General features: G+C 40.3%; 4 protein-coding genes and 1 non-coding gene across 16 annotated transcripts; 4 read left to right on the top strand and 1 right to left on the bottom strand.

The window, feature by feature from the left end:
• The first annotated feature begins 18,495 nt into the window (after positions 1 to 18,495).
• On the top strand, positions 18,496 to 50,216 carry CHD4 (chromodomain helicase DNA binding protein 4). 9 transcript variants are annotated; one of them, XM_034410945.3, is made up of 40 exons: positions 18,851 to 19,526; positions 20,511 to 20,688; positions 23,560 to 23,687; positions 23,951 to 24,145; positions 24,403 to 24,521; positions 25,040 to 25,281; positions 25,413 to 25,540; positions 25,687 to 25,822; positions 26,253 to 26,434; positions 26,523 to 26,762; positions 27,709 to 27,912; positions 27,999 to 28,204; positions 28,533 to 28,664; positions 28,874 to 28,970; positions 31,003 to 31,194; positions 31,287 to 31,487; positions 31,650 to 31,787; positions 32,255 to 32,376; positions 32,527 to 32,700; positions 33,097 to 33,238; positions 33,768 to 33,899; positions 34,025 to 34,142; positions 34,333 to 34,457; positions 34,622 to 34,859; positions 34,960 to 35,132; positions 35,314 to 35,494; positions 35,580 to 35,666; positions 36,036 to 36,124; positions 36,275 to 36,408; positions 36,706 to 36,850; positions 37,060 to 37,225; positions 37,529 to 37,647; positions 38,080 to 38,206; positions 38,382 to 38,459; positions 38,584 to 38,721; positions 38,808 to 38,916; positions 39,719 to 39,851; positions 40,619 to 40,814; positions 49,155 to 49,330; positions 49,476 to 50,216. In XM_034410945.3, exons 2-40 carry the CDS (start codon positions 20,592 to 20,594, stop codon positions 49,491 to 49,493), a joined length of 5,757 nt encoding a protein of 1,918 aa, XP_034266836.1. In that variant the 5' UTR covers positions 18,851 to 19,526; positions 20,511 to 20,591; the 3' UTR covers positions 49,494 to 50,216. The 9 variants fall into 9 exon arrangements, with proteins under 9 accessions (XP_087742610.1, XP_087742607.1, XP_034266836.1 ...); XM_034410944.3 differs by having other exon boundaries at positions 34,622 to 34,886; XM_087886484.1 differs by lacking the exons at positions 18,851 to 19,526; positions 49,155 to 49,330; positions 49,476 to 50,216 and adding exons at positions 18,496 to 18,673; positions 43,077 to 44,207.
• Positions 37,260 to 37,391, top strand: LOC117662054 (small Cajal body-specific RNA 11). The gene has a single exon (XR_004590266.1).
• A 1,565-nt stretch (positions 50,217 to 51,781) lies between the features above and the next one.
• Positions 51,782 to 72,294, top strand: NOP2 (NOP2 nucleolar protein). The gene is made up of 16 exons (XM_087886486.1): positions 51,782 to 51,975; positions 55,001 to 55,046; positions 56,564 to 56,628; positions 62,209 to 62,447; positions 63,608 to 63,651; positions 63,771 to 63,922; positions 64,793 to 64,992; positions 65,520 to 65,609; positions 65,690 to 65,777; positions 65,889 to 66,029; positions 69,188 to 69,327; positions 69,628 to 69,717; positions 70,540 to 70,666; positions 70,758 to 70,851; positions 70,957 to 71,087; positions 71,750 to 72,294. Exons 1-16 carry the CDS (start codon positions 51,870 to 51,872, stop codon positions 72,073 to 72,075), a joined length of 2,079 nt encoding a protein of 692 aa, XP_087742612.1. The 5' UTR covers positions 51,782 to 51,869; the 3' UTR covers positions 72,076 to 72,294.
• A 672-nt stretch (positions 72,295 to 72,966) lies between these two features.
• IFFO1 (intermediate filament family orphan 1) lies at positions 72,967 to 95,865 on the top strand. Of its 4 annotated transcripts, none has more exons than XM_034410949.3 (9): positions 72,967 to 75,607; positions 87,026 to 87,086; positions 87,192 to 87,287; positions 87,818 to 87,958; positions 88,769 to 88,926; positions 89,475 to 89,595; positions 93,396 to 93,491; positions 94,320 to 94,450; positions 95,146 to 95,865. In XM_034410949.3, the coding sequence occupies exons 1-9, from the start codon at positions 74,805 to 74,807 to the stop codon at positions 95,246 to 95,248; spliced, it is 1,710 nt and encodes a 569-aa protein (XP_034266840.1). In that variant the 5' UTR covers positions 72,967 to 74,804; the 3' UTR covers positions 95,249 to 95,865. The 4 variants fall into 4 exon arrangements, with proteins under 4 accessions (XP_034266840.1, XP_087742611.1, XP_034266839.1 ...); XM_087886485.1 differs by having other exon boundaries at positions 94,701 to 95,865; XM_034410948.3 differs by having other exon boundaries at positions 88,745 to 88,926.
• An 11,035-nt stretch (positions 95,866 to 106,900) lies between these two features.
• GAPDH (glyceraldehyde-3-phosphate dehydrogenase) lies at positions 106,901 to 113,594 on the bottom strand. Its single transcript, XM_034410943.3, has 12 exons — positions 113,393 to 113,594; positions 112,520 to 112,565; positions 110,033 to 110,132; positions 109,753 to 109,859; positions 109,569 to 109,659; positions 108,917 to 109,032; positions 108,716 to 108,797; positions 108,382 to 108,533; positions 108,208 to 108,286; positions 107,707 to 107,790; positions 107,301 to 107,398; positions 106,901 to 107,125 (listed from the first exon to the last, which is right to left on the bottom strand). The coding sequence occupies exons 2-12, from the start codon at positions 112,540 to 112,542 to the stop codon at positions 107,056 to 107,058; spliced, it is 1,002 nt and encodes a 333-aa protein (XP_034266834.2). The 5' UTR covers positions 112,543 to 112,565; positions 113,393 to 113,594; the 3' UTR covers positions 106,901 to 107,055.
• Positions 113,595 to 125,512: the final 11,918 nt, after the last annotated feature.

The raw sequence follows: 125,512 nt of genomic DNA, 5'->3' as shown, positions 1-125,512 counted from the left end.
GAAGAAACGAGAAGAGTTGAAATCATTTTTTGAGTTTTGCGAGTCAGAATTCCATGAAGTTTTGCGCCATGTTACAACACGTTGGTTAAATTTGTTTAAAGCGGTCAAAAGACTTCTTTTAAACTGGATACCTCTAAAATCGTATTTTATTTCTCTTGGATCTGATGAGTGCCATAAGGTTATCTGGAACCTTATTTTGGATCAGGAAAATGAACTCGCAAAGGACGATGAACCAACAATTTCAGAATTGTATTTATATTTCACACACTTCTTTTTTTTTTATTATTGAAAAAGTTTTTCAAATACAAATTTTTCCCCCTTTTTTCCCCCCCTCCTCCCTAACCCCCCCTCCCTCTCCCCTCCCCCTGTGGCTTCTTCAAAATAAAACCCAAATTCATAACAGATTATATAATACTTTACCATCCCCTTGCTCCATCCCCCATATGCTGACCCTTTCTTTCTAATAATATTATTATATCCCCCTTATACTATACATTTCAAAATAACATTCTACTATAACATTATATAATAACTCCTAATTTAGCATAATAATATTATTATATCTCCCAGTTTAGCAATTTCTACTCATAATCTACCCTTTTTCTCCCCCCATACATATATCTCCTAAATCAAATCTTTTATGTATATTAATATAACATTTCAAAGCAACCTTCCACTATAAGACTATATGATAAATCCTAATTTAACATTTATTCAGCTCATAGTCTGCCCATTTCCTCCACCCCCATAGATATATCTCTTAACTCAAATCTTTTACATATATTCATATCTAAACATAATATCCCTTTTCTTAAACTAAACAATCAATAAGCTAACCTGTCTCCACCCACTTGCCTACAGGACTACCATACTTAATAATTCTTAATATCTTTATTCTTCTGCCCACACCACTAAAAAGTATTCCCTTATGTAAGTAAAATCCTCTTAAAATGACTTTAAGCTTGTAATCCATATGATATCTTCTGTAATGTCTTTCAGCTGGATTGTTAACTCCATCACCCATGTTAGGGTAACATCACATCCTAATTCCAACAGTATGTTCGGTATCTTCAATTACCATCTGCCCCCATCAATAGCAAATATCTTCATAAAAAAAAAAAAAAGACAACCACCCGAGTGACTTTATATTTGTATTCCATATAGTGTCTATAGTAGTGTCTTTCATCTAAATTATTAATTCCAACCACCGTAATAGGGTAACAACCAGATCTTCTGCGTGCCCCAATCCCATAGCTCTCTTGCCTTGTAGCTCAGCATAAACGTAGTACATTTATCAAAGAATCCAAAAAAAAGATAGTTCCAGTCCATTCAGTTTAAGGCCCTTTTCACATCCCAAAAGTACAGCACTGCAGAGGTCTGTCACTCTCCTCAAGATAATATAAACCAATACTTTGCCTCAGCTATCTTTTCATATATTCAATCATCTCTTAGATAACTGGCATTACACTATTGTTTAGTTTAAAAGTTTTTGTTTTTGTGAGACCTGCTTCTTCTTTTCTTGACTTTTTGTGGGTTAGATCTCCATCCTGATTTCCTTTCTATAAATTGTATATCAACTGTTTGGTTTTCATGCTGATCTATAACTTGATCTTGTTGGTTTTGCTTTTGTGGCTTAAATCTCCATTCTGGTTCTATGAGTTGTATATCAACTGATTGATTTCCATGCTGGTCTGTAACTTGATAAGTCATCACATTAGAATCCAGAGCCGCCTCTCTTGTATTTATAAATATTCCAGCTGAGACCTCTGAAGGAGAATCCAGAAGCGGCTCATCTACAAAGACCTCTGTAACTTGTTGTTTTTCCATTACTTCCACCTCCTTCTGCTTATCCTGAATTTCTATCTCTTGTTGATTTTGCTTTTTGAGAACCTTGTAGTAAAATTCTTCTGCTTTTTCAACAGTATTTAGTTGATATCTTTCTCTTGGATCTGATGAGTGCCATAAGGTTATCTGGAACCTTATTTCGGATCAGGAAAATGAACTCGCAAAGGACGATGAACCAACAATTTCAGAATTGTATTTATATTTCACACACTTCTTCATGTCAATAATGCAAGACACCCTACTGAAGCTGGAAAGCAAAAAATTCTTGCATGTGATCTTCACATTATCATGTGTAAGCTGCGTGATTCTTTGCAAAAAAAATACGATGAGCAGTTTTTTGGAATGAAAGTTTTATTTGCCTTATGTAAAAAACATTTGCCTGAGAATGCCGTGCAAAAGTTCAAGAAAGAAGCCATCAACGTGTATCAAAGAGCCTTTGCATACCTAAAAAGTGGTAGAATTTCACCGATTCAGTATATGAGATGCTAAATTGTTTCAATCTAATTGATCGCAATAATCCTCCAACTTTAGAAGAAATGACAAACATCTGGTTATTATCACCATGGCGAGAAGAACTTCCACCCAACACTCTCTTCGATGAAATTTCTGCCTTAGAAGAAGTTTATGTTCATCTGCAAGGCGATTCATCCCTTGATAAATGGACGTACTTTTTCAAGAAAGAGCCAGCTCTGAGTTTACTGAAACTGTTCCAGTATTGTGCATCAATTCCGGTATCAAATGCAAACATTGAACGAATTTTCAGCATCATGAGAAATTTGTGACTGACGAACGTAACCGACTGCTTGTACCATCAGTTCAAAGTGAACTTTATATATTTTTTAATATTTCTCAATGTTGTACTGAAATTAAAGAATTATTCCTTAAACACAAAGAATTGATCAAAGCTTCGCAGTCAAATAAAAAATACACACGACAGCAAAGTAAAATGTAATTTAATATTTTACATATTATTATAATATATTTGATATTTTGAATTTTAAGTAAAGTTTTGAAGTGATTATTTTAATACGTGTTAAAATGTTTGTAAGAAAATATATAATTTAATTGTAATTTTTTTTTATTTTTTTACTACTTAACTCCACCCACCCACCCACCCACCCCGCTTGTCCACTATTTTTTGGAAGCAGACCTGGCAACCCTAGTTCTTTAGCAAAAGCAAACTATGAAAATCCACCAGTTGCATCCAGGTAGCTACAGAGGAGTTCTTATTTCTTTCATTGGATGTCTGAAGCTTGAATTAATAATCAAGGGAAATATGTTTTCATTTCAAATCTTTGTTTCGCTTATTAAAACAGCAACAGGATGGGCACTGAATATTAAGTTCTACTATTTCATAGTTTTTACTACTATATATACAGAAATATTGTGTTTCCCTGAAAATAAGACCCTGTCTTATATTTTTTTGAACCCTGAAATAAGCGCTTGGCCTTATTGCCATGCGCTCAAAAGTCCGATTGGGCTTATTATCAGGGGATGTCTTATTTGGGGGAAACAGGGTATATAAGCACTAATTTTATACATTTAGTTCCTTTTTAAAAAGAATGAAATTAGTAATGGCTATTTCCATTAAAAATGTATTTGTCAATGCACACATCTCTGCAACATATTGTAATCCATTTATTATAAGCAAAACCTCTTAACATTAATTTCCAATCAAATTTTAGAATTAATTCAGTCAACAAATTGTTTGTTTCCTGTCCAACATTAAATCAAATGTATGGGGCACCAGTTCTACTGATTTTCAAACATAGGATCTCATTGTTTATTATGAATTTTTTGCTCTTTACCAAATACAATTAATTAATTGTATAACCAAAAACTAGGATGCTATCATTTCTTACTTCTCAAATCAGCTATATGCATTGTCCATTGTGTATGTCCTTCATACCTAGAATAGAATAGAATAACAAAGTTGGAAGGGACATTGGAGGTCTTCTAGTCCAACCCTCTGCTTAGGCAGGAAACGCTATACCATTCCAGACAAATGGTTATCTAATCTCTTCTTAAAAACTTCCAGTGTTGGAGCATTTACAACTTCTGGAGGCAAGTTGTTCCACTGATTAATTGTTGTAACTGTCAGGAAATTTCTCCTTAATTCTAGGTTGCTTCTGATGACCTGATGACTTCTAAACTTCTTTTTAGTATGACTGCTATTATAGCATTCTGGTTCATATCTCCCCGGATAATAGGATCCAGTCTGATAAAATTAAGGTCTGCATTTAGGCAAGAAAAACCAAATGCATGGATACAGAATAGACAGTACCTGGCTTAACAGTGGTGGCTGTGAGAGGACTCTAAGTGACCTTGTGGACTCCTGCTTAAGTATGAGTTAGCAATGTGATGCAGCTGCCTAAAAATCCAATGCATTCCTAGGCTGCACCAACAGAGGAATAGCATCAAGGTCACATGAAGTGATAATACCATTCTATACTGTACTAATAAGGCCACACTTGGCATACTATATCCACTTCTGGTCACCATGATCCAAAAAATATGCTGAGGTCCTAGAAAGAGTGCAGAGAAGAGCAACAAAGGAATCTGGAGACTAAATTGTACAGAACTCAGGCATGTTTAGTCTAACAAAGAGAAGGATTATGGGTGACATGATAGAAATTTTCCAATACTTGAAGGGCTGCCAAAGGGAAGAGGGGGTCAATTTATCCTCCATAGCACCTGAGGGCAGGACAAGAAGCAATGGGTGTAAACTCATCAGAGAGAGATTCAACCTGGAACTAAAGAGGAATTTCCTGACAGTGACAACAATTAATCAACAGAACAGCCTGCCTCCTGGAGTTGTGGGTGCTCCATTACTGGAGGTCTTCAAAAAAAAAGTTTGTACAGCCATTTTCCAGGATGGTATAAGGACTCCTGCCTTGGACAGTGATTGCACTAGAAGACCTCCAAAATCCTTTCCAGCCCTATGATTCTATTCTGTTCTATGATTCAGTCCTACAGAAACCTGTTTCAGAGCCAGGAACACTTTTGTTATTCTGAGACAGTCCCTGTGCAGACTACAAGCTGTTATTGTCCTTTACTTCTAAGAGTCTCCAAGGGCCAGTCTGAGTTGGTGGATGGAGGCACTTCACTCTCCTTGCCAAATGCTCCAAGCTGCAGAATGTAAAGATAATTGATGGATATTAAAAATAGCAACTCGGGAGGCAGAATGATATAATGTACATTTATAAATAAGACTATAAAATAAACTTTAAACAAGTAAAGACTGCTTAATTTAATGAGAGGATTTCCAAAATTATATTGCCACTTTTTCCTTTTAATTTCATTGCCTTTCTTGTACTGTATATTATGTGTATAATATACAGTACATAGTTTGATTTCCCGCTTCTATTATTGTCAAAACTGAAGCCAGGTGGTAAATGCTAATAATCTTTAAAAATAAAAAGTCCATAAACTGCTGTTTAGGCACTAAAATACTCTACTGTATCACAAATGCTCCACTGTTGCAATCTACTCCAATCATTAAAAGCTAGCATTAATGGTCAGGCTTAGATTGAGGAGAATAAATCTACACCTGACATGCAATGTAAATTGTTTATGCTTTCACTGGCAGCTTCACAACCAGTTATATTTTGACAGAGGGCAAAGAGGATTTGTAAGCAATTTCATCAAATTTCCTTGGTGGTGCAGTGGTTAGAATGCAGTACTGCAGGCTTATTCTGTTGCCTGCTGGCTGCCTGCATTTCAGCAGTTTTGATCCTGACCTGCTCAAAGTTGACTCAGTCTTCATCCTTCCGAGCTCGGTAAAATGAGGACCCAGATTGTTGGGGGTAATATGTTGACACTGTAAACCGCTTAGAGAGGGCTGTAAAGCATTGTGAAGCGCCATATAAGTCTAAGTGCTACTGTTTTTGCTATACTTCCCAACATGCTTTTTTTCTTTTAAAAAAATCATGTTCGTTAGTTTTTTAATTTAAACCATATGGTGTAATAACTGAAAAGTATTGAACTTTGATCCAAAATGGTAGACTAAAGATTTCCATATGTCAGAATTCATCTCCACAATTATCCTACTGCCTCTCCTACTGCCACCTCCCTGATCAAGAAGCCTGGGATGATCTTTAGAAAGAAAAAAAACCAGAAACATACCTGTAAGAGAGGTAGCAATATTATTGTAAAAAGTGCTTGTCTCACTTTCAACCACTGGGAGGATACAGGCTCCAGCATAATTAAACAAGGTACCATCAGAGAGTAAATAGCCAAGAAAGACCTAGCTGAAGATATACCATCCTTATTGAATTGACTGGAAATGATAACAGCAATACTATTGTATTTGAGTTAATGTAGTGGACAAATACCAAATAAATCCAGAAGAGCAAACTTCAAAATCTGTAGAAGAGTTTGAGATTTCTGAAAACCAAACCTGATAAAATAAATAACTCAAATCAGGACAAATGAAATTTACAATTTGCCAGATCTTAACAAACACATGAGCTTTTAAAAGGAAAGAAAGCCATCTTAAAAATATGATAAGTCTTCCTGAAATGTGTAACAGAAAAAACCATTGGGGAAAAGCTCTCAAAAAAAAGAAGCAAAATATTTTGAGCATGTGGCTAAAACATTAGGACCTTCAACAACAAGTTTTTAAAACATTATAAACAGCAAGCTAACTAGATAGGCTGTAGGACCAAAACAAAAACATTAAAGGAGGATAAGAAGATTTCAGGAAAACAACAAATTGTTACATTTGTCTGCATGGTGAAGGATGAACTAAATAAAAATAGAAGTGACAAGAAAGTGAAGTAATAGACCTACTGTAGTCACCAGAGTAAAAATAAACAAATCACTGGGTCCAGATGGTATCCATTCAATGTTTTAATTCCAAGGTGAATTTGCTGATTTTCTAACAAAAAAAAAAAAAAGCATCGTTTCTCCTTAAATCAGCATCCATCTCTGAGGACTGGAAAAATGGTAGAAAAAAAAAGATTCAGGAAATTTTAAACAGCCTAAAGTCTGTTCTACTACAATGATAACTATTATTGTTAAAATGAAAAATGATAATATACATGTCCAATAGAAGACCTGTAAGCAATTCTTCTCATCATGTAGACATTTTAAAGTTTTCGGCAATTATGTAGATTGTATAAACTGGTAAATACTGTATATTTAAATATTTTTAAAGCTGTTTAACTCCTTATGAACTCATGAATATGCTTCCTAGAGTTTTGGGTGCTTCATCACTGGAGGTTTTCAAAAAAAGATTGGACAGACATGTGTCCAGGATAGCAATAGCATTAATGCTTAGACTTATATACCGCTTCACTGTGCTTTACAGCCCTCTTTAAGCAGTTTACAGAGTCAGCATATTGCTCCCAACAATCTGGGTCCTCATTTTACCCACCTCGGAAGGATGGAAGGCTGAGTCAACCTTCAGGTTGATGAGATTCGATCTGCCAAATTGCAGGCAGCTGGCGGTCAGCAGAATTAGCCTGCAGTACTGCATTCTAATCATTGCTCCAGGGTAGTATAAAGTCTTCTGCTTCGGGCATTGGTTGGACTAGAAGACCTCCAAAAATAAAGCTGTCAATGTAATAACTTCGCATACTGTACATCTCCAGTTGAACACATTTGGGTCTTTTCAGCATTCTGGTTCCTGAATTTGAAAGAGGCATTACAATCTGAAAAAAAGTACAGAAAAGGGCAAACAAGATGAGTATGAAGCTAGAAGAAAATGTTAGTAATTTTTTATTCTTTAGCAACTGAGAAAAGAGATATGATCAAGTTTCATAATATGGAAAATGTGGACAAAGATAAATTATTCTCCCTTTTTTATATTAAAAATGAGATTCTGTACTAAATGTGAAGAGATTCAATATCTATAAAAGGAAATGCTTCTTTACATAATTCGTAAATTATTATATTTTCTTGCATTTGGATGTGATAAGGGCTACCAACTTAAATGGTTTTAAAAGAAGGTAAGCCACCATTCTTAAAGCATCTAATAAGGGTTAGGCTTGATTAATTCTTGAATAAGAGGCCACTAACAAATCTGAAAGAAAATCTCAGGAAAAAACTGGGAAGTCAGTAAATGATCCAGTGGTTAAAGCAATAGGCTAGAAAGCCAGAGGCTATTGGGTTCTAGTGCCATCTTAGTCCATAAAAGCCAGCTGGATGACCTTGGTCCAGTCACATTTTCTCAGCCCAACTCACCTCAGGATTGTTATGGTGGGAAAATAGGAGGAAGGTATTTTGGATATGTTCACCAACTTGAGTTCTTTGTAAAAATAATAAGGATTGGATACAAATGAATAAAAATAAAACATTGAAAAGGAGGCAATGGCAAACCTCTCGGTGCATTATATTGCTAGCAAGGAAAATTCATGGATTATGTCCATCAAGTCCATGATAGGCTCCAGAAGAAGTCAAATCCCACTCAAGGAAATTTTTATCCTAGACAAATTCATGGAGGAGAGATATTTATTGATGTTAGGTATAATAGCTGCACATAGTCAACATTTGTTAAATGGCAGCTCTGTGGGAATAATAGTAAAAGACAGCTATCATCCTCTCACTTTGCTTCTGAGCTTTTTGGGTGTATTGGTTTCCTATTAATGAGCCTTTGGCCTCTTATTATGTTATTAATGATTCTTAGTTGCCTTAATTGGAAAATGAAGTCCAGACTAGAAAGTGTTCTTAAAGACTGTGATAGAAGATAAGTTGGAAGAGCATTGTTTGATCTATGCAAAGCTCCTCTGTTTAAGGCTTGATAGGTTAAAGTTTGCAACTTTAATTGTAATCAGAAAGAAACAGTAAAAGCACCCATGCACTAGCACACAGATTTAAATGCTGCCCTTCCTTTAGATACATTAAGGACTTGTTGATAAGTCCTGCTTGCCTTGTATGAGGACAGCCAATTTCTCAAGGACAAGAATGCACTATGTTCATTCTCGGTCTGTTCCAGTCCACTGTGAAGCTACCCTCTTCACTGTCTTTTCTTGCTTTTTATCCAAGGTACCGGTAATGTTTTACAATTTCTACCAGCCAGCCTAAGCTGCCTGTGCTTAATTTCACTGCAGGTAGTCCCTTGACTTATAACCATACATTTAGTGACCATTTGAAGTTATAGTGGCACTGAAAAAAGTGACATGGTGTGGTGGCCCAGTAGTTAGAATGCAGTATTGCAGGCTAACTCACTGCTCACTGCCAGGAGTTTGATTCTGATTGGCTCAAAGTTGATTCAGCCTTCCATCCTTCTGAGGTCAGTCAAATGAAGACCCAGATTGTTGGGGGCAATATGCTGACTCTGTAAATCACTTAGGGAGGGCTGTAAGGCACTATAAAGTGCTATATAAGTCTAAGTGCTATTGCTATTACTATTTTTCACACTTAGGACTGTTGCATCATCCTTGTGGTCACATGATCAAAATTTGACCGCTTGACAACTGGTATGTATTTATGATCATAGCAGTGTCCCAGAATCATGTGATCACATTTTGTGACCTTCTGGCAAGCAAAGGCAATGGGGAAGCCCGATTCACTTTAGAACTGTGTTACTAAGTTATCAACTAGAATGATTCATTTAAGAACCATGGTAAGAAAGGTTGTAAAACAGGCTAAATTTAACAACTGACTTGCTTAGCAATGGAAATTTTGGGGTCAATTGTAGTCGTAAGTCGAGGACTAGATAGATAAATGCATGTGTTCTAGTTAGCTAGTGGGTATTGAGGTGTGAATGTTCCCTCTGCTCTGGTCCCTCTCCTCCATTTTGTCTGGGCTGCCCAGGTGCCTACTCTTTTCTGAAGGGAAAGCTGTGTTGCTGTTTGTTAACAATGGGGAGAGCAGTGAAATTTTAGAAAACTTAATTTTATGTGTGTACCAGCAGAAGGATAAAACAATGCATCTTTCTTTTTTATTTTAGCTGGTTGAAATTGACTTCTGCCAATTTCTCCTTCCAATACAAGTGACAGAAAGAATGGCAAAACTATTGTGCATTGTTTCATTTCCAGGAGAGGGAGATGGGCATGCTAGGCCCATTCACAAAGGAAAGTGATTGGTTCTTGCTTTGCCAATACAGGTGAGCATTACATACATACAGATGATGGTGAAAAAAATATCAATCAAGAGTCCTGCTAATTAATGTCTGGGCAGAATATCTAGCCAGCATGATTGTCAAAGCTGTAGACTGAAATCCAAACAGCAATTTCTTAAACCAGCTTTATGTGCAACCAGTTTCAGCAGAGGAGCCAAGCTGCTTAAGGCTGCCATGCAGAATAACCCCATAAGAACATAATTGTGTAGACTGAGATTAGCTCTCTGAAAAAAGTCTGAATTCATGAAAATAAACCTGTATTCCAAATTATAGTGGTATATTATTATACCCTCTCCCCTTTATCAATCCCCCTTTTGCCACTCACCCAGGCCGGCCCCCTCCGCCACTTAATCTCCTCCTTTCAATTGTCAGAACCTGTAAAGCAGGCAAACTATCTAGTAATGCTAGATAGATAAAATGAGGCTAACTTAAGATTGAACCCCTTGCTTAATATTTAAACTCTGACTCACGTTAAAATAACCAAAAGAGTTTTGGGCAGAAAAGAGGGAGAAAGTCAATTACAGGTAGTCCTTGATTTACAACCTTTCATTCATCCGACCATTCAAAGTCACAACAGCATTGAAAAAATTGACTTATGACTGTTTTTCACACTTATGATTGTTGCAGCAACCCCACAGTCAAATGATCAAAATTCAGATGCTTGGCAACTGGCACAAATTTAAGACGGTTGCAGTGTCCCAGAGTCATGTGATCACATTTTGCAACCTTCTGACAAGCAAAGTCAATGGCAAAGCCAAGTTCACTTAATAGCTGTGTTACTAATTTAACAACTGCAGTGATTTACTTAACAACTGTGGCAAGAAAGGTCATAAAATGGAGTAAACAAAGACATATTGGGCTCAATTGTGGCTATAAGTCGAGGACTACCTGTAAAATACTACCAATCAGATTAAAAAAAACCATATTTATTAACAAGAGAAAAGAGAGAGAGAGAGAGAGAGAGAGAGACCCCCTTAGATTAACGATATGGAAGATTTTGGTTTCAAGCAGAAAAGTAAAGTGGCAAGAAGAGCCATGAGCTAGCCCAGCCAGGGCCCAAGGTTTCATGCTCAGGGGAAGCTGAAAACAAGGCCCAGTCCCAGCCCCAAGAAATGTCTCCACCAAGCTGGCTTAGCTGGCTGGTGTTGGCCCATGGGTCATGCCTCTGGCACTATTATGGGATTGGGAGGCTTTTCATCACAGAGGAAAGCAAATGCATATTATGGGATGGCACAGCAGCAAAGCCAAATGTGACTAGAAATGGGGGAGGAGGGAAAAGTGGGTGGGTGAGAGTACTATGGGATGTGGTAGCTGCTGCTGCTGTAGCAGCAGCAGCTGGTGAGAATATTATGGGATGTCACACACACACACACACACACACACACACACACAGAGAGAGAGAGAGAGAGACTGGGACTATTATGGGATAGATAACAAGCAAAAGAAAAATCCACTGAGCAGAGGGGGTGTGGTGTAAGACTGAGGATTCAGTGAGTATTATGGGCTATCTCAGTATTCAGTCAACACACACAATTGGAAGAAACATTATGGGATATAGCTGGTCTTTCTGAATTATTATGGCGTGCTGTGGACAAGAGGGAGGAGAGTAGATTATTATGGGATGTCAGCACACAGACAGCATGTCTGGCTGCGTCTGTTGGGACTCTGTCCAAGAGACTGCTGCGTTTTCTCCCTCTCCCTCTCTAGTCCAGCCAGTTCCAGCATGCCCCCTCCCCTTTATCAACCGCCCTTTTGCCACCCACCCAGGCCGGCCCCCTCCGCCACTTAATCTCCTCCTTTCAATTGTCAGAACCTGTAAAGCAGGCAAACTATTATGGGATGGCTGCTAGCAGGATGGGGGTGGGGATAGTTGCTATGCTGCAAGCAACGTCTCCTCTCAGCAATACTATGGGATGAGCCTAATTTTGTTGGGTGCGGCTGTTTGTCCACGGACCTTCAGAGCATGTGTCTCTTGCTACGGAAGGAAAAAGAAGGCTTAGAGGGAAAAGAAGTCAAGATGCTCAGAACATAAAGATTGTTGTTTTCAGTTGGCTTTTATTCTGGGCAAATGCTCCATCTTCTAAGTCTATATGTGTGAGAAAAAAGGAATAATAACAGTTTGGAGGTTATCCCTGATCCTGATCAGAGATGCACCAACCTAGTTAAACTGGGAACAGAAAATTCCAGAGCATGTTCTGAATGTCTAGAACACCTCAAGCTGCTTCTGGTTTGGAGTATTTGCTTCCAGAAACCGCCAAACAGCCTCAGAAACCTCATGGTGGGGATGACATTAGACACAGCATAGAGGAAAATGGAATGTTCTGGGGTTCTCCAGAGCCCTCTGTTTTCAAATCAACTAATTTTCCACATCTTTCCTAATACACATTTAACAACTTGATATGCAACCATCAACAATGGTAAAGCATAAAAATAAGTGATAGGGAAAAATGTTTAATTACTGCATGTTGTGTCATACACATGTTAAAAACAAAATGACAGGACCACAAACAAAACCCAAAACAGCAATCTTTCACCTATTCAATCTTAACACTTCCAGTGTGATGTAGCATTGTAGCTAGAGTATGAGTGACATTTCGCTTCTCATTCAAGAAGCATCTTCAGTTCTGACCCCACCATTCAGTCACAACTGAAGATGCTCCTTGGATTAGAAGTGAAATGTCTTCAAGACAAAAAACACATGAAGTCCAGGATGCCTTTTTAAAAAGCAGGTTTGGGAGGACAAGAAATGGATTCTCCAATCTTTCTTTCCCTTCCACCCACACTAAAATCCTCCAGTCGCTCTCTTTAAAGTGGAATGGGTAGCAGGCAAATGTTAACAGATAGACTGCTGTACTTGGTGTCTTCTGTAAAATCTGATTCTGGTTTTGCACATATGTTTTCTGCAGTCATATTCAAAAGGATCCAGGTCTCCAAATGAGATTAGCTTGGAGAACTAGTGCTATAGAAGAGCATAGTTTTGAAAGAAATGAGTTCTCCTACTGTCGAAACCAGAACGACTATGGAGGATTATGCCCAAACCCAAAGCAGAGGAGCAATGGCTGGTAAAGAATCCTAGATCATAGCCTTCTGAGGTAGATTATATTGAGAGACAGTACTTCAGATTACCAAGTGCTCTTTATAACTAAGGAAGAGTCCTCACTTTTATCTAACAAAAGCAAAAATTTGTCTCAGCAACCAGGTTTTTGTATCATGTTCTTGTGATATTGCCTCTATTTTTTCCTCAGACCACAATACAGGTCTTCAATTGTCCTCAGTTTTGCTTTTAAGTAATGTTATTTTTACTCTAATTTCAACCCCTAGGATCTATTCCTTTCAGTGCCAAGCAAAGACCTGTTTCTCTTATTGCATGATTTTTAATGTCCCACCTCCATATTGTGTATTCAGTAACTGCTTTTATTTCAGCTGTATTTGCAGTCTTTGCTTGTGTTTTACTGATTGTTGTATAATTATTATTTTTACAGGTTTGTATATATGTATATTGTAGGTTAAGTTTTTAGCTGAAAGAATATAATACATCTTATGAAAGAAATAAACAATAATCATGGTATATTTATGGAGATTCTCAATATAGCATGTATCTATATACATATACATACAGTCAGGTCCAGAAATATTGGGACATCAACACAATTCTAACATCTTTGGCTCTATACACCACCACAATGGAGTTGGAATGAAACAAACACAATGTGCGTTAACTGCAGACTGTCAGCTTTAATTTGAGGGTATGTACATCCAATTCAGGTGAACGGTGTAGGACTTACAGCAGTTTGTATATGTGCCTCCCACTTGTTAAGGGACCAAAAGTAATGGGACAATTGGCTTCTCAGCTGTTCCATGGCCAGGTGTGTGATATTCCCTCATTACCCCAATTACAATGTGCAGATAAAAGGCCCAGAGTTCATTTCAAGTATGCTATTTGCATTTGGAATCTGTTGCTGTCAACTCTCAAGATGAGATCCAAAGAGCTGTCACTATGACTGAAGCAAGCCATCATTAGGCTGAAGAAACAAAACAAACCCATCAGAGAGATAGCAAGAACATTAGGCGTGGCCAAAACAACTGTTTGAAACATTCTCAAAAAGAAGGAATGCACCGGTGAGCTCAGCAACACCAAAAGACCTGGGAGACCACGGAAAACAAGTGTGGTGGATGACCGAAGAATTCTTTCCCTGGTGAAGAAAACACCCTTCACAACAGTTGGCCAGATCAAGAGGACTCTCCAGGAGGTAGGTGTATATGTGTCAAAGTCAACAATCAAGAGAAGACTTTACCAGAGTGAATACAGAGGGTTCACCACAAGATGTAAACCATTGGTGAGCCTCAAAAACAGGAAGGCCAGATTAGAGTTTGCCAAACAACATCTAACAAAGCCTTCACAGTTCTGGAACAAGATCCTATGGACAGATGAGACCAAGATCAACTTGTACCAGAGTGAAGAGAAGAGTATGGAGAAGGAAAGGAATTGCTCATGATCCTAAGCATACCACCTCATCAGTGAAGCATGGTGGTGGTAGTGTCATGGCATGGGCATGTATGGCTGCCAATGGAATTGGTTCTCTTGTATTTATTGATGATGTGACTGCTGACAAAAGCAGCAGGATGAATTCTGAAGTGTTTCGGGCAATATTATCTGCCCACATTCAGCCAAATGCTGCAGAACTCATTGGACGGCGCTTCACAGTGCAGATGGACAATGACCCAAAGCATACTGCAAAAGCAACCAAAGAGTTTTTGAAGGGATAGAAGTGGAATGTTATGCAATGGCCAAGTCAATCACCTGACCTGAATCCCATTGAGCATGCATTTCACTTGCTGAAGACAAAACTGAAGGGAAAATGCCCCAAGAACAAGCAGGAACTGAAGACAGTTGTAGTAGAGGCCTGGCAGAGCATCACCAAGGATGAAACCCAGCGTCTGGTGATGTCTATGCGTTCCAGACTTCAGGCTGTGATTGACTGCAAAGGATTTGCAACCAAGTATTAAGAAGGGAAAGTTTGATTTATGATTATTATTCTGTCCCATTACTTTTGGTCCCTTAACAAGTGGGAGGCACATATGCAAACTGCTGTAAGTCCTACACCGTTCACCTGAGTTGGATGTACATACCCTCAAATTAAAGCTGACAGTCTGCCGTTAACACACATTGTGTTTGTTTCATTCCAACTCCATTGTGGTGGTGTATAGAGCCAAAGATGTTAGAATTATGTCGATGTCCCAATATTTCTGGACCTGACTGTATACATGCTATATACACAGTTGATTTTTATGTATATGTATATATACATATACATGCTATATACACAGTTGATTTTTAACTGTGTGAGTTGATAGATTATTAATTTGTAAATTGGGAAATTTGAAAAGTTTGAAATAAATCTCTTTTGTTTTTAGGTAATATCCATAGACATCAGCAGACATTAGAATTGGAAAATGTACTCAGCAGCTTTACCTTCAAGCACTGGTTGCCATTCAGCTTCTCATATCATACTAGTTGGGCATACTGGATTCATACAGTATTCCCATGGCATACTGGATGAGGTGGCTTTGTTGGTTCCACAATGTTGCAGGACTTCCAGCATGGCTCCTGCTCCAGAGAAAACATTGCAGACACAATTTCATTGCATTTCCTCTGAAGCTTCAAGGCAGGTAATTTCCCATTAGTAGCACTTCACATCTCATCCTGCCTATTCCTTCCTGGGATTCCTCTGCATCATCACCTGTCTTCTAATCCATAGTTGTTCCAAGGGCTGATTTTGCCATTCTTTCTCCGATTGGTTAGTTGTGTTTAAAAAAACCTTGCCCTGAAAACTTAAAGAAGAACAAGGAAGGGACCAGATGTGGTGCTTTTAATAGTTAGCCATCTAGAGAGAGAATTGGCCAATGCGTGAGAAGATGAGAGCGTTGTATGAGGAAATAGATGATCTTCAAGATGCTTAACAATTTTTATATTCTATGATTTGTTGAACACTGCAAAAATGTTGCCATGCAGTGCCCCAATTTCCCCCTTTGAAGGATGAAAGAGAAAAATGTGAAACATATTAAAATAAAAAGGCACCAAATTAATTAATTGGCACATAAATTTTCATAGGCAAGAGTTTATTTTTACTGATTGATGAAGTATCCAATGAAGTCAGCAGACCTGATGTATGCAAAAGCTAAGTGTGGAGATAATAACTGCGTCTGAATACTGCTTATGTCATGGGATCACTGATATGTGAAGCTAGTTTTGAGCTGGTGCACAATTCTCTAATGGAAACGCTTATATATTTCCCAGAATTCCTAGAAAAATAACCAAATACCTTGTCCCACAGAATTATAGCATCCTGGATATTTGATAGCTAACAGAAAAATATATGTACATATATCTTCATGATTAAAACGGAAAGGCTGGCAATTCCACATAACAACCACTAGACTAACATCGATCCCTGTTGATGAATGTATATCCCTTGTGCTCTGAAGTAGGAATTGGGTTGGCTTTACCACTTCACTGGTTAAAGAGTTGCCTGTGAGGAGTCCAAAGGACTGTAATAAGCAGCTAAGAAACAATGCTTCTACCTAGATATTCTATTACCTAGGTTCTCTCTCTCCCTAAACAGAGAACTAATGGGGCTGCAGTAAATGTGTATTCTGCTCCAGGGAGCCTGAGCAAAGTAAAAGTGATCCTTAGGTTTAGCCCCTCTGATTAATGTGAATTGCCTTACATTTACCAATAAAAAGTTTAACTGCTTCTGGAGGTTCATGATCACCAGTTCTCCTCTCTTCTATCATCTGAGCTGTTTTGGCTCTGGCAGCTTTCATTGCAGGAATGGAGAGGGAGTTACCGATGTGTGTTTAAGTATGAAAATAGCTATAAGGATTATAAAACAAAAACTATTAGGACTTTATTCTACTATATTTGTTACAGAGATGGGAGGTTGCACGTGCTTCCCTTTGGTACAAAGTGACTTTTCTCAATTCCATTACAACATTCCTTACCTGTATGACCACGTGTATATCAGATATAGCCCTTTCACAACACTATAAGCTTAATAGGACCCCTGCCTAAATGTATAAACAGGATCCAACTTCTCCCCTCCCCCACTCTGGTCACTCTTAACATAATTTAAATATTTAAAAATAATTTAAATGTTAAATATATTAAATACTACACATAGAATAGCCCAAAGCATACATTCTGGTAGAGAGAAATTCCCTGAGGATGGGCTCCAGCACAAATCCGAAAGTTTGGGCAGAAAACCTCTGGTCCCAGTGACCAACCCAGACTGGACCCTGAAAAATTATCCTGAGACACATATATTTGCCTTCAATGTATGTACAGTATAAATTGTATAAATTGTGTTTGCAACATTTGTCAAAATTATGTTAGCTATGGGAGAATGGCAAGAGCAGGGTGAGGTGGGATTGGTAGTGGTGGTAGGGACAATGTATTTTTGTTGCCAAAAATGCTAGCAGCATGATCTCAGGCCAGATATTGCCCCAGTGGTACTGACATTATCCAGCCTTCAGATCTCTATTCATTTTAAATCTGCTATCCTATTTACATATTTTGAGGGGATAAATGGAACATGCTATTAACAGTAATTTTAATGTCTATGTGCTATATTAAATTTAATAATCCAATGTGTTCTTTTTAAAATATATCACCAGTGTATCTGGTATAGTGTAAATTTCTAGAATAAGAAAAAATGGTAGATAGCAGGATAAAAACAAGTTCCTTTTAGTCAGGGAATAAATGGATATAATGAGCAAAGATGCTATCCGTTTAACAATGTTATCCATTTTCTTTATTTAATAGCACCGAAATGCATAGCAACACTAGAGATTTTTGTATCTATCTTTCCATGCATGTTAAATATCAACAGGGTAAGGGACATTTTGAAAGATAACATAAAACACTGGGGGTCAATAAGGAAACCTCTGTTACATTTAAAATAAGCCATTGTATGTACATTTCAATAGTTTCTTGGAATACTTGTATGGACATTTATACAAGATAATAAGAATATCTGACAAGAAGTGTCTACAAAATAGTATGCTTAAAATGCTGTTGTGGGATGTGTCTTGTGTACATAGAAATAATCATGAACAATTTTTATTAGTCACTTGCAATAAAGTTTTAAAACTGAAGTGGACCAATTTTTTTTTCATGACTAGACCAAGAAAAGTAGAATGAGTATCCAAGAAAGGTTCCTATGGATGTCTATGACTGAATATTATTTTAGATTCATACTGTATTTGCATATACAATAATCATTACATATAGAGTGATGCTTGTGTACTTTCTCCATATCCCTGTGCTATCAAACTGTCAGAAACAATCGTGGAAAGGTGAAATCTGTCTTCAGGCCTTAGAGTAGTCAGACAATAAGGTGTGACTTCACATGTTCCTACTGTATAGGAGTCTATGAAAGATTATGGGATGTGCAGAGTCTGCATCATTTGAAGGAGGAATGGAGATTCCTGGCAGGCTTTGCTAGAGTATTATGGGATAGGCTATTGGCCCTATGCCCCCAGTGGTTATTATGGTCTGTGTGTTCAGTAGGGGGATGGGATACATTTATAACACATTTGCCAAGTGGTTTGGGGGTTGCTGTCTGTAGGAAGGTGCTGGTCCAGAGGGGTCCCTGGGTGCCTTAGACTCTGGAGCAGGGTCTTCTTTTCCTGCTGCTTTTACTTGTCGAGGGAAGAACAGTGTGACAGTGATTATTATGGGCTGCAGGAAAGGAGTGAGATGCAGTAAGTGCGAGCATTGGAGGCTGTGGCTAAGAGTTGCTGGTAGTATTATGGGATGTCTCACTGGCCAGAGACTATTATGGGATGCCTGGCTAAGGGGGAGGAGAGAGAGGTGAAAATGGTTGATATTATGGGATGTCCTGGGTGTGCCTATTATGGGATGCCATGGGGGCTCCCTGAATATTTCAGTGAGGCAGGGCTGGATGCAAAAGGGAGGGCTTGTTCTGGGATACCAGACTTGGCAGCCAGCATGCACTTATTATGGGATATGCCAGGGAAGAAGTGAGTGGGGAGAGATTACTGTGGGTGGGTTGGAAGAGCCAGGCAAGGGGATGAGGGTAGGTAGTGGTGAATATTATGGGATGTTCAGGGCAGTGAGACGGTGCCTGTGGGAGGAGGGGGGGGGAGAAAGAAGAGAATGTGACTATTATGGGATGCCTCCATGGGGGGAAGGGTGACTATTGTGGTGTGTATGAGTAAGGGCGAGTATTATGGGATGTTTCCGCATGGGGGGAGCGTGTATTACTGGACGGTCCCCCCGCAGGGACTATTATGGGATGTTTTGGAAAGGGGAGGGGAGTGGTTATTATGGGATGCAGAGCGGGTACTTTGGTGGGCAGAGAAGTATTATGGGATGCCTCAGTTGAGGGGGGGTTACTGAGGTGACGGAGGTGGGACCCGTCTCCAAGGCACCAGGGGCATATTATGGGATGGAGGCGGGAGTGCGTGGGGGGGGAAACAGGGGGAGGAGCTTGGCTGGGGCTTTTTTTTTCCCCTTTAAGAGGCGGCGCTGGAGCCGGAGCCATTTTCCCTTCAGCGGCGTCGAGAAATAAGAAGCCGGGGCGCCCGGAGTCGGGTGAGGGCGGGATGGAAGGAGAGGCCGGGGCGGGCGGGCGGACGGACGGACGGACACCGGAGAGACGGGGGGGCGGACGAGCGGCAGGCCCCCCGAGGCTGGTCTGCCGCGCTTCCCCCGGGAGACCGCCGCCCGGCGCGCCCGAGGGAGGCGGGGTGCCTCGCCTCGGCTGCCCGCCCCTCCGCGAGCCCCCCTCGTGACCCCGAACGAGCCTGGGGGCGAGGGGGGCCCCCGCGCTGTCTACAGCAAGACCCCCGGCCGGCGCACGTGTCCGGGGAGGGCTTTGGGGTTCCGCTGTTCCCCAGCCGCGCTTCTCCCTCCGCGTCCCGAGCCGGGAAAGCGGCCTTTCCTCGCCATCTCTCAGACCCGGCCTTGATTCCCGTCCCCGCCTCCCTCCCTCCGTCTCTCCCCCCCCTCCTTCTCTCCCCCCCCCCGCTTACCCTGCTTGATTTCTGCCTTCGTGCCCACCCCCATTTCCCAGGGGGAAGCAAGTTTGCCTTGCTTTCCTTTGAGCTGACTGTGCCTTTTGTTTGCTATTTTCCTTAAAACGATTCCTTGGTATATTTTCCCTGCAGCTGGACTACTGGTCACCACCGAAATGTAAATCTTAGGGAGGTCTTTTATTTTTTTTTAAGTAAGCAAAAGAAGGAAGCCCTGAGATAGTTTTATCTTTTAGAAAGTATAGCCAGGTTATTCCAGACATTCGCCTTCCTGCCCACAGGCTCCATCCGAAAAGAACTGGAAAACCCAAAGTCGAAGTTCCTGTCAATCTACTTAGAATGAAATAACTGCCTTGAATTAATTTAGCATTGCCCTCAGGACCACTTTGGATTGGTGCTTGGGCCAAGTTGTTGACTTCTTTGGCTCTCCCTGGTGCTGCCTTTTTCTTGATATTCTATGGAGTCAATTTGGGCCGTCTGACAACTTAGTATAAAAGATGTTGGGACTTTAAGTCTTATTGCTTGCTCTTCTTTCTTCATGTAGCACGTTACTGCCATTATTAATACGAAAGTGCCAAGATAGCACAAGCTGCTTGAATCCCAGAAGCCCTCTTAATCAGAGGGCATGGCGTCGGGCATAGGATCCCCATCGCCCTGCTCTGCTGGCAGTGATGAGGAGGAGATGGAGATCCTGTTGAACAACAGTATTCATCAACATCAAGGTACACAGGAATGCTGTGATAGAAGGGGTTTTTTTTAAGGCAAGGAATAAAACAATATGTCTGTTGACTGTCTGAATCAGAACTAGCTACAGAGTCATCTGTTTTATATGGGACCAGAAACACCACAACACTCCAAATTTATTATAGGGCTGACATGGAAATAATAAGTTACCCTTCATCTAATATTTGACGATAACTTTATGATTAAAAACACTATGTAGTATCAGCAATTAAACAGAACATAGAAGGTTTTCCCCACAGTATAAAAATGACATCAAACTTGTATTTGGATTGCAGATGAAACTGTGGTTACAGCTACTGCTAATATTTGGTATGCCGTCCTTCTGTATTCATTGCTTCCTGCAGAAGTTGTGTTCTGCTGTGTTTGGGAAGAACATTTTGTAAATCTCGGATATTTTGCATTAGTAATTTGTCACTTTTTTAATGTATGTGAAAATGGGAAAATTGTCACGGAAGGTTTTGTTTATTAGTCCATACGTGTATTACAGAAAGTGTCTCTCAGGCATCTGTTTTCTAAAATCTATATGGTTTATTTTATTTGTTGATGTGCTGAGGGTACCTTGCATGGATATTAAAGGAGGTGAGACTGGAAGGTATGAATAATGATTCCTATCAAAAGAAAACATTTCTCCCTCAAAGAGTGAATCTAAGTGACAAGTGCATGTCTTTCTTTCTATTGCCCGCTTGAAAGTTCAGTATTTCTGTATCCAAAGTGATCTAAGCTTTGGGTAATTGTATGACCCACTTTTGTTCCCAGCCACACCTAGTGTAGCTTACTTTACAACTGCTCACCTTAGTCCTTTGGATTGAATACTGCCAGCATGATGCAGTGAAAGTCATGAGCAATAGGTTTTGGTCATGTTTTAATTGTTTTCAGAAAACTTTTGTGTTTGAGATCTGCAGCAACCATCTTTTTTTTTTAAGGGTCATTGCTTTTGAAGTGCCTATAGTAGTTGGACCAATTGGATATTACCTCATTTTTTTTACATTAAGAGAGCCAAGCTCTTCTTTTCACTCTTCCAAAATTCAAGACGGAAGTGGATAATTAATGTTATTTCATATTAATCAGCTGAAAAGTAAGATAGCTATCTCAGTGGGTGTTACTTTGCCTAGGAAAAGGAGTGGAAAGATCACTTGGTCCAGAATACTTGGGTTTAGTTTAAGTTAAGAAATGTTTGTAGTAAGAAAGATTGGGAAGAAGGGATGTAATAAAAAATATTTCTGGCAGAAGATGTATTTTCTGGTTTGGGAATACGGGACTCCACCCAGAAGTTTCCCTCTGCTTCTTGTCCTTCGGTTGCAGCAACTGCTTTGACCTGTGGCTTCCCTCATCCTGCCCGGTGCCTGTGGTTAGGAGGCCATTTTCCTTGGAGGGAGAACTAGTGACTCTAGCTGCGTGTAATGGGCGGGGGTGGCTGATGAAGGGGGAGGGGAAGAAGAATGACTGGGTTACTGTGGATCCTGTCACAAAGGAAGCTGGTTACTGACCGTGCCTCTATGTGGTTTGGGGAGTGGGAGATTGGAAGAACGGGTGGGATTATGGTGTTTTGGAATGAGGAATGATGTGTTAAATTTGTGTTTGAAAAAGAGAGTAAGGGAGAAGAAATGAGTTATAGCTTGCATTTACATTGAGAAGATGTGACTGAACTGGAAAAGTGCCGGTATCCGAATAAACACCTAATGATTGAAATGGAGGTTGTGTTTCTTCTTTTCTGACACTTGCTGAACTTGGATACCTGAACAGTAAGTGCTAGGTAGGGTGGGGGAGTTCGCGCAGTTTCCTATCAAGTTTGCTGTGAGGGTAAAGGTTTCAAAGAAGAGGCAAGAAGGATAATTTGGTAGCTGCTTCATATGATGTTTGTTTGTTTGTTTATGAAGGACTGTTGCTATTTTCTATGCTGTTTTGATACTTACGTAAAAAATGGATGCAGAAAGCCAATTGACTGTATTGCAGGGGTTAATTCCCTAGAGTAAAGAGTATTCCTTTAATCTTTTTTTATTTGGGATTTGAATACAGATTTATAGGGAAGTTAATATTTCTGGTTACATCAGTTTGGCTTAGAAAAAATGAGTACTGTATAGAAATTGCTTCTTTTAATGAAAGCTTCGTATGTGTAATTTTTAACAGGTGATTGCATCTGCCCATTTTTAAAAAAAACTTTCATTGCCTATGTGAATGATTACATTAGTCTACAGTTCTTTGAATGTTACATTTCATTTATGAAATATATTACTAGTACAGGTAGTCCTTGATTTATGACTACAATTAAGCCCAAAATTTCCATTACTAATTAAGTTGCTAAGTGAATGTGCCCCATTTTTTGATCTTTTTTGCCACAGTTGTTAAATGAATCACTGCAGTTGTTAAGTAAATCATGGAGTCATTAAGCGAATTTGGCTTCCCCCATTTACTTTGCTTGTCAGAAGTCAGCTAGAAAGTTACAATTGGTGATCGTATGACCATAGGACAGTGCAACTGCCATAAATACATACCAGTTGCTAAGAATTCAACTTTTGATCACATGACCATGGGGATGCTACAACCATTGTAACTGTTGAAACTTGTCATAAGTCATTTTTTTCAGTGCCATTATCACTTCTAACAGTCACTAAACAAATGGTTGTAAGTTGAGGACTACCTATATTTCATGGTGGGGAGAAACTCAAACTAGAAAGAGTTTAGAATAGACCAGAATTTAAAGATTAGAGAAGTTACTGCGTACATTGTGGTTTGAAAAAATGGTCAGGCAGCTTCAGGTAAGTATAGGTAGCAGGATGTAATTAGGAGCAGAGTATGATGTCACATTTGAGTTTTAGAAACTCTCTTGCTGGTTTTATTACTTAACTCAGAGCCTGAAGAAGAGCCAGAGGAAGAACTGTTATCTGAGGCAGAGTTGCCAAAAATCAAGAAAAAGAAGAAGCCCAAGAAGCTGAAAGAACCTAAGATACCCAAGCTCAGTAAGCGTCAGAAAAAAGAGGTAAGAAAATAGAAAGTCTTTGCATGTATGGTGATTGTAAGGGATTGAACATTTTTAAAATTAGATTATAGAATAAAATACAAAAATACAAAAGCAAATAGGAAAATGCAGGGGGGGAGGGAAGTAAGGGATTGACGAGAGAAAAGTTTTTTTTCTGAATAGATGGGACTTCATGTTGATGGTAGAAAGTCTGGTGTTCTTTTTAAAAGAACAAGGGTTTAATGCTCACTTTATCTTAATGTTTTCATCTGCCTCCATTCCAGCTTGGAGATAGCTCTGGTGAAGGAAATGAATTTGTAGAGGAAGAAGAGGAGGTGCTGTTACGCTCAGATAGTGAGGGAAGTGACTATACTCCTGGCAAAAAGAAAAAGAAAAAACTTGGGCCTAAAAAAGAGAAAAAGAACAAAACCAAGCGCAAGGAGGAGGAAGAGGAAGAAGATGAAGATGATGATTCCAAGGTGAATCTGAAACATTCTGCTAAAGTTATTTGTTTAGTTTAGTTTGAGAATATACTGGCATGGACTAACAATAATTACAGTTAAAAGATTATTGTTCTACTTCCTGAACTTTGTAGACTTGGTGCCTGTCTTGTATTTTTCCTTTGCTCGGTTTCTAACTCTCTCATGTAGTACTTCTTTGGTAAAATGCTTTTTTTGGTACTGAAAAAGAGACTTTATCTCTGATAATACTAACTTTTGTATCCTTCTTTTATTAGGAACCTAAGTCCTCTGCCCAGCTTTTAGAAGACTGGGGCATGGAAGATATTGATCACGTTTTCACAGAAGAAGATTATCGCACTCTAACAAATTACAAGGCTTTCAGCCAGTTTGTCAGGTATGAGACTGTTTTGTCCCTTATGTCTCAGTAATACTGCATTAAATTATGCATAACTAAATAGTTTTAATAAAGCATGAACTGTGAACTGGAAATCTAAATAGTTGTTAAACTGCTTTTTAAAAAGGCCAGCTACTTTTTCCATGCCTCTGTACCTCATTTGCAAAGTATCTTAAATTAATAATACTGTTGAGCTGTAATAAGCAATATTGGTAACTTATGTACCGTTATATTTTCCATACATTATTGCAATATCTTATACCTGAGGATTTAATTTTAAAGATGTTGAGGACCCTACAAATTGGTTCAATATTGCCTATAAGAGAAAGAAAATAGTGCTAGAAACGTTTTTCTGTTTTGATTGTGTTAGTATCTCATATTTTGGGGAGAAATTAGCCACTACACAAAATTGTCTTGTTTACTGGGAATGATGTGATTATTGAAGTTGAATAGAACTTAAATCCCACTTAGTCCAGCGTGACCTACTAGTGCTCTTTTTTCTCTTCTCCTTCCCATAGGCCACTTATTGCTGCAAAGAATCCTAAAATTGCTGTCTCAAAAATGATGATGGTTCTGGGGGCCAAATGGAGAGAGTTCAGCACAAATAATCCCTTCAAAGGGAGTTCTGGAGCATCAGTGGCAGCGGCTGCTGCTGCTGCTGTAGCTGTAGTGGAGAGCATGGTAACTAATGTGGATGCTGTTCTTCCTCAGCCCCCTGTTGAAGTGCCACTTCGAAAGGCCAAGACCAAAGAAGGAAAAGGTGGGAAAATGTAGCTATAGAGGTCCTTTTTTAATAATGTATCTGGCAACCCAAATTTCCTTAAATATCATTAGTATACTGAATATAGTTGAGTTCTAGGTGCTATTTAACTGGGTGGTGATATCTTCTAGGCCCTAATGCACGGAAAAAACCCAAGGCTAGTCCTCGTGTCCCTGACATCAAAAAACCCAAAACCAAGAAGGTGGCACCTTTAAAAATCAAACTCGGAGGATTTGGCTCCAAGCGTAAAAGATCATCTGTGAGTTTTTTACTTTTTTTTTCTGGTACTTGGGTGTAGAAAGTAGAATCTATTACTTCAGGCAGTAGCTTCTTTCAGTATTCATGAGATTGGGAAGAGGTGGCTATTGTTACATCTGCCTATCTAATGTATTCATTCTTCTTCAGAGTGAGGAAGATGACTTGGACGTTGAATCAGACTTTGATGATGCAAGTATCAATAGCTATTCTGTGTCAGATGGCTCTACCAGTCGCAGCAGCCGCAGCCGTAAAAAATTAAAAGCTGGAAAGAGGAAAAAGAAAGGTACCGAACTCTGATTAAAATGAGCTCCAAGGAGTACAGGATTCAGAATAGGATGGGCCTATGTGTTTGAGATTGGAACTTGCCTCAAATCCATAAGGGGGAATTTGCTACTGTCGGTCTAGAGAAAAAAACTGAAAGATTCTGGAATGAAGTCCTATTGAGAATATAACAAAGAAAATCTTAATTGTTGGTTGTGTCCTCTTAGTGGACACCTGTTTCATTGTATACCTGTTTCATTGTTGCAGTCCTTGGAAATCACTGGTGGGATTCAAACTGCCATCTCTGCAGCTGTTAGTTATCTGAAATTTCAATTGTAAATCTTTTATCTAGCTAATTCTCTACGATATATGTCTGAAATGCATTTATTTTGCTTAAAGAACCTAACTAATTGATCGCTTTTGAATGCTTTGAACACTGTTGCCTCCATTAGGAGAAGAAGATGCAACTGCAACAGTGGATGGCTATGAGACAGATCATCAGGACTACTGTGAGGTCTGCCAGCAGGGGGGAGAGATCATCCTATGTGATACTTGTCCTCGTGCCTATCACATGGTTTGTCTGGATCCAGATATGGAGAAAGCACCAGAGGGCAAGTGGAGCTGCCCCCATTGTGTGAGTTTGGGTTGTAGAAGACTGGGAAAGAGATGAATGCTTGCTAGAACCTACAGCACTTGGCGCTAACGGTTTGTCTCTCCTTTAGGAAAAAGAAGGTATCCAATGGGAGGCCAAAGAAGATAACTCTGAGGGTGAGGAAACTATGGAAGATGTTGTGGGGGATGCAGAGGAAGAAGATGATCACCACATGGAGTTCTGTCGTGTCTGCAAAGATGGTGGAGAACTTCTCTGCTGTGACGCTTGCCCTTCATCTTATCACATACACTGTTTGAATCCCCCTTTGCCAGAAATCCCCAATGGAGAGTGGCTTTGTCCACGCTGTACTGTGAGTTCTTGCAATAATTTGTAACTAGTGTAAAACTTAGTGTACTGTTTATTATGGGAATGGTGACTTTATGAGGTAAAAGATGTCATACTGAATTTATATTCCTAAAGAGAAGTATGTGAGCGTGGTTTTGAATAATTTGTTGTAGATCTTATATATTTTATTTAAAAAATGAGCTATGAATATCTTTGTGAACAAATAGATAATTAAATAGGAAATACTGTTCTACCTTGGATAGCAGCTACTAGATCATGGAATGGAAGGAGCTGTAATAAAAATAAGTAGACGTGAGGCCAGACTTTTCAAGATATCAGCAGAAAATCTTAGTCTATTTGCTAATGGAATTTTATCAAATCAAGAAATCTTAATGAGGAATTTGGTTCCTTACAGAAATATCTGAACCATACAGTATTAGAACAGAATGTATACTGGCACTTAATCCACTACCATAAAAAAAAAATTCACATGTACTCAAACATTTTCTGCTTGTTCATATGAACCACTCTTGTATTAACTAAAATGGTTCTCTAGTTATAAGCTATCCTGATTTTTCTCCACTTGCTAATTTCTAATGGTTCAAATACTGGAATGCTGCTTTTATGCTGAACGAGACAAGTTGTTATGAAGTGTCCATCTTGAAACTGGTTAAAAGGATCTATAAGCCATGCTACAATACCTACATATTAGACAGTGGTTCTGCTGTTCTGGTTATTGAAGATACCTAATATATTAAGTATAATTCTGTGGTTCTCATTGTAGTCTATTTTTGATTATTAATCCTAAAAAGGAACATGGAATGTTCTCCATAGTTTAAAACTTTCTGGGATAGAATATAGATGTGTGGATCTTGTCTTTCTAATAGTGATATAATGAAAGTATTGGGAAGCTTTAGTAAATGCTAGAGGACCCAGAGCAAACATTTTTTAATGCCTTTACACACCTTTAGTGCCCACCTCTGAAAGGCAAAGTGCAGAAAATCTTGACATGGAAGTGGGGACAGCCTCCATTACCAACTCCAGTGCCACGGCCTGCTGATGCAGATCCAAATGCACCTTCTCCTAAACCTCTGGAGGGAAGACCTGAGAGACAGTTCTTTGTCAAGTGGCAAGGGATGTCCTACTGGCATTGTTCCTGGGTTTCCGAACTGCAGGTAAGTTAAAACTGATTTTTCCACTGATCAGGGAAGGGAAGCTGGCCGACCATGTTCAAATGATGTGTAATCTGCTTGTATCCCAGCTGGAACTGCATTGCCAAGTAATGTTCCGCAATTATCAACGTAAAAATGACATGGATGAGCCACCTTCAGGAGACTTTGGGGGAGAAGAAGAGAAGAGTCGCAAACGAAAGAACAAGGATCCCAAGTTTGCAGAGATGGAGGAACGGTTTTATCGATATGGGATTAAACCAGAATGGATGATGGTCCATCGAATTCTCAATCATAGGTTAGGCAAATAAGGAATTATTATTTGGAAAACAAACCTGTACACGATTATTCTGAAAGTAGCAAAAGGTGAACATGCTTATTTGGCAGCCATTACTGCTGATATTTTGATTCTTTTAGTAGGAAATCAATCTACTTTTGCACAACTGTCAAATTGTGTTCCTATCTTAAGAATATGCACTTGGGATAAACTATTAGTGGATGCCTGTTGTTTTTCCATTCTTTAATTAGTGGATTTCCAGGAAGGGGGAAAAAGATGAAGCTTAACCTGCTGCTTCTATGGACTAGGTTTATTTAGAAGGTTATGTTGATTGTCCTTTTTCTTCCAGTGTGGATAAGAAGGGGAATGTTCATTATCTTATTAAATGGAGAGATCTACCATATGACCAAGCTTCTTGGGAAAATGAAGAGGCAGAGGTACAGGATTATGATATCTACAAACAGTCATACTGGAACCACAGGTAAGAATATGAACATAATTGAATAGTAAATTTATACTGGGAATAAGTATAAGGGAAAAAAGGGAAGAATTATTCCTATTAGATTGATATCATTAAGGAAACTATCTGGAATTTATCTAGCCTACTTTCTGAATGTATTGGAAAACCTGTTATGTTTATTCTCCGTATATTTGCCATAGCTCAATTTGTGTGGGTCTCTTCCTAAACAGGGAATTGATGAGAGGTGAAGAAGGAAGACCAGGAAAAAAAATAAAGAAAGTGAAATTACGAAAATTAGAGAGACCACCAGAAACACCCACAGTGGATGTAAGTTAATGGATTGATGCAGCCTCATGGCCATACAGTCTCCATATTCAGTTTGGGGGATAATATTTTTAGTGGGGTTTTGTTATTTTTTTTAGAGAAAAACAAATTACTTTACCATCATAAAGATTCTTTTTATAATTTCTGTGTTTTATGTGGCAATTTAGTACTATCAGAAGTACATTAAGCTAAGCAAAGCAGAATATTATCTCTGATATCAGCCTCCAAGCGGCAACCTCTTTTTCAAGATTACTTGACTGTCATCTGCAGCTGAAGTACGATATTGGGAAATGGCTTTTCTTGGGTTTAAGGAGTTGCAGACAGATGCAGTGGATGTTTTTCTAAAGTACCTTTATACTTTTGAATCTGAAGCAGAACCCTAATAATACATAGGTTTGCTTTGAAGAGATGCTTCAGTAAAACAACACTAGGCTTTGTTAAAGAATTACCTTTTTTCTGTCCGCCAAAGTTGAAATTTTTCTACCCTCAGCAGTTCTATGAGTATCCACTTTGGACATGGCAAGGCATCAGACTATATAATTATATTGTGTGTTCTATACACAAAGAATCTTGTTAGTTAAGTTCAAGGATGAGCATAATAGGTGATGTCTGTGGATTGATAAGCAAGTGTAAGCACCATTTTATACTGCAGTGGTAAGACCACACTTGGAATACTGTGCCTAGTTTTGGTCACCATGATACAGAAACAGTGCAGAGAAGAGCAACAAAGATGATTAGGGGACTGGAGCTAAAACATACAATGAACAGTTGTGAGAACTGAGTATACCTAGTCTAACAGAGAGAAGGGCTAGAGGTGACATGATAGCAGTCTTTTAATACTTGAAGGCCTGTTTTAGGGAAGAGGAGTTTAATTTCTTCTCCACAGTACCTGAGGGCAGGACAAGAAACAATGGGTTGAGTCGTTAGAGGGAGATTCAGCCTGCAACTAAGGAGGGATTTCCTGACAGAAGAATTAAGGGAACAGCCTGCCACCCAGAGTTGTAGGTGCCCCATCACTGGAGGTTTTTAAGAAAAGATTGTGCAACCATTTGCGTGGGATGCTGTAAGGACTTCTGCCTTGGGCAGCAGGTTGGACTAAAAGACCTCCAAGTCCCTTCCAACTCATTCTGTAATTCAGTAAATGTCATTTGATACATTTTCACTTTGTCAGAAGTAAAATAATTATCACCCCAAATCAGGGGTGAAATCCAAAATTTTTCCCTACCAGTTCTGTGGGCGTGGCTTGGTGGGCATGGCAGGGGAAGGATACTGCAAAATCTCCATTCCCTCCCCACTCCTGGAGGAAGGATATTGCAAAATCTCCATTCCCTCCCCACTCTGGGGCCAGCCAGATGTGGCATTTGCCGGTTTTCCGAACTGCTCAAAATTTCCGCTACCGGTTCTCCAGAGCCTGTCAGAACCTGCTGGATTTTACCCCTGCCCCAAATGTCTTCATTTTCTTTTGTTATTTGTAATAAACTTGAAACTTGCACCTACTCTTAGAGCAACATTGTACAACTAACCGAATTAAGTACTATAGGTAGTTCTAATTATTTTAAATAATTTAATATTATGGAATCATTTTTAAAGTGCTTTATTTCTAAAGGTGCATTTTTCAAGAGGCAACTGGACTTTCTGGTTTTTCTTTGAAGATGTTTCGCTTCTCATCCAAGAAGCTTCTTTGGTTCTGACTGGATGGTGGAGAATGGAACTCCAGTCAGAGCTGAAGAAGCTTCTTGGATGAGAAGCAAAATGTCTTCAAAGAAAAACCAGAAAGTCTAATTGCCTCTTGAAAAAAGCACCTTTGGAACAACCATGATGACTGAGAATCTCCATAGACATTTGCTTTATTTCTACTGCGCAAGTTTTTTAAAAAGATAAATTAGATATTTAAAAAACAGAGTATTAAATACTATTAAGACTCCCTCAAGTTCTGAAGCTGTTTATGGTGGCAAATTTCAAAAAAACAAACTTGTGTTACTGAGCTTGAGCTGAGACACTAAACATTTTCATTTTCTCTCCAACCTCTCTACAGCCTACTGTGAAATATGATAGACAACCAGATTATTTAGATGTAACTGGAGGAACCCTTCATCCTTATCAACTGGAAGGCCTGAACTGGCTACGTTTCTCTTGGGCTCAAGGCACTGATACCATTCTGGCTGATGAAATGGGTCTAGGGAAAACTGTGCAGACTGCAGTGTTTTTGTATTCCCTTTACAAAGAGGTAGGATTGCAGCATTCCATGTATAATTCATAAACAACATTCTAAAAATTTGTTTCCTGTTGCCTTTATATTAAGAGTTTATCTGACTCTAGGGCCATTCCAAAGGACCTTTCTTGGTGAGTGCTCCATTGTCCACCATCATCAACTGGGAGAGAGAATTTGAAATGTGGGCACCTGATATGTATGTTGTGACTTATGTTGGGGATAAAGACAGCCGGGCCATCATACGTGAAAACGAATTTTCCTTTGAAGACAATGCTATACGTGGAGGGAAAAAGGCTTCCAGGATGAAGGTATTTTGGCAACTAATTTAACTTTTTGCCTGAAAATATTTCCACTTCTCTAGCAACTTAGAATTTCTACTAATGTTGAGTAGTGAAAACTTGGTATCTTGTGAGTCTGCACCTTGTCTTTCTATTTTTTTTAAACCAATCAAAAATTTCTGATCCTTACAGAAAGAGGCGTCCGTGAAATTCCATGTATTGCTTACTTCTTATGAGTTGATCACTATTGATATGGCTATTCTGGGCTCTATTGACTGGGCTTGCCTTATAGTGGATGAAGCACATCGACTGAAGAATAATCAGTCCAAGGTAGGGATACATTACAAGAAGTTTCTTAGAATGGGACTTTTCTCATTTTTTCCTAAATGGTCATTTAAACAAGTTTTTCAAGGGACTCTTGTCAGTTGCAGTCGTCTTGTGCTGTATACATGCACATACATGCCAATTTTTGATGTAGTTTATCCTTCATAAAAGATCAGTATATCTTTGAATTCCCCTTAGTTTTATGTACTACTATAAATACTTTGCAAGATAAATATTTATAGTAATTATCATTTTTTTTAAAAAAAAATTAGGAACAGTTTTGTTTGACTCAGATTGGAACTGATTCCTTAAAATGCTATTTCACTGTTGTCAGTTTAGAAGTTTGCTGAAAAATTTCTTGGTGAACAGAAATGGTTTTTATTTTTTGGATCACAGTTATGCATATTTTAAAATGTGTCATAATTTATGAAATTGTGCTTAATATCTCTTTTCCTTTGGTATGCACCCTTCAGTTTTTCCGGGTCCTGAATGGCTATTCTCTTCAGCACAAACTGCTGCTCACAGGAACCCCTCTTCAAAATAATCTGGAGGAACTGTTTCACCTCCTTAACTTCTTGACACCAGAAAGATTTCAGTAAGTCCTACAATACACCCTGAAGTACATTCATTCATTCATTCATTCATTTTTAAACATCTGTGTCGGTATTCTCACCGAGACAACTCAAGGTGGCTTATTTTCCTCTTAGCTTGAGGTTTCCATGTTTCTATTTGAATTCCTTTATAGTAATTTGGAAGGCTTCCTGGAAGAATTTGCAGACATTGCTAAGGAGGATCAGATTAAAAAGCTTCATGATATGTTAGGACCACACATGCTAAGACGTCTGAAAGCTGATGTATTCAAGAACATGCCTTCAAAGACAGAACTTATTGTGAGAGTGGAATTAAGCCCTATGCAAAAGTGAGTGTCACAGAATAGTTGGCTTCTCTTTATTTTTTTTACTTAAATAATAATGGTTAAGTATCCCAATAAGCATCTACCTGCTTTGTTTTAGGATATTGATTTTAAATTACTGTGTCCTCTCTCTCTCTCTCTCTCTCTCTCTCTCTCTCTCTCTCTCTCTCTCTCTCTCTCTCTCTCACACTCTCTCTCTCTCACTCTCACTCTCACTCTCACTCTCTCTCACTCTCCCCAGTTTCTTATTGCCAATCTATTTCCTCTTACTACATTTAAGGGGTGGAGAATGGGAGGTAGAGGTAAATTTATTGTAAAAGGTACTCCTAAGGTAGTTGCTTGATTTTAAGGCAGGTCATATGAAAAGCAAAAACCAATAATGTGAACATTAACATTTTACAGGAAGTACTACAAATACATCCTAACAAGAAATTTTGAGGCACTGAATGCGCGAGGAGGTGGTAACCAAGTTTCTCTGCTAAATGTTGTTATGGATTTGAAGAAATGCTGCAACCATCCATATCTCTTCCCTGTGGCTGCCATGGTACGTTCTGGCTCCTTTAGGGTCTTGATTAAAAAGCCTATAACCTTCTATTATTTTTTATTGGCCGTTTGGATATTGAAGTTCTTGACTGTAGATACCATAGCCAATCACTTTTTTCAGGTACAGGAGAAAAACAAGCACCTCAAATTTAAATTTAATAGGTCTACATATTTAATAACACCCAATGTTTGTCAGCTATTTTGACTTGGATTTAATAAAACTCTTCTCTCCAAATGGACTGCTAAGATTTTACAATACTCTATGAATTGGCTCAACATTTCACCTTTTTAAATTGATATACTTGTTCTTGGATACAGCAATTGAAAGTCTTTCTTTGGGTAAAAGTACATGAGTATGGCAGCTGTAAAAGTAGTCAGATAATAAAGTAATAAGGAATACTAGAGCGAGATAAGCAATAAAAAATGGCATTGAAATAATATGCACTAAATTCAATTGTAGGATATTTGTAGCAAACCTGACCAAAGCCAAAGAAGCTTTTAACCTCTTTTTCGGTCTCGCTCACACACAGGAAGCACCAAAAATGCCTAATGGGATGTATGATGGTAGTGCCCTAATCCGAGCTTCTGGGAAGCTACTTCTGCTTCAGAAAATGTTGAAGAATCTCAAGGAAGGAGGCCACAGGGTGCTGATATTCTCCCAGGTAACGGAAACGAACAGTATTTTCCTCTTGATTAGAAGTAGTTACATATCACAGAAGCTGTTCACTTGATTATGGATTAGCAACATATTTTCTACTGATTCCATTTATTTCTTTGTACTTTATAGATGACTAAGATGTTGGATCTATTGGAAGACTTTCTGGAACATGAAGGGTATAAATATGAGAGAATTGATGGTGGGATCACAGGAAATATGCGTCAGGAAGCTATTGATCGCTTCAATGGTATGAATATGATTGGTACAGCCAACAAATTTACGTACCTTGGCAGGAGCTGTGACTCTCCCTTGCATCTTTCTCCCCTCTAATAGCTAATATTTCTAAAGTTTATCTGGGACTGGTTAGACAAGCTTTGAAGGTGAAATGGATATTCCAAATTATTAACAACTGATGACCTCTCATTTCTTTTTTCTAGCTCCTGGTGCCCCACAGTTTTGTTTTTTACTTTCCACTAGAGCTGGAGGCCTTGGTATTAACCTTGCCACTGCAGACACAGTAATAATCTATGACTCTGACTGGAATCCACACAATGACATCCAGGTGAATTTGAGTAGTAAAACAAAAATTTCCAAGATTGAACCTTGGAAAACAATGCATTTAGGGAGAATGCTGGATGAAATGGGTAAAAACATGGTTTGTGGGAATACAGGCTGATTTAATGAATATCTGAAAATCTGTTTTCATCTACCTTTTTTTCCTGTCAGGCTTTTAGTCGTGCTCACCGAATTGGCCAAAACAAAAAAGTGATGATTTATCGCTTTGTTACACGAGCCTCTGTAGAAGAGCGAATCACACAAGTGGCCAAGAAAAAAATGATGCTAACACATCTTGTAGTAAGACCAGGATTGGGCTCCAAGACTGGTTCTATGTCCAAACAAGAACTGGATGACATCCTTAAGTTTGGTACTGAAGAGCTTTTCAAAGATGAAGCTACCGAGGGTGGTAAGAATCTGTGCAGTGTAACACAAAGTGAGTAATTTACTTACTTTTATTTGCTTTTATGTTTTGTGCCTTTTCATCTACTAAATGATTCCTCTTCCAGGGGATAATAAGGAAGGTGAGGACAGCAGTGTCATCCATTATGATGATAAGGCAATTGAACGACTTCTGGATAGGAACCAGGATGAGACAGAGGATGCAGAACTTCAGGGTATGAATGAGTACCTGAGTTCCTTCAAAGTAGCCCAATATGTGGTGCGTGAAGAAGAAATGGGGGTAAGTGAATTGATTGGCTCTTGCTAGATGGTGTTCTTCCAAAACAGTTCTTGATAAAAAGGTTCACATTAAGTTGGCAATTAAAAACCTCTTTACTAGGAAACACTGAAAACAGGGAGACTTGCTTCTCTTATAAACAGGGATAATACTGAGCTATTGTTATCTTGTAATGTTGTGGTAGGAGGAAGAAGAGGTTGAACGTGAGATTATCAAGCAAGAAGAATCGGTGGATCCAGACTATTGGGAAAAACTGCTTCGCCATCATTATGAGCAGCAGCAAGAAGACTTGGCTAGGAATCTAGGCAAGGGCAAGCGCATTCGTAAACAAGTCAACTACAACGATGGCTCACAAGAAGATAGAGGTGTGTGACGAACAAGTGAGAGTGAATATTTTGGTTTGAAGTAGTCTTTTTCAGATAATTTTCACAGCCTTTTTGTTTTCCCCAGACTGGCAGGATGACCAATCAGATAATCAGTCTGACTATTCTGTTGCCTCCGAGGAAGGTGATGAAGATTTTGATGAGCGGTCGGAAGGTAAATTTTGATGCAGATTCAGGCACTGCTTTCTTTCAGTTTGGGAAAACAGTATCATTGTTAAAATCTCAGCAACAATCTAGATGTTTGGGGAGATTTATAGAATATTCAGTTTCTCAGTCATGAAGCTTATTAGGTCATTTGCTGTACTTTCGCCTAAAATATCTGAGGGTGAAGATTAAAAAAGGGGCAGGTGAATATGCTGCATACTCCCTTCCTTGGAAGAAAAGCAAAGTATATATATTGAACTAAAGTATTGTATTACAGTATACATTCTTTATACATTTCTGTCTTCAATAAAAATATATCATACTCTAGTCCTGTGGTTTAAATTGTGCTGTTAACTGACCCATCCTTTCGTTTTGTCAGCTGCACGGCGACCTAGTCGCAAAGGCCTAAGGAATGACAAAGACAAGCCATTGCCCCCACTCCTTGCCCGTGTGGGAGGAAACATAGAGGTAATGTATATAATTATGAGAATGTTATGAAAAAGGATGGTACTAATGTGTTCTTAGAATGCTAATAAAACCCTACATGGGGTGCTTGAACATACAAACATGTTACCATTACTTCTAAATCTTTTTCCTTGAATCTATTTCCTGTAACAGGTATTGGGCTTTAATGCTCGACAGCGGAAGGCCTTCCTTAATGCCATCATGCGCTATGGGATGCCACCTCAGGATGCCTTTACTACCCAGTGGCTGGTCCGAGATCTCCGTGGCAAATCAGAAAAGGAGTTCAAGTGAGTTTGTGCAATAATAGAGAAATCTCTTTTAAAAGCTCAGGAGAAGGGAAACCCAATGAATGCCAACTGTGCTTCTATGGAGATAAGGAAGAGCAATAGTAGAATTTGGCAAGTACTTCCTAATGAGTATGCAAAAGAGCCAAGTTGATGTAGGCAGAATAATGGTGCCTGCTGCTAGAGCTCTTCCATGTTAATTTCTTTGGCTGTTCCAGGTGAATAATCCTTATTTAAGAGTGGGGCTATTGCAGAGTGATTATTATTACTATAAAGGTTTCTCCCCTTTGCATTTGGCAGGGCCTATGTCTCTCTCTTCATGCGTCACTTGTGTGAACCAGGAGCAGATGGTGCAGAAACATTTGCCGATGGGGTCCCACGTGAGGGCTTGTCCCGACAACATGTTCTTACACGAATAGGGGTCATGTCTCTCATACGCAAGAAGGTGAGCTCTAAAATGCAGTTTCCATCTATTCTACAGATTACAAGAAAATATTTTAAAAGGCCTTCTAATCCTTCGTACATATGTGATACACTGATTAGTGTATCTTTTTTCCTTTATTTAAATACTCATTGGGGTTCAGGAATGTAGATGCTGATATTCTTCATTTGTTTTGATTTTGAAAAGATATTTTCTTATTTTTTCCACCTAAGGTACAAGAATTTGAACATGTGAATGGACGCTGGAGTATGCCAGAACTTGCAGAGATAGAGGAGAACAAAAAGCTTTTGCAGCCAAGTTCACCCTCCCCTAAAACCCCAACTCCTTCTACTCCAGGAGATACTCAGCCTAATACTCCTGCACCTGTTCCTTCTTTAGGTGAGAGCCTTGAGTTAATATTTTCGAGAAAGAGCAGTCCAGCTTTCAATTTCTGCTCCTGCCAAAACTGTGGCAGAGAGCTTGGGGCTGGACGTAAATAAAACACTCTTATCTTAGGAGGGCTTCTTCAAGTGTTGAACTGCCCTCAAAGGCGCAAGAGAACATCCAGATAGAATATTTATATCAGAATAAAATTTCTTCAGGGTTGGGTGAGTATAGAGGTCAGGTATGGAGAAACATCAGTCTCTTATGAGAGGGGGGAAAAAACTATCTGAAAAGTTTCTTTGCTTGTGCTGATTATAGAGGAGGGAGTGAAGGTAGAAGATGGAATCACTAGCAAGGATCAAGTGGAGCCCGTAGAATCAGAGAAGGAGATTAGTCCTGCAGTTACTGCTTCTGTTGAAAATGAAGTTCCAGTTGAGGTGAGTGTCTGCCAGAGGCTTATTTAGTATCATAAAAAAAAAATTTTTTTCTAATGTTCTATTGCTATTAAAAATTATTTAAGTACTGCTCAATTTAGTCATAATCTCTCCAACTTTGAAGATGAAAAACTGCATCTTTACCTAGGATTGCACAGGTATCCTTTGCAGTTATAGCAGGGCCTTGTTTGATTTAGGAAGATAACTTTTATAAGTGTCCCTGCATGCTCGGAAGTAATTTTTGGCTTTGAATCCAAAGCTTCACAAAACCCTATTAAAATAGCAAAATACATGGGCATTCTTTATTGTATGCAATTAGTTTTAAGTTAACTTTCTGCTGTTACTAGACATGCTGTGAATTTTTTTAACGGGGACTGGTTTTACTTTCTTACACTCTTATTGACTAAATATTCTGCTTACTCTTCTCCCATATAGCAAGCCCCGCCTTCAACAGAGACCAACTCACAAGAGGTAAAATCTCCTATAGATACTGTAGAAGCTGAAGAGAAGAAACCAGATGACCTGGAAGTGAAAGAGGAGCCAATGGAAACAGAGAGTAAAGGTATGGCTGTAGTTCCTATGAGTCCTATTCCACAGATGAATGAAATTGTAGAGCATGGGAGTTCTTGGTGTAAATGGAAGCTTCTCATGCTAACAGGGTTTAACCTGGATTGAGACTGTACAGTTTTGTGAAAAGCACCCAAGACACCCATTTATACACCCATTTTTCTCCATAGCTGATACAGAGAAAGTGGAAGAAAAGACACCCGCGGAGCCACCTGCTGAACCTCCCACAATTAATCTTGATGAGAAAGGCAAGAGTGCTACTTATTGTACATTTAATCCACCCAATAAAATAAATTTTCTAGGCAGAGGCTAGGGTATGTTTGAAATATTAAGATGGACTCATTGGTAATTGTTTATTTGTTCTCTTTTCAGAAGAGAAAAAAGAAGATGAGAAGAAAGATATAGTGATGCTGCAAAATGGGGAAACACTTAAAGATCCTGCTGACGATCGGCACAAGAAAGCCATAAAACAACGGTTCATGTTCAACATTGCAGATGGAGGCTTCACTGGTACTAACTGACAATGAGGATAGATGTTTTCTGGGAACTTTTTTCTACTCAATTGTAAACACTTTCGTCTTTTTACTTCGTTGCAGAGTTGCATTCCTTGTGGCAAAACGAAGAGCGAGCAGCTACTGTTACCAAGAAGACATATGAGATCTGGCACCGGCGCCATGACTACTGGCTCTTGGCAGGAATTATAAAGTATCCTTCCTCTATGTATGAAGATTTTCAGTCATCCAGGTCATGGTTGCCCCAAAGGTGCTTTTTCATGGGGCAACTGGACTTCCTGGTTTTTCTTTGAAGACGTTTTGCTTCTCATCCAAGACGCTTCTTGGATCAGCTGAAGAAGCTTCTTGGATGAGAAACAAAGGGGAAAAAAACCCAGAAAGTCCACTTGCCACTTGAAAAAGCACCTTTAGGATATCCTTCCTCTAGGAGCCATGATAGATTTGATTGAGAATTTGACTTAGCTAAGACAAACAGTATGATTCTTGGGTTTAAAACAAGTCTGGTATTTGCATTCTTATCTCTTAACAAGAATAGATTCTGCACAGTGCAATCTATACATTTGTATTATTTTTAGATGCTTTCTTTAATAATAGAAATGCTTGTTCGCTTCTGGTGGGTTTTCAGATTTCCTGCTTTACTTCATTTTACATTTACTGTTGTTCTCTCCAACTTTTGGAGTTTTATTTTGCCCAATGGCCCAGCGTATCCTCTTATTTATTGGGATCAAATAGATCTCTCTTTACAAGGAGGGTCTGTTCTACCAAATTTTTCAGCAGTGGCTTGGCAGATGAAGTAATAATATGAGGAAACCTGATTTGAGAGTGTCCAAAGAAAGGATTTTACCTGAAAGTCTTCCCTTTGAATAAATTGGAATCCTACTATAATCCTTAAATTGAGCTTGAATATCACAACTCACTAATTCAAATAAACTGTAATTATTACTGATTTCCCACATTTTCCAGGTTATTTTTTTTCTGAGCTTCTCCAATTACAGTCATGGTTATGCTCGATGGCAAGATATCCAGAACGATTCCCGTTACGCCATCCTCAATGAGCCTTTCAAGGGTGAAATGAACAGGGGTAACTTTCTAGAAATAAAGAATAAATTCTTGGCGAGGAGGTTTAAGGTGAGCATCCCTTTTAGGTTACAGTTTCTTTGTAAATGTGGCAAATGAACAGGTTAGATTTTTCTTCAAAAACAAGTCAATTTTTTTTCTTTTTTAGATGGGGCGGGGGGATTAAGAACAGGATAGATGTGTGGATGAGATGAAAGTATCGTTCCCTTTTTTGTTTGAAGGGTAAGGGTGTGCTTTAAAGGCAAAATGAATGCCTCCTGACTTGATTTAAGGCACCCTTTTTGCCCCTTAAAAGTTGCCATATAAAAACTCAGAGAAATTTCTCTGATTTTACGTGCAGTTAAGTCAAGGTTTTTTAAAATATATATATAAAAAGAAGAATGTCTCAGGTTATGAGAGTGTTATTGACGATATGGTGAAGCTTAATTCAGCTCGTAAAGAACTTTGTGATTTTTAAGCAATACTCTTCTTAAAATATTCTGTCAAGTGGTAATCATAGGAATGATTCTTTTGTAACATTTTGACTTTGTATTAATAGTTGAGTTGTACGCATGTATTTATTATTCTTATTTTAATGGTTAGGTTTAAGATTCTTATCCATGTCTCTTTGGGGCAACAGGACAAAGAATTAGTTGTGCATTTGTGCCACATGGCCTTGCAATTAAAATTTTCTGATACCTTGTTAGAGAATTTTGAATGTTTGCTTAGAACAACAGTATATAGGTCTTAAAGACATTATAAACTGAATGTAACTTATAGGAATTATAAGCAATGTGGATATTGTACCAAAAACTGAGGACCAATATTGCTTTTTACAGCTGCTGGAACAAGCCCTAGTGATTGAAGAGCAGCTACGGAGAGCTGCATATCTAAACATGTCAGAAGATCCATCTCATCCCTCTATGGCTCTGAATACCCGTTTTGCTGAAGTGGAGTGCCTAGCTGAGAGCCATCAGCATCTATCCAAGGAATCTATGGCTGGGAATAAACCAGCCAATGCAGTGCTTCACAAAGGTGAGACATTATTTAATGAGAATAGGGGTTGAATTGCATGCCACTGGCCCCTTTCCCCCATTCCCCCCCCCTTGCTCCCTTGACACACATTGTTCCATGCACCGCTAAATATGTATCCTTTCCTTTTCTTCAAGGGAAGGAGGGCAGCTAGTACTTGGGGAAAGCCCCTGTTTCAGTTCAGGAAAACAAATCAATTTTGAAATGAATAGGAAAGCTCCCCAAACAACCAGTGGTTTTACAAATATAAAACAATATAACAATTTATTCCAGAAAATAGAGCAGAAGATGAGATGAATTCCAGGTTAGCCTTTGTACAAAGTTGCCCTAGTATTTGTATCTAAAGAGGAGCATTTTCTCCCCAGTAGATATGGCCCAAGAGTTTCTTTCCTGCATAGGTTAATTTTTCCAATATTTTAAATTTGGTGACATTTCTAATCAGGAAATAGTTGCCATAAAGAAAACCCTGGTGACATTTCCAAGAAGGTTTTTAGTACTCAGTTTAGGATAATTCATTGGTCTTTTTAAAAAAACAAACCAATGGGTAACAGACCAACAAGATAATGGAGAAAATCCCAATTTACAATGGATATAGAAACTACATATTCTGTTAAAATGCCAGATTTTTGAGATATAAAAAAAGTAGAATCACTTCAGAATTTTTTCCACCTTTAATATAACATATAAGTTTTACAATTCAATTTAAAAAGAAACAAATCTTTTAGGGGGGAAAATAACAGTAAAAAACTTACAATAAAGTAAGATGCACACCCTTAAACTAATACTTCGTTGAAACACGTTTTGATTTTATGACAGCATCCAGTCTTTTGGGGTAGCAGCCTATCAGCATGGCACATCTTGCCTTGGGAAGCTTTGCCTACGCTTCCTTGCAAAAGTGCTCCAAGTCTGTTAGATTGCAAGCTCTTTAGGTCACCCCACAGATTTTCAATTGGATTCAGGCCTGGGCTCTGATTGGGCCATTACAAAACTTTGATCTTCTTCTAGTGAAGCCAATATTTTGTTGATTTGGAGATTCAATATTTTAGCAGATGCCTGAAGGTTTTGTGCCAAAATTGGCTGATATTTGGAACTGTTAATAATTTCCTCCACCTTGACTAAAGCCCCAGTTCTACCTGAAGCCACCATCATGCTTCACTGTGGGTATGATGTATTTCAATGATGCACAGTATTATTTTTGCACCAAAATTCTTTTTGGAATTAATGGGTGAAAAGTTCAACATTGGTCTCATCAGACCATAACACATTTTCTCACATGAATTTGTCAGATAGGGTTTTGCAAAATGTAGCCGGGCTTAGATTTTTATTTTTTGTAAGAAAAGGTTTCCATCTTGCCACCCTTCCTCACAGCCCAGACATACAAAGAATACGGGAGATTGTTGTCACATGTAGTACACAACCAGTACTTGACAGGAATTCCTGCAGCTCCTTTAATGTTGCTGTGGCTTCTTAGCAGTCTCTTGGACCAGTTTTCTTCTTATTTTTTCATCAATCTTGGAGGAACATCCAGTTTTTACTAATGTCACTGTTGTGCCATATTTTCTCCATATATTGATGACTATCTTCACTATGTTCCATGGTATATCCAATGCCTTGGAAATTTGTTTAAAGCCTTCTCCTGACTGATACTTTTAACAATGAGATCCCTTTTATGCTGTGACCATGGCTTTTGCTGTAAGAGGAACTGAGGAAATGTCAAACAACTCTACTACAACAGCTGAATTTTATGTTGGATTGATCAGAGTCACTTTAATTGATGGGACGTGTGTAGTGATTACTATTTAATATCAGTTTGAATGAGATTGGTTAATTTTAAACACAACCACATCCCTGTGATTGGTTAATTCTGAACACAGCCACAACCCTACTTATAAGAGGGTGTGAACACTTATGCAGTCACATTATTCTAGTTTTTGTTACTTACCCCTAAAAGATTTAAGTTTGTTTAATTGACAGCTTACATGTTATATTAAAGGTGGGGAAAAAAATCTGAAATGATTTATATTGGTCTGATTTTTTTATATCTCAAAAATCTGGCATTCTAAGGGGGGGGGAGTGTATACATTTTATATCCACTTTAAGTGTTCACACCCTCTTATAAGTAGGGATGTGCCTGTGTTCGGAATTCACCAATTACATTCAAACTGATGTTAAATAAATGCCATTAATTAAAGTAACTCTGACCAGTCCCATATAAAATTAAGTTTTAGTAGGAATTTTCTGACCTTTACTAGTTGCCTCTTACAGCAAAACCCATGGTCTGCAAAGAGCTTACAAAGCATCAAAGAGATCTCATTGTTGGAAGGTATCAGTCAGGAGAAGGGTACAAAAAAATTTCCAAGGCCCTGGATATACCATGGAACACAGTGAAGACAGTCATCAACAAGTGGAGAAAATATGGCACAACAATGACATTACCAAGAACTGGATGTCCTTCCAAAATTGATGAAAAAACGAGAAGAAAACTTGTCCAAGAGGCTGCCAAGAGGCCTACAGCAACATTAAAGGATCTGCAGGAATTTCTAGCAAGAACTGGTTGTGTATTACATGTGACAACAATCTCCCGAATTCTTCATATGTCTGGGCTGTGGAACAGCATGGTGGAACAGAAGCAATTTCTTACAAAGAAAAACATCTAAGCCCAGTTACATTTTGCAAAAACATACATCATGTCTCTCAAATGCATGTGGGAAAATGTGTTATGGTCTGATGAGGCCAAAGTGGAACTTTTTGGCCATAATTCCAAAAAGTATGTTTGGCACAAAATACTATGCGTCACCAAAAGTACATCATACCCACAGTGAAGCATTAAGCTTTGGGGCTTCTTTTCTTCAGTTGAAACTGGGCTTTAGTGAAGGTGACAGAAATTATGAATAGCTCCAAATATCAATCAATTTTGGCACAAAACCTTTAGGCCTCTTCTAAAATGTTGAAGAGTAATTTCACCTTTCAATATGACAACAACCCAAAATACCTCCAAATCCAAAAAAGGATGGCTTCATCAAAGGAAGATCAAAGGTTTGGAATGGCACAATCAGAGCCCAGGACCGAATCAATTAAAAATCTGGGGGGTGACCTGAGAAGGGCTGTGCACAGGAGATGCCCTCACAATCTGACAGATTTGGAGCACTTTTGCAAGGAAGAGTAGGCAGAGGTCCCAAGGCAAGATGTACCATGCTGAAAGGCTCCTGCCCCAAAAGACTGAATGCTGTCATAAAATCAAAAGATGCTTCAACAAAGAATTAATTTAAAGTGTTAGTTTATAACCACATTATTGTAAGTTTTTCATCGTAATTCCCCCCCCCAAGTTTTCAGTTTGTTTTTCAGTTGAATTGTACAGCTTATGTTATATTAAAGGTGGAAAAAATTCTGAAGTGATTTATCGTGGTCTGATTATTTTTTCTTTTTAATCTCAAAAAACTGGCATTTTAATAAGAGTGTGTAGACTTTCTATATCTACTGTACTTCTTTTGTAGTGATTCAGGCAACTTGAATATTTATTTTTCAAATGGCAACAAGAAGTGCATCCTTAAAATTCTATTGTGTGCTGCCCAGAATCATCTGGTGTGAGGGCAGCTACATAAATGAAATAAATAAATAAAAAATGGAAGTTCTTTCCATAGGATTGAAAATGCTTATTTTCCCCATAATATTACATCAGCAGAAATCAGGGAAGAACTTTCTCGAATTTCATTCTCCATTCATCCTTCTCTTCTTCCTCTTATAAGTACAGGCAGAAAGAAAGTAGAGCATGAGAGTGTTGCTTTTTTCATAGATGCTATAGATCATATTATTATTGCTACATAAAAATAAAAGCGTGTGTTTGTGTATAAGACCCTATGCAGATTGTAAAGAAAGGAAATAACTCCTGCAAGTTATTGAAGACATGTTTAAGATTGGACTGTCCCAAAAGACAAGAGCTCTGAGATAACCATTACCTCAAAAATACCACTCTTGTGAATGTTTTCTTATATACTAATACAACACACAGTTTTAAGACTAACCTATTCTGAAAATTATACTTCTAAGCTACACATTAAGAACATCTTTGGCACAGTCAGCTCTATAGTGATTCAAGAAGGGGAAAAAAGCATCATGGTCTGAATGACTATCTGATGAAAATAGAGAAACATGAAATATATAGTTATTCAAGTTCAAGCAATTCTAAATTATAAATAATGTTTCTTTATTGGATTACAGATTCTTCAGGAACCTTCAGAAGTATGTAATAAATGATAAAATGTACCGCTGTACTAAAAAAAAAACTTTTTCCAAACCTTGCTGCTTTTCTTTCTTAAGAAGGATAGTAAGCCTATTGAGCATCAGAAATGGACTTAAAGAGATCCAGCTCTGATGGCTACATAGTCTGGAAGTTTGTGAACCTTTTTGAATTTTCAAAATGTCTGCATAAATATAATGTAATTTGTTCTTCATACAAGTTCTAAAATTAGCTAAAGAGAAGCCAATTAAACTTTGAAGAAAATAATCCAAAGCTACATATTTGTATGGGGCAAAAATAGGTGAACCTTTAGGAATATTAGTTCATTTGAAAGAAAAATTAGGGTCAGGTGTCTCAATCAATGGAATGATAATCGGGTATGAATGTAGGCCTGCCTTATTTAAAGAACAGAATTCTGAATTCACTGTCAAAGTCTGATCTTCCAACACAGTTATGTGGAGGTATGGCATGGGCTGAACAATTTCTGAAGATCTTCAAAAAGCACCAGGCTGGGAAAGGTTACAGAACTATTTCCAAAGCACGTGGACTCCACAAATCCACTGACAGGCAGATCATATATACTTTGAGGCAATTAAACATCATTGTTGCCCTCCCCAGGAGTGATCAACCAACCAGGGTCACACCAAGAGCAAGGCATGCAGTACCCCAGGAGGTCTCAAAGAAGTCTAAGGTAACGTCTAAGGAACTAAAGACCTCTCTTGCATTGCTAAATATTAGTGTTCAAGAAACCACCATCAGGAGAATTGTGAATAACAATGGTGCCCATGGCAAAGATACAAGGAAAAAGCCACTAATCTCCCAAATAGCATTGCTGCCTGTCTACAGCTTGCAACATAAATAAGTCAGAAGGCATTGAAAGAATGTTCTGTGGATAGATGAAATCAAAATAGAAATGTTGGGGCTTGAATGAAAATGGTTACGTTTAGCAAAAGGCCAACATTGCATTCCAGCATAAACTTATCCCAAATTTAGTGGTAGCGGTATCAAGGTTTGGGCCTACTTTGCTGCTTTTGGATCAGGACGGCTTACCATCATTGATGAAACTATAAATTCTGAATTGAACTAGTAAATTCTACCGAAAAACATCAGGGTTTCTGCCTGTGAACTGAAGCTCAAGAGAAAATGCGTCCTGCAGCAAGACAACAACCCAAAGCATGCAAGTCATATGACCAAAGAATTGTTAAAGCAGAAGAAAGTTAATGTTTTGGAATGGCCAAATCGAAGTCCTGACCTTCATCCTATAGAAATGTTATGGAAGGATCTGAAGCCGGCAGTTCATATGAGGAAGCCCACCAACATCCCTAAGTTGAAACTTCTGTAAGGAGGAGTGAATTACATTTCTTCCAAGCTGATGTGCAGAATTGATCAAGAGTTATCAGACAAGTTTAGTTGCAACTGTTGCTGCCCTAGGGGGGCATACCAGTTACCAAACACAAAGGTTCATGTACTTTTGCCACACAAATATGTAGCTTTGTATCTTTTTCTTGAATAAATAAATGAACAAATATGTTTTTGACATTTGTTTAATTGATTTCTCTATCTAGTTTTAGGATTTGTGTGGAGAGTCCTAAATTACATTTTAGATCATATTTATGTAGAAATATGAAAATTCAAAAGACTTCATAAACTTTAAAGCACTATTTAGCTTATTGTGTCTTTCCCCAGCTTCCTGCAAGATTCTGCTAGTTAAAACTGAAACAAACAAAAAATGAAAAAATAAAAGATCACTCTTCAGAAGTCAGGTCATAGAATTTTCCACAATTCTAAAGTACACACTTTTTTTCATTCTAAAAAGAAACGAAACACTAGATAGAAAACCACTGTCTTTGCTTAAAGCAAATTCTGCATACAGAAATTTTCTCAGTGAGTGCTCTCTGAGCTTGTTTTCTTGCAGACATTTCATTACTCAAACTATTAACATCATCAGTGCTGGAAGGGAGTGTAGTTTGCTCTCATTTTATATACTTGCCCTGTCTGTTGAGAGTGGTCTTTGTGGTTCTTTGGTTGGGCTGTTTGATGTTAGTTTATTTGGCAGTTTCTTGATGGGGATATTGTTTGTCAATTGTTAGTCTAATATTAATCTTGATGTTAATCTCTGCTCATCTGGGTGTTGATTGCTGGTGAGGGGGTGTTTTGATCTTTTTGTTCCCTTTTTTGTTTGTTGGTTGTCCTTTTTTGGTATGCAGATGTTGTTTATGTGTATGTACCTGTTGATGGCTGATTTGTCAGAGTGCCAAGCTTCCAGGCACTCCAGCTTTCTTCCTTCTCAGACTCTTCTTTGAAAACCTTCCTATTTACAAATATAAATTGCTGTATTCTTTCACATTTATAAACCAGTGTTACCAATTTGAACCAATATCTCTCCTCAATGTTCATTTTTTCCCTTGTGGGAGCAGGGATACTCTGCCTATTGGTTGAGTGATAATTGCCAAAGATGTTATTGCTATTTCTAATTATCTGCTTGAGTCATCTGGGTTTTTCCCCCCTCAACATATGGTAAAGATCAGGGACAATACATATAGGATTTAGAGATGTTTGGCCCAGTTGAGCCTTAGATCAAATACATTATTATACTGTAGCCATATGTATCCTGATAGAGGCCTACTAAACTGCACTGGAAGATCTTGCTTGAACAGTTGGAACATCAGAATAACACCTAATTCGTTCGAGTAGATATTTTTTATTATGTCATTGAATTCATTGATCTTTGCCATAGTAATACCATAGAATTCACTACAGTTCTTGCCACCTCTTTTACAAAAAAATGTTCCTTAGATTTAATTCAAGATACAGGGGAAAAAATAAGCAACATGCACAAAATTTCCATTGCTTTTATTTCAAAAAGTATCCAGAAAATAGATCAAAGGCAGATATAATCTGTTGCAATTCAGATTTAGGGGAAGGACCAATAGTGTTTAAATGGATTTTTCTGTTAGCAACTAATTTCAACTTTTAAGTCTCCAAGATCAAATATCAAAAGGTCAGCAGCTAGCTATTTGGAAAACAGGGTAGGAGATCATCAATTCTTATGGATTTTTTAAGAAATCCATTTCAATTTTTTTAACATTCAGGTGGCACAAAGTCTCCATTTTCTAATAACAGCAGATTATTTTTTAAAAATACTACTGCTGTGTCTATCCTATTATTCTTTTGTCTATTCAGCAGCCCAGATAATTTAGCTTCTTCAAATCTGTTTACCTTGTGACCCTTTTCCTGCTCATTCCACTACCCTGCCTATTCAGAGCTTTAGTTAAGTTTCCATCTGAACTATAAAAAAGATCCCTCTTTGAAAGTTTGGTCTTCAAAAGTTATTTCTAATATTTATTTTGGCACAGTATTAGTGTTTATTCCTTTATCTGTAGAAGGACAAAATAGTCATTAATTCATTCTGAGATTAACTGCCTTGTATTGTAGTTTGCTGACCCATTTTCATGGATATAAAGATATTGATTACATGGCAGCTTGACAGTAAAATTGAAAAAGACAATTTTCAAGCAACTATTCACAGGGAAATTGCATGCAGCTTTCTTAAATCACATTACCCCCCCAAGCCCCTTTGGTTTAGGACATGGATAACATTCTGTGTACTTGGTTTACTTGAATTGTACAGATTTGGCTGACGCAACTATTGGCTGTAAAAGCCTTTAGAAATGCCTACCTGCTCCCAGGATATTTCACTTTTTTAACAGTCTAATGCTAGCTTCCCTCTACCCTCCACTTCTCCCTTGTTGAGGGAGATTCTAGTGAATTTTTATTCTAAAGAAAGGAGGGCAGTTGTGCCAAGGTGTATATACTAATGTTGCATCTCATGACAAGGGTACTTTTATTTAGGGCTGGAGTCACTCCTTCCATCTCTATCATGTTCTCTACAGCCATTGCTTATAGCTATGGTTTAGACACTGTTGTACTGTTAGCATTTGTGTTTAGGAAGTCAGGTGAACGTGACCTCCTCCAGTTCAGATTTGTAGTTGCCTTTCTGGTCCTGGAGGAGATCTTTCTCAAAATGAGCTGCTTTCCTTTCCTTAAGGAAAATACCATTTACAGAGAATCCAAAATTTCCTCTTTTTTTCTTCTTCTTCTTCCAGTGCTGAAGCAGTTGGAGGAGTTGTTGAGCGACATGAAGGCCGATGTGACACGGCTACCTGCCACAATTGCCCGCATTCCTCCAGTGGCTGTGCGTCTCCAGATGTCGGAGCGCAACATCCTCAGCCGCTTGGCAAATCGTAGCAGTGAACCTCCTCCTCCACCACCAAACCAGCAGGTAAGCATCAAACTCTGCCATTTCCACCCTATCCTGGAGGAAGGGACTGATGGCGACTGCCTAAGATTGGGGAATGGGCTTTGCATAGAGTGTAGTGTACTAAATGTCTCTCTCTCTCTCTTCCTCCCTCCCCCCTTAAACTTAGGTGGCTCAGCAGCAGTGAAATACCTGACTGGTGCCATCAATCCAGTGATTCAGCTAAAGTGACACGTATACCCTTGTTTCAGTTCTGGCCCCATCCCCATCCCCTCCGTCTGGCACTCCTAATCAGATGATGTCCTCTCAGATGGAGGATATGACTGGAGAAAGGAGGAAGTGCAATCTTCCATAAGCTGCCAGTTGCACTTAGATTGCACTTGGGTGAAAAGGAACATTGGATGGACTCTGTATATAGTGACTGGAGGCTGCAGCGTCACATCTGTTACACAGACCTGGCTGCAATGCTCATCACCTTGGCCCACTCTTCCTTGATTTTAATTTTATTTTCAGTTTGTTTACCAAGATGAGTGCAAGCAAACGTCAGGACAGACACAGCTACCTCCATCAAGATCCTTTTAATACAAAAACTGACTGGACTTGTCCTCTGAAACAGCTGGAAAAAAGACAAATCTTGATAAAGTTAAAAATAAAGGTTTCCTTGTATTTTATTTGCTTTGGGCAAAATATATGGGGGATGTAACAGCTTCTTTATTAAAATTTTAATGTGACTTGTGATCTGATAGAAAAGTGTACATGTGCAAACAATACGTACACTTCCAGTTTAGCCCAAGATAGGGAAATTCCAGGCTGTCCTAGATAATTTTTCCAGTTGATAAACTTTAAAAGGCTTTGTAATAGAAAATAAAATGTGCTGCAATGTGCAATTACAGGCAGCACCTACATGACAGTGTCACATTTTGTCTGAATTTATCTAAACTATAGGCTCAGTACACTTTAAATCTGTTCCTTTTATATCACAAATCATGGTTTTGTATCTTTGAATGTCACAGTGCACACAAGCAACTTACAAGTTCATTCAGGCAATTTGTTGGCTCATGAATTGGGTTACTATCATGGTTGGATTCATTACTTTATTGCTTAGCGCAATGTGTGAACGAACACAGCCATTGTTACTCTATCCAACAACCTCACATGGGATTGTAAAAAGATTGCAATTAAAACATAGTATGGAGCTTTTCTGAGTAAACCCCAAGCTTCTGTTTTGAGAAATGCTTTATTTTCAGAGTGGTATTCAACAAGCCAGAAAAATATGGTTGATTTGCATTGGGATATGATGCTTTTGCTGGTTTCTTACAAAAGCAGTATCTTGCAGACACAGTTGTCACAGGGGCTCCTGATAATGTTTTAATCTAAGAATTTTTCTATAAAAGACATGCATTTCATGCGTCAATTTGCTTTTTGAAAGGGTCTACATGATAGTTCTCTGCAAGTATTTTTCTATATAGAAATTGTAGATTGATGAGCAGCAAGCATCTTTCATTCATGTCCAACTGACATCTGCTTTGAGTCACATGTCCATTCCAGATACCTGAGATCCAACAAGTGTCTCTTGTAGATGCGGCAATGAAAAAAAATGCACAATCCAATTAATTGTTTCTCAACTTTAGCATAACTAATTCTGGGAGTTGAAAATACACACATCTTAAAAGTTGCCATGGTTGAGAAACACTTGAGTTATGGCATGCCATACTTCTAATCCTGGGTGCAGATCTCTTGTTTTCTGTCAACACACTTCTTTTGGAGAAATCATTTTCCAAGTCCAGTTGGCTGGTAAAAGACAGAGAAAGGATACCTAATACACATTGCACCTTTTAATGGAGAAACATTTCATATCAAATCGGAAGAGAACACTTCAGATTGTAAAGCACTCCTGGAATGAGCATGTCTTTGACTTCTGTAAAGAGAAGAGAGAAACTGCAGCTAGTAAAGTTCACCGTCTAAGAGAATTGGCAGAATTGTGCGGAAGTCAAGAGGCTTCGGGAAGATGCAAGCATAGATTGCTGGCTCCGGCGTCTTTTCCTTGGAAGCGTGGAGCCCTGTTGGAAGGAACATTCACATTCTGGAGGTAGCTGTGATGGTGCAGAAGCTCGTTCTCCCCAACTGGGAGGGTGGCATCGAACATTAGTGGCTCTTCTTTTTTGTAACTGCTTTCTTAAAAAAAAAAAAAAAAACTTTTCTGCATAAAATAGAAAGTGATGAAGAGATTAAACTGGGTGGATAAACCAGATCCCGCTTTCGACTTTTTTTTTTTCCTATTTATTTCTGCGGACCAGCCTCCCCCCCCCCTCCTTGCTGTACTGTGCAAGAGAAAAGAGCAACGAAATCCCTCCAAAGTATTCGCCCTCACAATCTTATGAATCAAAGAAAGCGGCAACTAACTAACCAATCACAAGGCCGCAGAAGTAAGTGGAGGGGGGGAGAAAGGAGCGGCCAATGAGATTTGTCCGAAAACGGAAGGAAGTCGGGATGTTCACGGAGGGGGCGGAGCTTACCCACGTGTCCCACTCCACGCCAAAGCGGAGGCCTTCAAATCGAAGCCATGGGGCGCAAGTTGGACCCGAGCCGGCAGGCAAAGCGGGGGCCAGGTCGGAAAGCCCGCAAGCAGCGTGGGGCGGAGCAGGAGCTCGCCCGCTTTTTGCCGCCCGGTAAGTCACTCAATGCCAGAACTTCGTGCCGGTGGACAACGTAGGCAATTAGCCTAGGATGGTAAAAAAAAAAAATTAATGGGGAATCTGCTGGCACTTTTTCCCATTAACTCATTTTATTCGAAGGCATCGGCTTTAATGAAGTGCGATTCCCTCCCCCACGTGGGCAGTGGCTAGACTGATGTAGGGTTACGGTGGGGAATTGGGAGGCTTACAGGGTTACAGGTGAGGCAGATTACAAGCCTCTTGATGCAGGGGTCTCCAACCTTGGCAACTTGAAGACTTGTGGACTTCAATTCCCAGAATTCCTCAGCCAGCAAAGCTGGCTGAGGAATTCTGGGAGTTGAAGTCCACAAGTCTGCCAAGGTTGGAGACCCCTGTCTTAATGGATTAGCATTTGTATTGGGTTAAAAGCCTTTGGGGTTTGTTGCAGCCTTTTGAGATAGACTAAAAGCCTTTGATATGGAGTCCTTGGTGCTCCCTGAGCTTACTTATTTTCTTGTGGACATTTCATTACCCAGCCAGATAACCTCTTCAGAGCGCTTCCCGTATGGTGGCAGCATGGGTAACGAAACGTCTGCAAGAAAACAACCAAGCTCGGGAGTATCAAGGACTCCACAATTCGACCCTGAGCTACATAGATTCTCTTCTATTGAAATTTCTCAGTGGATGGTGTGTTCAAAGTCCTGCTTTTCGAAAACAGTCGCTTTGAGATTTGCCGTAGAGTGACCTGGGAGCTGAGATACCCTGATATTAATTTGTCCTTGTTTTGAGTTGTGATGTCTAAGAATTTATATGCACACATTTGAGATCTTGGCTTAAAACAAGGACAAGGCAATCTCAGGGTATCTATAGCAGATCTCAAAGTTACTGTTTTGAAAAAACTTTAACTTCAGAGTCAAAACTTTTAATTTCATTGTTTAGAAAAAAATTGCTGAATTTATGTACATCAAAGGATTCTGGCAATCTCAAACGATTCCAGCAATGGTTTTGATCACATGACTATTGTCACTTTATAAGATACTGTAATCTTCTCATATTTGCCTAACCAACCTCTCTTTAATCCCCTCCCCTCCATGGCCTCTGCCCAATTTAAATTCTATATCAGCTTAGCCTTTCTGTGCATTGGATGAAGTGAGCTACAACTCACAAAAGTTTATGCTTTTGTTAAAATTTATTAGTTGGAAAAACTGCTAGCAACTGCTATCAGCACTCCTGATTTTTCTCTCAGGGCTGGGCACATAAATCAAGCAAAATAGATTTCAGTTCTTCCCCCTGGCCTCCAGTTTTTAGGAATGAAGATTGAGTTGGATGATTCTTTGGTGGATAGCACATTACAGTACATAAAGCACATCCTTTTTTGCTATGGTGCCATTCCTGCAGTCCACCAACAAGTTGATTTTATGAACTCTTTTTTCCTGTATTTGATTTAAGTGATTAAGTATTCAGAATTTTGCCTGTTGGTGTGCTTAGTCTGAGATCAAATTCATGTTCCTGATATTGATCCATACCTATTAAGGATATACTGTATTTAAATCTCAGATCTATAGTGCGAAGTTGGCTTTGGGTAGGGCACTAAACTTCAAACACTGTATTTCATGTAGCGAAGCAATATCTCTGCTTTTCGTTTTAGGCTAGTTGTAAGAATTCTAAGGCTGTAGTACAGTACTTGAAAACATTTGTTGACATGTTTCTATTGAGAATTAGGTAAACCACCTGCTTGTTTACTTTTATGTTTTCTCTTAAACAAAAGACCTAATTTTTGTTAATGTAAAAAGATAAAAAGGCCATTCAAAAAATTATAAGGGAAAGTGTTTTCTGTTGTATGTGTATATACCCTATTTTTCAGTGTATGAGATGCACTTCCCTCCCCCAAAAAAGTGGGTGGAAAGGTCTGTGCATCTTATACAGTGAATGTTGCCGAAGCTCCACCCACCTGACGGCCTCTGCCTTCCAGCAATTTGCCTCCTTGCAGCAAACAGCCCGGTCAGCTTCAGCACAGCCCAGTTTAGCTCAAGCAGCTGATTGGCGGTTGGATCTGCCTCCCTGAATGCCGCCTATCAGCTGTTCCAGGCTATGGGGATTGCCGCTGCTGCCACCTATCCCCACCTGGAATGGGGCAAAAACAGGATGAGTGGAGGCCAAAAATGACGCACGGAAACCAAAAACAGGACACATGGAGGCGATAGGCAGTAGCGGCGATGGGCGGTGGCAATACCTGGAACAGCTGATAGGGCTAGGCAGTATTCCGGGAGGCAGATCCAACCATCAATCAGCTGCTCGTGCTAAATCAGGCTGTGCTGAAGCTGACTTTGCTGTTTGCTGCAAGGAGGCAAATTGCTCAGAGGCAGAGGCAGATTTTTTTCTCTTGTTTTCCTCCCCAAAAGCTAGGTGTGTCTTATAGTCCAAAAATATGGTATTTAATTTTGTGCTGGAGAGGGAAGAGGTATGGAAATCAAACTATATTATTTACCAAAACCATATATCTTACTGAATCAGTAGCAAGATACTTCATTTTCTTGCTGTAAACTTGGCTGAACCATTTGATGCAGGTTTGTTGCTTCATAAAAATCAGTTTTTAATATTTAATCAATTACATGACAACTGTACCAAATTGCAAATGCTATATATCCTTCATTAGGAAAATCCCAATATTTTGAATAGAAGAATGGAAGACAAAAGGCAAAAGAATACCCAAGACTTTAGCAAATACTTTCAATTTTATGTGGAGGACTTGAGACAGTAGGATCTTTTGGTTCTATCTTTCCATAGATAGGCATTTTGTAGTTTGACAGCTTTTTAAAAAAGTTTGTTGTTGTTAGCATTAAAAGGCTCACTTCTCTGTTCTATCAAATTCAGATTTGTTTGTACCAGCTTTCCCATAAGAACTGAAAACTTCCACATTATCTACAACAGTTTATAAGCCTGAGAAACATGTTGGTCTTTAAATGTCATGAAGGTTTTTGTATTTCTTACAAAGATTTTCCCTTCTTAAAATGTTGTGGTTTGGTTTTTTTTCTCCCAGCCCTTGATGACAATGCAGCAAAACTTTCCAGTCATGCTCGACGAAGGTTAGTTTAAATCAAAACATATTTCACAATAGTGTCTTTTTAAATATGCCTACCTATCAGTAAAAATGTTTTCAGCTGATAATTGGATTTATTATACTGGCAATGCTTATTATTTTTAAATTACCATATTGTGCATTAATGTCCTGAAGTATTTGGCCCTCTAGATCCATGATCTAGAGGGCCAAACCTATGGCACATGTACCAGAGGTGGCACACAGTGCCTTCTCTGATGGCACGCAAGCCGTCGCACCAGTTCAGTTCTGCTGTACATGAGCATGCGCCTCCCACCAGCAAGCTGGTCTTTGGGTCTGCTGCAAATGCGTGGGGGCGTGGTGTGTGCCAGGAGGCTGTGCACGCATGGGTGGGGGCATGCAGGCATGTGCAGGGCGTGCAGGGGTGCACATGCACGAGGGGCTTGCAGGGGGTCGCATACACATGGCATTTTGAGGCTTTTTCTAGGCGGGACAAAAGTCTTGTATTACAGAAAGTGTGGAATGTCATAAAGTGCTGCATGAACGGTTTTATCAACCCTGAGGTGCATTTGGTTGTAGCCAAAAGAACCTCCAATATAAGATTATATTGAAGATACTAAAAACAAATGTAAATATTTACAATTTAGTGTACAACACCTGGCACTTATTGCTAGGGCAGTAGTGATATGGTTTAGATTTGTTTTTTTAATGCTAAGTTTAAATCCCAAGGTTAGTTGTTCCTGAATCATATAGTTCCTATTTTTACTAAAGTGTGTAGATTAGCATTAGAAATTAATAGTGGTAGTGATTAATCCAAACCTTTCTGTAAAATACCAAATTTAGCAGCAACTTCCCTTTGAGTGATCTGCCAGTTCTCCTTCATCAATTCATCAGCCTTTCTCATGTAAAATATGTTGGTTTCTATCACAAATCATCCCTTTTGTACTTGATCATACAAATCAGCTCTCTTTAGATCACCATCTTTAGATTTTTTTTTGCCAATACACAATACTCACGTTGGAATAGTTATCATGATAAACAACCTTGCATATAGTTGTGTAATTTTAGTTGGAGAGACTTTTTTTGGTAGTCAAAAATTCAATTGCATTGCACTGTCAAGTATTCATTGCAGGTTTCCATTTCACAAACAGTAGCCACATAACATTTTTCTCACAGCAACTTCCCACCAAATGAAGTGAAAGAATTGATGCTAAAAAAAAACACATCAGAGCTTGCAACGCATCAGTACTGCCATCTACTGATGACCTATAACATTGGAGATGTTGCCTTTCATCCAACCCAGTTTCTTTATTAGGCTTTTTAGCAACAGTTGACACAATTTTCCTGAAATAAGCACATCCACCTATTTATAGTAAATGTGAAGAATTTAAAACGGCAATAAGGGAGAACCAACATATTTTTTGTTCTCAAACTGTTGTTTTGCTACTTAATCATTTTAAATATATTTACTCAAAGTATTAAATCCACATTCCTTGTTTTTACTGGACATAGTAGCCTTTTATTCATTCTTCTATTTCGCTTTAGAGCTGCAAAAAGACGGATTAAATCTGAGCAACTGCAGATGAACAAGAATCACCAAAATGTGACAGGTACATTGATAGAATCAAAAATATATTTCATTAAGCTTATTTAGGCAGGTTAGTTGGAGCTGTTACTATTCAGGGTTTACAATTGATGGATGTAGAGAGGCAATGTGCTTCCCCAACTTTGTATCATCCAGATATATAGGCCTTTAGTTTCCATACTTACCAGTAGCATATGCTGACTATACTAAAACATCTAGAATACTAAGCCATTGAGTAGCTGTTGGTCATTTCTTTTCTGTTAATTCTGCTAGTATTCAGAAGCTGGGTTCTAGTGGGACACAGTGTAGGCAGAATGAGGATGGGATCTGTTCTTTTCTTCCTCCAGGTCCAACATCAATTTACTGCAGTCTGTTCATGTCAGTCGCTTGGACCCAGGAACTCAGAGGCTCATTCTATGTCATTTTAAAATCTCTTTAGAAAGCTTCCTTCCCCCCATAAGAATATTGCTTAATGCATTGTAAGCCGCCCTGAGTCTCCGGAGAAAGGTTGGCAGTTGGCAGTTACAGGCAGCAAAAACCAAAGCAATTTAGAGACCAAAGAGGCCTCAGAAAGGAGAATAGGGACCTTTCTTATTTATTTTCAACTGATCTCCTGGGCAATGGAAAGATGCCGATCCTTCCATTGTCGGGCCAGCTCTGGATTACCTCCCAGAGGCCTCCCCCCTCTCTTTCTATGGGGGGGGGCTTAAACCTTCATGCATAAAAGACCTAAAGAAAGCTAAGGAGATTAGAAATGATTGTTATGTCTATCATGGGGGCTTTGCTTCTACAAAGTGACTGCCTTATTCCATCTCCCCTCCTGTATTTTTATCTCCTATCGCCCTTTTATGACCGGATATTTGGCTTTTTGTGAATCATTTGCTATCCAGGTTTGTTGTTTCCTGTATATCAGGATGAGAATTTCCTTACTTTTATTTCATCTGAGTCTCCCTGGATTTTCGCCTACTATATATATTTCCCACAGACTATCTGTATCTCTAATCTCAAGGATTGGCTATTCCATCTATGCCTAGGTACAACATTGAAAGAATAGGACTATAGCTGCTGTTTTTCTCCCTTATATCTGGTTGCCGTGAGAGGGTGATCGATGTTCACATCTGAGTTCAAAATAGCTCTTTCTACTGCTGATATGAGAGTTCAGCGGGACTAAAATGACTTGTACCTCTAATTGATACTCTCTCCACAGGACCCTGGATAACTAGGACATGCCTACCAGCTATAGACTATCTAGCTACAAAATGTACTCATTGGGAGAACTCCTCAAACTGCGAGATGCCCCCCTCTCGCAGGTCTGGCCCTCTTCTTTATCAAGGGCCTATCTCGATGACGGACTTTGGAGTCCGGAGAGATGGCATACAGCAAAAAGAGGGTTATGGGGTTTTTTAGGGAAATTTCTTAATAAGATTTTAAGGGATTCTGGGAGGGGGGTAGATTACGTAGGTTCGGGGGAAGACCCGCGGGGGAGGGTATCTGGGCCAGCCGTAGGGCGTGGCATGGGAGGTGTGAACTCTGGGGTCAAGGAGATGATTAGATCTTACGATACAGATGCCCATAACATCGATACTGTAGGTGGGAGGGGCAGATATGGCGGGAGCAGGGGGCCACATCATCCTACGGGAGTGCATCCTCGCTGTTTACAAGCGGTGGTGCGCTCCGACCCTCAAAGCTCTTCTCGTTCCCCAGGTTGTACGGAACCTCGGGCCCCAGGCCTTCGGCTGATGCTGTGCAATGCCAGGTCCGTGGTAAATAAAGCCCCCCTCATTTGTGATCTTATTCAGGAGGGGGGGTGCGGACCTGGCGGGTATTACGGAGACCTGGTTGGGCCAGGAAGGGGGAGCCCCCCTTGTTGATATGTGCCCACCAGGTTTCCGTGCTTTCCATCAGCCAAGGTCTCAGGGGAGGGGCGGAGGGGTGGCAGTTGTTATTAACGAAGGTCTTGGACCAAGGGAGGCCACTGTTCCTCAGACGGCTGGATGTGAGTCCCTTCTTGTGAAGTGGGGTCATAGGGTGCAGTTGGGCTTGCTAGTCACGTACCTGGCTCCCTGCCATGTGGCAGCAGCCCTGCCTGAGCTGCTTGATGTTATAGCCGCGGTGGCTGTTGACACCCCCAGGCTTATGGTCATGGGGGATTTTAACCTGTCATCAGTTGGCGAGACATCTGAGGTGGCTCGGGAGTTCATGGCTTCCATGACGGCTATGGACCTGACCCAGTTAATTTATGGCTCTACTCACATAGGGGGACACACACTGGACCTTGTTTTTGTCTCTGGACAGTGGTTGAGTGATCTCGAGATAGGGGATATAGTGATTGAACCCTTGTCATGGTCAGATCACTCCCTCCTTCGCCTGGACCTTCGAACTGCCACACCCCGCCGCAGGGAGGCGGAACCGACCAGGTGGTTCCGCCCCAGGCGCCTGATGGATCCTGAGAGATTCCAGATGGAGCTTGGGCCATTTCCTGAGGTTCTAGCACACGACTCGGCTGAGGACTTAGTGGCCGCCTGGGATAGGGCGGCGGCTGATGCTTTAGACCGAGTCGTGCCTTTGCGGCCTCTGACCCGGCGCCGGTCTCACCTGGCTCCTTGGTATACTGAGGAGCTGAGGGAGATGAAGGCCGGAAAAGACACCTAGAAAGCAGTTGGAGGGCTAGTCGTTCTGAATCCGACCGAACACTGGTAAGATCTCATATTAAGAATTACCTAGTGGCGATAAGAGTAGAGAAGAGTAACTACTTTTCTACTCTTATTGCGTCATCAGATAATCGCCCAGCCGCCCTGTTTAGGGTGACCCGCTCTCTGCTCCATCAAGAGACGCGGGAAGACCCCTTGGAGGATAGAGCTGAGGATTTTGTACAATATCTGTATGACAAAATTGCTCAGATTCATGAACAGCTAGACTCTGACTGGATTGATCCAGAGGAGATGACAGGGGCAGGTCCTGAGAATATTATTTGGGAAGAGTTTGATCCTGTGACTCCCGAAAGCGTGGACAGGATACTGAACAGACTAAATGTGACCACATGTTTATTGGACCCGTGTCCATCCTGGTTGGTACTGGCCTCCCGGGAGGTGACGCAAGGCTGGCTCCAGGAGATTATAAATGCTTCTTTGAGTGAGGGTGTCTTTCTCACCGTCTTGAAAGAAGCGGTGGTGAGGCCCCTCCTCAAGAAGCCCTCCCTGGATCCAGCTGTATTAGCAAATTATCGTCCTGTCTCCAACCTTCGCTTTGTTGCAAAGATTGTTGAGAGTGTGGTTGCACGACAACTGCCTCAGTACCTGGATGAATCGAATTATCTAGATCCGTTCCAGTCGGGATTCAGGCCCGGGTACAGCACAGAGACAGCATTGGTCGCATTGGTTGATGATCTCTGGAGGGCTCGGGACAGGGGTTGCTCCTCTGTCCTGGTCCTACTAGACCTCTCAGCGGCTTTTGATACCATCGATCATGATATCATGCTGCACCGGTTGGAAGGGTTGGGGGTGGGGGGCACTGTTCTACAGTGGTTCTCCTCCTTTCTCTCTGACCGGTCGCAGTCTGTGTTGACAGGGGGGCAGAGGTCGACCCCGAGGCCCCTTATATGTGGGGTGCCACAAGGATCGGTCCTCTCGCCCCTTCTATTTAACATTTATGTGAAGCCGCTGGGTGAGATCATCCGTGGTTTTGGGGTGAAGTACCATCAGTACGCTGATGACACCCAGCTGTACATCTCTACCCCAGACCACCCCAATGATGCCCTCGAGGTGATGTCCCGGTGCCTGGAGGCCGTACGGATCTGGATGGGGAGGAACAAACTCAGACTCAACCCATCCAAGACCGAGTGGCTGTGGTTTCCGTCGTCCCGATATAGTCAGTTGGCGCCATCTCTGACTATTGGCGGCGAGTCGTTGGCCCCCACAGATGGGGTTCGCAACTTGGGCATCCTCCTGGACTCACGGCTGTCTTTTGAAGAGCATATGACGGCCGTAGCCAGGAGGACTTTTTATCAGGTTCGCCTGATTCGCCAGTTGCATCCCTTTCTGGATCGGGACTCGTTACGCACGGTCACTCACGCCCTTGTCACCTCACGCCTGGATTATTGTAATGCTCTCTACATGGGGCTCCCCTTGAGAAGCACCCAAAGGCTCCAACTGGTCCAGAATGCGGCCGCGCGGGTGGTAATGGGAGCAATGTGGCGCTCTCATGTGACCCCCCTCCTGCGCGAGCTGCACTGGCTCCCAGTGGTCTTTCGGGTGCGCTTCAAGGTTTTGGTTACTATCTTTAGAGCGCTCCATGGCTCAGGACCAGGGTACTTACGAGACCGCCTCCTGCCACCAATAGCCTCTCACCGACCAGTTCGCTTCCATAGAGAGGGACTCCTCAGGGTGCCGTCGGCCAAACAATGTCGACTGACAGCCCCCAGGGGGAGAGCCTTTTCTGTGGGGGCACCTACCATCTGGAACGGGCTTCCCCCGGAGTTACGAAACATCCAAGACTTACGCATATTCCGCCGTGCCCTGAAAACATTTCTATTCCAACAAGCTGGTCTGGCCTAACTCTCCCTTTTTAATTGGCTTTTAAACTGGCTTTTAAATTGGGTTTTAAACCTCTTTAGATAAATTTGGATGTTTTTAATCTTTGAGCCTAAATTACTTAATCTGTTTCTTAATAATTTTTAACTTCTATATGTATTTGTATTTATTATGGCTGTTCACCGCCCTGAGTCCTTCGGGAGTAGGGCGGTATACAAATATGAAAAATAAATAAATAAATATAAATCAATTTTTAAAAAAAAAAAATAACCAAGTGTTCTGTCCTCAGTAGATACAAAAAGATTAACAAACCACTATGCTATTAGCTTTAACAAATTTTATAATGCTCTACATTCCTAGATGTAAGTTTGGTAAATGAAAGCTACTTTTGTGCCAGTTTGGTACTCCTATTTGTTTACCTCCTACAGTCTAAATGATATTTAGCAATTCTATTCAACTAATCAGCAGAACTTTAGCAAGATCTATCACTTGACATATGTAATCTTAGTCCAAATGAAAGTTCTGTGCCATAAACATTATGCAGGGCATAACAGTTGCTAGTTGAAGATGGATCAGGATTCCTCAGTTAAATATAAAAGATGAAAACAGGAATGGTTGAAAAGTAGTCGAATTGGATTCAGCTACTGCCCTGCTGGCATTGATTTTGATTTGCTTGGAAATGTGACCACATCACACAGCAATGGCAATCCCAGTATTCTCTGTTGCTGTCGATAACTGAATCCCACTGGTTATTAGGTGAGAACCCACTTCAATCTTGGTCCTGGCTTGGTCCCTCCCAGCCCTGAGCTTCAGTAAGATAAGGGACAAAATATCTCTTCCTCAAATCCCTTCATCTGCCTATGCCCTATTTCTTCCGCCACAATCCCCCTTCATCTCTCCCCTGCCTTCTGACAGCCCAGCTACCCTGCCTTCATTGGCCCCGCCAACCTCATCTGACTTTCACCATCTTTCTCCTTTCATTATTTACCATCTACATGAGATGAAGAACTCTGCTCTAAAGTATGCAGACAATTCATTGTAGTTGTTTCACAGTGTTCTATTGTCCTTCTTGGCAGCTAAAAAGAAAACATTCAAGAATGCAAACAAGGGGGAAAGTTCCCCAGAGGACAACCCAACTAACTGCAGCACTGATGCTGCCATGCAGCTCGCTTCCTCTGCCTTAAGGAAGAAAAGATCCAGGACCGAAGAGAGTGAAGAAAACGAAGAAGAAAACATGGCTTTCAGTGATGAAGATGATCTAAGTGAGGATGAAATTATGGATGACTATGGAGTTGCTTCCTCTAGTGATGAAGAGGTAAGAATATTTGGCAATAATGCTTTTTGGTGGCTGTAACTCAGATAGATGGAAATATTTCTTATTTATTAAGGTGGGAATTCTTGTGTCATTGTCTCCTATTTGAAATTTGTGTCTCTGCTCTATCTCTTGGGCCATTTTGTCCCTGACTTAGAACCCCATATTCTGTGTTGGGATGCACTGTAATCTAACATTTCAAAGCAGCTGGGCTATCAATACAAACAGTATGCTAGGAGACATGTATGTTTTTTATTTAACTTAGTTACTAAGACCAACTCTGGGGATCTGCCTGAATGACCAAGAAAACCTGAAAGGCTGAAGAAGATGTTTGCCTCTTGCCTAGGACTTTGTTACTGAGCAGAAACTGTCAGTTTTGAGTGTTGTGCAAGAGATGTTAGGGTGGTGGGAAGTTTGTTTTATTTATTTGCCTCCTAGCTTTTTCCAAAGGTTTGCTTTGAGCCTTGCTGAGTAATAATGAAAAATAATGGTCACTTTAATCTTGCTCCTTCCTTCCTTTCTCCTTCCTCCTCGTCTCACCCCAATACGTTTCCCCATCATTATTATTGTCCCGGGGAAAAGCTCTTCCACTGAAATAGGATGGTCTGCTGCAGCACCTTGAAGCAATTTCTTTTGAAGTTCAATGAAATGATTTTTATAAGGATCTCCTACTCCTATTTTGTTTTGGGATTTGTTTTATTTTGTGACTGGTTCTACTCTGTATTAGTGTTGCCATTACAATTTATAAAAAGGTAGCTGCATTCACAGAATGAGTACATATTTTATATTTTAAAAAACCCACAGATGGGATTCTCTAAGGCAATAGGCCCCAACCTTTTGGGCACCAGGGACCAGATCTATGGAAAATAATTTTTCCATGGACCTGAGGGTGTATGTGTGGTTTCATGCACTACCTAGATCCTGTGCATGTGCAAATGAAGCTCCACTCACTTGCGGGGCTTGTTTCCTAATGGGCCACAGCTTGGGGGTTGCTCTAAGACCACCCAGAATCGGGAAGCCTTCTCGGCCTAATCAAATGAAGTTGATGTTAATATACTTTCCCTTCCCGTTCCTTATATTGTAGATTGCATTATTCAGAGTGGGTGGGGAAAGGATACTCCTGGCCTTTGATTAAGTTGTTCTTTGTGTGCTTTTACATTCAGCTCCTGCCTATAGAACGAGCTGCTCAAAAACAAAAGATGGAAGGGTGAGTAATCCAGAATATCTGATTTGGGGGAATTGCTGAGCCTTTCCCTCTTACAATAGATCCAATTTTTCTCCTACTCTTTGTATCCCCTTGCAAAATGGTTTTTGTGTGGGTTGCAGGCTGGACATCAGTGAGGATGACAGTGAAGATGAGACACCACCGTCCAAGCAGAGGGTAGAGCAAGAAGAAGAAAAGGACACAGACCTGCAGCTCAACATGGAGGCAGAGGAGTGCTTCGTGCTTCCCAGTGGGCAGGAGATAGAGAAAGAAGATATCCTTATCCTGGTGGGCCCAGAGAATATTAAGGGGGTTGTCCAGAGTTGCTCTGTGCCTCCTCCTGAGTCTTTCCCTAGAGATCCCTTTGTATGGCACAGCTTTGTTATAGGCAAAGTTTCCCAACCTTGGCAACTTTAAAGCACATGGACTTCAGCTCCCAGAATTCCCCAGCATAGCTGGATGGAGAATTCTGGGAGTTGAAGTCCACGTGTCAAAGTTGCCGTGGTTAGGAAACCCTTGATTATAGGGTCTGTATGGTGAATTCATATAGATCGCTTAATACTCTGTTAAACTTTCCATAAAAGGATGGCAGTCCTGAATTGCTTTCTTGGAAGAGAGCTTAGGTATCAATACCTCTCTGAAACATTTCAACTCATTTCTTTTTTAGGATTGTTTTTAAATGAGATAAATATGTAATAAGTAAATGAATGTGGTGCGATTCCAGTGTGACACACTTTCACAACCAGTTTGTATTTTGGATGGTAGAATATGAAGGTTCAAAGTGCAAATTAAGCTTCAACCCCTAATGTTGCCTTATTGGGGTTCAAAGTACTTTGCTTGTAACTTTTATATTTGTGCAAGGGGACCAAACAAAGTACTGAGATTACCAAATCTGGACTGCAAAAGTATATTTTTGCTGTCATAGTTGTGGTTTGGATTTTGTAAACCTAACCAGTGGTCCCTTGTTTGGTAGGTTCCAGCTACTCTTTTGTGCCCCTGTTGTGGAGGCCTGAAGAAGTTTCTGATGGAATCCATAATCTCTGGAATCTGTATTGCAAAAGGCTGAGTAAGCTATTAGTAAAATCAATTATCTGACTTGGTATAAAACAGTTTCATTTGTGGTTGTTCCTTAATTCCTTTTCACTTGCTCAGCCTCCTGATCTCCAACTCATTCATCAGCGCATAAAAGATAATATGGAGGTGCTTCAGGATTTCAGTTCGAAGCGAGAGAAAGGACGCTCAAGGCAGGAATATTTATCCCTTCTGCATCAGGATCTTGCCGCATATTACTCTTACAGTGATTTCTTAATTGGAAAGATGACAGAACTCTTCCCTCTGTCTGAGGTACTATTTTTCTAGAAAGACTTTTAGTCAGAAACACAAAAGCTTGGTGACTGTAGTCAAGAACAGACCTGAAATCTTGGCAGATAATTATTTTGGTGCCAAAATTTTCTTAGTCTTCAATTTCTTTTGTTTGTAAGTTTCACTGTATTAACATGTAGATCAATGTGCACACATACATTAGCGCAGATCTGCTTGCTGCAAGAAGTCCAGTATAATTGTAAATATTCCTCTTCTTCCCTGAAATCAAAGCTTCTCCCCACATAATATTAGCTCTGGCTGACGAGATGCTTTTTGCCTTTAGATTATTATTGGGAGACTAAGAACTGGTCTTGATTTCTTGCATAGCTTCAGTTGACAAGAACAAAGAATTTTCAGTTTTGCCCTATTCGCCTCTTTAGATAGATCAGTATTTTTTAAATCAAGTGTCAGCTCAATTACTTCTACTCCATGGAAAAAAAACAATGTGTGTATAACCACTGCTTCTTGATGAGGAAAAATTCCCATTCTTTCATTCTGTCTGCTTTTAGCTGGTTGAATTCTTGGAAGCCAATGAGGTCTCTCGGCCAGTGACCCTCCGTACCAATACATTGAAGACAAGACGCCGTGATTTAGCTCAGGTGTGTACCTGAGCATCCCCAGCCCATTTTTTCTCTTTTGCCATGATTGGAAGAGCTAAACTGCCTCCTTTGTGTTGCAGGCCTTGATAAATCGTGGAGTGAATTTAGACCCATTAGGAAAGTGGTCAAAAACTGGGCTTGTTGTTTATGACTCCTCTGTGCCTATAGGTGGGTATCCCTTTTCTCTTTCTCCCCCAAATCCTGCCCCTATACATGCGCTCTGCCATTGCTTTCCCTGTATTTATCCCTTTGGTCTTTCCTTTTTTTCCCCCCTTTTAGGTGCCACCCCGGAATACTTAGCTGGACACTACATGCTGCAAGGTGCTTCCAGCCTTCTCCCTGTTATGGCTCTGGCCCCTCAGGAAAATGAACGCATTCTGGACATGTGCTGTGCTCCAGGAGGCAAGACCAGTTACATAGGTACTCACGTTTGTTGGGGAAGAATGGGTTCAAATTCCCCATTTTGGGGACTCCCACCTTCAAGGCTGCGCTATGCTCTCCATTAAAAGGCAGGCTCCTTCTGAAGGTCCACTTCTCTTTTGAAAACAGAAATTGTCATTCTCTTCCTTCTGTAGGAACAGTTGTAGGTTTCGTATTGATTTAGTTGAGTTCCTGCAACATAGCTCTCACTTGTAGGATAGGCAGGGAGTTGAAAAGGTTAAAAAAAAAAAGTAATAAGATCTGGTCTTTCTCCTCACCCTCTGATTTCTCATCCTCCAGCAAGACAGCCAGATGATGAAAACAAGAGTAGAAGTAATGCCGGGACATGAGTTTTAAAGCCTTTGACAGAGTAAAATATAGCTCCATGTTTCCCTGGACTCCCATATAGTACGGTAGCTGTAGGTAGAGAAATTAGAAGAGTAACACTTTATCCCCCTGTGTAGCTACCATTTTATTTTTTTATTCTTAAGAGGGAATGTCGAGGATTCAATGAGAACAGGGAGAGATATCCTGAGTTGACACAAAAGAAGAAGCCTGTTAATATTTCAACCGGAGTAATATTTGAATGCCTGCAATAAACACAGAAATGGATATGGTAGATTAAAGAATATATCTGGTTCTGTTCCCATTCCATTTCCCTAATTCCTGGCTTGAAAAGGATTTTTTTTTTTTACTTATTTGCTGGAATTCAGTAGAATTGTCATGGAGAATTGGACTTTATCAAGGTCTCTTTAATGTCAGACAGAGGGTTTTTAAATTGACATATTTTCTTCAGTTGTTACTGCTTCACGTGGCATGGCTAGGGGGAAAGAGTGTGCAAATTATAGTCTCCCCACCCCAATCCTGAGGTAATTGTTTGGTATGAACCAGCGCAATCAAGGTTTAGGTTCATCTCTTCAACTTCAGCACCTTTTTCTGATTTGAAGCCACTTGTTGTCAGTCCCACTAGGTGAACCAGATCAGACAATCAACTTCATAGGAAATCTGAAACTACTTTGATTGAGATTGGCCATAATAACAGAGTTGCAAGTCTGTGCTACATTTATTTATTTATTTTATTTGTTAAACTTATTTGCTACCTATTTTGCTATGGGGCTACTCTAGGCGGCTTACAATAATAGAAAGGAAGAAAGGAAAGAAGCGCAAACAGAAGTAAAATAATCTATATATATATAAGTGAAAACCATTCACGCATTAATCACGAAATCTCCAGAACCGTAAATCCTACAAACTTGAAATTTGCCTCTTGGCTTCTAGGTGCTCACTAAGAAAGGATTTTTTGAAAGGACCATCAGAGCATTAATATTTCCTATATTATTATAATACACTCTGATGCTAATTAGCTAGACGTTCTACTCCCACTCCCAACTTGAAAATAACTGGAGAGAATGGGATAGCATAGGACAGGCTTCTGTGGGGCAAGCCTTATGGAGAGAAGGGGCTAGAAAGCCTGAGGGAGAGAAGGGGATAGGATAGGAGATGCTTCTGTGGGGCCAGCCTGAGGGAGAGAAGAGGAGAGGAGAGGCTTCTATGGGACAAGCCTGAGGGAGAGAAGGGGAGAGGAGAGGATCAATGGGGCCAAGTCTGAGGGAGAGAAAGGGAGAGGAGAGGATCTATGGGGCCAGCCTGAGGGAAAGAAGGGGAGAGGAGAGGATCTATGGGGCCAAGTCTGAGGGAGAGAAAAGGAGAAGAGAGGATCTATGGGGCCAGCCTGAGGGAGAGAAGGGGAGAGGAGAGGATCTATGGGGCCAAGTCTGAGGGAGAGAAGGGGAGAGGAGAGGATCTATGGGGCCAAGTCTGAGGGAGAGAAGGGAAGAAGAGAGGATCTATGGGGCAAGCCTGAGGGAGAGAAGGGAAGAGGAGAGGATCTATGGGGCAAACCTGAGAGAGAGGAGAGGACAGGAGAGGCTTCTGTGGAGCCAGCCTGAGTGAGAGGGGAGGAGAGGCTTTTGTGGGGTCTGTCAGCGTTCAGAAAGTCCCCATCTGTCAGCTTTGGAAGCCATATTAGCACCAGAAGCTTCCATGTTGCCAGAGCCAGCCTGAGGGAGAGAAGGGGAGAGGAGAGGATCTATGGGGCCAGCCTGGGGGAGAGGAGAGGAGACTTCTGTGGGGCCAGCCTGAGGGAGAGAAGAGGAGAGGAGAGGCTTCTGTGCGGCAAGCCTAAGGGAGAGAAGGGGAGAGGCTTCTGTGGGGCTAGCCTGAGGGAGAGAAGGGGAGAGGAGAGGCCGATCTAACTACTCATTAATTTTCAAACTCTTAAGTGTTGATTTATTAAGCCCGATCACATAGTTTTGTAGCAGAGCATGGGTATTCAGCTAGTAGAACAATAAAATAAACAATGACGAAGGAACACAAAAGGATAATACATCAATATGATAACCAAAAAGATGAGTGGGTAAAGAGCAGAGGGCAAGTGGGGAGGTAGAATCTGCCATCAGTCCAGAAGCTTCCTCCATATGGAACTCTCCCATTTGGTCCCCAGGCCAACTGGCAGGTCTTATGTCCTCTCCCTTCTTGTACTCCTGTGAAATAGAGAGATATCTAAATCCCTTCCAAATGTTATCTATTGTGGACTCATGACATATTTCACCTCTTGTTGCTTTGGTAATGAAGCCTGCATATTCTTGTAATCCTCCTTGTTTTCTGCATTTCTCATAGGAAGTAGGGTTTTTTGCCTTTCAATTTTGTTTACTAAACCAGTGTTTTTCAGCCTCAACAACTTTTAAGCCGTGTGGACTTCAGCTCCCAAAATTCCCTAGCCAGCCTTCAAATGCCATAAAAATACTGTTGCCAACCTTGTTGCCTTGGTTGTTGCTAAGTTGTTTCATAACAAGCAGCCTAGAGGGAACTAAATGACATATCTGGCTTTAGGGAGGAAATGGAGAAATATTGTCCTCAACCAACTTTTTTTTAAAGACAGTCTAAGGAATTTAGAGATGTGCTGAATAACCCACAGAGAAGGCTACTTTATAGGAAAGGCAAGCAATCTTCTCCATTTTGTACAGAGGAGAAGGATTTGCCTAGGTAGGAAACTCCAAAACAGCACATTGTGTGGAAGGAATGGAAGGTTCTTGGGAGTTGCTGCATCATTGGTGCAAAGGCAGGGCTGACGTGCACTTTTCTGTTCTGCCCGACAGCTCAGCTGATGAAGAACACAGGAGTGATACTAGCTAATGACAGCAATGCTGAGCGTTTGCACAGCGTGGTGGGAAACTTGCACCGCTTAGGAGTCACAAACACTGTTGTGAGCCACTGTGATGGGCGCCAGTTTCCTAAGGTATGCTGCTACTGAGGACATTGGCCCCATGTGTCTTCTGGGATGAGGGGCACCTGTCCCTTCTTGAGGTAACTCAGGGGCAAAGCTGCATCAACACTTATCAGCCAGCTGCCTCAACCTTCTCCTGCTGAGCAGGACTCATGCCCAGATTGCTGAGGAGGGCAGGGAGGGCCAGACGTGGCTGGTTTGCTTTCTGCTCTGTGGGGAGAGTTTATTCTTCAGCTGTTAAGCTGATCAAATCAAGAGCAGAGAGAATCAAGAGAGAAACTTCCTTCTAAATCCATTTTTCTTCATCTTAAGGTATTGGGTGGATTTGACAGAGTCTTGCTTGATGCTCCCTGCAGTGGTACTGGTGTTATTTCAAAGGACCCCACAGTCAAAACTAATAAGGTAAATTTATTCATTCTCACTACATGAAGCACAGCAGTATCGGAACGGGCATGCGGAGTAGCTCAGAATGATACATCCGTTCTTCCTTCTCATAAATTGCTACAAGCTCAACCGAGGTGCCTCTCTAAGGATATCTGAAAGAAGTGAGAGATTTCATCTGGTCAGAAGTTAACACTTTTGGCTAGAACTGTCCCTTGGAAGAATTGGTCATGGAACTAAACAGTGTGAAAGGTCCACACTGGGTTGGTTAAGGTCTGGCATATAAATGAGATTAGTTCAAAGAAAAAGTTCAAAGAGAAATTCAAACAATTGAAGTTGCGGAGTAGTCTGAACTCTTGTGGAACTCTTGGAGTATATTTAGAAACCTGATAATAAAATGTATACTGCTGAATAAGACTTGTTTTAACAGGTTCAAAGAGTATAAATGAACAAAGGCAACCAGAAGAGCAGAAAAGTTTATTTTATTTTTGAAATAATAGCCTGAAAATAATTGGTTTGAGTTACCTGTTGAGATGAGTGGCTATAGAACTCAAATAAATTTTAAAAAGCAACAGCACAAACTCTGGCAAAATGAATGCTTTGACCAAATTCCTTAGCAACACCTCCAGAAAGCAACTCCCCAACTATGAGCACTGTCCGTGCAATCCTCTTCTGTCCACAATGTAGACCCTTGCTGATGGTATAAAAGTCACTGAGAAATGCAGAAAAGTACAGAATTCAGTCCCCCCTCTGTCTCCTGGTGGAAAGTTTGTAATCTCCCCTTTAAAAAAAAAAGTACTGAGATTTGTTTCTATTAATATTTATCTTTCTGTCTTTTTTCAGGATGAAAAGGACATTTTGCGCTGTGCTCACCTACAGAAGGAATTGATCCTCAGTGCCATTGACTCTGTTAACGCAACCTCTGAGACTGGGGGATACATTGTCTACTGCACGTGTTCAGTCATGGTAGGTGTCTGTTTTATTTGCTGTCTCCACTGACACTTTTATTCTGCTGGAGACGTTGACCAACCTGATTGCCTGTACTCTGTGGTGACAGGTAGAAGAAAACGAGTGGGTGGTGGATTATGCCCTGAAGAAACGCAACGTCCGCTTGGTGCCAACAGGTCTGGACTTTGGCAAAGAAGGATTTACCCGGTTTGTATCTCTTAATTCTGAAAAATGGAGTGGGGCAGTGGACATTAGCTCAAAGGCTTCAGGTATTGGAAATGCATCACTTTTTCTTTGCATTTATCTAACTAGGTTTAGGGAGCGTCGTTTCCACCCTTCCTTGAAATCTACACGCCGTTTCTATCCGCACACCCACAATATGGATGGTTTTTTTGTGGCCAAATTGAAAAAATTTTCCAATGCCATTCCTAAACCTCACAAAGGTAATGAATCTGAAAGCTTGCCTTTTTCAGAAACCTTGTTTTGCTAACAAACAACACCCACCAGGAATCATAAACCTGGAAATTAATTAACATCTTCAACCAGAATACACTACTTTGCTGGATTATCCTTCATCTTGCTATCCACAGAACCTATTTAGTTGACTAATAAGGCTTTATTTTGAGGTGGACCTGAACAGTACCTGTACATGTTTAACTCAGACAAGTATTTTGCTGAGCCCATGAAGCTATCATGCAGGGCCAAAAAAAGCTCCTTTGCAGTGTAGGCCAAGGATACCTTTTTGGATCCAAAGCCCTCTTGCCTGCATTAGACCCAAACGCTGCACACCTTTACAACAATATGTGTAAATGAATTTAACATTTTACAAACGTGTTCCAGTGAAGCTAACTCTTAAAGTAAATTAATCAACTGTAAATTATTATGTGGTTTGAACATCCTAATACCTTTTTCTAACAGCAGTGAGGAAGGTGCAGTTTGAATTAAAATGAGAATTGGGTTTGTACCACCTCTTCTCAGAACCTTTAGTAATAACTGGGGCCCAGAAATTTCCTGTTAAAGATGTTAAAACCTGAAATTGATTAAAAACTGAAAACGTCGTAATCTGATGGTTGCTCCTAATCCAACTTTATTTTTTAACTTCTAGATGAAGCGCCCAGTGAGGAGCCAACAATGCAAACAGTAAAAGATGGATCTGCTCCAACTCCAACTGGGCCTCCACCTAAAAAGAAAAAAGGTCCAGAAAGTAAAGCCAGTCAGCAGCAGGCTTCAAAGCAAGAGCTTTCAGCTGCAATCGCAGCCAGGAAGGAGGCTAAAGGAGAGTTGAAAGCTAATAAAAAGAAGAAAGCGCTTGCTTCCTCCAAGCAGAGCAATTTTCAGAAAAAGTCCAGACTCTTGAATCTCTCTTCTGGAGGACTAAGAGCTAAGTCAACTCCCAGAAAAAAAGGCGGGGTACAACGAAACCCCAAGTAGAAGGAGGCCATTATGTTTGATACACCATGGAATAATTGCTGGCAATTCTGGGGTGACTGGTGGGAGATCTTGACTACCAAGATAACTTATCCTGGCAAGACTTGTGCAGAAGGCATTTCCCCTTTGCGCTTCAGTTGTTTCATTTATTTTTAGCCTGTTGAAGGGCAGAGACTATTTGTATGAGACCACTACCTGTCATTAAAAATTTCCCTGATTCCATGATGTGTCTGGATAACACTTCCTTGTCATCTGCAGCCAAGTTCAACACTTGGGGCTATTAAAATTCTTGGAAGAATTTTGGAGAAGGCTAATACATATTGCAAGCAAGCACACACAACTTTATGCAGCGCGTAATTTGGTTTCATTTAATCATAAACCTATTTCATTGGTTCCTGGTTGCTTTCTGAGATGGTGGGTTTTAAAGGTTGCAAATTACGTATATGGAATTTTAAAAACAAAAGCTTGTATTTTAAACTTAATTGCACACAGGTGCAGCATGGTATAGCGTTACAATGTTGGACAAGGATTGGAGAGACCAAAGCCCTAGTTCACACTTCCTCCTAGTCCAGCCTTTTTAACATGATCATGGGGAATAAAATAAATGGAGAATTCTGTATAGGATGCCTGGAGCTCTTAAAGAAAGGGTGGGTGTAAATCTAACCAATAATGACAAAGCTCTGCAGCTGAAGCCCTGATCTATCTTGCTTTTCAAAAATCCAATAGATGAGGCTGTTTTCAGAAGTGGTCCTCAGATGGTGGCGTTCCCTGCCCTGGGCGTCTTTAAAGCACAAGTACATTTAATTTGAAGGGATTCTAGGCACAGCTGGTTGTTCCTGAACAGAAACATAAAATAACAAGACTACAAAAATTAAGCATGAATTTTACTTGCTCAATAAAAAGCAAATTTTATTGCTTGAGGCTGTAGAATTTGACAATGTCTTTGGATCAATATTTTTTTCTATTCTCTGTTAGTCTGAATTTTAATGGCTGCACTAATAGCAGGGAATGAGTATGGAAAAGATGGAAGCTAAAATGGAACCAGGTATTTGGTAAGCTGGAGTGAATTTGAGCAAAAGTCCAAGGAGGCTGTTCCCCTTCAAAGTAGGCAATGAAGACTCAGCATATGCTTTAGCTGCTGAAACCACAGAATGTTGTGTGAATTCCAGAATACAAAATGAGTATGAACTGAGGAGCTGGAAAGAAGGCAGGAAACCATCTGACTGGAGGTAAATATTACAGGCCTCATTTTTGTTCTAGATCATGCTGGTCTTTCAACTCCTTTTAAGAAAAGCTATTCATTTCGTTTGGACATTAAGAATGTTTGGTTGAATTCTGTAATGATCCAGATGCTTGTCAATAGCATGGAATAAAAATCTGCAAAAAATATTTTTTTCATTTAGTACATATCTTTTGGGATCTTTTTCACGGGGTTACACTATACCGAGCAAGTTAGTGTTCCTTCCAAATGTGTATTCCACTGTTCATCCCCAGGTTCAGATAATCCGTGAACAAGTTAAAGAGTTTGGACAGAAAACTGCGCTCTGCACATTCTCAGGTGTCCTTAGGATTTTTATACACTAAATCACCATCAAGCTGTTCACCGCTATATCTGCCCAAAATGAGCCATTACAATTGCAGCTCTTAATGCCTGCTGATGCTGCTGTGGTTTTTATGCCAAATCTCATACTCTATTTCAGTGGTGGGATTCAGCCAGTTCGCACCACTTCGGGAGAACCGGTTGTTAGCTTTCTGAGCAGTTTGGCAAACTGGTTGTTGGAAGAAATCATTAGGGCAGAGAACCGGTTGTTAAATTACTTGAATCCCACCACTGGTCTATTTGGAGAGTAAGATTCAGTTGCAGGGAATGAGGAGAGATACATTTGAACAAATCAGCCGAATGTTAGTGGGTCCTCTGACTTTTTCTTTTGTTCAGCTGAAAACGGCTTCTGCAGGCAGGACTTGATGAAGACTAATTTCCTTTACAGGCTACAAATTGGTCTTTACCACACCAGTGGAAAACAGCCAGGAGCAGATTTTTCAATAAATAAAGAAGTCCCTGAAAGACAAACATTAAATAGCTTTCTTTTCATTCATTCATTCACCTCTGAAATGCTAGGCTTCAAAAGATTCAGAAGCTACGGTTACAAGGGAGTCATCTGTTCCATTTTGTGTTTTCTGCTTTTCAACGTGTAAATGAAACACTGCCGCCGGCAAAGGCTTCTGCAGGGATTGGTCGGTTGGTTTCGGATAGGGTCAGCACCTCCGTTCAGCACCCTTTGTCGCTATTTAGGGGTCTAAGCTGCCCAGCCTTCTGATCTCCAATAGCTCCGGTGCGAGCTGATGGGGATGATGCAAAACGACGGTAGGCATTAAAACAAAAACAAAAAGACCAGCCGGATCCTCCTGCTTTGTCTGACGGGTCGAGCAATTTATTCTCCGGCGTTTAGCGGGAGAAGCTGCAACCCGGATCCTCTGTGGCAACCCCGTCGGCGTCGGCGGGCCATGGTGCGGTGGCCTCCATCCGCCGTCCGTGGGCGCGCATCCCTCCTCCCGCAGGACGCCGCACCGTCCTCTGTTGTCCAGCGCCGCATCCCTCCCTCCGCAGCTCGGGGCTCCTTCCCGCCCCTCTTCCGCGGCGGGCGGCGGGGATTGGCTGCTTGGGCTGCGCTTCTCCGCCCAGCGGCCGCTTCCCCCTTCCCTGTCGCTGCTGCGGGACGGCTGGCGGAGCCATGAACCCGTTATTCGGCCCAAACCTCTTCCTCCTGCAGCAGGAGCAGCAGGGCTTGGGAGCCGCGGGGCCCGAGCAGCGCCAGCGCCAGCAGCTGCCGGCCCTCCTCTTCCTTCCCCACGAGCCCCAGGGGGACTCCCTCGACGGGGAACTGGCCCCGCCGGCTTCCCTCGCCGCCGGGTCTTCTTTCCCGGCGCCGCCGGCCGCCATGGCCCTCCGCAACGACCTGGGCTCCAACATCAACGTGCTGAAGACCCTCAACCTCCGCTTCCGATGCTTCCTGGCCAAGGTGCACGAGCTGGAGCGCCGCAACCGGCAGCTGGAAAAGCAGCTTCAGCAGGCCCTGGAGGAAGGGGGAGCCCGTCGGGGCAGCCTGCAGCGCCGGGACCAAGCCGTCCAGACCGGTTTCATCAGCCCCATCCGTCCGCTGGGACTCTCCCTGACCGGCGGGGCTAGCAGTGGCAGCCGGCCGGTGGGACTGGGCAGCAGCACGTCGAGGGTGCTGATTTCCCCCAGCTGCCACCACCCAGGAGCACCGCTCACCCCCACTTCTTGCCAGTCTCCCTCCTTGCCCAGCAGCGCTTTCTCCGCATCCTCCCGTTTCCTGCCCGGGACCATCTGGTCGTTCTCACAGGCTCGCCGTCTGGGACCAGGCCTAGAGACTACCCTAGTTCAGGGGCCCGGGGTCTCCTGGATGCACCCGGATGGAGTTGGGGTGCAGATAGACACCATCACCCCTGAAATCCGGGCTCTCTACAATGTCCTGGCCAAGGTGAAGAGGGAACGGGATGAATACAAGCGCAGGTGAGGTGAAGAGGCAAGAGAGGGGCTGGCTGTGGTCAGGGGACCTGTGAAAGTTTTAAAGGCTTCTTTGGGGAGCCTTTTGTCCCCATAGAGTGATCACTGCCATCATGGGAATCTCAGAAACCGGCACTCAGGGCACTTTGTTCTCGGTGAACCCTCCTTGAAATGTATATCCTAGGGGATAAACAGGGGAGAGAACAGCTCCTTCCGTTATGGCCCAACTTGTTTGGTATGATGCTATTTTAGGGCAAAATCTAAGCTTTTGGAGACTTTTCATTGGAAGAGAGGAATGAAACATCACTTCTCCTCTTGAGCCCATTGGTCTCTTTCAGAGAGGAGAAAACAGTTGCACAGCCTCCCCTGGACTTGTTCTTCCTTGGAACAAAAAAAAAAACATAAGAAAAAAAGATCGGATTTGAAGCAGAGTCAGTCTCTTTTGCTTTGCTTTTAAGTCCTCGCCACTTGTGCCTTCTCCGTTTCTTCTCCATTTTTTTGATGAAACACCACAAAGCTAGGACTGCGTGGTGCTCCCCTGTTATCAGTTCCTACCTAACTCTTCTCTGGTCTCAGTCACATCTTTGCCACTGGCAGATGCTGGCTGAGGGGAGAAGGGAGAGGAAGGTGTAGAAATTCAACTCTCAGCAAGATCTCAGTATGCAATATTACTGTTACAGGAGTACTGTATTATTTATATCCTACTGTCAGTGCATGTGGCACGCAGGAGACGTGCACAGCTTCAATGTATTTATATTAGCGATGGCTGAATTCTTAGTTTGAGGAACTTGTCACCTACATTTAGACAGGGAATTTATGACGAGATACATTTGAACAAATCAGCCGGATGTTAGTGGGTCCTCTGAGTTTTTCTATGGTTCAGTTGAAAACAGCTTCCGCAAGGTAAGACTTACTGAAGCCTAACATTCTTTACAGGCTACAAATATGTCTTTACCACACAAGTGGAAAACAGCCAGGACTAGATTTTCAATAAATAAGTCCCTGAAAGGCAAACATTAAATAGCATTCTATACCAGTCACTTCTGAAATGGTAGGCTACTGACTTCAAAAGAACTTAAGAACAAGTACAGTCAAATATATGGCAGATTTGGCACCCTTTGGGCTAAGGGTGAAGGCAGAGAGCTCTTTTGGAGAAATTCTTCCTCAGAAATGTGTTATTGCAGGTATCTAGAGACCCTCTGCAGAGTTTCTCCTTCTATCAGAAATATGTACCATTAGAGACAGTGGATGATCCAAGCAAAAGGACCTTCCTTTTTGGGTCAACCCCATGGTGGTGTGCCCATCTCAGCTTTCCTCTGCTAAGTCATTTTTTTCCCCTAAAATATTTTTTTCATCCAGGCTTTTCAACTTAGCTCTTCTTCAAATCTAGATTTGTCAATGACTTTTTTTCCTTTTTCTTTTGATTAGTACCCTTTTTTCCCACCAAAATGCTTGGGAACTGAGCATCCCACAATCTAGTAAAACAAAGTATTATATATTGTATTTGATAAAGTGAATATCAGTCTGAAACAGAAGAAATAAGGAGATATACAGGGCTTGCAATGTACATGGGTATATACTGAACTCAGTCTTTCCTTATTAGACACCGATAAGAAATGTCAGGTTCAAATCTTTGGTCAGCCTTGAATCTCGCTGGCTATCCCTTACAAAACTGGTTAAGAAAGGTCTGTTGGCAAAAGGAATTTAACACAGTAAATTCATACAGAGCACTAAGTCATATGAGTTTATTTGTTTATGGTTAAAGAATAAATAGGATCCCAGCCATTATTGTCTTTAAGTCATCATTTTTGGCTTTGCATAATATGCAAACTAGGACATGATGATTTATTCAACAAAAGCAGTGTGTGAAGCTAGTTATGCACATCAGATGGAGACATTGCCCATCAGGGAGTAAAATGTGGTTTGCATTCTGCAGCTATATCCAAATATAGAATTAGGTATTAGATATGAGATTCTGGCAATATTATTTTTTTCAGAAGCATTAAATATGGAGAAATAAAGACAGAGCTGATTCCTAAGTGTTGAAAGCTAGCCAGATTTCAAAGTGTTAGATATTTGTCTATATAGCTGAACTGGCCAAGTTGTAGAAAAAAAAAGAATCCCAATGCTGATGTAAGCTGAGATATCTTCCACTTTCAGGAAAGAATAAAATGATCTCATTTGCTGTTTGTGGGCTTTTCTTCCTTCACCAATCAAATTACTCAAAGCTAAAATATTATGCCCTCTGCGGTATGACACACAGTGCTGTCTGTATAGCATAATGATACTGCTGTGGATAAGCAATTCAATCTACCGTACATTTCTGAGATCTACTCTCATTGCTCCCTGCTCAGTCTCAAAAAAAACCCTCCTTTGGTTAGAGTTTGGATGTTTCATTAGAAGCCTATTCAGTTAAAGTACTGGAGGAGAGACCTTGGCTCATCTTGTACTGATAAACTCACTTTCCTATGGAAGAATCAGATTATGTCAGATCTGGTTTACCACCCTATCTATGTCAATGCTGGGTTTAGAATAATTTGGAGTAGGATCAAGCAAAGAACCTTAGATTTTTATTTGCAGAGAATTGATTTGGCAGACCTCTACTTCATTGAGGTTTTGTGTTAATCCCTTACCATTCCCAAATATTTTGCCATGTTCTTGTGCTCTTCTTCAGCAGAGTGTTCTTGCTGGCAGGCCTAGACATCCTACTTCAATGGCATTGACTGGGAGATCCAGTATTATTGCCCATCAAAACTGCTTATGCACATGCTGAGATAGTGAAATTGGATCAGTCACACAAGCACTTTGGAATTGTCCCTCACCTGAACGTTGGAGCTAATCTCCCTAAACAACTCAGCTTGATCCTAAACAGGCAATTGTTCATTTCTTTACTAAATAGCATTCCAAAGTTCCCAGAAAAGTGGCTAAATCCTATGCTACACAATTATCATTAAAATTAACTGGATCGAAATAAAAACCAGTTATGCTTAGTTTCCGTTATAAACATGATGCTTGTACTTTAACTATGTTTATGTCAATAAATAAATATAAGTCAGCTTTCTGCACCTGCCTCCTCTTGGCTGACTGTCCTATATTCAGGGTTGGCTGTCCTATATTTGGGTATTCGTGACCAGTCCTGGATTAAAAGACCAAGATTATGATCTGTCACTGTATGTATGCTTTTACCCAAATTAGCAAAATACCTGCAACTAATTTCAATGTGATTGCTATCATTATCTTCTGTTTCATGATTCATTGCTCTTTCAAGACAGTAATGAAACTTCACTTCTCCCATCCTTTCTCAACAAGTTAAGTGAGAGGAAAAGAGATTATCATTCTTGGCAATGTTTAGATTCCGTTAAGTGCTTTGCTCAGACTGAAGCAAGTCCCTTCTGCTGAATCACCTTCCAGAATCCCTATTAGAAAGTCTAGGACACTTCATTAATATCATATTTCTGGGTTCCACAAACTAGAACTTTACAAATTGATTCCAGTGAAAACTTTAGAGTTCAAACATGTATACAAGAACCATGAATCATATTTCTGCTCTTAAACCTGTTACTTGGAATCCTTCTTCATGGGGATTGTAAGTGAGAGATAGGGAGCAGTTGATTCTCTTGTTGTTGTTCAGTCACTAAGTTATGTGCAACTCTTCGTGACTCAATGGGCCACAGCATGCCAGGCCCACCTGTCCTCCACTGTCTCCTGGGATTTGTCCAAATTCATGTTCATTACCTCAATGACACTGTATAACCATCTCATTCTCTGCTTTCCCCTTCTTCTTTTGCTTTCAATATTTCCCAACATCAGGGTCTTTTCTAATGAGTTAGCAGATGAGGACCAGGTACCGACTTCACCTTCTACTTTGTAATTTCACTCATAGGAGTTCATTTCTGTTCATTTTTATTATATAGGTAATTAACCTACAAACTAACATACAAAAACTATAAACTTCTTGATGTGTGGAAACAGGGTTGACTATGTATATATATTGGGATCTGAAGCAGCAAAATCAGTACAGTAGTTGATGATGATTTAAACTTTAAAAAATGCAATAAATGTTTCTGGAAAATAGTTTACAGTATTATATTTAAATTAAATAGTAATATTAGTATTATATAAATATTTCCAATGTGAGATTAAACTGTAGTGACAAATATCCCAAAGATGCTTTTTTTCAAAAGGCAACTAGACTTTATTTTTCCTTCAAAACATTTCGCTTCTCATCCAAGAAGCTTCTTCAGTTCAGTTCCATATTTGTAGGGACAAATATTGTCAATTAATCTTACACTAATTGTAATTGTAATCTAAACTGTAGCCTAAACACTATCTTTGCCTAGTCTGAAGAGGGATTATTGGATTAGGGAATATTTTATCACTCTAAATCCTCCTTCTTTGAATCTTGTTGAAAATAGTTGTTGAAAAGGTTCAGTAAGAAGAATAGTGGGAATTCAGATTCAACGTGGGTTTGCATATATATGATACTGTTTTATTTACTTCATTTATAGGACTACATTTCTACATGAAGTTAAGTCAAGGTCGTTTTATTACACAATGTATTTTGCTCAGAAAATTGAGTCAGTAGCTCTTTTATTGAGGCTTGGATAGATTGTTGCATGTTAACCACAAGTTGGAGGAGAAAATAATTGTTTCACTCTGTGTTTCTACATCAGATTTCTAAAGCTATCCTTATAAATCACTTCTGCAGTACCGCAATCCTCTAAATTAGAAACAGGAATGCTGTAGTTCTGTAGATGCAGCTGAATCACAGCTCTCAGATGACATGGCAAGGGGTGAAAGATGCTGCAACAACACCTAGAGAATATTTTATGTGCCTTTTCTTCAGATACAGCTTATGGTAGCATATTGTATGCCTTTTCCTACAGCTCCCATGATTCTCTTTGACCCCACCTGCCTGGAGACTGCTAGACAGAAAAGGCTGCTTTTAGGATAGTTAAAACTACAATGGACAAGAGATCTTTCTGCATCTAGCTGTGTTCAGCCCTTTTCTTCAGCATCCAGATTTGGCATGTATGCGCATATGCGCACACACATGTGCCACCAGTCCAGACAACAAAGAAAACAACTTGATTAGAGTTTTCTCCCCTGCCTTAAGTAACAATCAAGAGAAAAATTGAGTCCATTTGCAGAAATCAGGGAATGAGTTGGAATTTGAGATTCCAAATGTATATTGATTAATCTTTCAGTTTTGACAATTAGAAGTGCTAAGTGTAGACATGAGATGACTGTGCAGACTTGATGTCTGCAGAAAACACAGTCCTGAAGTTGGAAGGGATTTAAAAAAGGATTTCAAAATTTCTCTAACCTTAAACTATGTTTAGCAGATAATCATCTAGAACATGTTTATTTTACGATTTAAAATTATGACTTTTTCATATTTAATACTGTTAATTTATTTAATCTTAGAATAAAGTTTACTGCCTTTTTGAGGTTTACTTTAGATATAGCAATGTCACAGTGAACAAGAGCCTGATTCCCAATGGCTCTTCCTGCCATTTGGAAGCATTAAACAAACCACAAAAGCTTGTTTAGGACAGTATTGCATCTAAACTGGGATCTCTGCAGTGAGATGTGAGGATGCAATAGTTCCTAAATTTGACTTGATGAGAGCTAATTAATTGATGTGGTTGCAAATTGAGAGAACATTTGCTTCCAGATCTTCTAACAAGCCAAAGTCAGTATTCAAAACGTGTTTTGATTCTAGCTTGCTATATACAGCAACGCCAGAGATTGTGATTTTGTGATGCTAAAACAAGTCCAAGATGATGTTCCCTGGTTTGTTTAGATAAAAAGGAGCCAAAACCAGGTAACATACACAAACAACTTATTTGATTCCCTAGCAAACAGAATTCTGAATTCTACTAAATTGTGACCTAATTTGACCATTTATGTTATAAATTTGCTTTGATTTTGTACTTGCTTAACTCATGTGCCTATTTCTCCAAAATCTTGGGAATTATAGTTTTATTATGGCAATGAGAATCTATTTGCAATCCCTGGCATCTTTTTACCTGACATAGAATATAATAATGCCAAAAAGTTTTCAAAAATTAGTCAACAAATTTAAGACTGCATTATAAATATGCTTTGAAATGATGATCCTCTTTTCTGGCTCCATTGTGGGAGAACTGAGTGTATAGGGCAAATATCAAATGCTGAAGTCAGGGTGAGACACATTGTTCTCATGCTACATTTATAAGCTTTTCTGTCTGTTTAATTGAACCGACACAGCAATTAGATTCTTCTACACATTTATACATTCAGGCAAAGAGGGAATATACAAGATATATGAGTAAGCTCACTCTAGATTATGGGCTGTCAGGGGCCATTTAACGTGGCTCTTTTGGACCAAAACTAATCTTCAGAAATCTGGTACTCAATAGAGCCACCATTCCTAACAGATTGAATCACATTCTTCTAGGCAAGTGATCGCCTTGTCCTTATTTGCAGAATTTAATGTAAAAGCCAGATAGTCATAGAATGTAAGGGTTGGACATTAGTTTGGAGATCATCTACTGCCACCCTCTGCCTAATTAGGACTATTATTTTCCCACTCCTTCCACCTTTTTTATTTCTATAAATCATTCATTTAGTAGAAAATGTCAGATCAGTTGTACAGCACAGCCTATATGGGCATTTACAATTATGTATTACATTATTGCGCTATAAATCTGGGAGCATATTAGAACCAGGACACAGGGAACAAAAAGTGCTGTTCCGAGTGGCTCCCCTGGACTGGATGCAGTTGATTCTGGAGACCTATTAGAGGTCCCATCTCTTGGTTTCTCTTTCTGCTAAGAATATGAATAGGAAATCGCACTTTGTTGTGTGGAAAAGAGAGCTATGCTGGTTGATTGTTGTTCTTTCAGTTGCTTTGGTTCAGTTGAGAATTGGTTTGCTTGCCCCCCTTTTTTGGGGGGGGGAGAGATGCAAGTGATGAGGTCAGTCCAGGAAACACTGTGCTGAATGCCCTCTGCTTGCTTGGGTTGTGCAAAGTGGGATGGAGAGACTGTTGCAGTAAGACTATTATTAGGCAATGGTGCATTGCAGATGCGAATGAAAACCTGGTGGGGAGGGCAAAGAGAAGTTGAGGCTGAATGTAGAAAAAGAAGGGAAAGAAGGATTGGCTTTTTCTCCTGGTTTTAATGGCACATAGTCTGCTTGGTTTTGCTCTTTGACCAGTGTTCAGTCCATTTCCATCCATTAATAAGACAGAAATGAAAAAGTTGAACACTGGCCATATCAATTTTGGGAGGGACCTAAAGCTTGTGTTCTCATGCCAGAAGACTAGTGAAGTAGAATGGTGTACTAAAGGTAGAATTTGCAAAAAAATTAAATCAAATTTGGTGTCTTTTTGTATGTATGAAAAGCCAGCATCTGACATTTTGTCTCTTGTGATTTTAAACATAACAAAGAGAGCCACTCTCTATGAGTATAATTAGCCTCAGTTTCTCTTGTATCCATCTCTTTGTAGGGAGAGTACTTAGGCAGTGCTTCAAAGATACCCTTGCGCTGTTGTACTCTCTCTCCCTCATAATATTTTTGCGTAGCTCTGTGTATGTGTATGAGGGAGAAGGAGAGGAAGAGAGAGATTTCCTAATATTCCATCATATTTTTACCTGAGGAAATAGACTTTAAGCAAGATCTTGCAGAATAAATAAGCACACTTTTCAGAAGCAAGAGTTGTGCAGTTTCCTGTACAGTTTTTCATAATATGGGAATGCCCATATTTGTTTTGTGGGGGAACCCTTTTATATTTCAAAAGAACAGCATATGGCTATGTTCAAGAGTTGCAGGTAATATAACATGACTTGGAGATTTTGTTGAAATACACAGCAGAGTATTTGTAGGGGGAGGTTGGGACTGGATTGGTATGCCTGTGCACCCACATTTTTTAAGTGGATATATGATAATACTAGCCATTTGTTGCTCCCTTAATATTTCCCACATACTCTTTGTGTGTGTGTGTGTGTTTACTTCCTTCTTCATGCCTTCAACTTGAGTCATTCTTTGTTTTCTATATTCTGCTCAGTTTTCTGTGTTCTTTCTCTGTGAGTAATCATCCATTTGTTTCGATTCTTTAGGGTGCGGCGAGTGGCAGATTTTTCTGGCCTAAAGCCTACAGGATATTTGCCTTGGACTTTGCCAAAGAAAAAAATTCCACTAAGCAAGACAAAGTGGCCTTTAGTTTGAGAAGAAAAAGAGCAGTTTAAAATGGGGTTACTTTTATGCAGTGTTTAACAAATGTTCAGAAAGGGAGAGAAAAGAAACACTGGCATTTTAGCTTCATGCTGGATCTCCTGACCAAATACCTTTCCCTCTATTGAATTTCTGAGAATGGTGAGATGGCTTTGTTTATCCCTAGTCAGTTACTGGGGCATTCATCTCTTGGCCTTGCAATGTAGATCAACCAATTCAAGCAGCACATATTTTCCATCACGCTCGTTGTGTTTATACCATTCTGCTTCTCTATGGAGATCTAGTATATGAATCATCAAATAGCTTTGTTGGTACTTAACATCTTTTATATAACTGAATCACAAAATAACAGAGTTGGAAGGAACCTTGGAGGTCGTCTTATCCAACCCACTGCTCAAGCAGGAGATCCTATATACCATTTCAGACAGATGACTGTCCAATCCCTTTTTAAAAACTTTGAGTAAAAGAGCACCCACAACTTCTGGAGGCAAGATGTTCCACTAATTAATTGTTCTCACTGTCAGGAAATTTTTCCTTAATTCTAGGTTGCTTGTCTTCTTGGTTAGTTTCCATCTGTTGCTTCTTGTTCTGCCTTCAGGTGCTTTGGAGAATAGGTTTACCCGCAGAATAGAGAAAACATGGGGTCAATCAAGAGGTTCTGAGAAGCTACCATCACCATAAAATTCTCCCTTCAACATTACAAGGCAAAGGATTCTCAGATTGGAAAGAAATTTCAGAAATGTTTGGGAGTCTGCTTTTTATAAGGAAAAATTCTCCCATTGGATGCAATGGGATCCTTTGAGGTTTTCCAGCCTGGAATTAAAGGCAAGACTAGATGACTAGTTGTTTTTATTCCTATTTTGAGGCTTCATGGTGCCATTTTTGTATTGTAAATGGAAGATGTAATTTGCAGCTCAATGATACGGTCCTTCCAAATACACTACATTCAGTGATTTTCAGCAGCTAAGCAAATATGCAAGGTCTAAACCACCTTATTTACATATACTGGCTCTAGCTACTGTAGTCCAAGTAGTGTATTTATTTATTTAATTTGGCTTTCCAGTCTTCAATTTACATCAAACCTTAGGGCAGTTATCATGTTAGATGGAACCATTCTGGCAAACTATATTAAAATCTTCACATATTGCAAAATCTGCCTCTCTTGCTTTCTAATTTAGTTATTTATTATTTATTTTAATTATAAAATTTTTAAGCTACCCATCTTACCTCAAGGTAACTCTTGTCTTACAATTTCTAATGATAACTGCTGGGATTTTGTGGTGGAATTTTGAAATTTTTAAAAAGTTAGAAACATTCCACACTTTCTTCCAGTACCTATTTTTTATTTAAATTAAAACAAGTTCATGCCGTTAAAAAATATTTTATGGTATATTCCATGTCCCCTCCCACATTTTATTGTTAAAATAAAGTTAGTTTGGCAAGAACCTAGTAGACTAATTTAAACAATTTGAAATCTACATCTATAGAGTAGCTATATTCTGTAACCTTTGTGTATAACACATGTATGTTAGGTTGCATAATTTCTGCCAGTTCTTCATTGTGTGTGTGCGTGTGTGCGTGCACAGCTTTTTTTGCATGTGTGTGTGCACGCATGGGTTTTTTTTTTTGCATGTGTGTGTATGCCCACACACTTTTTTTGCATGTGTGTGTGTGCTCACGAAACAGGCACATGTGCCTTTTAATCATTATTGGCTTGTAGTGTCTGTCTGGATTAAAGTCATCCCTGCAGTTTTCTTGGCAAAATATTTAGAAGTGGTTTGCCATTTTTTTTCTTCCTAGGGCTATGAGAGCTGACTGGCCTAAGGCTGGCTTTTTGCATAAGGCAGAACTTGGATTCAAATCTCCCTACTCTACATATCTGCCTTCACCACTTCACCAAACTGATTCTCAGTGTTAGCTTCTAGAAATTCACCTGACACCCGATTCCTGAGTGTGTACTGTGCCTTTGAGCTGTAATTTTTCAAGTCTGTTACTACAGAAACTTGCTTCCTATTTTCAGATGAAAACTGGTGTCGGTCTCTGCCCTTGTTCATCATGGGCTGGGATCAGTGGTGAAATTCTATTTTTTTTACTACTGGTTCTTTGGGCGTGATTTGGTGGGCATGGTGTGGCTTGGTGGGTGTGGCTTGGTGGGCATGGCAGGGGAAGGATACTGCAAAATCTCCATTCCCTCCCCACTCTTGGGGGAAGGATATTGCAAAATCTCCATTCCCACCCCATTCTGGGGCCAGCCAGAGATGATATTTGCTGGTTCTCCAAACTACTCAAAATTTCCGCTACCGGTTCTCCAGAACCTGTCAGAACCTGCTGGATTTCACCCCGGCTGGGATACAAGTATGCATTTCTGAATTTTTCAGATTCTGGAACTTCGCACTTGGGTTTTCCAAATCTCTGTTTTGCTCTCTTTCCCTTGTAGAGTTGCATTTGATTGCCATTTTCTCCCAAGTCTAAAGCTTTCTACTAATTCTGCCAGGGCCTGTGTTACAACACTTCAATGTTGCAGACAAAAGGCTCTTATGGCTGATTTAATACCCTATAGAGATTAGAATGGCTCTGAAGCATTTGCTCTAGTTAGTTGGCATTAGAAAATTGATACTCTGTAGGCCAGAAACAGCTGAGTGCCAGGTATAGATGCGGAAGAAAGGAGAGGAAAACTCTTGCATTTAGACATGCCCATCGGCCTGCATCCAGCATTGCAGGGATGAAAGGCGAAGACCATCTGTCATGGCAGTATATTCTGAGTGTGCTGCAGTTACTAAACATAGTTTGTGGTTACTCTTCTCAATTGAGAGGGGGAGAGTAGCCAATGAATCCAGATCAAGATGAGATAAGCATGTGGGGTGAGACTCCCACCTGTCATAGGAACACATTCCAGTGGGGTAACTGCTTATTTGCAGCACTTCTGTTCTCTAGAGCAGGGGTCTCCAACCTTAGCAACTTTAAGCCTGGCGGACTTCAACTCCCAGAATTCCCCAGCCAGCTGGGGAATTCTGGGAGTTGAAGTCCGCCAGGCTTAAAGTTGCCAAGGTTGGAGAGCCCTGCTCTAGATGACATCCATTTAAAGTTCCTCTGCTGGGACCAGGTTGCGCTGGGGAGTGAGGAGTCAGGGAGGGTTGTCTTTGCATCATGGTACCCTCTGGGCTCAAATCCATTGTCATAGCCTTGCCCTGTTCGACTTCTCAGGTGGGAAGAGGAGTACACGTTGCGGGTTCAGCTGCAGGACCAAGTGACTGAGCTACACGAGGTAAAGGTTACTTCCTTTTCTTCCCACTCTCTGAGACCTGCCTCTGCCTGGTTGTCTTGGTTCTCGTTTTCATCTATACGTCTTCTCCATCTCTTCTCCAACCAGGAAGCCCAAGAAGCAGAAGCATGTCAGGAGGAGCTGGCCATGAAGGTGGAGAAGCTAAAAGCAGAGCTGGTCGTTTTCAAAGGACTGATGAGTAATGTGAGCATGCTATTCCCAAGGCCGGCCTCTTATAGGCAGACGCCCTTTCCGCCCACTCACCCCACCCCCCAACTGACTCCTGATGGTGTTCCTGGGTCTTTTCCCAGGCTTTGGGCTAGGGTGGTGGGAACCCCTTATTGGGTACCATGAGATGTTTGTTTATTGGTGTCTGGATTCACCATCTTCTTTAATGTTCAATGTTTCTATTTTTATTGCATTTTTTAATGTTGTTTTAATGTTCTGAGCCATCCAGAGTCAAGTGGAGTTACACAGTGTCTTAAATCCAAATATTGAAAATAAATATTAAATTTATTTCAGGGATGGAAAGAGACAGCATGTGATTAATTACAGACTGCCATAATACTTGGAGAACAATCAAATGTTGGGCAATAAAACATGATGCCATACATAATTGTTCCCTTCTCTACCTTGTTCCTAAATAAGACCTCCAAACCAGATTAATTTGTGCTAGAGGCTACAGAGGGATTAGCCTAATTTTTCTCTCTTTTGTTTCTTCTGCTCGTGTTAAGAATCTTAGTGAGCTGGACACCAAGATCCAAGAGAAGGCCATGAAGGTAGACATGGACATTTGTCGACGTATCGATATCACAGCTAAATTGTGTGATGTAGCCCAACAGCGCAACTGCGAGGACATGATCAAAATGTTTCAGGTGAGAAGCGCCCAATTCCATTCCCATCTGGAGCCGAAACATCTAAGGGCAAAGTCCCCATCACTCTATCTTCATTCCATGTGTTCACCTCTGTCTATGGCAGAATCAGGCAGGCAGGTTGAATTGGAGGGCAACTCCCACAAAGTGAGCCCCAGAACGTCTCTCCACCCAGTTTTGGTGGGCCGTCTCTGGGGAAAAATTGCCGGAGAGGGAGACATGGTGCAAAGCATGTGTGTCCCTCTAACACCGTCTCTCTCCTCTCCTCCCCACCCTCTTTCTCTCTCTTTCTTTGTCTTATTCACTTGCTCACTTTCTTGCACTATTTTGCACATATTCTTCTTTCTCTTCTTCCTTTACAGAAGCAGTTGGTTAGTTTTTATTTTCATTAAGCTGGAAAAATATCCAAGTTAGAAGCTTTTCTTTAAAATAAAACTTAATTGCAAATCCTGGCATTTTTCTCCTTCTACTTATGTCTTGTTTTGTCTTCTTGCCTCCATCTCTGATGTGTGATTTGAGTTCCTTTATATGAACCCCCATCCGATTCCATATTCAGCTGCTTAGCTTTTAATTTAGAAAAATAAAGGTTTCTAATCTTGCATTTTAGTCATCATATCATCTTTAACTTAGTCATAATAAGCTTCTCTCTCTCTTTCTCTGTCTCTCTACCTGCCTCTTTACCTATCTACCCTTTTCTCTCTCTCCCATCCCATCCCATCCCATCCCATCATCCTTTGCATCTCTTTTCACCCATCCACCTACGATCTCCAACCCAACTTCGTTCTGTAGTCTCTGCACTTGTCTCCCATTAAGGTCCCAGCTACAGTGGGGCGGAAACGGGAGCGAAAGCTGGTCAGTGATGAGGACACCTCCCTCTCTGAGAGTGAGGCCCCCAAAAAAGTAGAAGAGGAAGAAGAGGATGAGACCACTGCGAGCATCAATGAAGAAATGCAGAGGATGCTGAATCAGTTGTGAGTGAAGCCTGCCTGCAGTGGGATGGGGAAAGAGAGGCATCAAACTCATGTTCAGGAATTGCCTATGCGGTTTCTGGAAACAGCACTACTGAATTTGAATCTTGTTATTGTAAAAACAAGGGCTATTCAAAAAAATTAAATATAAGAGGCTCTTCCCATGTCCTGTAACTTTATAAAATTGAATGATTCTCCTGAGTTCTGGAAAGGGGAATAGCCTCTGTACAGTCTGATCTATTGTGGGACCCTTCAAGAATCACATAGTTGTTTCCTTTTGGAGGATTTGCTTGGAGAAAACAACTTCACGCTGGAAGTTTTCCATCTGTGTGTGCTGGGAAAGCGGGACGGGTACCCAAATGCTGTAGCTCCTGGATTACATATGGCTACCACATGCAAAAAACATCCATTCCAGATTTAGAGTGGGCTGGAAAGTTTTCCCCAAACCTGGCGTGTCTAATCGGAAATGTGGAAGAAAATGTAGCAAAGTCACTTCTTCTGTTGTAGCATTTTTTACTTATTCTCTCCACTGATTTATAATTTATCCTCAGGAGGGAATATGATTTTGAAGATGACTGTGACAGCCTCACCTGGGAGGAGACTGAAGAAACACTGCTGTTGTGGGAAGATTTCTCTGGCTATGCTATTGCTGCTGCTGAGGCACAAGGAGAGGTAACATACGGTTTCTGTCTTCCAAGCAGTCTTTTTTGTCATCTCCAGACTCTGTCCCATTCACTTCTGACTCATTTCTGTATCATGGTGGTGGAACCATGGTGGCACAGTGGTTAGAATGCAATATTGCAGGCAAAGTCTGCTCACTGCCAGGAGTTCGATTTTGACTAGCTCAAGGTTGACTTAGCCTTCCATTCAGGGGTGAAATCCAGCAGGTTCTGGCAGGTTCTGGAGAACCAGTAGCAGAAATTTTGAGCAGTTCGGAGAACCAGCAAATACCACCTCTGGCTGGCACCAGAGTGGGGTGGGAATGGAGATTTTGCAGTATCTTTTTCCTGCCACGCCCACCAAGCCACGCCCACAGAACCGGTAGTATAAACATTTGGATTTCACCACTGCTTCCATCCTTCCAATGTTAGTAAAATGAGGACCCAGATTTTGTTGGGGAAAATATGTTGACATTGTAAACCACCCAGAGAGTTCTGAAAAGCACTGTGGAACTTTATATAAGTGCAAGTGCTAAATGCTATATTGTACATTTTAGAATGGTGAGGAGGGCTGTGTGTTTGGCACAAGTTCACATGTGTATAGAAGACATGTCAACTTTCTGACCAAGTTGTGTGAAGAAATAGATTTCTTGGGTTTCAGATACATATTTGAATATCCTTTTTTAAAAAGGAGCAATGAGCTCATCAGGTTATTTAAAGTTGGATTGCCTGATCATTGGCAATCCCTTCAATTATCAAGATTTTGCCCTTGCTTTGAGGTAACATAAACTATGACCCACAAAGTAAGGAGGAAAACTGCCTCTTCTTGGGAAGTGTATTTATTTCAAACTCCATAACGACTCTGGGTAGCTCACAATATAATAAACAGAAAAATCCCCCACCATGCAAAGATGGGATCCAGTTACTCTGACCAAAAACACAGACCAAGACACATCCAGCTAGGGGTTCCATCCATCGCAACCTAAGGCCCAGGGGAAATACCAGGTCTTCTAGGAACAGAAGGCCCTCAGGATGAGAAGAACATAGATTTCAGGAACAATCACATTCCACAGGAGTGGAAACTGCATAAAAAACTGCATAGAGTACAGTTTTCAAGTCTTTGTACATGCTGAACACTTAGGCACCCATTCTCTCATATTGTGAAATGTTGCTATCTGGTCATATATAAGTGAGTCCTCTAGTAGAGAAAGAAGAAAATTATACATATTTTGAAGTCCCTAAATTTATTTCTCTGATTTCTTGAAAGGGTGGATAATGAAGTAATTTGTTGCTCATCTTGTACAATGTTTGGGTTGGGATTCTGTTATGAATAGGCCTAGGGTTGCTTATACTACTACTAGTATAAGTAGCAAGTAGAGTACTTGCCAGCTGATGCAGAAATAAGTTCTCAGACAAGGATTCTGTGTATGTGAAGGGTATAAAGTTAGAGCTGTCAGCATATGCCAGATTATGGCTTATTTTCTATAACATGAGACTCAGTCTTTGTACTGTGTTTGTAGAATTGTTTTGTCTTTGGAGGCACTACCATATCACTGTGCCAAACAGAAAGTAAGAAATAGATTATCAATTGATGCACTCATTATGCAACTAACAGCAATAAAGTAATCACGAATACCTGATATAATATAAAAACAATTAAAATAGTATAAATTAGCTCTAACGGAAAAAAAAATCTGGCCAAAAAGGAAATTTATTTTTTGAGAAGAAAAGAGGTAAAAGAAATTAAAAAAAACAACAACCAACAGAACCCTTGTTTCCTGTACAGCTCAGAGGACCTCAAATGGACCTCAGAGAATGAAAATCTCTTTATAAGAGAGCCTTTCCTGTTCTTGTTATTATTATTATTATTATTATGGTTTATTGCTGATTTATTTATTAATTTGTATCCCTCCTCTCCTCCAAGAAGGGCTGAAGGTAGCATAGAGAGATACTTCGCCTCTATTTTTTTTACCACAACACACAATGCTAGAAAGTTATTCAAAAGCTTCCATGTCTGAGGTCTCCCCAGGGTTAGTCCAACTGCTTAACCATTGTACCACACTGCTTCTCTGTTGTTGATTTATCACATTTACATAAATGTGATAGATAAACAAACAATTAAACAAATTAGATAAATGTGATAGATAAAAAATAAATACAGTAGATAACTGTGATGGGGGAGGAGTTGGCATCCTCAACTCCTCCCCTCGGGATGCCACTACAGAGCATTGCATCCCAAAACAACTAGACACAGACAGTGTTTTTCCTTGTGCCATCACTCTGCTAAACAGTTTCCACAATTTTGTCTTATGTCTAAGTATATTATCCATGTAGTATGGCTGTGTTACTTTTATCCTTCTCATCTGTTCTATTACCTTCTCTATTAGTATCATTATTATGGTTATTATTGTTGTTTTCCATGTACACTGAGAGCTTATGCACCGGAGACAAATTCCTCATGTGTTAATCACACTTGACCAATAAAGCTCCACTCCACTCCACTCCACTCCACTCCACTGCCACTTAACTCATAGAACTTGCTTCTGTTCTGTTATTCTTAGCATCTAGGCAGATTAGATATGTAAGTAGTAATCTGTGCAGATGTTTTAATAAAGTCATAATGTGCTTTCAATATTTGTTCCTGTTAGCAGTATAATTACCAATGTTTAAAACAGTTTAGAAAAATAGTGGGATGAGAAAGGAAGCCTAAGTAGAGTAATGATGAAGGTGTGAAGTTGGGGCAAGGTTTAAATCTTTCTCTCAACCAGAGAATTAATTGGGTACTTTTAGTCCATATATTGTTTCCTTCTCTATTCTATGAGAGAGTAAAATGGGGAGGTGAAGGAAATCTCTTTCAATGCTTTGCAGGAAGGAAAACTTAATATTTTGGAAGAGATGTCTTGAAAGTATATAGTAAGATACAGAAGCAGTTGAAGATTTTAAAGAAAATTATAATAGGTTCTGATTGCTCCAGAGTCAGAGGTAGTATTCAGCAGGTTCTGACCAGTTCTGGAGAACTGGCAGCAGAAATTTTGAGTATTTCGGAGAAACAGTAAATACCACCTCTGGCTGGCCCTGCCCCCATCTATTCTCTTCCTCCCAAGTCCCAACTGATCGGGAGGAAATGAGGATTTTGCAGTAACCTTCCCCTGCCACCCCTACCAAGCCACCCCCACCAAGTCACACCCACAGAACTAGTAGTAAAATTTTTTGAATCCCACCACTGTCTAGTTTGCCTGAAGTGGAGAGCATTTTGATGTAGCTGAGGCATCTAGATTATCTATAAGAATAGCCTGAAGCAAACCATATTGAAACAGTAAGCTTTAAAAACATGATAAGTAACATAGAGATTAGAAAATGTACGAGAAATGAGAACTTAATTTTCCAAAATTGTTTACCATCTCCCACATTTTTCAGTGCTGCTTTTAGCATCTTGAAATACAAGATGCTAATTGTTGTTGAAGTTTTGAACAGTTACATGTATGTTTTCTGAGCCATCTCTAAATGTGGCCTTTCTGTTGCAAAAGGGCAGAGAAAGAAAGCTGAGAAAGTGATCTGTCTGATGCCAACCAGCAAGATTATGGTTGAGGCAAAGTGAAAAGGAACATTCCTGATTTACAGCTTGAATTTAGCTTACCCAAACTTATGTTACACTAACTCTCAGGTGAAATTACCTTTCTGGAAACAACATAATAAATGATTTTTTAAAAGAGAAATAATGGTTATATGATCTCTTCTGCCATGTGATAGGAATGACTTATCCTTTAACCTTGGTTTTCATGAATGGTATCTGTTCTCTCTCTCTTTCTTCAGCAATCAGATGACAGTTTGGAGAAAGTGATCAAGGACACAGAGTCACTTTTCAAAAGCAGAGAGAAGGAATATCAGGAAACCATTGACCAAATTGAGGTGGGGAAAGAACAGTATCTGTCAGGTTTGGAAGCAAGAGAAACACAAGTTGCCTTCATCTTATCAAATATGAAGTTTGCAAGCTAGCATTATTATTATCATTGACATAGCACAGTGCAAATGTCATGGCTTAGAAAAGCTAGATGGCAATGTCAAAAAGAAAAATAATAATGAAAGAAAGCAGTCTGCTAAAGAAAAAAGGTTACTGAAAAGGGGAAAAAATGAAAACCAGTGTGTGTTGTACTTAGATAAATTACCCACGGGAACTTGCCAATTGGTTTACACAATGCACAATGTGGTTTGATTTTGACCTAAAATTATGTATAAACCAACTTCTGATTTGTTTGGCATATCGTTGTTAAAACAAAATCTGCATTGGTATAACGTCTGGACTTTAAGAATTCCAAAGGCATTTGTCTAAAGAGGAATATCCTTTGATGCTGGGTGTCCAATTGTTGCATCCACAGATTTGAAATGCAATAAAGCTTCAGCCAAATGGCAACTCTCTAGAACATAGGGTAGCCTATTTCTTGGTCACACTAGACTAGAGCACTGCTATGATGAAAATCACTTTCTATGTACAAATGGAAGAAGCATTGCAGTGAAGGATAACCACAGAGGAAATTATGTATGTATGTATGTATGTATGTATGTATGTATGTATGTACGTATTTATATGACAAAGTTGGGATACAGAGTAGTAAAAGGGAATATTTGCCTGGCCAGCAACATAGGTACAACCAGCCCTTTTGAGAGCAGCAGGAGGTAGCATAATGTCCCCCATATTGTTGGCAGAATGATCCCCTGTGTTGCTACCCTTTTATTTAGCTGGAATTAGCAACAGCAAAGAATGACATGAACCGGCATCTGCATGAATACATGGAGATGTGCAGCATGAAGCGTGGGCTGGATGTGCAGATGGAGACATGTCGTCGCCTCATCACCCAGTCTGGAGATAGGTAAGTGCCCATGGGATTGGTGACTATAGTATAGTCATGTTGTAATCCTAGATGGTGTGGGGAGTGAGATGGGGTTAGGTCATATGAGTTCTCCAGATAGTATTAAGAGGTGCAGAAGGGTCTAGGGTTGAGACCAGGCAACATGGAGTTCTGGAGTTCTCTTCTCTGTTATGGGAGCATCTCAAAGGTGGGGGGGTGATGGCAAACCTGAGCTGGATTCTGAGTGATTGGCTGTAACCCCCCCTTGCAGACTTGCAGGAGTTGTGTTTCGTGCCATGTGTCTCTAGAAGGTGATGCAGTTTTGTCAGATGCAATCGCTGTCGAACGACAACTTTCATCGGAAAAAGAAGCACCATTGATCGGCTGGCCCTTTGCACTAGCTTGTGGGACAATGAATTCAATGCAGCACTGGGGCGGGGAAGACTTTTGACTTTCCCATCCAACTGTAATCCTAGGCTTAGCAAGAACCCAATGAAGCTCCCCTCCTTGCCCACCTCAGTTTCCTCTTTGTGCTCTTCATCAGTGTCCACTCTAGTTATGAAGCCACTTAACACTTCAGCCAAGTCTCTCCATGCAACCTGTGCCCTGTCTTATGGCCTGATGCTTCTTGAGCCCCGTGTCTGACCCCTCTGAGGACTCTTCCTTCTTCTCCTAGCCCTAGTGCCCATGTGACCCCCGCCCTTTTTTTCTTTCAGAAAATCTCCTGCTTTTACTCCGGTACCGAACTGTGAATCGGCCCCAAACGAGGAAACAGAGGAGTCCGATCATGACCTCCCAAGTGATGCCTCGATAAGATAATGAGGGAGGCTTTGTCCCCTCTGCGCGTCCTCCTCCTGTCCCAGGAGTGTGAGCGTATTGAGGGGGAGATTTGTCCTAGCTAAAGCTCTGAGGGGCAGAAAGGGGCAAGAAGCCGCTCCTAGAATTCTGCCACTCATGCCCTCCCTACTTGAAGGTGGAGCCAACCAAGATGCCCAGGGCAAGGAGTTGCCCCAGCTCTTTCCAATCCCTTTCCTATTCCTTCCTTCTTCCCATTGCTTGTGTGGGGAGGCTCCCATCTAACTGAATCTGGCGCCCTGAAGATTTGCCTTATGAAGCCCTGTCTTCCTTGCAGCCTCCAAACGTATGTGACTCTCCTCCCCCTGCTATACGTATATAAGCAGGGTCTGCCTATCTCAGCAAAACTGAACTTTCTCTTGGTGCCAAGTGGACCGAAGGCTGGGCTAATAGAGCCCTCCCTCCAGGCCACAATGTACACAATAGTGACAGTCTGTTGTTGTGGAGACACAGAATGAACCCCATCCCTCCACCTCAGCTCTGTCCTTGCCTTGCTTGGCTGTGCCCTTCTGGCGCAGAAGTCATATGTGATGTGTTATGTCTGGAAATAAGAACATTAAATGGTTACCTTCCTTTTTCAATAGCTGTTGTTAGTGAGTTTGTTTCTGCATTGTGTGTCTCATGTAGCTGAGTTTTTAAAAGATACCGTATGAATTGACCCTGTTCTGAGCAATGAAATGGGTGGGTTTTCAGATGATCCCAAATTATTCATAAGGGTATATACAAACTGCAAAAACTCCAGACATGGTGAATGAGCAATAAAATTACAGATGGGATAACTGTAAATGAGACAGTGATGCAAAACTTCCTAAACTTAAATCCATGATACAAACAGGGAAATATCTCTTAAGAGGGGAATGTACATTACATTTGGCTTTCTAAGCTTGAAAGACAGAGAACGTGACATCATAAAGGTGGTAAAGCTTGAATGGTAGCAAAAATATTTCACATAGCAATAAGAATTTAAGGCAATCCAGTGAAAGTTAATAGGAGATTTAGGACACATAAAAATGTACAGTCCTTAATTGATGGAGTTCAATTATAGCAGAGGACCAAGATGTCCTTAGCCTCTGTTATAACTATTCAGCTGCACATTTCAATGGAAGTAAGTCTCAATACTTGGACCTTCTGAGATCAAGAAAGGCGGGGTGGCCTTTAAGTCTGACTTGGCTTCTCAGGGGTATCTTCTGACCTGTTACTTCCTGCTGGATTAAATAGCCCTTCAGTCTCATGAATGGGGCTCCTACATATTTAAGGTTGCTGGCACAACCATCCTAAATTTCCTTGCTTTTTTCAACACGGGAAAATAAGGAGAATTGGAAGAAGTCAAGTTTCCTTCCCATTTCTGCAACAGAAGACATAAGCATTTCAGATAACTTTAATTCAGGTATGTCTTAATCCTGTAGCCACCAAATCCTGGCTTGGTCGATTGGCTTAAGTGTCTATTCTGCCTGTGTCCCTCTGGGATTGCTCTGGACAGTTTTCCTCAAGGATCCCCATCTTTGATGCTTATTTTGTGCAAAGTGTTGTACAAGACCTTGTAAAAAGTGCTCTTCTCTCTCCTTGTATCAGCACTCTGAGAGATACAACTGCAGTAACACCAATATTGCCAGGTCTGGTCATCAACCAAGGAAGTCTGAAGCAGAGTGTTGTGTCGTCTCCCCTCAAACCTCATTGTCTGCTAAAGTAATCAAAATAGTGGGAAGTTACAAAAATGACATAAAAGTTATTGGACTTCATGCTTCTCCAGATATTTGGGGTACTTACTACAAGGATTCATACCAATTAAATCATACTGTTCTGTAAAAAAAATAAAGAAAAAAGCCATGGCACATTTTTTTGTTATTGTTGCTAGATGTAGTTAAGGTAAAGGTAAAGGTTCCCCTCGTACATATGTGCTAGTCGTTCCCGACTCTAGGGGGCGGTGCTCATCTCTGTTTCAAAGCCGAAGAGCCAGCGCTGTCTGAAGATGTCTCCATGGTCATGTGGCTGGCATGACTAAATGCCAAAGGCACACGAAACGCTGTTACCTTCCCACCAATATGGTCCCTATTTTTCTACTTGCATTTTATACATGCTTTCAAACTGCTTGGTTGGCAGAAGCTGGGACAAGAAATGGGAACTCACCCCATTATACGGCACTAGGGATTTGAACTGCTGAACTGCCAACCTTTCGATTGACAAGCTCAGCCACTTAGCCACTGAGCCACCACAGTTATTTTTCTATTTTTGCTTCAAACATTTCCAATTCCCTTGCCTCTTCCTCAGTTTTGTACATGGCAAAAATGTTTAATTTGTACATAATTATTTATACATAATAATTAGATAATTATTATATATCCAATCTCTTATGATTTTTTTTAAAGTTGCACATGCATTTATTTTTATGCTCCAAAGTATTTATAAATATTAACTTCTGCATTATTATTATTTATTTAATAAGTTTGTATTCTAAATTTATTTTAATTTTTTCCTTGGGGCATGGGCATGTTTAAGTATATTTTTAAAAATATATTATAGCCCATCATTCAGCAAACAGACAATACTTGGGGCAACATAACATGAAAATTACCCAAGCATGATAAAAATAAAATAAAATTAGTGGTAATGCTGACATTATTGATAAAGAGGGGAAGTAAATATGACTTTAATAAATAGGAAAAAAAGCAGGATTTCATTAAGAATTTAAAATAGTCCAAGATAGATGAGTTCCCTAAATAAAAGAAAAACTGTAATTCACAAAGGATTTCAAAAAGGGAAACAGCAGAAAAAGATTGCAGTTGCGTGTGCCCACATGCAGACACACAGACAAAGTATGGAAGTATGTGTAGTACTTGTGGAAAGAAAAACTGTCTCAAATCCCAAATTACAAAGTGACTTGGATTTATATTTATTTATTTATTCAATTTATATACCATCTCTCTCCGAAGACCCAGGGCGAATGGGTTATAGAGTGGAAAGGTAGAGTTTGGGCAGGATACCAAGAACAAAGATGGCTTCTCCTGAAGTAGGACACAGTATACCAATATTTCGTGAAGATATTTAATGGAGTGACAGGCAACAAAAGAAAAGTACAGTTATTGCGGCTCAGTTTTATTCCAAAGTGTGTGAATTTTACCAGGCAATTGTGGGCAGCAGTAAAAATGGACAAGGCTGAAGCTCAATACTGAGAGAAACATGGTTAGAGATTTATTTTTAAAAAAAAAAAAAGGTTTAAACTTTAAATCTGCAGGTCAGGTGAAATATCCTGACCTGCAGATCCTATGTGAAAAAATATCCTATGTGAAAAAACTTGCAGATGATTTAGCTGATCCAACTGTGTTATTCTAGAAGGCAGAGGAAATGCCCCTGAGGGATGGGGGGGGGGGGAAGAGCCACTACCATAGCAACAGTCAGAAGGCTGAGCCCACAGCAAGAATATAAAGTGAATAAGCATCTCAGACAAGCCCCTAGAAAAGGACAAGTTTTGGTTTTGTCTTTTAAAAAAGAAGACTAGAAGCAGAACTTCAGACTTGGTAATCTGACATTTGCTGGATCGTAAGAGATGAGAGCAGGGGTGAAATGCTCCCAGTTTGGACTGGATCACCTGATGTCGGCGGGTGGTTCGGAGAACCAGTAGCAAAAATCCCTGCGCCCAGCCCCATGCCTAGCTGAGCTGCACGATCATCAGAGGCTTTTTTTTTTACTTTTAAAAGCATTTTTTCTACAACCTCTTCAGCCGAAAAAATGCTTTTAAAAGTAAAAAAAAAAAAAAAAGCCTCTGATGATTGCGCAGCTCAGCTGGGATCGTCAGAGGCTTCTAAAAGCATTTTTTTCTGCAACCTCTTCGGCCAAAGAGGCTGTAGAAAAAAAAATGCCTTTAAAAGTCTCTGGCGATCCCAGCTGAGTTGCCTGATCTTCAGAGGCTTCTAAAAGCATTTTTTTCTGCAACCTTTTAAGGTTGTAGAAAACATGCTTTTAAAAGTTAAAAAAAAAAAAAAGTTGGCCATGCCTACCCAGTCACATTACCCCCCCACCCCCACCAAGCCATGCCCACAGAACCAGTAGTAACAAATTTTAAATTTCACCCCTGGATGAAAGTGTCTTGGTAGCTGAAAATTATTAGACATCAATTTAGATGTGTCTGGAACATGTTTTGCCACACTAATGTTGTCTTAGTATTTGATTTGGTAGTTTGTAAGGATACCCTAAGATACTTAATTTTAGCAAGTGTACTAAGTCCATGATATTTTTATTAGTAAGTTCGTTAACTATAGTTAAATGGCTCATCTAACTAAGTGGAGCTAGAACTTACTTGAAACTATATTTAAAGTATTCTTATGAGTGATTCCTCATTAAACTGAAGTAAGGTATACAGGTAGTCCTTAACTTATGACCACAACTGAGCCCTGTTAAGTCAGACATTTGTTAAGTGAGTTTTGTCCCATTTTATGACCTTTCTTGCCACAGTTGTTAAGTGAATCACCACAATTGATAAGTTAGTAACACAGTTGCAAAGTGAATCTGGCTTCTTCATTGATTTTGCTTGTCAGAAGGTTGCAAAAGGGGATTGCATGACCCCGGGACACAGCAACCATAATATGAAGCAATTGCCAAACATCTGAATTTTGGATCACATGGGATGCTACAAAGGTTGTAAGTGTGAAAAATGGTCATAAGTCACTTTTTTCAGTGCTGTTGTAACTTTGAACAGTCATTAAATGAACTGTTGTAAGTTGAGAACTACCTGTAGCCACAGAGTTCTGCCTTGGGCCTAGTATAAGGTGACCAGACGTCCCGCTTTTGGCGGGACAGTCCTGATTTTTAGCAATTTGTCCCGCGTCCCGCGGCGTTTTAAAAAAGTCCCAATTTTTCATTCTGCCTCCTGAGTCCCGGCTGCCTCCTGAGTCCCAGCTGATGGCTAGAGGAAAAAAATCTGTTTAAACTCTTGCCACCGGGCTTCAAAGAGCCGACCTACAGCTGATCAGTGTTAAAAGCAAACAAATGAGTAGACCCATGCCTGCAAAAATAGAAAAAACAGCCCCCTACAGCTTCCGCATAGGTTAATTGGCTGCAAAGAGTTCCTGGAGCAGATTTTTTTCCCCCTAGCTATACTGAAAAAGCGAAAGCGAAAGTAAAGCTGCAACGTGACAAAATGAGGCAGAGAGAGATTTCTTTTTCTTTTTCTTTTTCTTCACCAAAAAAGGTAGGTGCAAAACTGCAAACAATGGGAAATTTAGGGCAAAAGAGGAGAGTTCAAGATTTTAAAACACAAAAGAAAAAAAGCTCTATTTAACTAGGGAAGTGTAATAATTAATTGGTAAATGAGTTTTAATTGGGCCAAATTTATATATCTTTTAATTGTTTTTAATATTTGTTCTGCATGTTTTTTAATCTGGCTGTACACCGCCCTGAGTCCTCAGGGAGAAGGGCGGTATAGAAATCCAATATAAAATAAAATAAATAAAATAAAATAATTGAGATACTATTATTAATTGTATATTGTTTTGAAAGCAGAAATGGTTAAGTTGTGGTTGGAGGAATATATGGGGGAAATTATTTGGTTTATTATTATTGGTAAATATAATTAATTGATTTGTAAGAAATTGGATTGCATGGAAATAATTGGAATATTCATGTTCATATTGATTAATATACAAAAAAGATAGTTATATAACTAATTGATTTATATTAAAATGTTGAATTTGTATTAAACAACTGTATTACATAATTACATAATTAACCAATGTGAGGATGGATATAAAAATAGATGACAATGGGAAGGGGTATAATATAGAATAGAAGGGAAAAACTGAATTTGATTAAGATTAGAGATGAGGATGAAGGGTAATATTGGTTTTTTAAAAAAATAGATGAGGAATAAATATGGGAAAAAGGAAATATAGAAATTGTAAATTTAATTGAAATGACTAAACACTGTTTAAATTTGTGAACCAGACAAATATTCTGTTCAAAGAAAATACATTGTATGTTTGTATGTGTGTTTCTAATCATTGCTATTTATTTATATTTGTTCTCTTTTATTCTTTAAAGTTTAACAATTCATTCTTTATCTTAATATCTTTATATTTGCTTGGGGTTGGCTTTCTTCCCTTTCATCTTTTTTATTGTACAGCAATTTTTCTCCTCAAACCTACCACCTCTCTCTTTTCTTTCCTTCTTACTTTCTCTTCCCCCCACCCTCTTTTTCTCCTCCCTACTTCCTCTTCCTTTCTCCTTCTCCTCCTCTCTTCCTCCCTCTCTTACCCTCACTCCTACTCTAATTTCCCTTCCTTCATCCCTCTCTATTGCTGTATCCTTTAATGCATATGGACTACTCAGAGGGCTGAAAAAGTTATTTTTGACTGGTCCTCGCACTTTTGACCAGTCCTCAAACTTACGACTGTCCTCACATTTTACGTTTTTTGCCCTATCTTATCACCATGGTGAAGAGAAGCAGTTGTGAAATGAGTGACATGGTTGTTAAGAATGCTGCATGGGCATAAATGTGAGGATGGTCATAAGTGTGAGGACCAGTCAAAAGTGTGAGGACCTGTCAGAAATGACTTTTTTCAGCCCTCTGAGTAGTCCCTATACACATAGCCATGGCCACCCGGTCACATGACCTCCAAGCCATGCCCACCAGTCACATGACCTCCAAGCCACGCCCACAAAATAAGCCACGCCCACAATGGTGTCCCTCTTTACCAATGTTAAAATCTGGTCACCTTAGCCTAGTACTAATTTTAATTAATGGAATAGATGAAGATGACACAATGCTTATCAAAATTTGCAGACGACAGAATTCAGTAGAATAGCAAACAATCTAAAAATAGAAGCATTCAAACTATTTATAAGTTAGAGAAATGGGCCCAAAATAACATAACATTAGCGAGAAATGCAAAGTTCTTTACTTAGGAGAAACAAATAAATCAAATGTAGAGACAGGATGCGGAATGCCTAGCTCAGTAACAATATGCATGATAAGGACCTTGGCAGCTAAAAGGGCACATGTAGTTTTAAGCAGCATCAGTAGAAATATAGTTCCCAAATTTTTGTAGGAAAGTATCTTGTAGGCTGAGTTACCTAAGCTTCTCCATAGCTAAGAACTGTGCCATCCTCCTTTATGAAGAGAGAGCAAGTCAAATAAGAACCTGAACCTCACAAGCGAATGTGAGAAAAGGGGGGAAAATGAACTATGTAAGAGGAGAGAAGGATTGAAAATCCTGAGAACTTCAGACTAACCAATTGAAGACATATTAAATGGAAACATGCATGTCAGGCAGGAAAGATCAGGTCCACACATGAAAGTCTAATGAAACTGATTTATTGCTTGCTGCCCATGTCTATGCATAGGAATAGACTCAACTAATGGTCAGCACTATTTTGGTGCTAGATAATGGTCAATGGAATTCAAGGAGGGTTGGATTTAGTTCTGTTGTGGCTATGTAGAGATTCCAGGCTGATCCCTCTTTTAACTCTGCCCCCAGGTTCTGCCACTCCTCCTCCTACAGGAATGGTGCAGAGTGCTTCTGCTAACTCATGCTGCATCTATTTTCTGTAGTAGCCCATTGTTTTAAAGGTACAGGAAACTTCCTAGGACAGCACTAATTCCACTACATCAATTGGTCAGGCTTCACCTGGAGTACTGTTTCTAATTCTGAGCATTAAACTTTAAGAAAGATTTTGAGATACAGAAGGATTGAAAGTTGATTCAGGGAATGGAAGCTAAACCTGAGGAGAAGAGACTAAGTGATCTAGATGTGTTTGGTCCTAAACAATAAGAGTAGGGAGACCAGCCTGAAGAGAGTTTTCAGATTTCCAGAGCTGCAGAGCATAAAGCTCAAAATTAAGTCTTGTGTTTCAAGATGAACACCGAGAGGAAAGAACACAGTGTTGAAACATCTTTTCATTCTCAGCTCTCATCCGCTATCAGACAGGTTGGGATGTCTTTATTTTCTGTTTGCATTTGTCCTTAGCAGAACTTCATTTTGAACAGGTTGGAAGCCATGTTGCAGATACAGATTTGCATTTGCTGAAGCAACTAAAAGCTTTTTGCCAGATTTTTATACTAATCCAGTTTGTTACTGGGAGACCTCTCTGGTCTCCATATTTCATGAGTTAGCTTTGTTCAAGTGTCCAAATGTCAATTGTTGCTTGTGGCGCCCTGTGCCAGAAAACACAGCTACATCTAAAATTGTTAACTTGGTTTTACTTAGGTCCCCCTCCCCCCCCCGAATCATATTCAAAATATTTTTCACAATAATTAATCTTCACTGAGAATCATTGTTCTTCTTGGCCTGTTCAATGATTGAAAAAGAGAAACTAGTTCAATTCATACATCTAAGGAGTTTATTTAAAATCTTCTAATGCATCTAACTACAAGCTCTTGTGGTGTTTCTTAAAAGCAATAGAATCTGCAATTGTAAGCTTCCATTTCATACTGTACCTTTACCTTACAATTGCAAGCATGCTGCAACCCCACAAATAGTGTCTGGTCATCTCGGGGTGTCCCAAAGGAGCTTTTCCAAGAAATAACTGGACTTTCTTGTTTTTTCTTTGAACACGTTTCGCTTCTCATCTCATCTCATCCAAGAAGCTTTTTCAGCTCTGACTGGATGGTGGGGAATGGAAGGATTTTAAAATGTCCTAAGATGAACCTGCATGTCCTTTCTTTGCAGCCATTTCTGCTCCACGTTTCTCCCTCTCCCAGCCAAAACTCACACAGAACTTCACACGTTCAACATTCTGCTGCAATATTCGCTGGGTCGGGAAATGCCATTGTTAGAGGCAAACCTGGTTTGTAGGCATAAATGATGGGCCTTTCCCTTATTTACGGGGTGGGGTGCAGGTGGAAATATATCTGTTTTGCAGAAAACAGAAAACCCCAGGAACATTGGATCCACTAGTCTTGCAATCACTGTCAGCATATTAAAGCATGTTTTATTGCCCTGGAGAGCCATCTAGAGGATTCTCAGCTGAAGCTAAAGGAATTAAAGGAACTCAGTGGAGTTCGGTGCTTACATTCCATTAAAAATCGTTAAATGGAGTAGAGGTGTGCTGGTTTCATAGGCTAGCATTGTGACTGCCTTCAAGGTTTGAAGCACAGTGATGATAACTTTACTGTCTCCCAAATGGGTAGCCAGTTATTCCTAACCAGTTAATTTAATAACTGTATTCATATACTGTTTTATTATGTCCCTTTTCCAAGGGGACAGATGCCTCCTACTGCTATTTATATAACATTTCTTGCATTCTTACAGTTCAATATAACTGCATTATCTTGCAAGCAAGGACAAACAGAGGACGGAAAGGTGATATGATAAGTAATAGAATTTACCATTTTAATTTTTTTGCTCATAGAAATTATTAGAGGTTTAATCTTCAACAAATCACAAGCTAGACAAAATGCCAGCTAAAGATCACAAGGGCTGCCATGGCTGAGAAAAAAAGGACAAGAGCAAAAAAAAAAAAAATTAACTTCCATGGTAGTAGGCACATCAGTGTCATAGCTAAAATCTTCAGACGTCCTAAAGCAGTTATGTTCGGTAGTTACATATATTGCTTTAAAACAGAAATCGTAATGAAGGCCTGATGTTACTTGAAACTTATGACCAGGTTATTTACACATGTAGGTCAAGTATGATTACAAGGAAGGTGTGTTGGATATGTTTGCTACCTTGAGTTATTTGTAAAAATAATAAAGCTGGGAATAAATAAAAATATAATTCTTCATTGAAACAAAAAGGTCTTCTGGATCATGACACAACTCTTTACTAGGATTAGAAATACGGTAAGAAAAACTCAGAAATACAACAGAGGAATTGTTGATGAAAATGATAGAACTACCAGAGATGGCAAAATTCTTAAAGATTAGCTAGTTATTAGTGGCTGGAAACCTCTTCTGGACCTTTCTGCTGAAAAAAGAAAAAAATGAATTGGAGATTTATGGATTTGATGATTAGAAAGGGGAGATCATGGAAAGGATATTACATTGTAAACTTAGAGAGGGTAAAATGTAATACCATGTAAGTGCTGTTAAGATCGGAAACCGCTTTATTTTTTATTTTCTGTCTTTTTATTTATTTTTTCTATTCTTCTCTTCAAATTTAAATTGCTTTTATACTATTTTATTAAATACTTATTTAATAAAAAACATGTTTAATAAAGAAATAGGAATAGGCTTCTCAGAAGACCATGACTTCCAAGAAAACTGTAGGGTCATGTCCAGGCAATAACTAGGAGTCAATACAACACTGACTCAAAGCAAGATACCAGGTATGATGGGGAAAAAAAGCTGAAGTTATTTTTCCTTTTTCCTTTTTGGTAGAAATGACCTCCAAGGCAATTAAATTCTGCATTAGAATGCATTCTACATTGTCAATGATTTAGTCCGCATGGACTAAAGGACGCATGGAATTTCAAAACTAACTTTCTCATGATTTTACAATGTCAGCAAATTTAACTGTTATCAAATTGATATTCATTTATTATTCATGAATAGATAACCAATCTTGTTTTTACTTCCAGACTCCAAATGCTCACTTTGTAATCCCTTTCTGGTATATGAAGGGACTGCAGATAGGCATGCAGATTTTTCTTTGTTCATCTTTATTGCCACCATCAGGATTTTACTCATGTTTGCAAGTTGCGCAGACTGGGGGAGCCCATCTCGCATGAGTAGATCAGAGGTAGCAGGGAAACCAACTTGGAAGATTGTTCATTCTTCCAGAATAGAGGATAGCAGCAGAAATATTAACTAATTGATAACCAGCAGTTTTGTTATGTATCTGGGCAGGAAATGGGGCCAGGGCTACACTAGGAAGTTCAAGGCCCTTCTCACCACCCACCAGTATTGCAGCCCTCCTCTGGCAGGTCAAAGGGATCTCAGAATACAAAATTTCCTCCACAAGGATTTTTCTCAACAAAATGTGTCACTCTTGTTTGCATATGAAAATGTATGTGTCATTAAATCCACTGCTACAGGAAGTGTATAGTCATTTCAGCTTGCTCAAGTTCATGTAATATGAGTAGCATTTGCATTTTCTAATTTCATACAGTTCTGCAGGAACAGAATTCATTCATCATCCCATAAATCCCATTAGTTCAGTCCACAGTGGGAAGGAAGTGGGGAAAAATAAAAATTGACATGTTTTTGAGCTACAGGTAGTACAATAAAACCACTTAATGTATAGCTATTCAGGATTGTGGAAGGGACAAGCCTGGATAAGTTTCAGCTATTTTAATACTTTAGCTGAGTTTAAGAATCAGCAGCCTATTTCTAAAGTGGGAGATCATAATAACTATTCATATATTTTAGAGGAATTTAACACAAAAATATTGGGTAAATTTATGCAAGTTGAAAAGCAATGCTTTTTAAAATGGATTCTAGAAGGGATAAAATAAAGGCCTGTGCCAAATGTATTTCCCTAATGAAACCAAACTCCAGGATTAAAAAAGGATTCTTCATAATTGGAATACTAGGTAAGGTAAGGTATTTTCAGATGGCAGCTGTACCCTGGAGCCTGCAAATGTACTGTGGGTGTATTGCAAAATGTAAGCCAGATCTTAACCTTTGGAAAATCTCCTTTTGTATTTACAACCTGAGTCTCAATATTGCTACACAAGAGAAGACAATTGTCTGAGACAGTGATTACTTTATTAAGAGGGGAGATGTTACTGAAACATTCATGTTTCTTCCAGCCTCTCTACTTCCTCAGAGGCAGATGGAACAAAATGCCTCTAACTGCAAAATACAGAGCCAAGTTGTAAGAAAAAGAAAACTGCAGTCTTTACTCCTTAGATGCCATATGAACCATCAGGTCTACCACACGATTGCTGTATCCATATTCATTATCATACCTAAGAAACAAAGGAGGGGTTTTTTTAGTCTTGAGAAAAATAGCAGTAGCAAAAAAAGGCAGCATGAAGCCATTGCTTGCCACCACATATTAGAATATTAAACATTGCACCTCTATCTCTTCCCAAATCCAATAAGCCAACTAACAGCCATCATCTACCCCCTTCCATCTCTTACCAGGAGATCAGCTTGACAAAGTGATCGTTGAGAGCAATGCCAGCAGCTGCATCAAAGATGGAAGAGTGGGTATCGCCATTGAAGTCAGAAGAGACCACCTGGGGGAGAAGAAGTAGATGTTATAATCCATGAAGATAAGCATTGAAGAGCGAAGTCTCAAAATTAAGCCTCCATGTATATTTATGAGACAAATCAAATGAACCTAGATTGAATGGTTGGCTGTACTAGAGGGCCACATTTTACATATTGAAGGCAGAATAGAAAAAGCATATTTTATGACTACATAGTTATTGTCTACAATACCTAAAAACTATTGCCAAATTTCTAATCACATTACCAAAATTGTTACAAAGCGCTCCAATGAGCCCGATAGTTATTTTTGTATCATCAAAAATTTTCAGTTTACCTGGTCCTCTGTGTATCCCAGAATACCCTTCATTGGGCCTTCAGAAGCTGCCTTCACCATTTTCTTAATATCATCATACTTCGCCTAAGAAAGCAAGCGAGGGAGACAGAAGTATTAAATAATTGAATTCTGCCCAGATTTCTTACTGTGTAGCAAGCTGATGGTCAATTCATTCTCACCAATATCTGCTGCCATTCAAACAGTCTTGGCAAGAAGCATGTTCAAAATCTCAAGGACCACAAGTTCCCCACTCCTAACTTAAGTTACAAAGAACTTGATTGCAATACATTTAGAGCAGCATTTCCCAATCTGGCACCCATCCACCCCCACCACAAATTCCCTAAAACCTAGAAAAGTAAGGACCATCAGATTTGGACTGCTAAGCATTGGTTAACCATTACATGAATTTTCTGAATGTCTTTGCTGATCTAGATTTTTTAACCTTAGTTTTGTACAAGCAGTAAAGCAGTCTTAGAACTGCTTTATTGTAGGAATACTCACTGGTTTCTCTAAGCGGCATGTTAAGTCCACAACAGAAACATTTGGAGTTGGGACACGGAAAGCCATTCCTGTGAGCTTCCTGTGAATGTAGGAAAAGATTCAGGTTAAGATATACACAGTCCTTGTTTTGGCTTATGATGCAATCATTTGCACTTCGTGCTCAGGAAGGCTTACCCATTCAATTCAGGAATGACTTTGCCTACAGCCTTGGCTGCACCTGTGGATGCTGGGATGATATTCTGAGCTGCTCCTCTGCCATCTCTCCACAGCTTCCCAGAGGGGCCATCCACAGTCTTCTGTGTGGCTGTGATGGCATGAACTGTGGTCTGGAATAGGAAAAGCAGGATAGACCATTTATACCATCTAAAGTTGAATATTTATTCCAGGTACCACAGGAAGAATTTGCACACATGATCACCATCCCCGTTTAACATTTCACCATTATGCAACACAACTCTGAATTATTTTAAGTGTTGGAGAAGCAGTGGAACTTGTGCAATTCACATACCATAAGACCTTCCACAATGCCATAGTTGTCATGGATGACCTTGGCCATTGGTGCCAGGCAGTTGGTAGTACAAGAAGCATTGCTGGAAAAAAAAAAGGGAAGCAGCACTCAATGGATGGGCATGCACCATTTTAGAAAACTCATGTTATTCTGGCAATATAGCCTTGCTCCCCCCCCCGCCTTGCTTTCCCCCATAGTCACCTGACAACTTTCAAAGACTTGTCATATTTTTCATGATTGACACCCATCACAAACATGGGAGCATCAGCTGATGGGGCAGATATTATAACACGTTTAGCACCACCCTTCAAGTGAGCCTATAAGGAAAAAGAGTAACATTTTACCTTGTCTTTAAAAAGAATACAAATAATCCAAGACTGGACAGCAAGCAACAGTCTTAAGAAGAATCTAGTCACACATTGCTATGAAAATTCTTTTTTCTGGATTTCTCATATAGTATGATGGAAATGTTTTATCATTTTTTATTTATAAAATTTATTTGCCACCCATCTCACAGTTCAGGCGCCTAAGCAGATAAATAATTTAAGGTGGCCATGTCCAAATGCCAAAAATATTGTTTCACCATAGCACTTCATCAACGGATCTATTCCTCCTCAGGAGATAGGTGTTTTGAGCATATGTACTTAACACATTCAATTCTAAAAAAATAAAATGGAATTTTGTTGTTCAGTTACAAAGTCGTGTCCCACTCTTCGCAACCCTCATAAAAATAGAATACAAAACACTTATGAATCCAGATGGCATTCAAATTTTCCATCAGTATCAGAAGTGTATACCTCTCTTTACAGCAGAAATTTGTACAATGCTCCTTCCTCCTGTAACAGATACTTACACTAGCTTTTTCTGTGGTGGTGAAAACCCCAGTTGATTCCACAACATAGTCGGCACCAGCCTCACCCCACTTAATGTTTGCAGGATCACGCCTGGCAAGAAGAGTGAAGGACCAGCTTAGATTCTTCAGGAAAGAAATAGACTACACAAGTAAAGAAAACTTGAATGGAGGGGATACTACTCACTCTTGGAAAACAGTGATGGCATGTCCGTTGACGACAAGTTTTCCATTCTCAGCATGGACAGTGCCATGGAAGCGGCCATGAGTAGAGTCGTATTTAAACATGTACACCTGAAATTAAGACACATAACATTAAGTCAGTGTAGCTTATTGGGACAAGTTTCTAGAACATTGGAGGGGAGTGTTATTTGTTGACATGAAAGTTTCTATGATCAAGTGTAACTTGTTTTGCCTTAAAAAGCAGAAAAATTCAGGCCCCCAGAAGAACAACAGAGGGTTATTACCATGTAGTTCAGATCAATGAATGGGTCATTGATGGCGGCGACTTGGACCTTACTACTGCTGATTGCTGCTCTGGTGACCAGACGGCCAATACGGCCAAAACTAAAGGAAGAAAAATATAAAAAGCAACTGTTATCTCCAGAATGGGTGAAAACATGGGTGTTAAACTTGCAGCGTCACGTTGCTATCGCGTGACATATCATGTTTTTTCCCTTTGCAGAGCTGGGGTGGGCGTGGCCTGCACATGACGCATCTGGCCCATGGGCCGCCAGTTTGACACCCCTGGGTTAAAAGAACTAATTCAGCCCAACATGTATGTAAAAGCAGAAAAGCAGTTTGAGAAAGCATCAAGGGTCACTTTTTTGGATAGGAAAAGAAACAGACTGAAGTAACTACCTAAACAGGTGGCCTATACATATTGAGTGGCAAATATTAGACAAATTAACATGGTGTCCTGCAAAAGATCTGAACCATTAACATAGTTTATTAGCAGTGGCTATGCAAAATAAGGATGAAATTTGTATTACAAAACACTTCTTAAGATACCCTATAACTATTTCTGGTTTATTCCCTAAATTTTCATCTAGTTCTGGGCAAAGGGAATTTATTCAGGGTAAACTTTCTGCTTTAACACTGAATGTCTATTTGAGCCTTCTCTCTGGTATTTTAAATTGTAGCAAAACTTCCCTAGAGAGACATACTGGTAACTGTCACTGAAATATACAAGCCAAGTTCCATGTTTGATTTGTTCTACTCTTAGCAAATTACAGAATTCAAATGGAGACACTCACCAGGCTTATAAAGCAATCATCTACCAGTACCAGAATAAAGACTGGTAGGATACAACTCAGAAAATTCTTCCCAGTTTCTTTGCAGAGGTAAGGGGCCAATGAGAAAATAAGAGGATGGGAGGAGGGCAGGGATGTCACTCTAAAAGACATACTCCAGAGCCTTAAAACAGTATGTGGCTTTAGAGGATCATGTGACTGCTTTGTATTTGAAACAAAGAGTATCCTTGCAGGAAACTGAATAACTCCCCTCTATCCCCCAAACTTGTGGCCATCCTCCTTCAAAATCCACCTTTTTTCTTTTGCAAAATAATTCAGCATTAACACATATTGAAATTACCATATAGGTTGCAGTTTGGAAAGGATTTCCCTCTTAAATCAGCAAGATTGCTTTAAAATGTTTCAAAATCTTCAGATTTTTATGACTAACAAAAGAATAAAGGGGAACTGAAGCTTTTACAATTTTACACCTGCACAAGGCTGCTTTATGGAAAGTCTGTAAGAGTTATCTAACTAGAAAGAATGCTTCGGGGTTTCTTACCTTGAGACTAGAGGGTTTTCAGGGAACACACCCAAACCTCTGCCAATAAATCTTTTAACCTGTCTGTCAAGCTCTAAAAATCAGTTCCTGTTATTTCATTATCAGTCTTTATACCAGTGGTGAAATCCAGGTTTTTTTTACTACTGGTTCTGTGGGCGTGGTTTGGTGGGCATGGCAGGGGAAGGATACTGCAAAATCTCCATTCCTACCCCACTCTAGAGGCCAGCCAGAGGTAGTATTTGCCAGTTCTCTGAACTGCTCAAAATTTCTGCTACCAGTTCTCCAGAACCTGTCAGAACCTGCTGGATTTCACCCATTTTATACACTGATAAGTGTGAAGTGTACACCTATACCATTGGGCAGAACTTGAGTTGCATCTTCCCATTTGTCTTTCCCAGGGAATGCTATTTGAAACTCCCTTCTTTATACCCCCCCCCCATCCTGCTACAGAAAGGTCAAACACTAACTTTAGAGCCAGCTGGAGTTATCTGGTTACAGTTTTTGGCTGCTAAGGGGAGCTAGAAGGTCACATTCTTAATAGGCCCTTCAGATCGAAGGATATATAAACCTCTCTGCAGACATTATAAGATGCTCTGTATCTCAGCATGTAAAGGTATCAGGGGAAAAAGTATGTAGAATTAAAAGCAATATAGAGATGATCAGAGAACTATTGTAGCTTCCTGGCAGGAATGACTCAGCAATTAATGTTTAGGAAAATGAGTCAGTCTGGGGTTTCCTGTACCCATGGTGGCCACAAGCTTTGCTCCATGTGCTTCGGCTGCCCCCAAGCACATTGAAATAAAAAAAGGCAAAGATGGCAGCCTTACAAATTTTATACAGGGTGCCACTTGAGCAACAGAAAGAGTGCCAAGAAAGACACAAGCAGATCCTGTTGGGAGAGAAACAGCTCCTGGAAAGGGGGAGGGCCGGGATGACTTCTAGATGTCCTTGGAAAGGAAAGGAATGCTGGGGCTGGAAGCTCCCCTTGCAGCCTCCCAAGGTCTGCAAGAAGCTCAGGCTGGACAGCAATACTGGCCATCCCCGCACCAGAGTCCCCCTATTGGCCGAAAATGTTATTCAAGCTCCCGTGCGAGGGTTGCCCCTCCCTCCCTCCCATGCATAGGCAGACTCGCTGCACGTCCGCTCCCCGTCGGACTCACCCGTTGATACCAACTTTCACCATCTTCGCCGCTTGAATAACCGTTCCTAGAGAAAGAGGAGGCAAATTTCATCAACCGGTTCCAGAAACTTCCCCGTCTTTTCCCTCCGCCTCAAGAGTCACTTACAGCAGGGGTCTCCAACCTTGGCAACTTTAAGCCTGGTGGACTTCAACTCCCAGAATTCCCCAGCCAGCTTTTCCACCAGGCTTAAAGTTGCCAAGGTTGGAGACCCCTGACTTGCAGGCTTTAAACTATGGCGGAGCCGATAAACGCCCGTGCTAAAACCCCGTTTCTCGCCCTTCGCCCAACTTCCTTCCCCTCTCGCCCGCGAACACTTTCCCCCCTTCTGAGAGAGCCGCGCCGCCTCAGGACCAACAGACGGGAGGCGAATTAAGAAACCTCAGACTCGGACGGACGGCCTGCGACCCCTTCCACTCCTGCGAAAGTTTGGGGCGGGGGGGGCGCAGCTCCCTTTCCGGAATATTCCTTCTTCACCCATCCCTGTAAATTTCCTCGAAACTTTGTTCCCGCCTTCCCCGCTCACGGGAGCCGAAAACGCCGCCCCGAGTCGTGCATCCTGGTTTCCGCGGCTGCGGCTCCGGCTCCCACACACCCTCCTTCCACCATGCAAGGTTCCAGTTCCAGTTCAGTCTCGGCCGGCACAGACTACACTCGTGTATAAACCGGCTCCCCTTTCCCAGCCGGCCCACAGCAACAAGGCCCAAGCCGGGTCTTTTGCATGGGACGGTAGTACTGTACCCATCCACCGCTCACCGCAGCGTTCTTGGCTTGCCTCTCTCGAACCACCCGCCCACCAAAGTTGCAATATCAGGAGCTTCCCCCCCCAACACCCCGTTCAAAGGGAGCGCTTACCAGAGAGGTCCTGACCTTACTCAGCTCCGAAGTGCAGTGAGGAGGTGAGAAGGCAGGGCCCCTCGGCTCTCCCCTTTATACAGCGCGGTATGGTAATAACGAGGCCCGACCTCCAGCGCCAACATCGAATCAGAGCGCGAGGAGGCGGCGGAGGGGAGGTTAATGGAGAGCCCCAAACCCGGCGCCATTTCCCTCCCGCCCCGCTTTCAGTCCGGCTCAGAGAAAGACTCTTTGTTCTCCCCCGCCACCGAACACCTCAGCCTTCGCTCGGTGGCCTCCACAACTCCTCAAAACGCTTGTTTGACCCTAATCGCCATGCCAAATCGATCCCTTTTGCTTATGGCGGCAGGGCAGCTGGTTTATCAATCGGTTACAATGAAAGTTTGGCACCTGCGGCGTTTTTGCAATCTCGACAAAGTACTTTGGAATCAAAGCCGCTTCCTAAACCTTGAATGTTTGCCAAGCTCACAGGACGAATCATGTTATCACCAGGTTCATGCAACCAACACATTAAGTTGTGGTTTGAGTTTAACTACGTAGTAAGTAAGTACTGTAACCCACTATTGATTGGGTTAACACGATATAGTAAGCCAAAGCCATTACAGTCTAGCTTGTTCTGTGAGTATGATTTAGGAAAACTAGCATGAAAGAAATCACATTCCTTCATGCTCTGCTTGTTCAAAGATGCTTAGTCAACCATTGTTGAGAGAATGCTGGAATTAGAAAAACATTGTTCTCATGTAATAATTCCAATCCCTGTATTCGTTGTGATCATAAAACAGAACCCACATATTTAGAAGCAGTTTAATGCAGGAATCGGAATCTATCTCCCCTACAATCTACAAGATTCTTAGGAAGATCTGACTCTAAATAATTGCAGTAATAACTAGAGTCACTTTTATGGAACATGGTTTGATATGTATTATTTTCCCAAAAAAATGATTCATGAAACAAAACAAGCAATTAAATAACTCATATAGATCAAAATACTGTGAATCAATTCTGCTTGAAATCTTTAGCAGCCAAATGTTGGAACTTCTGCTGAAATAGCTGAATCCCAGGAAAGTTTAGACAACTTGAAAGATGCAGTTGCATTGGGATTGGATGATTCAAGACCTCTTTTTTAAGTATAAGGACAGTATCTCAAAACACAGAAAGGCAGCCCATATCTAAGCCATAAACCATTTTTAGTAAAGTGTTAATGTCTATGTTCAAAGGATAGGCTTAAGCTAAATCATGTACATTTTGGCTGTTTGCTTATACAGTATACACCTGACTATCATTTGATTGTTCTAGACCTGAGTATTATGTGCAGAAAAATCATGAAGGATGTCCAAATTCTGATTCTGTAATTTCACCAACATAATTTAGCTCATTATTGGATCAACCATGCACAATTCTGTCAAAATTACTTGCACTGAGATTAGTAGGAGAAACCACAAATTTGTTTCAGTTGCAGCTCTTTTCCTTTTTCCCGGCCCAGCCCAAAGAGGAAATGTGTGTACCATAATTGAAATAGTAACAGAGTTAGAGGTGAAACATAGCCTTCCAAGACAGACCGATTATAAATTGAAAAGCATATCCTTCCCTCCAACTCTTTCCCCTATCCCAAACAAAAGAATTGCCCTGGCTTTACAAGTCAAGGCATAATCTGTTATCAGAGGGAGCCTCTTACATCTCCGTGCAACCATCTCACAAGAGGAGATATATTTATAACTGTGCTAAAAATTACTTCTACACAAAGCACTCTTAAAAAGCAGTCCAATGCAAAAGCATTGGGTAAGTGTCCTGTGTAACTGCAAAAGGGTTGCATTATTAGGCAAATTAGTGTAACAACTTGTATCAGACCATCTGTTACATTTTGTTTCATTTGTTTCTTCACATGCCTAAGGACCACTCAATCATGAAATACAAAGTTAGTGTGTTTAGAAGCAAATGTGTGTATTTGAAAGAACAACTCAACCCCTATAAATCCTAGATATATTTATGAGTTGCAGATTAATTCTGGTCATTGCAACGTACTTCTACTCATGTTTATTCAGGAAACCCTCCCTCCCCCAACTGAGGCCCTTTCTCACTAGTTTCTGCATTCCTCCCACAAAGGCTACTCGCATTGCTCATTGACCCAACAAAGTTCCTCCCTTCTCCAGCCTTTTCTCTACTTAAGCGCAAGCAGCATGTCTAATAAGGAGAAAAAACTGAAGTTCCTCCTAGAATTCTACTGGAGGAACGTGACGACGGAAATCCCGCCTTCTCATTACAATGGGCTGCGCGGATCAATTGAATCTGCAATCTTGCCCCCTTTGCACAATACAATTGGAGTTGGCTACAAAGGCCATGGATATTGCCTTAGCAGCCTCTGGCAGTCCACAGCCCAAGGAGGTATATTGCTGTGATAGAGATCACGCTATGCGGGGATGCAGGCATGTTTTATGTTAAGCAGGAGTAAGTGGTAGGAGTATCACTCTAGCAAATCACCAGAAATTATGCCTCAAAGCAAACAAGCAAAATGAGTAGAAGCCAAAGTTTATCCTGGTAATACATTACTTTTTATTACATTTTCATTAAAGAAAAGGAAAGAGAAAAATACACATAGTGAATAAACAGGGAATTTAGAAGCACTATAGAATTAGGTTACAATTTTCAATATTTCATTAGTTTTAGCCAAATATATTTTGAAAACTCCAGGTTGTTAACAGCCAAACAATATATAAATATCTACAGTAATAACTACGGCAATATAATATAAACCTTAAAATAAGATTAAAAAATTACAATAAATTCTATTCAAGCTATTAAAGATCTACTATGATTTAACAAATATTTACTGAAGAATGTTAAGATTTATTTAAGAGAAACCCATATTTCATATATGGTGCAAGGTCATATATAGCATTGTAAATTATCAGGTTTACTTTTGAAATACAAAATTATTTTGGACACTGAGTTGTACTTTCTACAACTTTGTTTGCCATTCTTCCTCAGATCAAATTGTATGCATAGAGTATCCTGGGAGCAGTTGTCATATGCAACGCTACTTCAAAATATTTAATATTTGTAATGTTTAATCAAATATTACTAATAATTCAAAATTAAATATTAGTAATATTTAATTTAAAAAATAGTGATACATTGCTGTTGTGAAATGAGCACAACTAAATGGGTTTACAGATTAGAGATAGGAGAAAGTAAATCTCCACCTCTGTGACCTATATATGATCTGTTTGGCCATAGTATAACTTTGATTTCAAAATGGTACTTAGCAGTTCTCAGGAAAAAAATTGAATATGATTCATCTCCAACTGCACTACTTACTTACCCTCTGGGTACTCCAATAAATGTCTGCACTGCAGATCAGATGTCACCTTAACTGTATAAGGATTACGCTATTTGATATTTACCGAGGCCAATAAGCATTGACAAAATGTGAAATGGTACATTTTAGACTTGGAGCCTTTAAGATATGCAGAGATAATGTTGTTCAGTGTTTATATATTTTGTGTGGATGCAATGATACCTGTGTTCATAGATCTGAATCATGGGCATTTATAACCTCTCTTTAAAGACTAAAAGAGTACTTCACTTATGTAGTAATGATTTTGCTCAGTGTTGTCTTTTGAGAATTCTAAATCATCAAATTTATCATTAAAAATAGATCAAACCTAATAGCAAGAATTAAGGCCTTCATTTTTTAAAATTTCTGGTCACATAAAATCCAGTCAATTTCTTACTTATGTGCTTATACTTTCAAGTAGGATTCTGAGCAATGGGTGAATAAGATGAAAGGTCTTTTTAAAAATGATTACTTGAATATTTCAGCCATAATAATGGAAACTCAATTATTTTTTGTGCTATATGGAAAATAGAGAGAAAACAGCTGAAGAGCTGCTGAGGAGAAGCAGGTGGAGAGTAGATTCCAAGGGATTCTGGAGAAAGCTTATCTGTCTCAGGATGTAAGTTGATTCCTATCACCCAACCAGTATTCCCTGTATTACAGAACAACCAAGGGACTAAGTTTAGCCCTGGCTGAGTTTATAACCTTTATCAAAAGGTCAAATGGCTAGTTTATGATTTGATGCTCACAAAATGCCAAGGGGTTGGTGGGCCCTATTACCATAATCTGCATAAAATAATTTCTTGCATTGGAAATCACGGTTTAAGTAACCAAGCAGCACAACTTGTCACCCACCAGTCTATGTATAAGAATAATTTTATTGTCACTTTGAATGTACACTAATCGGCATACATTGAAATAAAATTTCACTGCATACAGCGCTCAAAAGGTCACAACCCCCAAAGTGGTGGGTTGCTACCGGTTTGCCCCAGTTCGGGCAAATTGGTAGCAGCAGTGGCGGGAGGCTCCGGCCACCCACGCGGATGTCATCAAATACAATCTGCACATGTGCGAAGTGGCGCGCATGTGAGTGAACCAGTAGCAAAGATAAGTGAAACACCCCTGGACCTCCAATCTACACTACATAAACATGGCAAAATAAATAAATAATAAATACAAAATTATGCATATACCCACATATATTATATGACACAGAGAAACAACAGTCTAATCCAGATGTATGCTTGTACATGGCGAGAAAAACGAATCTTGCAAGTTTACCAAACAGATGGCATAGGGAAGAAAGCTGTTCAGAATCTGGTACCCTTGCTAGAAATACTTCGAAGCCTCCTCCCAGAGCGGAGCAACAGAAACAGACCGTGAAGTGGGTGTGTGGGGTCTCTAATGCTTTGAGCTCTAAGCACATAGCACTTATAAGCAGTATCCTGAATGTCAGGAAGCCAGCTTCCTATAATCTTCTCGGCTGTCCTTACCACTCTCTGAATGGACTTTCTCTCTGAGGCACTGCAGCCACCAAACCAAACAGTGATGCAGTTTGTTAAAATGCTCTCAATTGTGTCTCTGTAAAAAATGGCCAGGACAGAAGGAGAAAGATGTGCTCTCCTCATCCGATGCAGGGAATACAGACACTGGTTTGCACACTTCACTAAGGATGACGTGTGGAGAGACCAGTTCAGATTGTTAGTTATCTGCACCCCCAGATAATACTGTTGACCATCTCTACAGCTGCATCCTTGATATTGAGTGGAGTATGGCCATGTCAGCTCTTTCTAGAATCTACAATGACCTCCTTTGTTTTATTAAAATTTAGAACCAGATTACTTTTATTGCACCAATCGGCCAGAGCCTTTACCTCTTCCTATAAGTATCTTCATTGTCGTCCCAGATAAGACCCACCACTGCCCTGTCATCCTCATACTTCACAATATGATTTGTAGCAGATTTGGCACAACAGTCGTGGGTCATCAAGGTGAACAGTAGTGGACTCGACACAGCTCTGTGGGGAACCTGTACTGAAGGAAATGGAGTTGGAGACTTTTCTTCCAACTCCACAAACAAAATGTACTGTGTGGCCTACCAAGCGTTTAACTTTTTTCTCAAATGGGCACCAAAGGAACTTTTCTAGATTGCATCCAGCCTTCTACTATAGAAAGGTCATGAAAAATTCACTCTGAAGCTTTTGGAGCTTTTACACAATCACTGCATTTTGTTTGATGAGCAAACAGTTGCCGACGAGGACTCTGTGCAGGGGCAGAGGACAAATAACAGAGGAACATCGAATTTTAGTATTCCATTGTTTATGCTGTCACTAGCATTAGAAAACTAACGAACTATCAGGAAGTGAATACAAAAAAAGGATAAAAACTTCTTTGGTTTGAATTTCACCCATTGATGAAAAATACAATGAAAAGAAGCTTTATACAGAATGAAACAATTGGTCAGTCCATTGATCACTGGATCCTAAATGATCTGAATGACAGGCAGTGGCTTTCCCTAAGGTTTTGGCAGATGCTTCCCAAGGCTTGGCAAATATGCCGCTTTGAGTCTGCAATTTTACATGCCAAAATTGTATGAGTAAACACTTTTCTGGACTGAAAGATAAAGCTGAACAATTTATAGTGCAAATTTACTTGTTTGTTTGTTTAAAACGTTTATACAGCTGTCCATTTTCTAACCAATTCTGAGCGGCTCCCACTCAAGTTAAAATAACATATAAAATCATACTAAAACTATAAAATTGAACAGATTGAAACCTTAAAAGCAACAAAGATCTGATGCCAAGTCAACCTTCTAATGCAGTGGTCATCAAAATTTTGGTGGTCCGCGGAGAAATTTTCGTATTTTTGCATTTTTGCAGGTGGTGCAAAAGGAGCGCAGCCCTCACCATCCAGAATGAATGGTGCTGTTGTGGCGATGGGGGAGGGGGCGGCACAAGTGGGAAGAAGCGGCATTTGGGATGGATGGAAGCTGCAAGAGCAAAGCACTACTTTCATCTGCACGGCAACAGCATTCCGCCTCGGTATATTTGCGCCAGCCAGTGGCGCAAGGCAGCCCTCGTCTCCTGCTGCTTGGGACTCAGAGCGGTAAATGGCGTCTGGTCCAGGGAGCAGCTGGATTTTGCTCTCCATTGCGGATGCCAGATTGGCCCCCTGCAAGCTCTCGTCTCTCGAGGAGCGCTCCCTGAAGCGGCGCTGGAAACTTTGGTTGGGCTCCTCGAGAGATGAGAGCTTGCAGGGGACCGATCTGGAATGGAGAGCAAAATCCAGCTTCTTCTCTCTGCTGTAAGTGCAGGGAGAGAGTGGAGGGAGAGTGCCTGAAGGACCCCATCCCATCCCTGGGAGTCCAGGTGCTTCAGCAAGCAGCGCGCTGGATTCGTATTAGTGGTCTGTGAAATTTAAAATTATGAACTTGGTTGTCCCTAATGTCCAAAAGGTTGGGGACCCCTGTTCTAATAAGCAATTATCTAATCTTGGGAGAAAATCCAGGTCTTCAAAGCTTTACAAAAGACCAAGAGGGTAAAGGCCTGCTGAACTTCAGGGAGTAGAGTGTTCCATAGAACAGGCTGCCAGACAACAATATTTAGGGCAAGGGACTAGGGGTGTGTGCCCATTCTATTTGACCTGGATGGATAGATGTCCTTGGGGAAAAGCAGTTTCACAGATAAGGACTAGAAGACCTCCAAGGTTCCTTTCAGCCCTATGATTCTATGACCCTATAACATGGCCCTGTGCAGGGGTGGGCTCCTAGGGGTTCGGCAGGGGTCGGGCGATCCTGTAGCCAAGGATCGCTGGGGTTTGGTGAACCCCCAATGCTACACCTGGCTGGCCCCTCCCACCCTTCCCCACCCCTTCCAAGATTCTCAACACGACCCATTCATCATTCCAGGTAAGTTCAGGGGCTGCACGGAGGGTCTGGGAGGGCAAAAAATGGGCCTACTGGAGGTTCCAGAAGTCTGGAAATGGGGCTCCAGAGCCCGGGGGAAGCTGTTTTCGCCCTCCCGGAGGCTCAAAGAAAGCCTCCGCAGCTTGGGGAGGGTGAAAAATGCCCCCCCCATGGTGCAGGCAACCAACTAGGCCACGGCCACCATGGCCACACCTACCTAGCAACGGGGCAGCGAACCCATTGCTAAGGGAACTGAAGCCCACCCCTGGCCCTGTGCCATATACTGAGTCTGGTCATTTGCTTTTCTTCGGTAATCCCCCTGTTACAAATCTAATACATAACAAAGATAATAATTAAATGAGATCTAAAATTTATTTATTTATAAAAAATTATATGGCTGGCCAACTGACTTGATAGATGGATAAAAATACCAAATCCAGTCTAAATATATGGTTAATTGTGTGACCAACCATAATAATTGTTAATAGGGCCAGGGTATTTACGGGACCGCCTTCTGCCACCAATAGCCTCCCACTGGCCGGTTCGCTCCCACAGAGAGGGCCTCCTCAGGGTGCCGTCGGCCAGACAATGCCGGCTGACGACCCCCAGGAGGAGAGCCTTCTCTGTGGTGGCACCTACCTTATGGAACAATCTACCCCCAGAGATACGAGTGATCTCCGACCTCCGGATTTTTCGTCGGGCCCTAAAAACTTATTTTTTTCAGCTAGCCGGTCTGTCCTGATTTTAGGGTTAGTTTTAAATTTTTAATATTTATTTTAATTGACAAGTTTTAAATTATGGGCCAAATTTATAAATTATTTTAACTTTATTTTTTAACTGTGATGTTTGTATAGATGTTTTTTATCTGGCTGTTCACCGCCCTGAGTCCGAAAGGAGAAGGGCGGTATAGAAATTCGAATAAATAAATAAATAAATAAATAAATAAATAAATAAATAAATAAATAAATTATTATTATTTAGATATATACTTCTGCCTTTAGATATATAACTGTAATGTGTGATGGATTCAAGCAGAACTAAAATCCTGGATAGGAAGACCAGAAAAATAATGACAATGATTCCTGCTCTTCATTCATGCACTAATGTTGACAAACTACACTTGCTGAGGAAAATAGATGGGCGTGGAACGTGGCATGTATACCACATAGTGGAAGAAAAAAGAAAATTGGAAGAATATCTGAATGATGGTGAAGAAGTTTCATTGAAACTAGTACCTCATGAAGGCTTACTAAATACTGGAGAGACTAAATTTGCCTACAAGAAAGACCAAATGACATCCAAAACCAGAAGAAAACCCCTAGCTCTTGACTGTGACTCTCACATCATTCTAGTAAGCAAAGCAGAATATGTCTCTCTTGCCATCTCCCTGATAAGTGTCCCAGGATTAGCCACTTGCAACACCACCAATGTTAGGGGAGCCTGGTTTGCATCATTCCCAAGAGCCTGAATGTCATCTCACAAGCCCTGGCTGGGTGGCCTGAATCACGAACTCAGACAAGTTTATGATGCCACATTGGAAAATAGGGTTGCCATGGACTATCTGCTCTTAAAACACAACCATGGATGTGAGGCATTCAAAGAAATGTGTTGCTTCAACTTGTCCAATAATTCCCTATTAATTGAGGGAGATCCAAAAGTAAAAACCCTCATTTAGCAGATATTGAGACCTTGGAAAGTTTGCAGAGAAGAGCAACAAAGATGATAAAGGGTCTGGTGATCAAATTGTATGATGAACGGCTGAGAGAGCTAGGGATGACTAGGAGAGAAGGATTGGGGAGGATATGTTCACTGTCTTCCAGTATTATCACAGAGAAGAGGGGATTTACTTATTCTCCAAAGCACCAGAGGGCAGGACAAGAAATAATCGGTGGAGGCTTCTTAAAGAGAGAAGTAAGGAGAAATTTTCTGACAGAAATTTTCTGACAGTGAGATCAATTAATCTTTCGAGGTTGTGGATGCTCCATTACTAGAGATTTTTAAAAATAGGCTAGACAACCATTTGACTGGTAAAAGTGGTAAAAGAGTCCTGCCCAGTGGTGAAATCCACATTTTTTTACTACTGGTTCTGTGGGTGTGGCTTGGTGGGTGTGGTGTGGCTTGGTGGGTGTGGCAGGAGGTTACTGAAAAATCTCCATTCCCACTCCACTCCAGGGGAAGAATACTGCAAAATCCCCATTCCCTCCCCACTCCTGGGGGAAGGATATTGCAAAATCTCCATTCCCACACCACTCTGGGGCCAGCCAGAGTGGTATTTGCCAGTTCTCCGAACTACTCAAAATTTCCACTACCAGTTCTCCAGAACCTGTTAGAACCTGCTGGATTTCACCCCTGGTCCTGCCTTGAGCAGGGAATTGGACTAGAACAGTGGCCCCCAACCTTTTGGAGCACCAGGGACTGGTTCTATGGAGAGAGGTTTTTCCATGGACTGGAGGGGATGTGGTTTTGTATGCTGCCTGCATCCCATGGATGGGGCTTCGCTTTTTTGCATGGCCTGGTTTATAGCATGTCACAGCCCGGTGCCAGTCCATGGACCAGGGGTTGGGGATCCCTGGATTAGAAGATCTCCAATGTTTCTTCCAAACCTATGATTCTATGTTCTTAAAAGTGAGCAGAATTGGAGCCAGCTACACCTTATTGTAAACTGTTGCCTGTAAGCCTACTAAAAAGCAATGGAAAACGGTAGGAAATGGCATTCCTACTCTTATAAAGCTACAGATGCTTCTTTGGGAGCCCAAAGATAACTAGCAACAACAATAATTATGTAAACATAAATTCCTGGTGATGATGTGGTCACAGTCATCTAATTCTTTGGCAACAGTAGGAGTGTGAATTTGTAATTTTTAGATACTAAGATGTGGTTGATTTTGCTGCCATCTATTGCATGTCAGATCTAATAGCTTTTACCATTAAAGTAATTTAAAGTTTATGGTAAGATGAACTAAAATTATAATTGAATTTGTGTGACTTCCGTAAATAAAAATGATGGTGTTGATTTTGAAGTTGGGCAAAAAATAAAATACACTACTTACTTTTAATAATTAAATTTTAACCATCCTTATTGCTTATTTCTGTAGGAAGAAATATCCTTATGGGTTCAGCTCCAAGTGGGGAAAAAGACACTGGAAACATGGAGACTGCTTGGAAAGATGGTTTAATGGTGGACAGGATCACATGGCTTGAGTTCCTGAACAGAAAAGGGATGAGATACAGCGAGTCCCCGGGTTTTATGCTCTCTCTGGTTTTGAACTTCCTGGGGCCCCGAAAGAGTATCCTGATTGGTTGTCAGACTCTGAGTGGGTGGGGGTCTTAGCTAGCCTTGCTGACTGATGTAATCTTCCCAGGTGCCTTGTGGTCAGTTTCTGTTGCTAGATGGGTCTTATTGTGTTAGTTTCTGTTGCTAGATGGGTCCTATTGTGTTGCAGATGATGGTCCATTGACAAAGATGGGAGGGAATTGAGTTTCTGCCTCTGGCCCATTGACAAAGGGTGGGGGTGGGGGCAAGAAGATGGGAGTTGCTTTGTCTTTAAAACATGCTTCTCCATTTCTCATCCAGGGAAATATAATATTCTGCCTTTTTAATATTTCCTAAAATATTTCATTCTTCTAGAAAAGGGATGGGTGCTAACTTCCTACATTTCTAAATAAAATGTTTTATTTAAAAAGCGGAGAGATTCTATCATTGTTTCAATTATATCAAATCAATCAGATTTAAAATCATATTAAAATCAATGGACATTTTTAATATCATCCAGAAAATTAGAAATAAATAAGCCACATGTAAATATGTTGCAATTTAGTTCTTACAGCAAGGTGTACTTTAACATTTGTATACCTATATCAATATCAAGCCAAATGTGCTGTGTGGCACTGCCAATTGGTCTTCAGGCTCTCACGGAAAGTCAGGAGAAGCCAATCTCTCCTCAGGGGGTAAGATTTTCAAAGGGCCAAGTCTTTTACCACGTTTTTTTTTTGTTAATAAGCCTTTTTTGGGGGGGTCACATTTAGCAATCACCATATTTCTTATTTTTCCCACTTTCACGATGCAGTCACATTTATCTTTTTTTCCCTGCTGGTTGTATGTTTGTATATCATTATTAAAAATTTTTAAATTCCCAAATAGAGATTGTAGACTGATTTCATTATTCAATTACTCCCAATTGTTACAGTCACATCTACATGGATTGGGGAAGAATCTTGAAGTCCTGACACCAAATTCTGAAAATTCAAAAAAGATTCTTTAGCGTTCTGTCCACCTCAAGTATGTAATAAAAATACACAAGCTGCTGTCCTGGGAAAGCAGATTTTTTAAAAATTGTAATCTTTGTCCCAGCAAAACCAAAGAGAGTATTTTTATTTGGCATTGCTGGTATAAACACTTTTGAAGGTTATTCTCAGAATTGTTTAGTACACAGTGGGCAAAGTTTAGACTAGGATTAGGATTAGGGAGATGCAGATTTAACTCCATTCACAGATTAGGTGACTTTTCATTTCAGTCTACTACTTCACAGGTTGTTGTATAAATAAAGTGCAGGGAAATCCCTATGAAAGCTGCCTTGAAATCATGAGCAAAAGTAATATATCTAAGAAACAAAACAAATAGCTATCTTGTAATTTTGTGGTACAAATGAATTAAGCAGGGAAAAAAACAGTTGGAAACTAATTTGGAAGCTTCCCCCTCCCCTTCTTGTCTGATATCTAATCCAGGCTCCTTTCCCTAGATTTCCTTTTCCTGTTTTTTGTTAGCTGAATGGTGCTAAGTGCTTTTATAGTGCTTGAAACACCTTCTTCCTGTGATAATCCTTTCCCCAAGGCAAAGCACTTTCCTTCCACATATTCTGACTTCTCTTTTTGACTTACTTTGG

The sequence above is a fragment of the Pantherophis guttatus genome, chromosome 2, assembly GCF_059756535.1.
Source record: "Pantherophis guttatus breed Tessera chromosome 2, ASM5975653v1, whole genome shotgun sequence".
Taxonomy (NCBI): Eukaryota; Metazoa; Chordata; class Lepidosauria; order Squamata; family Colubridae; genus Pantherophis; species Pantherophis guttatus.
This window is presented reverse-complemented; position numbering and strand designations above follow the sequence as displayed.

What these genes read in the sequence shown, in the direction of transcription:
- NOP2 (XM_087886486.1), top strand. Translation starts at nt 51,870, where the DNA reads ATGGGGCGCAAGTTGGACCCGAGCCGGCAGGCAAAGCGGGGGCCAGGT. An exon ending in GACGCCGTGATTTAGCTCAG is followed by an intron (nt 65,610 to 65,689) that starts GTGTGTACCTGA and finishes TTTGTGTTGCAG; the next exon opens with GCCTTGATAAATCGTGGAGT. An exon ending in TGACTCCTCTGTGCCTATAG is followed by an intron (nt 65,778 to 65,888) that starts GTGGGTATCCCT and finishes CCCCCCTTTTAG; the next exon opens with GTGCCACCCCGGAATACTTA.
- GAPDH (XM_034410943.3), bottom strand. Translation starts at nt 112,542, where the DNA reads ATGGTGAAAGTTGGTATCAACGG. An exon ending in AAGTCTTTGAAAGTTGTCAG is followed by an intron (nt 108,798 to 108,916) that starts GTGACTATGGGG and finishes TTTTTTTTCCAG; the next exon opens with CAATGCTTCTTGTACTACCA. An exon ending in GCATTGTGGAAGGTCTTATG is followed by an intron (nt 108,534 to 108,715) that starts GTATGTGAATTG and finishes TTCCTATTCCAG; the next exon opens with ACCACAGTTCATGCCATCAC.
- IFFO1 (XM_034410948.3), top strand. Translation starts at nt 74,805, where the DNA reads ATGAACCCGTTATTCGGCCCAAACCTCTTCCTCCTGCAGCAGGAGCAG. An exon ending in ACATGATCAAAATGTTTCAG is followed by an intron (nt 87,959 to 88,744) that starts GTGAGAAGCGCC and finishes TTCGTTCTGTAG; the next exon opens with TCTCTGCACTTGTCTCCCAT. An exon ending in CAGAGGATGCTGAATCAGTT is followed by an intron (nt 88,927 to 89,474) that starts GTGAGTGAAGCC and finishes ATTTATCCTCAG; the next exon opens with GAGGGAATATGATTTTGAAG.
- CHD4 (XM_087886481.1), top strand. Translation starts at nt 20,592, where the DNA reads ATGGCGTCGGGCATAGGATCCCCATCGCCCTGCTCTGCTGGCAGTGAT. An exon ending in CAGTCATACTGGAACCACAG is followed by an intron (nt 28,665 to 28,873) that starts GTAAGAATATGA and finishes CTTCCTAAACAG; the next exon opens with GGAATTGATGAGAGGTGAAG. An exon ending in AGCTATTGATCGCTTCAATG is followed by an intron (nt 34,143 to 34,332) that starts GTATGAATATGA and finishes TCTTTTTTCTAG; the next exon opens with CTCCTGGTGCCCCACAGTTT.